Source organism: Triticum aestivum, chromosome 3B (genome assembly GCF_018294505.1).
Source record: "Triticum aestivum cultivar Chinese Spring chromosome 3B, IWGSC CS RefSeq v2.1, whole genome shotgun sequence".
Classification (NCBI taxonomy): Eukaryota; Viridiplantae; Streptophyta; class Magnoliopsida; order Poales; family Poaceae; genus Triticum; species Triticum aestivum.
The window spans coordinates 74,946,619-75,090,797 of NC_057801.1; positions in this window are offsets into that span (position 1 = coordinate 74,946,619).

The window sequence follows — 144,179 nt, forward strand, 5'->3', positions numbered from 1 at the left end:
AGGTTCGGCCCCTCTCAATGAGGTAAAATCCTACTCCTGCTTTCCATTGTATTGCTTGGGTTTCGATTACCAGGGAGCGAATATGCTTGACCTAGTACTTGATTGATTGTTTCTTGAGTTAACATGCCGCCGGGTCACCCCTTTATATACAGGTTGAGGCCCGGCAGCTTACAGAATCCCGGCCGGCTCACACAAACCTGACCGGCTCGGTTTCTAACTAAACTTGCTTTACATAACAAGTCATCTCCTGACAGTTCACACCTTTGGGCCTTGAGTCGCCTCCGGGCCTTGGGCCTTCAATAAGCGTGATCCATGAACTGCCAGCTTCATGCTTAAGTCACCAATGGCATGAGATGGCCCCTCCTGGGCGGGTCATACCTAGGAGTTATATCTCCAACACCATCCATAGCACTCACGCTTATTTTGCGCATTTTAGAGTATCTATTTAAGTTGTCTATGAATAATGTAGCTTTCCAAAGTAGTCCATATCTGAGGACACGGCTATTCGAATAGATCATTAACCCTACAGGAGTGTACGTCTTCACACACGCTCCCACCACTTATCAGCATGTACACGACATGTATCTCGGCAACCTTCAAGCAGAGGCCTGGTGAGGGTGTCGGCCACGACCTGACTAACCACACGAGACTCTAGTGCAGGTTTATCGCCTATTTGAGGTTGTATCCGTAAAGGAAGTTCGACCGAGGTTTCTATCACGACCCCAAACGATGAGAGCAGGGTTCCCAAGAGCACCATCAGGGTGACACTTGGTACACCATGCCTCGTGCCTGCCGCAACAAGCTCACCCCGTTGGGCGATGCTACGCACGACCCCTAGCACATCCTACATCCTGGACAGAGATCAAGGCAGCTAATAAGTCGAGAGGGTCAACTAAGTATCCTAACATGTGGTAGTAACTATTCTTGGATCACAGACACAGAACTCAGTTCTTAAGGACTGTCTCAATGAGACAATCCACCATGTACTCCTACATGACCTCTCATCGCTACATTTACAAAATCGGGTTCACACACTTAACTCTCAACATTAGGACATAACATACCACTCCAATTCATCTCAGATGAATCAGACCTGACACTACTCTAAGCAATAGCAAGCATGGCATGGATAAGAACACATCATGGGCTCAAGCAACTCCTAATCATGCTAGGATGTTTTAACTACTTACCGTGACAATGACAGGTCATGCAGAGGAATGGGTTCAACTACCGCAATAGAATGTAACAGTTGAATTGTTGTTATCCTAATCTAGTAAAATAGAGCAGGAGCAAGAGAGTGGCGTTGTATCGAAATGGTCAAGGGGGACTGCTTGCCTAGGGGATCAACAGGGTAGTACTGCTCCTCAGACAGGGCTCGGTGCCACTCGCAGGAGCAGGACCTATCGAGAGGGACAGTTCTGGAAATCAATACACAACAAATGCAACAATATGATGCATGAATATGACATGTTAAGAATTTTGTGGACTGTGCTAATGCATCTAACAACAAGTGCAATGGAGTCCATTTGAACCAAGGGTTCAAATGCAACTCCAATTTAATCATTTTAAATGCCATGAACGTTTTCACTTATACAGCAAGTATAAGTTGGTTTTTCATGCATGAAAATGTTACAGATGGATTCCTTGAATTTTTCTGATAATTTTTTGTATATAAATTATTTCATTCTGAGCTACGGTTGATTTTTTATGAATTTTTGAAGTTTAAACTATTTTCTGGATTTTATTAATCATTTTTGAAATATAAAATCACCAGAAAATGGTTATGACGTCAGCATGAGGTCATCCCTGCATCAGCAGGTCAACAGGGCTGCGCAAACCTAACCAGTGGGGCCCACTGGTTAGTGACACTGTCACTACATAAAATAATTAGTGTTAAAACTAAACCTAAACTAGTAATTAGCTGGGGCAGGGCCCACATGTCAGTGACCCCGGGGGGCAAAAACCGGTCAACACGGGCTAATACCGCTGGCGGTTCAACACCGGCGAGGCCAGACGCGGTGGAGGGCCGCGTGTTTCGCGCTGCAGCGTCCAAATGGACGGCGGAGACCACCTACAGATAGCTGGTGATCCCGCGCGTCGAGTGGGCAGTTAGTTTCACTGGGGGTGACCTAAATCGATAGCGGCGAGCTCAAAGGCGGCGACTGGAGTTCGGGTCTCGGTGGTTTCAAAGTTGCAGTGCACGGCAGGAGCAGCTGGAGGGGGTTTGGGGCTCCTAGCGTTGCACTGAACACGACTGTGTGCTCCATTGCAGCTCTAGGTGACGGGGGCCACGATGAGGACATGGCTAGCGGAGCCAAGCTCTCGACCGCGATGGCCAACGGCGTTAGAAGAAGCAAAAGCCAGGGAAGGGGGGTATCGGCGCAGCAGCTCACAGCGGACGCGAAGAGCAGATCAGTGGGCTCGGGGATGGGATGGAAGTAACGTGAGGTCACCGGAGATCTTGGTGGCCGAGCCGGGGAGAAGTCGACGGACGACGGCGGAGCTTGCAGAGACGATGCGGAGGCGAAGTGGCGGACGACAGCGGAGCTTGCAGAGACGATGGGGAGGCGAGAAGGGAACGGTGGGCACGGCTATGGCGGCGGCGAGGTCGAGCATGCGTCGGCCATGGTGGAGAGGGCGAGAGAGACGTGAGGGGAGAGTGGCGGGGCGGTCAGCTCGATCCAGACGGCTCGCGCGGGTCTATCTGCTACGCCACGGAAGCTAGCTGGCAGGAGGTAGCACGGACACGTGTGTGCGCACGGCGAGCACACGCTCGGCATCCTTCTGGCACGGTGGAGACGACGACTGGCGTCGGCCAGCTGGGTTGGGCCGTGCTAGGCCAGGCTAGGTCAGCGCCAGGTAAGGTCCCTATCTCTCTTTCTTTTCTGTTTTCCAATTTTGCCCTTCTGTCTTGTTTTAGTTAGGGCACTAAAACATTTTTGATAATTTTGAAACTTTTTGTGGGCTCACTTTGAAATATTCCAGAGGCCCTCTGCAAGTTTCAAATTATTTGGAGCTTTTAAAATATATATGGAATTTAAATAGCCCCAATTCAAATATGGTCTGAGTCAATTCAAAGCATTTTTGTCCTACAAAAATGCGCACTATTTATCGTTAGGGCTTTCACCTTTTTTCCTAAATCATAAACATTTTTGAAGGGCATTTCAGGTTCAAGGTTCACAAAAATTATTTTTGTAAACCCTAGTTGATTAAAGTGGTGCTAGGGGTTTACGTCATCCCCATTTCAAGGTTCACGCAAAGTTTAAACATGATCCAACACCAAAGCTAGCCCAGTGCATTATCAGAAGCTAGCGATGTGACAACTATACACAGTTTATTGCATATTTATATACACTAGCCCACATGCCCGTGCGTTGCAACGGGAGGATAAAATTACATGCCTCTAGCTTAATATAAGAATGGATCAAGACCCCCACATGTCCGTATTCTCTAGTTCAACATGGCACCCTTTAATTAGAGCCAAACCAATATTTTTTTTATTGGCACATGCCCATAATTTGTTTCAATTATAATTAACCAGCATATTCTCTTTTATTGACGCATGGAAGCTACCACTGTCAATAATTTATGGTGTCCCTTATTCTAAACAAGCCGACTTACCTTGATGGTTTGGATGCGGAGCAGGCCTGGTATGGGAGTGATCGAACTCACGACCTCAAAGACATGACCACATGTTGCTAGCCACTCAAACAAATGCGTTCTGCTAACCAATGGTTAGCGTTAATATTAAAGAATCTAATGTAACATCAGATTCGAAGCTTTTTTTTTTGAACTTTTCAAAAAGTAATAACTACGAAATGCCAAATATACTTTCCAAATTACGATTTTTTTAAATTCCACACATTAAAAAAAAGATGAACAAAAAATTTGAACGGAACATATGTTGAAATTCATGAACATTTCTTAAAAGCATGAATGTTTTATAAAAATGCGTTTTTTCTGAATTTGTGAACAATTTTTGGGAATGGGAACATGTTTTGAACATATGGAAGAAATTTAGAAAATATGTCTTTTAATGCAAAAATTATTTTCAATTTTTGAACATATCACTGAAACAAGAATATTTTTAAAATTTGTAAATTTTTTAAATCTTGAACAAATTTGAAAAAAACCCAAACATTTTTTTAAATGGGAATAATTTTTAAAATTCTGGAAAAAATCAGAATGGCAAAAAGTTAAAACTGAATTCACGCATTAAAATTCTGGAAGAAATCACGCATTAAAGAACAAAAGAAAGGAAGAAAAAAAGAAAGGAAAAACTGAATCAAACCGTTTGTAAACTAAACCGCGAATCGGGAAAATCCGGTTTGGGAAGCCTGTGGAAACTTCCCGAAAACGGCATTTCGCGAACTAGAAGAAACGAAATAAAATGCATGAGCGAACTAACTTAGCACAGTAGAAGCTCGATGGCATAGTGGTTAGAGCGCAGCGAGTCGTGCGTGGGTTCGATTCCCAGTTCTCTCATCTCTTTAACGTCTGTGCAAAACAAGAGAAGACTAGAATGGGCCGGCCCAGCTTGGACTGTTGCAGGCGCCCGTTTGCAAAATTGCACTGTAACGGGCGCCTGCAGTGCCAAAATAGGATTCACCGCGTCAAGTAGCTCTGGCTTCGGACAGGGTCCATCCAACTGGGCCGGCCCATTTGCATGTCAAATAAAAAACATAATGCTGAAACACTGTAGCGGGACGGTACTGTACCATTTTGGTTCACTGTAGCGCCACATTTTTTTGCTCAGTTTTTATTTTTTAATATTTTGAACACATGAATGGATATATGCTACGAAAAAATTCGAATACACACTGAACATTTTTTAATGTATACTGAACATATTTCAAATAGGCATTGACCGTTGTGTAATGTATGTTGACCTATTTTCGAATATGCATTGAACATTTGTGTAATGTACATTGAACATTTTTTGAATACACATTGAACACTTTGTGTAATATAGGCTGAAAAAAATTTCAAATACACTGTGAAAATGTAACATCTCAAATTTTCAATTTGGAATGTTATACATTAGATCATCATTGCATATCATATTTTTATTGCATTTTGGTTTGATCCTAGAAATTTTACGCAACTCAAGGACCCATGGAGAGAGTTGGGGATTTCGTTATTTTCATATTTGAGTTTTCTCAAATTTTGAAAATAGGATCATTTGATTTTAATTATTTTATCTTCAATTATTTCTATTTTAAAAATACGAGAGAGGGAATAAAATGACTTTCCCAAAATAAAGAGATATTGAGGATTTAAATATTAAAATTAAATAAGATTTTATTTCGGAGTTTTGTCGCTATTTTATTTGAATTAGAAAAAATGCGCGTTTTCCAAAATTGCATTTAGTCCCCAATTAAATGTTCATCTTGTCCGGCTTATTTTTAGAGGACGGAGAAATTTTATTTCGGGATTTTTGGAGTCCGTTTAATATTTCTTTTATTTGTTTTTTGTGCAAAAGTATTTAAAAAAAATGAACCGACCTACCGGGCCGTGTCCGACTAGGACTCCTGGCCCGGCAGGCCTTTATAAGCTGGGAGGCCGCCGCCCCAGCCCACCCGGGCCGCCCGCACCCCCAAACCCTAACCCTAAGCCGCGCCGCCGCCTCCGCCCGCGTCGCGCGCAGCCGCCACCCGCGCTGCCCGCTGCTGCCGCTGCCGCGCCGCCCGCTGCCGCCGGAGCCCCCGCCGCCGGAGCCACGCCGCCTCGCCGGAGGTAGCCACCCATGCCGCCGGCGGAAAACCGCCGGGTTTTTTATAAAACCACGGTTAATTTTTTTATTAGATTGGTTTTTTTCGATTTAGTTTATTTAGCGAACGCCCGCTCGTACGTTAGTTTTAACGAACGGTTTTCGTGTTTTAGACGCAGACAGCGAAAGTTCATTCGTTAGCATGTTCGTCCGTTTTTCTTTTCTTGGATTTTCCGCGATTATTTCTGATCGCGATTTCTGATCCGATTTTTGTTCTATTATAACATTTCGCTCGTTTATCGGAATCAGGCGATTCAAGCGCCTAGAGTTTCGTCTCGAAACCTCTTTCCGTTTAACCAAATCAAACAAGTTTTTGATACTGTCAAATTTGACTTAGGTCCAGATTAGTAAACAAAGCTTGTTTCTTTCGCCGTTTGAGTTTCGTTGCTTCGTTTGATTTGATTCTTTTTGCAAACCGGAGTTGTTAAGTTGAAATTTCTGGTTAGATCTCTTATTTGAGTTTTACCTTAGCATTAGATGAGTGCTTATTGTATGCTTGTTTGTTTTTGATAGAGTACCCGGAGTGCGCCGCTTGCTACTTCCAGTCTCTAGGTTTCACTGATCATCAGCAAGACAAGTAACACTTTGATCATACCTCTTTACTACCCAGTTTTATTGCATTAGATCAATCCTCAAACAATTGCATAATTAAGATCTGATTAATATGTGGGTCTTGGGAAGTAGATGAGGTAGAACCTATTATCTGTTTATTATCAAACCTTTGGGAGTTTCTTATACGTTTGCTTATATATATATTGCTATGCTATGCTAGTAGATGTGGATTGGGTGAGTGTATCCATGACAGATGTGAGATTGTTTAATTAATGGTTTACTTAAGATGGCAACTTAAATTCACATCTGGGTGGATTGAGGCACCTGGGGAACCCAGTGTTGCCTGTATTTTTGGAAATCCCGGGGTACCGTGTGATTCTCCTATGGACCGCCACCCATGCTCAAAGGGATCATGAGATTATTCATGCTAGAAACTTCCATGTGCAGCCACAAGCTATTATGGGCTCTAGCATAGTTGAGTATGTTGTGTGACCTCTTTCAGTGGTAGGCTAGCAGATGTAGGGGATGTAGATTGGTACTGTCTACCCAGAGTAAAGAGTTAATGCTTCTGAAAGACTATGTCTCGGTTATCCATTTCTCAAACACCATGTAGTGCGAGGAATCCAACGGAGGAGATCGAGTCTTGTGGGGAAAAGTGCACAAACCTCTGCAGAGTGTACAAACTAATTATGGTTAGCCGTGTCCCTGGTTATGGACGTTTTGAGTATCTAGTTCTTGGATTATCATCTTGATCTCATCACGTTACTTAATTAATTTATTGGGTTGTTAAATTTTAATTGGGATTGAGTTGGGGTTTACCTCCTGAATATTTTTTGAACAAACTTTGTAGTTAAATAAAATATATTCCTTTGTTGTAGAGAAAAATTGGCTTTACGCAAAATTATAACCATAGAGCTTTCCACCAGCCATATATGCATGTAGTGATAGCATTATTCTGTTCATTACTCTCTATGTGTTACATTGCCAGCATATTTCATGTGCTGACCCGTTTCGGCTGCAACGTACATGTTGCAGACTTTTCAGACAACGAGTAAGGTGCCTTAGGTCGTGATCTTATACTCAGTGATGCCGATGAAGTTGATGGACTCGCTTATCTTCCAAGCCTTCCGTTGTTATCGTTATTAGATGGCCTTAAGCCATATTTATTGTAATAAGTTCTTTTTTGAGACATTCGATGTAATAAGTGTGTGATTGCTACTCTGTTATAAATCCTTCAAGTACTATGTGTGTCAGCATTACCGATCCAGAGATGACACTGATGCACAGAGATCAGACTGTTTGAGGTCTGGTCGCTACAGAAAATTTGTAGTATTCGTCGAACAAATTCTTAATATATGATGAACACTTGATAATGCAAGGTGAACCTTTTTGTAATATACTGTGAATAGGTTTTTAGTATACGATGAACATTTGTAATAGATAATAAAATTTTATATGATACGCGAAAAAAGAAAAAAAGAAAAGAAAAAGGGAAAGGGAAAGAAAAGAAAATAAAAAGAAACAGGAAAAGGAAAAAAGTAAAGAAACATAAAGAGAAAGAAATAGTGAAGCCGACTGTGGGCCGACCCAAATGGGGCGTCAGGTGGGATGCCTTCAGCGAAGCCTCGCCTCTATGAAGACAAATTCACTGCTTTGTCCCTTTTTCTTAAATTAAGCATGATCTGACCCTATGTGCAAAAGTTTTTTGAATCTGACCCTTTTTCTACCGCCTATGTCTTTGGCGGTAGGGTAACACATCCTACCGTCATTCAGGCCGTAGGACTTACTTACACTGTCACGCCCGTTCAATGTGAAAAAGACCACCGCCATGGTCTTTGGTGGTAGCGGCATGCATGTAACTATAATAGGGACACGTATCAATAAAAAAATGAGGACCCTACCGCCATAGCAATGGCGCTAGGGTCTTTTTCGCAAAAACTGGACATGGCGGCGCAGGAAAGTCCTACGTGTTGGAGATATGCCCTAGAGGCAATCATGTATGATGATATTTCCTATGTGTTTATAAATAAAGATAGTCCTTGGACATTATCAATGATGTATATCAGCAAGTACGTGACTTGTTTGTGGGACTATGCATTCTATGATTACTGTCCTAAAAGGTCCCTAGTCAAAAGGGTTGTGTGGACGCGCAGCTGACTAGACTAGCATATGACACGGTCGATGGCTTGGTCTCACTAGCCATTGAGCATTGGATGCTAACCATATAATATGGCTTGGAAGGATCTGGTCGGAGTCGATATAGTCGGATCCGAGCCGAGATAAGGTCTGTGTTGGATAGACAGACCCAACTATGAGACGCAGCGATATGTCATCTGTGAGTCTCTAGTTCAACATGCGTTCTATGTCCTAAGACCTGAGCTGACGCATGTACTCGGGATGGTGACAGACCTGCTTTGGGCCGACCTAACACTACTCCGTGACTGGGTAGTTACAAAGGTATGTTTCAGGCTTGTCCAGTCCCATGCTGCGAGACATGGTCGAGCAAGATGGGATTTGCCCCTCCGATTAGGAGAGATATACTCTGGGCCCCTCGTGTGATCCGACCAGGATAAAAGCATGACCATGCGACAAGGATTATGAGATAATCCGGTTTGTGGTCGGCATCACTGGAACGAGAAAGAAGTCGGGCTAGCACAAGGATGACAGACTCACCTTGAGCCCGACAACATATATCATGTGGCAAAAGGAATGTAAGTGTGATGTACAGGTTCGCCAACCGGCTTCATTGTCTGCTTGGTGGTTGGCACGCCTTGCTAGAGGCCGCTACCAACCGAGCAGGTCGAAGGTGATCCGACCTGCGACCAAGCCGACTTGAACCTAAGAGGTCGCGCGCTTAAGGGAAGGAACCTATGAGGCCGGATCGGACTCCACGAGTCAGATATCATCCTACTCGGACTCGGATCCCGGCTGAACATAGTTTGGGCTTTAGGGTCTGTGCGAGGCCCAAGTGTTGAGCCCGCGACGGATGCCTATATAAAGTGGAGGTGCGGCACACTCATTTGGTTGATCGCTTTAGCGCTGTCACTAGGGTTTGCATGTGTTGTGAATAGTCACATCCACTCACCGCCGATTGTGTGATCAGACCTAGCAGTCCGCCGCACGGTGTTCCTCCTGCATGTGCGGATACCATTAGAGGCGGTGCACTTGCGCCGCTCTGGCGAACCTATACATGGGAACCGATGACCGGCTGTTCGAGGGAGATCAGACGAGGAGGAGACGATCCACGCGGACGCGCTGTCCCAACTCTTCTTCCGCTGCATGGCACTGCGTGTCTAGTGGTAACGATTTGTGATCCATCTCCCGTAGCATGATCCTGGTTGTTCTGCGCATAGGAATTTTTTTAATTTGCAGTTGACGCACCCTGCCGTAGAACCTAATAGTGGTATCAGAGCCTCTGTTATAGAATTTGGATTCAGATCGTATGCATATTAGATATGTGGAGGAGGCAGATAAGATCTGTTGTTGTTGATGAGATCGGCTGTGTGCATGGTTGATGAGATCAACTGCACATGGGGATCGATGTGGCTATGTTTTCTGATGATCAGAGTCCATCAGGTCATCACACAACCAACCCCTACCAGTCGGTATCTGCCATCGGGGTTAACAGTGAAACGTAAATCCGAATCGGACTCGCGATGATCGATGAGATCGGTCAGATCGAAAAATTCGACGTGATCGGAGTTCAGATGGGACCGCCGTGTGCGTAGCGCCTTGTATTTCATACACGATCACTCAAATCGGTAGAATGCGATTCTATGTGTAACTTTGTTTTGCAGGTCTGATGTGAATAGTATGGCTCATGTGTATGTGATGCATGTGTGTAATTTATACATGGCCTGTGTGTCATGTTTGTCAGCCGGCAGGAGCCAAAGTGTTGTCATTATAATGTATAATGACCTGCGTGTCGACTTGTGACTCTATGTAAAATTCATTACTAGTTGTAGTAGTTGGATAATAGAGATCAGGTTGGTGGCTTGGCGTCCCGGCGGGACAAACAAGATGGAGTACCTAGATGGTCATCGGAGTCGGAGCCGACCTGGAAGAACATCCATGAAGGAGCCATACTATTTCACAATATGTGTTTATTTGTGATTGTTATGCTTCTTTTTTTCTATGCATGTTAAAATGGTAGAAAGATCCCCCATGAATATCAAGCAAATCACCATCCCGATGTTGCACCTTCGCACGTCAAGTACGTCTAGTAGTGGGCTCACTAAATTGGGGTGCTGCTAGGTGTCCTTGAACTGAAGGGTTCATGTCGGACACGGACATGCACTGCATCAAGTTGTCTTGACAAGGCTATCAAAATGGTTTTGGGTCTTGTGGCAAAGAAGGTTGGGAGCCGGGGTATGAGATAGCTTCCCGACCGACAGGAGTCGTATAGAGATACGATTAGCAAGGAGTTGCTTACCAGATAGGTTTGTTGGCTAGCATGATGCTAAAGCTCACTAGTCGCATGCGCTGGTCGGATCCTGAATCACTGAGAGTTTCCGGAGGGATGCTGACTTCAGTGGGAGTATTTATGTTTAGGCTTGAATTACTCTACATAAACACATTGCTTAGTGATTGCATATTTTTCTATTGTAGATCAATGGCACCACGTGCTCAACCCAACTTTGCATTGAAATCAATTCTGGAAAAGGATAAACTAAATGGAACAAACTTGATCCACTTCCAGAGGAACCTGGATAATGCTAATGCCACAACCAGGAATGCCTACCAAAAACTCGTTGATGAATCAAAAGAGATCAGCTGCCTCATGCTGGCTTGTATGGAGCCCGATTTGCAACAACATTTCGAAGATGTTGGGGCTTTCGATGTCATCGAGAGTCTCAAGAGCATGTTTCAGGTGCAGGCTAGGACTGAAAGGTTCAACGTCTGGCGATCCTTGATGGATTTCAAGCTGAAGGAAGGTGATCCACTGAGCTCGGATGTGATCAAAATGATCGGATACGTGCAAGCTTTGGATCGGTTGGGCTTCCCGCTCTTGGATGAGCTGGCTACTGATGCAGTTCTGGGTTCTCTTCTGCCTAGCTATGGGACGTTCATCTTGAACTATCATATGCATGGCATGGATAAGGAGCTCACTGAATTGTATGGGATGCTCAAGGTGGCAGAGCAAGATATTAAGAAAGGCACGCAGCAAGTGTTGATGGTGCAGAACTCGGTTAAGTTCAAGAAGAGTTGGTCCAAGAAAAAGGCTAGGGCTAAGGGCACGGAGATGGGTACCTCTGCCGCTGCGCCAAAGTCAGGACCGGACTCAAAGACCATTTGCTATCACTGCAAGGAAAACTGGTCACTGGAATTGGAACTGTAGCATGTGGCTTGTAGAGCATGACAAGAAGGTCGAGAATGCTGCTTCAGGCAAAGGTACACTTGTTGCATATGTTATATACATTACCTTGCTGACATACCTAGTAGCTCTTGGGCATTTGATACCGCGGTTGTTCACATCTGCAACTCGATGCAGGGGCTGGTAAGAACTAGGCGTGTAGCACAAGGGAAGATTGACATCAGGGTCGGCAACAAAGCAAGAGTTACTGTGTTGGAGGTCGGCCTGATGCAGCTCCAGCTTCCTTCTGGATTTATTTTAGAATTGAATAATTGTTATTACATTCCAGCACTTAGTCGGAACATTATTTCTGCCTCATGCTTGATGAGTCAGGGTTATGAATTCAATTTAAAAGACAATGATTGTTCATTTTATTTGAATGGTATGCTCCACGGCTATGCATCCATTGTTGATGGGCTATATACTATATAATTAAAATAAGAGTCAAACAAGCCACAACATTCATCCACATATATTAAATTTTCATGGCCGTTAATTCTTAGATATAAACGGTTGAGATTTAAAGATGTAACGTTACATAGATATATTTGTGTAGGGATATATTATGCACATATGAAGTTGTCACGTACATGTACCTACCAAGAAAAAGTGCAATCGAGATTCTCAAAAAAATATGGAAAAGTGCAATCACGGTTTAAAAAAGAGAGCAATAATCACAATCACGTACATGAGCAGGACACGTACAACTATTATTACGTTTCATAATAAATGTGCTCACGCAGAACTTTCTAAAAAGTAAAAATACAAACATGAGAAATAGAAGTAGAAACGAGAGTTTGGCTCCACCACGTATGGATATATTAGAATATGAAATGACACGTAAAATAGAAGATGCACCTTTGAAGGAGCAACCCGGACTTGCCCTCTACAAAAAAAAGAGTCCAACTCAAAGTTAACAATGTGAACCAACATGTGGTTGGATGGTTAGAGGGACAGTGGTATTCCCAGGCCATCGGGGTTCAAGTCCTGGTGCTCGTCCTGTCGACAACGAGGCACCTACAGCGACTTCGTAAATTTCAAGATGACATGCTGGCTCCGGCTCAGTCTCTCAAAGGTGCTCATAGGGGTAGGGCGTTCCATCGCTCAACCCACATGTCACAGAAAAGCCTGGTCGCCGGCTAGGGTTTTCAATTTGTTGCCGCTGGATACCCCACACAGAAGCCCGACTGCTAGGGCTTCCAATTCGCCGGCCATGTACAACCAGTGGCTTACCCACGCAGATGCCAACAACATGCATGCACCGCAGCCACAGATCCAGCTGCGGTGCCAGTGGAGCCGACGAAGATCTCCAAGAAGGACGAGGTGGCAGCGACCATCAAGTACCAGATCATGAGTGGTACGTTACTCCATGTCCAGTAGTAGTCGGGTGGAATTCGCGGACACCAAGACCGGGCCACCAGCCCTTAATCTGCTATCTGTGCGGCCGCTTACTCCATATCGGTAACATATCTCCACACTGTGCCTTTGGCTCTCCCCACTCATATATAGTACCAGTGATGATGCATGGGAGGAACCACAGTTCCAGCGGCAACGATGTCTAGAGTGTAGACAGCCGCCAACTGGGCTACCATGACTATGATGTGGTATCACCATGTGCTCCAGCTCCAGTGGTCATCCTAATTTATACCATAATCCCATGTATTCCTATTTCGATGATAGTATTCACTCGACAATGAACATATGCAATTACTTGGTGCTAGAACTACTGAATTAATCGTCAGGATGACTGGATTTTGGACTAATATGTTTAGATTGATTATCCAATGTCTCTATTTCTATGGATGGAAGTTGAAGCTGGACATCACATGCATATATACCAGCAAGTACGGTTCCTAAACTAGGTAATTGCTTTCCTCACGTTTCTTTTGCAATTCGAGCTAGCCAGTCTGCCAATGCTACATGCACTCGTATTGAATGTATGTCCAGGTTAATCTTATTTTTATTTAACAAATATGTCAATACACCAATATGTATGAAATTAACATATGTTGGTATTCATGTCAGACAATTTACTATAGAGAATTCCACTTTTTGGTCATAAGGATAGAGGAAAACGCCCAGATCGAACACACTTCCATATTAACAGAATTATAGGGAAATAGTAAAAATAAAACTTGACACAATGTCGCAAGTACTCGATAAGATACGACATAAAAATAAAATGGGGGTAAACATGTTTTTCCCAAAATCATAGATATGGCTAAAAAGGGAATTCAGTGCATTCATTACGATCACTTCTGTTTCAAACAAGACAATTCAATTCGAGCTAATAGTTTGTAGATATGTTACCTTGGAAGCAAGTAGTATAAGAACTCAACTACTATCAAACAATGGAACTGTGAGCGATAGCTTATACGATCAGTTATTTTATACTTTGGCATACTATATATACGGTCGTGAATATGTCATGGTTTTTGTCCTAATTGTTATTTCAGCTGATGGCTATGTTTTGTTTTTGTGACAAGGGCAAGTGGATGTGACTGTTGTATTGAAGTACTGTAGCTGCAAGTTAAGATGCAGAGCTAAGGTAAGCCACCTCAGAGGCATCAGTTTGGCAGTGTGTATACAAGGAAAAATATTCGGTGCAAGCTATTTTTGGCCCGCAATATTTATTATTGATTGCAACTAAAGTGGCGTGCTTACTCTATGGGCCATAAGTGGAAGTAAATTCAGCATGAAACTATTTTTGAGTAAGTCTTAAAACTAAGAATTTTAGAAATGGTTTGCATATGAAATGGTTTACATGTGACTCAGGAGTAATGACTATTTATACCATAGTCTCGGTCTTTTATTTAATAAGCTTCTTCTATTGTTTTCTCAGGATTGTTGCACTAGCATGTGGCTATACCTTTGTCCATGGATGCGCCACCGTATACAATAAGTGTATAATCAAAACAATAGAAAGCAAACCCAACATGATTCATCCACATAGACTTAATAATATTATCAAAAAATTTGTGGTTGGTAGACAACATAATGGTCTATAGTATCTAACGCAGAAAGTTAAACATATGAAAAGTACGAGTGTTGCAACATCAGGCTGGAAAGTTGTATTGCATCATCTATTTAACATATACGCTTTCCCCTGTTTTCTTATGTTCTTCCTCCTTCAAACTCCTAGTAAAGTTAGACGTGTGTTCAGACAGGATCTCGAACAGGGCATGACCTGCATATTTGAAATAGGACAATATAGGTCATTCATAGTAATTGTGATATGAAGACCATAATATCTAAATACCAAAAAAAATTATTTAGCAATTACATTATGAATGTGGCAGAAAATTAGAAATAAAATTAACACTTTGATTTATATTACATAGCATTAGATATGTCGTGACTAAGGAACAATGTTAGCATATGATGCAATGAATGCATCACCATTCACCGTACATGAGGTGTTGTAGATGTATTTACATGCATATTTTCAATCGTAGGAGAACAACTTTTTTTGCAAAGTACGTGATTTAAAATAAAGGGAAATGGTGTCCTATATGCGAATGCAGCAAAAGGGAGTTGGTGATTGTACAATATGCAAGCTAAAAGAAGTTGTGATGAGATATATTGTATGAAAATAAGTTATGAGGAGAGTGACAAACATATAACAGATTTAGTCAAGGAATTTCCTTACGCCAGGGAAGCAATTAGAACCATTTCACTAATAAAAAAATTGTATTACAACAAATGATGATTAAGAATGCGAATTCTAAGACGAGCCTCAACTTACACGGTGTCAAAATCCTTAGAAATAGCCTTATATATACACCTAAAAAGAGAGCTATCTACCACAGTCGAACGATAGTGCTGAATTAATGGAGTGTGAAAAAGTTTTCACATGATTAATTTCGGTTAGAATTATTTGATTATTTCCATATGTCTATCTGTTATATACTGGTATCTGTAACTTATAAGATAAATCTAGACGCACAAATGCACGAGTCACCCAACTAGATGGAGCTTCGCCACTACCTCCATGACACACATGTCTCACAACTATTAGACAGCCACAAAACACTTAAATTATGAATATTTATGTGTGTCGATTCTAAATTGTGTATGTTATTTGTCAAACTATAATTTTAAGATCTCAAAAGTGCAATATACTTTTGACCACCACATTACCAATATCCTAAAAGGCTGATACAAAATTTCACAAAGGATCGCCATAATTTATAATATCTCTTGTGAGCATTAAAATAAGTGGACTTTCAACTAATTGCATTGTAACGCCCGGATAATTAAGCTATAGTAATCCCCTGCTAATGATGTCATTTCATCACTTCTACTGTTGCTAGGTCCCACGTTGTTTCAAACCAATTCAAAATTCAAATGTAAAATAAAGTCAAACAAATAAAGTTTTCAAATGTCAAAACTAAAATATCCAACGTATGGCAAATATTCTATAACTAATTAAGGTGGTGACCCGACACTTTTGTAAAGCATTAGATGCCCTTTGGTGAATATAACAGTGGCTTATGCAATTATATAAGTGCCTTTTATAATCTCTAAAATAGCAAACTACTTTAAATAAAGTCCAGACTTTTTGTGGAACTGTAAATAATTGCATCTCTAATTCTGGGCGAAGTCTCATTTTTCTTAAAGGTCATTTGCTATTGTAAAATAAATTAAAACAAAAACTATAAAAGTAAATTATGATAGAAAATGAAGATTTTTTTTTGAGTAACTGATAGAAAATAAAGAGAAAAGGAGGACCTAACCAACTGAGCACTATGGCCCATCTAGCAAAATGGGAGGCCCAGCCCACCTCCACCTCCTTCCACCTTGCTACAGGAGGCAGGGGTCGTGGCAGCCATCCCACGGCGCCCCTGGTCCCGTGGCGGCCATCCCCGCTCCCTCCTGTGGTTAAGAGGACGCCCTCACCCTCCTTCCTCCCTTGTCGAACCCTAGCGCACCCCCTTTTCTCCCACGCGCCGCTGCTCTCTTCCCCATCCACACGAGACGCCATCGTCGCCATGCCGTCATCACACTCGCGGCCACCGACTGCCCCACATCGCACCTCCGTGTCCAGAGGGACCACAGTCATCGACTACGCCGTCTTCAGCAATGAATCGACACTGGGGACCCCTACAACGACGGGATCGAGGACGTCTTCCACCTTCGGTCGCCGTGGATCATCGTCTTCGAGCCTTCCCCGAGCTCACTGCCTAGCCCGTCGTCCTTACTGCGAGCCGCTACGCCGGTTGAGCTCCTCCCTTTTCGCTCTGGCCATCCCCGTCGCAGAGTCCGTCGAGCTCCGCCCATAGTCGCCGCGGGACGCAGATTTTTAGAGCTTAGGCTCATGGACACCTCCTATCCATACCATCCAGTATAGCTTTGAGATCCATGCTAGACAACTAACTTACTGCGTGAAATTTTCTCTTTTTTGTTGCTTCCAAATAAAACAACATAGGGACTTCTAACTTTGCAAGATAGCAAAACATTCTTATTACAATGGGAGAAAAAACTTACAGATTTTTTTGACCAACATAAATATACAAAATGAGATTTTCTTTATTCAAAAATGTTATTTTTAGTACTTATGATGCACGAAAAAATCTGAAAGTTTTTTCCCACATTCTAGTTAGAATGTTTTGTTGTGCTGCAAAGTGTGAAGTTCATATGTTGTTTTATTTGGAAGAAACAAAAAAGAGAAAAGTTCTTGCACGAATCGTGATGCAGAGATGGATAGCTAGATAAGGGGGTGCACCTGAGCCTAAGCTCTACAGAATATTTTCCTAGTCGCCGCCCCGTTCGTCGCTGCCGTCCATGCCCGACTGACCGCACGCGCGCGCCTGCGTCGCTGTACTCGGCCACCGCGACCGACGCCGCCCCGTCGCACCCACTCCAACCGCCTCCTCTGCCATGCCGCAGTCGCCTCCGCCCAGGTGCTACTGCTGCCACCCTTCCTACACTGGTGGAAAAAGGGCCTTTGGTCGCGGTTCGCAACTGCCATTAGTCGCGGTTGCGCAACCGCGACCGAACGGGCGCGACTAAAGGCCCCCCCCCCTTTAGTCGCGGTTGCTTAAGAACCGCGACTAAAGGCCCGTCCACGTGGGCGCCAGGTGGCCGTCGGGGCGGAGGACCTTTAGTCGCGGTTCTTCTGGCCAACCGCGACTAAAGGCCGCCGCAGGTTTAGGGTTTTAGCCCCCCCCCCCTTAAACCTGTTTTCTGTTTAATTTGTATTGTTTTATTTCTTTTGTGCTTTATTTTAATTTTGAAGGAGTTTCATATATTCTACGGTACTACATACATGCATATGAATGTACAATTTCAAATAAATTTGAAATTAGAACCAAAAAGAATTCAAGAGGAATATACAATATATATTCAATATCATCGGATGACCATATACAATTTTGAACAAGTTTCCATACATGATTTAATGCATATAAAGTTCTACGTCCTCGTAATAGTGTTCTCCTTTAGGATGGAGGACTTCCCTGCTGAACCATCCAGCTAGTTCCTCTTGAAGTGGTCGGAAGCGAGCTTCTGGACTAAGCATCCACCGGAGGTTATTCCTCTGAGCATTGGTATCACTCGGAACCCGCTCAGAGGTGTATCTCCGGATCATCTCACAGACATAGTATCCACATAGATTGGTCTCCGGTGGCTGAATATCCCCAGCATTCTTAGCCTTTAACATTTTGAATTCTAGCTCTTTTTTGAATTCACCGACCTTTGTATCTACGAACCGTCTCCAAACCCTACGAGGCAAAGAAAATTAAATGAACAAGAGAGTTATTAATTAGTTACTTGATATTAGGAAATGAACGAAATAGGCCGATCGATATAGAGCGCAAATGAATGAAAATAATTACTTCTGCAGCATTCTTCTCATGCCGCCCCAAAGCTTTGGATCCATATTCACAGAGTCGTGGACGAGACATTCTGAGGTGTTAACTTTAATTACTAGCAGAATCCAGTGGAACCTGCGGACACGATACATGCACAGTACGTCATGCATAACTCATCGATTAGCCGGCCACATACCATGCATGGAGTAAACAAAAGAGAATGTGCTCAAGACAGAAACACTCACTCAAAATGGTAAGGAAATAGAATATCACTTTTGAGTTCCTGCTTTGTAAGAAACTGCCACAGGTCTGCCTCCACGTCGGCGGGGTAACGCTCCAACACATGTCCATTAACGATGTGTGGGTCAATGAACCCAACATCATGGATGTTCCTTACTCTGCATTCCTTAATCTTCATTCTGCATGTATAATAGCGGACACAACAATATAGTTAGGACATATATATAGTGCAGGCAATATGAACGAGATGGGGTAGAAATTAATAAATCACTTACAGAACGTAGCAACTGATGATAGATTTATCGAGCTCGCGCAGATTGAAAAGCTGGAACAATTCACTCAGTTCAATTTGTACATAGTAATGTTTGAAGTGATGCTCATGTCTAACTTCCGCATAAATATATTCTTTGGCGTTTTTATTTTTTATGTAACCCTTGTACCATTTCAGCAGACCTTTCATTTGTGGAGGTAGATCCTTTTCCTGCGCAGGCTCGACGAGAGGCCCATTCTTGACATATGTAATTACTACCTCCTTCACTGGCGCCTCATCAAGGCCTAACAGTTCACGAAGAGTAATACCTAAGTTGGCCGCTTGTTCTCTGGCACTCGTTACAGTCAATCCCTGTGCTGCCGCAGCTTGTATGATCTCGGGGGCATCCGGACAGAAGGCTTCCACTATAAGCGGGGCAATCGATTGTTTACTTTGTTCCCCGAGCTGGGCAACTTGTTTCCCGCTTTTTTTACTTTCGGCCTTCTCCCGCTCTTTGTTCTCCTTGAACATGAGTGCCTGCCTGCGAAGTTCACGTGCATAGTCGTTAGGCAGATTCTTCGCGGCTTGGGACGGTGTGCTCAAAAATGACTTAGCCCACTTCTTTTGCTCATCAGAAAATACTGGCTTGGGCTCGGGCTCTCTTTTCTTCTTGCAGTCCGCCTTCCATTTCTCCAAATCAGCAGCCGCGGCCGCGTCGACTTCCTCGGCACTACGTTCCCAAGGCCTTGTGGGGAGAGGCTTCAGTGATGGCTCCGGTACCTTTGTGGTCTTAGGTACATAAGGGTCCGGGTTAATAATCCAGGACTGCTTCTGCTTCTTTGCCGGAGGTGGATTGGGGGGCGGCGTCTGATCACCCGCCGGACGAGGACTGGGGGGCGGCGGCTGATCACCCGCCGGACGTTGTGGACTGGGGGGCGGCGTCGGCTGACGTGACGGAGGTGTAGGTGAACCGCCACCACCACCACCACCACCACCACCACCGCCACCGCCACCACCACCACCGTAGGGGGGTGGACTTGTTGTCCTTGGCGCCTCGCCTGGAAACTTGATAAACTTCTTTTGCCATAGAATGAAATGGCGCTTGACATCTCCAAGTCTTTTCTCCCCTTCAGGTGTAGCAATGTCAATCTCCAGGTCCTCAAACCCTTGGACTATGTCCTCCACCGTGACACGAGCATAGCCATCTTGAATGGGGTTGTTGTGGTGGAGTGCTCCAGGTAAACATGGTAAAGCACTGCCGATGGCTACCTTCATGGACATGTTCCCGATAGGATAATACAGATGACATTCTTTCATCTCCTTTATATCGTCCACGGGGTAGCGAGGAGGCTCCGGTGAAGTAATTTCGACCACCAGAGGCTCCGGTGCAGTAATTTGGACCACCAGAGGCTCCGGTGCAGTAATTTCGATCGTCGGTGCATCTGCACCAGCCGGTGGGGCCTCCGTGGAAGCCACGCTGCTTCTCCGCTGCTGGCTTCCGAGATCCGCTGGATGATCTTCATGCTGCACCCGAGCTGCATCTCTTTCGGCTACTAGTACACTCATGGTTTTCTTCATCACATCCATTTCCGATGCCAACCGCGCCACAACATCTGCTTCCCGATCCATCTTTCTCTTACGGCTTCTGTAACCGTACGGGTCATCGTTCTGGGGGAACCCTATTTTCCACGGAATGTGCCCCATGCCTCGTACACGTCCTCCGTGTTCAGGATTCCCGAGGGCTTTTGTCAGCGCGTCGTTCTCTCTGTTGAACTTGATCTTCCCCTGTTGAGCATCCCTCATTGCGTTAATAAGGGCTTGGGTGGGTTTAATTAATTTGCCCCGGTAAACACACTCCCCTGTCTCCGGGTTCAGCGTTCCCCCATGCCCGTACCACCAGCTTTTGGCCCTTGGGTCCCATCCCTCCGTACCTGGACGGATTCCTCGCGCCCTCAGCTCGTTCTCCATCTTCTCCAACCTAGGCACCCAAATGCGATACCCTCCTGGCCCCATAACATGATTGTACTCCTTCTTAGCCGCATTTTCCTTATTTTTTTCGATATTTGAATGAACTGCTCCGATTTCTTTTGCTTCACAAATTCTGGCCAATCATGTTTCAGTTTCTCATATTGTCCTTTGAAATCCGGAGTCTTGTTCTGCTTGACAAAGTCATGGGCTAGATTTTGCTTGAATTTCCGGAATGCGTCGGCCATCTTATGAAGAGCGAACTGTTTGACTAGCCTCCTCCTCTCCTTGTTTTCCTCAATCTTGTTACCCTCCTCATCGAATTTGTTGTATTCCGGAGGTAGAACGAAATGTTCCATAAGCTTCTTGAAGCAATCTTTTTTTGTTCTCTTATCGACAAAAGTGAAACCATCAATTCGTGCCTTCTTTGGCTCATTCCACTCCTGGACGGTGATCGAGACGTTGTCTCTAACAATGGCTCCGCATTGGCTGACAAACTTGGTGGCGTTCTTGCGGGGCTCCAGCGGCCTGCCGGTTGCACTGTCGACAACCTCGATGGTGCATGTTTCTCCTTGTTTCATCGTCTTGGTTGCGCCACGCTTTGACGACGTACTCGATTGTTTCGACGATCCGGCCGAGGGCTAAAATAAGAAAGAGTCGCGCGCGTTAGTACACACATATTTATTCAAATCAGTTAGTTTGTATCACCAGAGGCTCAATGTATATATATACCTCGGCGCCGGAGGTGGTTGCTACTTCCATTTGAAGATCGTCGTTTATCGACGTTTGTTCGGCATCATCTTGCTGACGGCGCCCTTCATCTTCACCGTCAAGGTTCAGATAAGAAGAGATATCATCTTCTTCTTCTCCGGTCGGCACATATAGAATATCGCCGTTTATGATGCCGAACATATGTGCTTCACCGTCCGGATCATAGTTGTCCATAATCGGGTCAGCTCTATCGTCCGCCATTATGTCAGTCCTGAAAACATGTAGTAAAAACAAATTAATTAAGTGAAGAAGGGGGGCGGTGGCGGTGGCGGTGGCGAAAGGGCGGTGGCGAAAGGAGGGGGCGAGGAAGGGGTGGGAGAGGGTGTCGCGGTAGAGCGCGAGACGGGGCGGCAGACGACGGCGTCACGGAGAGGGGAGGCGAGGACAACACATTTATAACCCTCGCCGTCCCCTCTCGATCCCTAAAAAAACACCGCGCGCATCGCCGCCCCCTCGCCGCCCCTCTCCGTATAAACAAATTGTCCGAACAGAGCTTGGAGTAGAGTGGCTAGGGTTTGGCCAGGGATGCGGATGGAGACGAATATATGTGGGGTCGGGATGGCCCATGTGCAGGGCGGGGGGTGCTGGCCACACTCTTTTTTCTTTTCTTTTTCATTTCATTTCATTTTTTCTTTTCCTGTTTTTATCCTTTTCATCTTTAAAACAATTCAGTATATCAAAATATAGCAATGAAAAAAGATATTTGAGAAATCATAAAATGTATGTGAATTCAAAAAAATGAATCATAAAATGTTCATGGATACAAAAACATTGTGATTTTGCAAAAAAAAAGGTTTTCAAAAAATGTTGATGATTTTGTGGAAAAAACAGGAATAAAAACATATTGTGTATTCAAAAAATGTTTAGGGATTTCAGAATAGTTCACGTATTTAATTTTTTCACTGATTCATGACATATTCGTGAATTTAAAAATTATTCGTGTATTTCAAAAAATTGATTTTATTAGACACAAAAAAATTCATCAAAACAAAAAAATATTAATGAATTCCAAAATTTATTCGCTGATTAAAACAGTGTTCACAAAGTTTCAATAAATTTCACAATTTTAAAAATTGTACGCGAATTTGTAAAAATGTTCATGGATTTGAAAATATGCATTATTTAAAATGTTCACAATTATTTTTAAAAAAATCACAAAATTCTCTCTCTCTCTCTCTCTGCTCTCTCTCTCTCTCTCTGTTCTCTCTCTCTGCTCTCTCTCTCTGCTCTCTCTCTCTCTCTCTCTCTGCTCTCTCTCTCTGCTCTCTCTCTCTCTCTCTCTCTCTCTGCTCTCTCTCTCTCTCTGCTCTCTGCTCTCTCTCTCTCTCTCTCTCTCTCTCTCTCTCTCTCGATCAACGCCGGCGAGGCCGGCCGCCGGCGAGGGCGGCGAGGCCGAGGGAGGCCGGCGAGGGCGGCGCGGTGGTGGGCGAGGGAGGCCGGCGCGGGCGGCGTACTAGGGCGAAAGGGGGCGGCGGGCGCCGTACGTGGGCGAGAGGGGGCGGCGGGCGACGGCGGGCGGCGTCGAGGGCGCGGGCGACGGCGGGCGGCGTCGAGGGCGAGGTCGACGGCGGGCGGCGTCGAGGGCGAGGGCGGCAGGCCTTCGGCGCGGCAGAGGCAGAGCGGAGAAATGGAGGCGACGGGTCGGGCGCATGTATTTATAGCCCCCCCCTTTAGTCGCGGTTGGGGAGGCGACCCGCGACTAAAGGGCCTTTAGTCGCGGTTGGGGAGGCGACCCGCGACTAAAGGAGAACCTTTAGTCGCGGTCGGGGAGGCGACCCGCGACTAAAGGGTAACCTTTAGTCGCGGTTGGGGAGGCGACCCGCGACTAAAGGACTTTTTTGGCGGGTTTTTCGTTCCCGCGCGCAACCACCTTTAGTCGCGGTTGGGCAGGCCAACCGCGACTAAAAGTATTTTCCAAATACTTTTTCTTTTTCAAAATGTTAAAAATACAAATAATATATCAAAAAATTCAGAAAAATAAAACTAATTCAATTCAAAATTCTAAAAATACAAATAATATATCAAAAAATTCAGAAAAAAAAACTAATTCAATTCAAAATGTTAAAAATACAAATAATATATCAAAAAATTCAGAAAAATAAAACTAATTCAATTCAAAATTCTAAAAATACAAATAATATATCAAAAAATTCAGAAAAATAAAACTAATTCAATTCAAAATTCTAAAAATACAAATAATATATCAAAAAATTAAGAAAAATAAAACTAATTCAATTCAAAATGTTAAAAATACAAATAATATATCAAAAAATTCAGAAAAATAAAACTAATTCAATTCAAAATGTTAAAAATACAAATAATATATCAAAAAATTCAGAAAAATAAAACTAATTCAATTCAAAATAATATACCAGAGGCCGGTCGTCAAACTTTGGTATCCATGGAGCGTCATGGACTACATCACTCTAAATTTCATGTATCATTCGAAAATGGACACCAAACACATCACGGGTAATATAATTCACATGATCCATTCAACAAAGTTTGGTACAATAAATTATTACACATCATTTCTTCCCTTGTGTCCCTGCTTGCTTACGATTGTGCCGTATCCATGGAGCATCCTCATCATTTAACTTAATGCTTGGGTCGGTGTTCACTTTGAAGGGCGGAATTTCAGCAAACATATTATAATCTTCTGACATGTCTGTCTTGTCCTCCACTCCCACGATGTTTCTTTTCCCTGAAAGAACAATGTGGCGCTTTGGATCATCGCATGATGCACTGATCGTTTTCTTATCTTTCCGTTTCCTCGGTTTGCTACTCATGTCCTTCACATAGAAAACCTGAGCGACATCTTTCGCTAGGACGAATGGTTCGTCAAGGTAACCAAGATTGTTGAAATCCACCATTGTCATTCCGTATTGCTGGTCCACCTTTACCCCACCTCCTGTTAGCTTGAACCATTTGCACCGGAACAAAGGGACCTTAAAGGAGGGTCCATAGTCAAGTTCCCATATCTCCTCTATGTAACCATAATATGTGACCTTTTGCCCATTCTCGGTTGCTGCATCAAAGCGGACACCACTGTTTTGGTTGGTGCTCTTTTTATCTTGGGCGATCGTGTAAAATGTATTCCCATTTATCTCGTACCCTTGGAAAGTCGTTATAGTCGAAGATGGTGTCTTGGCCAACATGTACAGCTGATCTACAACATCATTGTCATTCATTAAATGTTTTCTCAACCAACTGCCGAAAGTCTCCATGTGGGCCTTCCTAATCCAGGATTCAGGCTTCCCCGGGTTGTCCGAGCGTAAAATATTCTTGTGTTTCTCAAAGTACGGAGCCACCAAGCTGGAATTGGTCAGTACAGTGTGGTGTGCTTCAGTCAGAGAATGGCCGTCCATACATATCGTTGATTTCCTTCCGATCGTGCCTTTTCCACTTAGTCTCCCCTCGTGCCGCGATCGAGGAAGACCAATCGGCTTAAGGTCAGGAACAAAGTCAACACAAAACTCAATTACCTCCTCATTTCCATAGCCCTTGGCGATGCTTCCTTCTGGCCTAGCACGGTTACGAACATATTTCTTTAATACTCCCATGAACCTCTCGAAGGGGAACATATTGTGTAGAAATACAGGACCGAGAACGAAAATCTCTTCGACTAGGTGAACCAGGAGGTGCGTCATAATATTGAAGAAGGATGGCGGGAACACCAACTCGAAACTGACAAGACATTGGATCACATCGTTCTGTAACCGTGGTAGAACTTCTGGATTGATTACCTTCTGAGAGATTGCATTGAGGAATGCACATAGCTTCACAATGGCTACTCGAACATTTTCCGGCAGGAGCCCCCTCAAAGCAATCGGAAGCAATTGCGTCATAATCACGTGGCAGTCGTGAGACTTCAGGTTTTGGAACTTTTTCTCCGCCATGTTTATTATTCCCTTTATATTGGACGAGAATCCAGACGGGACCTTCATACTGCTCAGGCATTCAAAAAAGATGACCTTCTCTTCTTTGGTCAGAGCGTAGCTGGCACGACCTTGAAACCATTCCGGATGCCGGTCATCAGGGTCTTTCAAACGTTGCTGGTCCTGCCGTGCTTCCTTTGTATCATTTGTCTTCCCATACACGCCCAAGAAGCTTAGGAGGTTCACGCAAATATTCTTCGTAACGTGCATCACGTCGATTGCAGAGCGGACATCTAGGACTTTCCAATATTCTAGCTCCCAGAATATAGATTTCTTCTTCCACATGGCTGCGTGCCCGTCAGCTCCCTTCGGAACTGATTGTCCGCCAGGACCCTTTCCAAAGATGACTTTCAAATCCTTGACCATATCAAATACCTCAGCACCAGTGCGTTCCGCAGGCTTCGGCCGGTGATCTGCCTTGCCGTTGTAATGCTTGCCTTTCTTTCTTACTGGATGAATTTTCGGAAGAAATCGACGATGCCCAAGGTACACGTTCTTCTTACAATTTGGCAAATGTACACTTTCAGTCTCATGTAAGCAGTGCGTGCATGCATTGTATCCCTTATTTGACAGTCCCGAAAGGTTACTAAGAGCAGGCCAATCGTTGATGGTTACGAAAAGCAACGCTCGTAGGTCAAATTCCTCTTGTTTGTGCTCATCCCACACACGGACACCACCCCACAGCTGTAAAAGTTCATCAACTAATGGCCTTAGGTACACATCGATGTCGTTGCCGGGTTGCTTCGGACCTTGGATGAGCACTGGCATCATAATGAACTTCCGCTTCATGCACAACCAAGGAGGAAGGTTGTAGATGCATAGAGTCACGGGCCAGGTGCTATGGCTGGAGCTCTGCTCGCCAAAAGGATTCATGCCATCCGTACTTAGAGCAAATCTTATGTTCCTTGCGTCAGCTGCAAAATCTTTGAACCATCTGTCGATCTTTCTCCATTGCGTTCCATCTGCGGTGTGTCTCAACTCCCCGTCCGACTTACGGTCCTCTTTGTGCCATCGCAACAACTTGGCATGCTCTTTGTTCCTGAACAGACGTTTCAACCGTGGTATTATAGGAGCATACCACATCACCTTGGCGGGAACCCTCTTCCTGGGTTTCTGGCCCTCAACATCGTCACCAGGGTCATCGCCTCTGATCTTATAACGCAATGCAGTGCATACCGGGCATTCATTCAAATTCTCGTATTCACCGCGGTAGAGGATGCAGTCGTTGATGCATGCATGTATCTTCAGAACCTCTAAACCTAGAGGGCAGACAACCTTCTTTGCTTCGTACGTACTGGCGGGCAACTCGTTATCCTTTGGAAACATATTCTTCAACATTTTCAGCAAGTTTTCAAATGCCGAGTCAGCTACACCTGCCTCTGCCTTCCATTTCAGCAAATCCAGTGTGCAGCCCAGCTTTTTCAGACCATCATCGCATCCGGGGTACAGCGCCTTTCTGTGATCCTCTAACATGCGATCCAAATTCTCCCTCTCCTTTTCAGTTTCGCAGCGTCTCCGTGCATCAGCAATGGTCCGACCAAGATCATCAACGGGATCATCACGTGCCTCTTCTTCACCTTCCCCTTCACCTTCAGCATCCTCCATGAAAGTATCACCGAAATGAGCAAGATAGCTTTCATCGATGAAATCATCCCCTTCTTCATCTTCTTCCATTATAACCCCTCTTTCTCCATGCTTGGTCCAACAATTATAGCTTGGCATGAAACCGTGCCGAAGCAGATGCATGTGAACATCTCTTGAGGAAGAGTAACCCTTCTGATTCTTACAGATAACACATGGACAGATAACAAAACCCCCCTGCTTGTTCGCATTAGCCACTACGAGGAAATCTTTCAAACCCGTAGTGAACTCGCCGGAGAGTCGGTTACCGTACATCCATTGCCGATTCATCTGCATTATTATAATATAAAATATATAATTAACCATCATGCATTTGTTAAACTAACTAGCTACAAACAATATAAATTAAACAATGAACTGCACACATGCATATTTTATCAATGACACACATGCATGAAAGGTTCAAGTTGCTAACCGCGATCGAGGAGGAAAAAATAAATGAGGAACCTCAAGTGTGGCTCCAACACTTCATATCATGTTTGTTTCACCCTCTTAGGGCATTTCATCAAACACCTTGTGTGCATAAGAGGAACCAAAAGCAAACCTACACCCCCTTGTGAAGCTTGTGAAGAGAAGTGGCACCAAATGGCTAAGTGAGCGTGCTGAACTGGTATATATAGGGGAGGAGCTTTAGTCGCGGTTGGCCTGGCCAACCGCGACTAAAGGCCTTTGCGCACCTTTAGTCGCGGTTGGCCTGGCCAACCGCGACTAAAGCCCCTCACGTGCACCAGCTGGCCACCGAGCGCCCTGGGCCCAGGCCTTTGGTCGCGGTTCGTCTGCCGAACCGCGACTAAAGACTTCATTAGTCGCGGTTCCTACAGTTTCGCGACTAATGGGGCTGGACGGAAGCCTCTTTTTCTACCAGTGCTACCTGCCTGCGTGCCGCCGCTCACCGCTCCTGCGCCGCTCAGCCCCGCTACTACCGTGCTCGCGCCCGTGCATGAACATCCCTCATGCGACCGCGCCTGCCTGCTGCTCTTGCTCTGTTGCTGCGCCGCTGCATGTGCCCGCGTCGACCTCCACTCCCTCTCGCTCGCCGGCGCCCGCTGGTGTCCCTTGCTCACACCCGCGCCCGCACGTAGCCTCGCCGCGGCTTGCTACTGCTCGCCAACCGCTACGGCTGCTCGCTGCTCCTTGCTACTAACGCTGCTCTGCTGAACCTACCATTGCTACTAGTCAGCTTTTCCATTTTTACATGGACTAGCCCTCTAGACAATTCCTAAACATAGACTAAACAATTGTTAACAGGACTAAAAAAATGGGAAGGTAGTATACTTGACAAACTCTATTTTACCCCACTGGACCAAATCCTTTCGATGCATGGACTAAATCCTACAAAAATCACAAAGTTCTATGTTCTGTTAACAGAAAACCCGGAGAACAACTTTATTTTCATAGCTACTTTAGAGCTATTGCTGATCAAGCAAATGAACACTAATATGGATAAAACTGCCATTATCTTGTAGATCGCAGAGGATACTCAAAATTGATATAAGGCACAAAATCATAGGATGTACAGAACAATAGTTGCAGCCTTTTGAAAACAGCTAAGTGATGTTTAAATGGCAAAATTTCAAGGATTTTATGGATACTGTTAAATCTTTGAAAAATCATAGAAAATAATCCCTAACTTGGATGAAAAAGTTCTATAGATGAAAGTTGCTCAGAACGATGGGCGAAACCGAATACACGATCGGTTCGTCCACCACACATCCCTAGAATAGCAAACGTCGAACCTTTCCCCTCCGGTTCATTTATCTGACAGACATCCGGAACCAGGAAAACTTTCCCAGATTGTTATCCCCATTCACCCGTATCATGTAACACTGCGTTAGAACACCCCTAGCACCACTTATTGTCTTTTCATGCATAGTATTGCATCTATTTGCTTGTATTTACTGTTTCTCCCCCCTTTTCTCTCCGGTAGACCCCGAGACCATTGCTGATGCCACTGTGATCGACTACGTCGACGACGACCCTTCTTCCCTTTCAGCGAAGCTTCCAGGCAAGCCCCCCTTTGATCATGCCGATATCGCCCATTCCATTCTCTCATGCTTGCATTAGATTTTGCTATTGTAATTGATTGCTCCTATTCTGATGCATAGCCTGCTTTTGTACCTACTGTTGTACCTTTACCTACTTATCCTAGACTGCTTAGTATAGGTTGGTTAGTGATCCATTAGTGACCCCCACCTTGTCCTTATTGCGCCTGCTTCATCATCAACAACTCGATCACCGTGATCGACGACCAGAGCCCGACATCTCACATCACATCACACCCCTTTTGTTGCTCGACTCTGCAGAGCTACTATCGAGTGCCGAGGGTGATATCTCATAACGCACTCGGTGATGACTCTGTAGTGTAGCTATTCGGTCGTGGTCATCGAGGGTGATTCCTCCTTACGACTCCCGATACGACTCTGTCGTGCAACCCCTCAAGTGTGAACCTCGAGGGTGGTTCCTCTTATGTTCACCTTGACGCTTACATCACTAGTGCAGAACCGGGCAATAGCACCGGTTCGTAAGGCCCTTTAGTGTCGGTTCCATAACCGGCACTAAAGTGTGGGCACTAAAGGCCCCCCCCCCTTTAGTACCGGTTCAGCACGAACCGGTGCTAAAGGGCAACCACGTGGCACGAGCCAGCTCCGGGGGCCTGGAGCCCTTTAGTACCGGTTGGTAAGACCAACTGGTACTATAAGGTTTTTTTTTTAGTTTTATGATTTATTTTTCATTTAATTTTGTGTTTCCATTTTAATTCTTTTTCGTTTGCTGGTATTTTACGATACTACACATTGTACATGTTATGCATATATATATATATATATATATATATATATATATATAGAATTTCTAGTAGAACCAATCATGCATATATATATCATCAATGTCTCACAAACCACCATATTAATTAATTCGCACATACACACATGTATAGCTATATACAATTTCTCCTACATATGCATGTTGCCTTCGGAGCCAGTGGCATTAGCCTAATTGGTGCCTTCGGAGCACGATGACAATTGGAAGTGGTTTTCATGGGGGCGGTAGCGGGTAATAGTGCTTCTACGCGCTCCGTTTCTAGGAGCTTCTCCCGCACCTCTTTGAACTGTTAAGAAGGAGATCAATATGCATGTGTATTAGCTGTGTGACTAGATATCGATAATGGTGTAAAAATTATGAATAGTGTTCTGACAAGCGTACCCATTCCTGTCTTTGAGATCTGCTTCTTTCGGACGCCATCATGCGAATGTGCTCGCAAACGCAGAATGCACACAGATCAGTCCCCTGCGTCTGCTTCAGAGCCTTTACGAGAATGGAATTTGATTAGATAATAATTAATCAAGCATGATAATTAAAGAGATGGCAGCTAGCTAGCTAGCTAGTACTACTTAATTACTTACCTTGGGTCGAAACCATTTAAGCTTTTTTTTTCCATTCGCCTTCCGTGACGCTGATGAACCTTGCCCAAGCCCTGCCCGCCGACAAAGAAAATGAATAAAGGGGTTATTAAATAGTTCATATCATGAAATGACGAACTAAATAGGCCGAGATATATAGTTAATAATGATTGAAATTACCTGTTGACTATCCCAAACAAGATGTTATAGTTAGCTTTTGCTTTGAGTAGTGAGTCCAGTACTTCAACTGTTCCGGCGTCAACTTTAATGATACACAAGATCCAGTGAAATCTGCATGCACACACATTTGCATGTCTTAATTAAGCGGGCATATGTAAGCAAAAACATGTAGCTAGCTAGTAGGCAAAAACAGAGAATTTGTAGTACAAGCCAGTGTGACTCACTGGAAGTTGTAAGGAAGTAGTATATCTTCATTGTATTTGAGGCGCTTCAAGAACTCTAGCATGTTGTCCTCTACGTTCTTTTGATGATGTGGATTTATTAGCCATGTGTATTCATTAACGGTGTTTGGGTCAATGAACCCAATGCCAAAGCGTCCACCTTTTCTCATTTCATACATCTTCATCCTGCATAATACCACAGAAAAGAATATAGTGAGGATAATTACAGGTAATGATTGATCAAAAGGATCACTACAGCTAGCTTGAGACTTAAATTACAGAAAGAAATCACTTACAGACAATAGCAACTGACAATAGATTTGTCGAGTGCGTCTTGATTGTATAACTGAAACAGTTCAGAATACTTAACAGACAGAGCTTTCTCATGGAAGTAATGCTCCTCCTTGACATTCACCATGAGGGACAATCGATCTGAAATCTTGGTAATGTTCATGTACCATTGATGCAATTCATACATTCTCGTTGGGAGGTTCTTGACCTTGTCTGGCTCGACCAAAGGCTGGCCCCGGACATATTTCCGTTTTATTTCATCCTCTCTAAGCACAGGCATGGGCTCGATCTCGAGGAGTTGTCCAACAGTGATGTTGAGAACTTCAGCCTGCATTATATGCTCCTCCGTTATTACAAAATTGCCCACCTCAGGAACGTAAACTGTTTGCCCACAATAATATTGGGCGAGCGTACTGTCACGTGTTATTGTCACAACAAGCGAGGGGATCGATTGCGCCGCTTGTTCTCCCAGCTGGGGAATAGTTTTCCCGCATTGTTTGACAGCTGCTTCTTGTTTGCTCGATCCCAAGCTCGCCTCCTTTTGTAGACATGCTCGATTTAACTTCCTGATGTGGCGCTCATAGTCTGTGTCAACAGGCTTGGGAGCTGGTGGTTGAGCCATACGAATGAAGTGGTGAATCGTTTCCTCAGGCACTTTCTCCCTTGGCGGCGGTGGCAGTTTCGGTGCAAAATGGGCTTCCACCTCGGCCTTCGATATGGCTGCGATTTCCTCCTCGGACCTGTCATAAGCCCTCTGCAGAAGAGGCGTGAGGCTTGGACCATATTTGTATCGCTTGCCTCCACCTGTACTTCCTATACTACCTCGACTCGGACCACTACGCACCATAGCTGCGGGGTGTCTCTTCTGCGATTGCTGAGGCGGCGGAGACGGCTGACGGGGCTGAGTTGGACGAGGAGGAGTGGCCTGAAGCTGTGCCGGACTTGGAGGAGGAGTGGCCTGAGGTTGTGCCGGACTTGGAGGAGGAGTGGACGTCTGACGCTGTGGTGGACTTGGAGGAGGAGGACTGGCCTGACACTTTGCCGGACTTGGAGGAGGAGTGGCCTGACACTTTGCCGGACTTCGTGGACTTGCAGGAGCGGGAGTCTGCTGACTCGGTGGCGGACTTCGACGAGGAGTCGGCTGACGCGGTGTCGGTGGCCTTCGAAAGACGATGCAATCCTTTTTCCATAGGATGATACGATGTTTGGCCTTTCCGAGAAAGCGCTCGTCGTCACCTCCAGGAATGTCAAGCTGTAGCTCCGAATATGGTGGGTCCACCACCTCATCAACCAAGACACGAGCATAGCCTGCTGGAATCGGGTTGCAATGGAAGGTTGCCTCGGGGGGATTTGTAAAAGCAACGCCGTCCGCCACCTTCATGGATATGTTCTTCATTTTGACGTGTAGCTCGCAGTTAGTGTTCTCCGTGATGTCATCCATGGGGTATCTACCCAGCATTGCGTCGTCCGGGGCGGAACCCACGCTGCTTCTCGGCATGGATGGGGCGGTGCTATCCAATGCTGGATTATCCGCTAGCTGCTGCAGCTGCTGAGACCCCCTTTGCTGGGTAAGTGAGTCGATCTGCTCCTGCTGCCACTTGAATTTGACTGCCAATTCCGCTTGACTTGCTTCTAGGCCTTGAAGGCGTTCATAGTCCCGCTTCCTCTGCTCCTCCTCCATCTTCCTCTTCTTCTGCTCCGCAATCTTCTTTCTCGCACGGGTTCTATAGTCGGTGTTCCATTCTGAAAACCCCTCATACCACGGAATAGCGCCCTTGCCTCGTGTTCTTCCCGGGTGTTCAGGATTTCCCAGGGCACGCGTAAGCTCGTCGTTCTCTTTGTTGGGCTGGAACACCCCCGATCGTGCCTCTTCTATTGCAACAAGTATCGCATCATCGGCTCCCTTTAGACTTGCCCTCGTCAAAACAATTGCCTGTCTCCGGGTCCAACTCACCCCCATGCGCATAGAACCAAGTCCTGACCCTGGGGGGCCAGCTCTTAGTAACCGGAGTGATACCTGCATCCTCCATCTCTTTCTCAGACTTATCCCACTTAGGCATTGCCACCGCATAGCCACCTGGCCCCAGCTTATGGAACTTATCCTATTTTTGGCATTCTTCTTGTTTATTCTCGACCGTTCCTTAGCTAATTCCGAATCCTTGAATTTCATGAAATCGTCCCAATGAGCACGTTGGTTCTCTAGTGTTCCCTCGAATACCGGAGTCTTCCTTCCTCCCTTGATGTACTTGTTCCATTCACGATTCTTGTGGTTCTTGACTGCAACCGCCATCTTCCTAAGAGCAGCGTCCTGGACTTTCTGCACATCTGCTTCTGTGAAATGATCTGGTAGGGTGAAATGTTCCATGAGAGTATCCCAAAGCAGATCTTTTTGATTCTTGTCGACAAAAGTAACATCTGGACGTGGCTTTGCTGGCTCTCTCCATTCTTGAAGTTTGATCGGGAGTTGGTCCTTCACAAGAACTCCGCATTGACGAACGAACTTGTCCGCAATCTTCTTAGGCGCTAATGGTTCGCCATTAGGTCTGCATGCCTCGATATTGTACTTTACGCCCTGCTTCAACTTTTTGTTCGGGCCTCGTTTCGTCCTTTTTCCTGAAGATTTGCTCGATCCGGATGGCTGAAAGAACAAAGATCGATTCGTTAATATATCTTCAAGTCATTTAAAACATGTGATGATCACTAGATGCCTGCTTATATAAATATATATACCTCGCCGGTCTTTATTGTTTCAGGATCAACATGTTCTTCGTCATCGTCATAATCGTAGTTCATGACTTCATCAATTCGGTCATCGCGATCGAATATCATATCACCCTCTCCGGTGTTGTTTAGAAATTCGGAGCCGTCATAATCTTCTTCATTCTGATCATCATCTGGCCCGCGTATCATATCGAACATGGTCTGTTCTCCCTCTCTGTCGGTATTGTCTGCCATAGCTTTTATTTAACTAATCCAAAAGAAATATAAAACAATTTAGTATTCAAATTACACCGTCTCGAATAATAGATATAATCTCGAATACATCGTCTAGAATAATAGATATAATCTCGAATACATCGTCTCGAATAATATATAGTACATCACTGGCTAGGTAGCTAATAAAGATCGAATACTACAGAAGAATCTAGGACACTCGCGGTTCCTGCGGCGCGGGCGGTGGACACCCAAAGAGAAGGAACCCTCACAGGATCATAGCTGAAGTGAGATCCTCGAAGAAACTGCCAGGTATTGGAGAACATGCCGCCCTCTAACGCAACCATGTAGCGATGGACGTGCTCGTCCTCCTTCCTGACACGGCGACGTACCACCTCCGGCGGGGCCGGGTCCCTCCGCACCGAAACTGGCCCAAGCGAATGCCACCAAACGAGATCAGGGTCGACGACGGGACCCGGGGCCGGGTTCCTCATCAAGCGGCGCGCCCCTCCAGGCAGCACCTCCCAGTGCCAGCCCAGCGGAGCCCAGTCCCGGACATGGGTCGGCTGGACGTCGCCGCGGACGGGTCGACGGCGAGGATGCGGGCCGGGCATCGTCGAGAATAAATACTAGCTATATGCCCGCAAAAAGTAACATTTTTTAATGATTGGATTTTGATAACTAAAATTTCTAACATTTCTATATAACACTAATTATGCTATCATTGCATATATCAAAAATCTATATACTATTTCATACTAATTAAGCATCTAACACTAAAAACAGAAAACACAACTTCTATACATCCATTAAAAAACTGAAAAACAACATTATATAAAAAATTTCCATACTAATTAAACACTAATTATTTCCATCTAACATGCATTCATACATATATAATAGTGAAAAAATAATAATCTAAATAATCTAAATTAATTAAACATACAAAATACGTATATACTAATATATACATGCATTAATTCATACATATGTACGTGTGTGTGTGTGTGTGTTCATCATGCATGCTTGTGTGTGTGTGTGTATGGGCTCGGGGAGGGGCGGCGCCCATGGTGGCCGCCGGGGGCGAGGGAGAGGGGTTAGAGGGGGAGAGCTCACAGCGGGGCGACGGAGACGGCGAGGCGACGGCCGGGGGCGGTGACGGGCCAGGGCGTGACGCGGCGACGGCGACGCAGGGACGGCGCGACGGGGACGGGCCCGGGGGCGGCGACGGCGACGGGGATGGGGGCGGCGACGGGGACGGGGGCGGCGACGGAGACGAGGGCGGCGACGGGTACGGGGGCGGCGACGATGGAAACAGAGGAACAAACAGAGGGAAAATGAAATTTTCGTACCTGTTGTATATATAGAAGGCACCTTTAGTACCGGTTGGAGCCACCAACCGGTACTAAAGGCCTGTTTTGGCCAGGCCAAGCGGCAGGAAGCGACCCCCTTTAGTACCGGGTGGTGGCACAAACCGGTACTAAAGCCCCCCCTTTAGTACCGGTTTGTGCCAGGACCCGGTACTAAAGGGGGTGCGCTGGCACAGGTGCGGTGCGGCAAGTTTAGTACCACCTCGCTAGTCGAGGGGCTACCGCACTGGTTTATAAGCCCCAGTGCGGTAGCTCTCTCGAGCTCCTCTCCTAACCACGCCTACTGGGCCTACCTGTCCTTTTCGCCCAGTGGGCCTACTGGGCCTTTGCGGGCCTGCATCCTGGCCCAACAAAAGGTTGTGTCGCTAGTCGTATGCAGGCCGCTTTGGCCCTGTAGGCGGGCTTTTTTTTTCTTAATTTTTTTTGCTTTATTTATTTTTGTTTTATTTATTTTTGAGTTGTTTTTTGCTGTATTTAGAGTTTCTTTGTGAATATTTTTGCTTTAGGTACAAAAAATTACAAACTTTCTGTTAGTGCTGGTAGATTTCAAATTTGAATAGTTTAAATTTTGAATTATTTGAAATTTGTGTGAATCACTAGTTTGTGAATAACTTAACTTTGAAAAAAGTTTTTTCAGTGATTCTTTTTTCTTATGTTTAATATTAGTGTGTTTTATCATTATATTCAATTTAGTAATGCTTAGGTTATTTAAAAAATGAAATGCCTTTGTAACATTTCAGTTTTCGTCGGAAACCCTGATACTTCGAAAGAGATTGTCCATTTTGTACACGAGGTGCATCCAGTTTTTGCCGTAACCCTCTCTACTTTCTTGCACATGCTATTTGTATGAAATTATGATACCATGCCAACTTTCAACCTTTTCTGAGTTCATTTGAAATGCTTTTCAATTTCAGGGTCATTTAGCTGGAAAAAAAATCAGTAAATGCATGAAAAGAATTTGTTTGCACATAAAGTTTCTTCGCGTTTCAAATGCCAAAACACATAACTACCCTAACTATTACAGACATTCCCTCCTGGGTGTGAAAAACAAAAGAAAGTGATGATAGTGAAGCCGATCACATCCCAGATCTTTGGGTGTGAAACTTTTTCTTCACGTGTGTCCCTTTGCGCCGTAACCATGGAAAATCTTCATCATTTAACGGGATGCTTGGGTCAATATTCACTGTGAATGGAGCAATTTCATCAAACTTTTCATAATCTTCTGACTTGTTTGTCTTGTCATCCACTCCCATGATGTTTCTCTTCCCAGAAAGAACTATGTGCCGCTTTGGCTCATCGTAAGATGCATTCGCTTCCTTATCTTTTCTTTTTCTTGGCTTGGTAGACATGTCCTTAACATAGAAAACCTGTGCCACATCATTGGCTAGGACGAATGGTTCGTCTGCATACGCAAGATTGTTGAGATCCACTGTTGTCATTCCGTACTACGGGTCTTCCGTTACCCCGCCTCGTGTCATATTGACCCATTTGCACCGAAACAAAGGGACCTTTAAACCACGTCGATAGTCAAGTTCCCATATGTCTTGTATATAACCATAATATGTTTCCTTTCCCGTCTTGGTCTCTGCATCAAAGCGGACACCACTATTTTGGTTGGTGCTCTTCTTATCTTGGGCGATCATGTAAAATGTATTACCATTTATCTCGTACCCTTTGAAAGTCATTATATTCGAAGATGGTAACTAGGACAGCAAGTACAAGTCATCTTCAATAGAGGTGTCATGCATGGTACGTGTCTGCAACCAGCTGGCGAAACTCCTGGTTTGTTCACGTGTAATCCAGTCATCAGACCGCTCCGGGTGTTTGGAGCGTAGCAAATTCTTGTGTTCACCCATATACGGAGCCACCAAGGTGGAATTCTGTAGAACTGCGTAGTGTGCTTCAGTGAGAGAATGTCCGTCCATACATATTATTTGTTCCCCTCCTAGCGTGCCTTTTCCATCCAGTCTGCCCTTATGCCGCGATTCAGGAACACCAATCGGCTTAAGGTCAGGAATAAAGTCAATACAAAACTCAATGACCTCCTCATTTTGATGGCCCTTGGAGATGCTTCCTTGTGGCCTAGCACGGTTATGAACATATTTCTTTAAGACTCCCATGAACCTCTCAAAGGGAAACATATTGTGTAGAAATACAGGACCCAAAACATTAATCTCTTCGCATAGGTGAACTAGGACGTGCGTCATGATGTTGAAGAAGGATGGTGGGAAAACCAACTCGAAACTGACAAGACATTGCACCAAATCATTCTGTAACCTTGGTATGATTTCTGGATCGATTACCTTCTGAGAGATTGCATTGAGATATTCACATAGCTTCACAATGGCTAATCAAACGTTTTCCGGTAGAAGCCCTGTCGGTGTCAAAACCGGCGGATCTCGGGTAGGGGGTCCCGAACTGTGCGTCTAGGCGGATGGTAACAGGAGACAAGGGACACAATGTTTTTACCCAGGTTCGGGCCCTCTCGATGGAGGTAAAACCCTACTCCTGCTTGATTGATATTGATGATATGGGTAGTACAAGAGTGGATCTACCACGAGATCAAGGAGGCTAAACCCTAGAAGCTAGCCTATGGTATGATTGTTGTAATGGTTATGTTGTCCTACGGGCTAAAACCCTCCGGTTTATATAGACACCGGAGAGGGCTAGGGTTACACAGAGTCGGTTACAATGGTAGGAGATCTACATATCCGTATCGCCAAGCTTGCCTCCCACGCCAAGTCTTGGAGTCCGGCTGACGATGATAGTCCGGCTGTCCGGACACCCCCTAGTCCAGGACTCCCTCAGTAGCCCCTGAACCAGGCTTCAATGACGATGAGTCCGGCGCGCATATTGTTCGGCATTGCAAGGCGGGTTCCTCCTCCGAATAATTCATAGAAGATTGTGAACACCAGGATAGTGTCCGGCTCTGCAAAATAAATTCCACATACCACCGTAGAGAGAATATTATGTTCACAAGTTCAATCTGCTGATGTGTTTTGTGGCATGACGTCACACCACCACCAAGCCTTTACTGGAATCGTTTTTTATTATACCACCTCAGCGCGTTTAGCGAAGCGGTTTCCTTGGCACGTCTTGTCGAAGCAGAGATCGTGTCCCCCTTATTCCGGGATTCTCATCAATACGGACGTGGGTAACCCAACCGCGCCATTGATGGTGGCGCTTGGGAGATAAGCGAGTTTTAGCAGGCCGGTGGGGACGCACAGTTTTCGTCCGCCCATATATAAGGGGATAAGGATCCACCCTTTTTACCTGCGCCTTCTTCCTCCTTTGCTTATCCATCTCTACGCACTCTCGAGCTCCAGCGCCCAAGCCCGTGCACCTCGTCTCGACCTTCTCTGACCATGTCCGGAGCGGGAGGCAAATGGCTGGCCTCCTCCATTACGGAGGAGCACATCGTAAAACTGCACAGCGCCTCATACCTTTTCGGCAATATCGCGCACCGGCTGCCCGACAAGGGGCAGCTCATCCCCACTCCTAGGCCCCATGAGAGGGTCGTATTCCTTCCCCACTTCCTCCGCGGACTAGGCTTCCCATTGCATCCCTTTGTCCGGGGGCTCATGTACTATTACGGCCTGGATTTCCACGATCTGGCGCCAAACTTCATTCTCAACATCACGGCGTTTATCGTCGTGTGCGAGGTCTTCCCCTGCATCCAGCCCCACTTCGGCTTGTGGCTCAAGACCTATAACGTCAAGCCGAAGGTAGTGAAGGGTGTCCAAGCGGAGTGCGGAGGCGCCATGCTGGGCAAGATGCCCAACGTCATCTGGCTCGAAGGGGCCTTCGTGGAGTCCATCAAGGGATGGCAATCGGGGTGGTTCTACATCACCGAGCCGCGCGACCCAAAATGGGCGGCGGCCCCCGAGTTTAGATCTGGTATCCCGATGAGCTCACCTCCTGGATAGAGAAGGGCTTGCTATGGGGCAGTTCGGACGAGCTGACAGGACTCTAGTCCTGTCTCCAGACCCTGGTGAACAAGAAGCTCAGGCTTGTCAACGTAATCCAGGTCATGCTCATCCGCCGGATTCTGCCCTGCCAACAATGGGCCTTCGACCTGTGGGAGTTCGATCCGGCGCAGCACCGGACTCTGAGCGGGCTCTTCGACACGACGTACGAAGCCGTCTGGAGGGTGCTGTTCAAGGGCGGAGAAGCCCCCGCGTCCGCGATGGAAGATCGCGGATTCAGCACCCAGCGCCCGGCCGGTGAGGTAAGCTTCGTTATCCTCTATGGGACAGTTGTTTCTTTCATAGTTTGACTCTACGTGGGATCCAAAAACTCCCAATGCCTTTGACAGGACTGGCAGAGGACGTCCGGACAGGTAGACTGTCCGGCTCCCCTTCCCGAAGACCCAGCGGACGCCCGCTTAACGGGGCTGCTGGTCCCGGCACTCTATGTGGTGCCGGAGAAGAAGGCCAAGAAAAGGCCACGGGAACTCGAAAAAGTTCCTGGCGCTAAGTGATATCGGACTCATCGTCCGATGGCTCCGAGCCGGACTCCTCCCCCGAAGATGAGGAGGAGAAAGAGGACTCTCTCCCAGAGGAAGGAGAGAGGAAGAGGAAGGCTTCCCCAACTGGGGAGGCCGAAGGGTCCAAGAGGGGAAGGACTATTCCCCCGGACAGCTCCGCCAACGCCAACATTGGCGACGAAGAGTGGCCTTCCAGGGCCAGGCCTCCGGCCAGATCATAAGTATCCGTATTCCTGAAGGATTTATAATTTCTCTTTTGCGTCACATAGTGTCCTTCTAATGCCGCACACTGCCTGCAGTCCGGCCGATGATGATCTCCCCGCTTCGTCGAGCGGGTCGTTGGCTCCGTCGGATGTGGATTCCATCCCGACTGCCTCCACCCCTCACGACGCTGAGGACGCCGAGGTGGGATCCCGGGAAGGGACCCATCAGGAGGAGGCTCCGGAGGCGCCACAAGGCAGCCTCCCGGAGTTTGCGCCGGACTCCACGCCGGAACCCGCAGTGGTTCCGGAGTCCGGCAGGCGGCCCCTTCGCAAGAAGGGCAAGACCGTGACACAGGCGGCCTCCGTCCAACCGGAGGCGCCGGACAACTTGTTGGAGGCGCTCAAAGGCGCTTCCATCAAGGAAGAACACCGCACTATCATGAGTGCGGTGATTCAGAAGGTTCAGCTCGCCAAGAGCGGGCTGACCGAAGCCTGCAGTAGCCTTCTAATAGGCTTTGAGGTAAGAAGTTAAAAATATGTAATGTAATACCGCATAGACAGTAGCCCCTGATGCTCGGTTCGGTGTTCAGAAAGAAAAACCGGATTGAGGATCTAAAAAAGATATACGCAGGAATGCTAAAAATTGTGTCAATATGGGTTTGCAGGCTGCACTGCTGACCTCTGCCGCACTGACTGCGGAGGTTGGTGCATTGAAGCAGGACCTCGAGCGGTCCGAGCGAGAGCTCGGCCTTGCCAAGAAGCAGCTTGAGGACAAAGAAGGTGAGTAATACCATCTTTGAATTTGTACCTTATAGAAAAGGATTTCGGTTGCAATTAGAATAACAAGGATAACGTGGGTACTGCAGGTGCCACGAAAGAGGTGGCAACCCTGAAGGAGGTCGTATCCGCGGCCGAACGCAATGCGGCCGCGGAACAGATGGAGCGAGAGAAACAGGAGGCGCGGGTGGCGGAGGTGCGGCAAGAGCTCCAGGCTCTCATGGAAAAACATGAGAGTTTGGAGCGTGACTCGAAGACTCGAGAGTCCGAGCTTGTCTCGGCTCTTGAAAGTGCCAAAGCCGCTAAGGCCGAGGCCCATAAGGCCCTCCAGGAGATTGAGGCGGTGAAGAAGATAGCGGTGGGTAAGGCATTTTGCATGCAAAGCAAGCATGTTAATGTAAATTACCTATTACTTACCCGAATTCGGAGCTCTCCAGGGGCGTTTGCAGATCTGCCTCGCAGTGTATCCGATGCCGCCGCGTTTTACCGAGCCGAGGAGGGGAGCTCAACGGAGAAGGTCTTCTGGTCTCAGTACGCTGAGGCCAACCATCCGGTGCCCCCTAGCGACCAGCTGAAGCAGCTGGTCGAGCTCCACAAGGTAGCCGAGCAGGCCATGAAGGGCCTCATAGTCCGGCTGTGGCCTGGAGAGGCCATGACTGGGAGCTACTTCGGCCTCGTGCGGCAGCTGGTGGATGCGTGCCCCTGGGTGGAGGTCATCAAGCGTTCCGCCGGTATTGAAGGTGCTCGTCGGGCCCTTGCCCGTGCAAAGGTGCATTGGGGCAGGCTGGATGCGGAGAAGCTTATCACTGACGCGCCGCCAGCGGGCAAGGAGTATCGCACGCCCGAAATGCACTATAAGAATGTCCTGAAGGGTGCCCGCAGGATTGCGGATGAGTGCCCCAGAGATGTAATTTTTGAGTAAACTCGCTATGTGTTATCCTGTGCGCTGAAAACTTAGTTCATATGCTCTAAGCAATGCTGATTAATTTAAAATATTACCTTCTGTGCGGCCGTTTATTAAATCTGAGAGATGGCAAGTCGTCAGCTTCAGCCCCCATGCCACGAGTGCTGGGGTGTTCGGGATAAACTTGAGCGCTCTTGTTCCCATTCTTGGGTCCATCTAGGGAGGCGCCCAACACAACGAACAAGGTAACCGGACTTATGATGCTTGAACACTCTCACTTAGCCATAGAATTCTATAATTTTAAATTTCAGCGAAGCCCCTAGTATTCGGAAGACCGAGTTTGGGGCGCTATCCACGCCTTGGCCGGACATTATCCGGTTCTTCGCTCAAAGCAGCGTAAGTCTTTAGGGACTCGAAAAGACCTCTCGAACAGCGACCAGTCTCTCGCCTTATCATGACAGTCAGTTTTAGCTTTCTCCACTGAGGCGCTCGCCCAGCTCAACCGGGGCGCAATCGCAGTGGTTCTCCCAGTGCTACCTTAGCCGACAGGACGGAACGTAAGGTACCAAAACATGGGAGCCGGGCAAACCCAAATTTTGACCCAAGACATGATTCGGAGCCGATTCATATAATGCTATAAGTTCGGGGTGCCGCACTTGTGAAAGAGTGCGGACTTATCACACCATAATGCGGGGAATATAAGCCCCTGGTGTATTCGGCCGTACCAAAATATACGGGTGCAAGATGTCATTAATGAACATATATGTAAAGTAATGCAATTATAGGCAAAAAAGTGCTGCATTATTTATTTAAGGAGTTCTGCTATGAATGCGGAATGATACAAATAGTGCGGTAAGCAAAGGATTGGACTAATTAGACGTGTCTCCTTCCAGGGGTAGGCTGCAGAATGGTGGATTTAACAAATTTAATGCAAGTAATGGAGACCACCTGATTGTTCGTTGCAGCCTTTGTCCCTCCCTGGCTGTTGCATCGTGAGTTCGGCAGCTCGCCTCCGGACAGGGCCTCTGGTGAACGGAGTCTTGTGTATAAAAAGAAGGAAAAATAAAAAATAAAAAGAGCGACGCACTTGGGAGCCCCTGGTGTGGTTGAGCCGCACTCTGGGTCTGTTGTGGTCGTGCCCTTCCCCCTATGCCCATGGTATCTCCAGAGCGTAATGATGTACGCGGAGAGCTGGTCTTGCAATCATGTGAGGGCTGGGGTTGGGGCCGCATTGCTACACGTGCTCGGAACGTGCCGGGTGGTCTTGGTTGATGTTGCTCCGGGCGCGTTTGGCCGTGTCCGGTCGTTTAACGGCCGGACTCGAAAACTGCCTTAGAAGGCTGCTCTGTACTTCAGCCGCGAGAGCCGCTGTATGTTCCTCCGTTCGGAGGGAGCATTCCGTATTTCCATTGACCGTGATGACTCCACGAGGGCCTGGCATCTTGAGCTTGAGGTATGCATAATGCGGCACCGTGTTGAAATTTGCGAACGCGGTTCGTCCGAGCAGAGCGTGATAGCCGCTGCGGAACGGGACTATGTCGAAGATTAACTCCTCGCTTCGTAAATTATCCGGGGATCCGCAGACCACTTCCAGTGTGACTGAGCCTTACAATTGGCCTCGACACCTGGTATGACGCCTTTGAAGGTCATCTTTGTAGGTTTAATCCTTGAGGGGTCTATGCCCATCTTGCGCACTGTATCCTGATAACGCAGGTTCAGGCTACTGCCGCCGTCCATCAGGACTCTCGTGAGGTGAAATCCATCGACGATTGGGTCTAAAACCAATGTGGCGAATCCGCCATGGCGGATACTGGTTGGATGGTCTCTTCGATCGAAAGTGATCGGGCAAGAGGACCATGGATTGAACTTCGGGGCGACTGGCTCCATCGCATATACGTCCCTCAGTGCACGCTTCCGTTCCCTCTTGGGTATATGGGTTGCGTATATCATGTTTACCGTCCGCACTTGTGGGGGGAAGCCCTTCTGTCCTCTACTGTTCGGCGGCCGGGTCTCTTCCTTGTCATCACTGTGCAGCCCCTTGTCATTGCTTTCGACAATTAACTTGCCTGCCTGCTTGAATACCCAACAATCTCTGTTGGTGTGGTTAGCTGGCTTTTCGGGGGTGCCATGTATCTGGCAAGAGCAATCGAGTATTCGGTCCAAATTGGACGGACCCGGAGTGGTTCTTTTGAATGGCTTCTTCCGCTGACCGGGTTTAGAGCCTCTTAATCCGGCGTTGACTGTCGTATCCTCATTGTTGTCGCTGTTAACGCGGGCGTTTGTTTTTGTTTCAACGCGACCTGCCATTGTGGTCCTTAGTGTCCGGACTGCCAACATTTTTGCTAAGGTTGTTGCTGCGAGCTAGCCAGCTGTCCTCTCCCGCGCAGAAGCGGGTCATGAGTGATGTGAGGGCTGCCATGGATTTCGGCTTTTCCTGTCCAAGGTGCCGGGCCAACCACTCGTCGCGGATGTTATGTTTGAAGGCTGCGAGGGCCTCTGCGTCCGGACAGTCGACGATTTGATTTTTCTTTGTTAAGAACCGTGTCCAGAATTGTCTGGCCGATTCATCTGGCTGCTGAATTATGTGGCTTAGGTCATCAGCGTCTGGTGGTCGCACATATGTGCCCTGGAAGTTGTCAAGGAATGCGGCTTCCAGGTCCTCCCAACACCCAATTGACTCTGCGGGCAGGCTGTTAAGCCAATGCCGAGCTGGTCCTTTAAGCTTGAGCGGGAGATATTTGATGGTGTGGAGATCGTCGCTGCGGGCCATATGGACATGAAGGAGATAGTCCTCGATCCAAACCGCGGGGTCTGTTGTGCCATCGTAGGATTCAATGTTGATAGTTTTGAACCCTTCAGGGATTTGATGATCCATTACTTTGTCTGTGAAGCATAGTGGGTGTGCGGCGCCTATATATTGAGCAATATCACGGCCTAGCTCAAGAGAGCGTTGTCTGCTGTGTTCGGCCCGGCCAGAGTTGTTGTATCCGGCGCGACGGTGTTCGTCATGGGTCGTGGGGCGCCCACGTGATCCATAGATAGATCTGGATTGTCTTGCCTTGTCCTTCAATATATCGCGCAAGTCCGGCGCGTTCCCTCGTGGCTTCGTATCTTTCAAGTGGTGCCGGGGTACGGTCTTGATGGAAGGCCTAGATGCCTCTCTGTCGCGACCACGAGGTGGTCGGTCGGCCGTATTGTGCGCTGGTGATGAAGGTATGTATGCTTCCTCCTCTAGTCGGGGGAGCAACTTGCATTTTGGGTAGCTCTTGGAGGGGCGTTTGAGTTCATACTCTTCGGCCGCGAGGATCTCGGTCCATCTGTCGGCCAGCAGGTCTTGATCAGCTTGAAGCTGCTGCTGCTTTTTCTTTAGGCTATTTGATGTGGCCATTAGCCTGCGTTTGAAACGCTCTTGTTCGATGGGATCCTCAGGCACGACAAATCATCGTCGTCGAGGCTTGCCTCATCTCCGAAGGGAGGCATGTAATTATCATCCTCGACCTCTTCGTCTGCCGCTCTCTTGTTAGGCTTGCTTCTGCATCCTCCTGCGCTGAATCTTGCTGGAGGGGGTTGTCTTCGGCACTTTCTAGTGTGTTATTATCTCCTGTGCCGGAATCTCCATTCTTGCTGTGGCGGGATTTAGAGCGGCGCCGCTGGCGTCGGCACTTGGGCTGTTTCTTTAGGGAATCTGCCTCCGCTGCTTCTTCGCCGTCCCCTTCTTTTGGGGTGTCCACCATGTATATGTCGTATGACGAGGTGGTCTTCCAGTGCCCTATGGGCACTGGTTCTTGATTGTCTCTGGCATGTCGTCCATACCATCGATGTCTTCGGAGTCATAGTCTAGCATGTCAGTTAAGTCGTCGACAATGGCTACAAAGTGGGTGGTGGGTGGGCTTTGAATTTCTTCGTCGTCCGTATCCCAACCATCCTGGCCGTAGTCCGGCCAGGGCTCTCCGAATAGTGAGAGATGCTTCAGCAAATTTAGGATGTCGCCAAAGGGTGAGTGCTGAAAGATGTCCGCGGCCATGAACCCCATGATCGGCGCCCAATTGGATTCGATTGGCCGGGGCGCAGGAGGTTCGGAGTCCGGCAGGGAGTCCGGTGCCTCAGAGTCACGGGCTTTATAAGGGACAAGGTCAGTATTCGGCTCTATCGCCGTAGCGGTTGCAGCCCCCGAGGCGGTGTCCAGCCATCCGTCCTCGGTCTGCGCGATCGGCTCCGAACCATGGGTGGGAGCGGATTCGTGTGCAGCCTCCAAAGTACTGTCCGGCGGCAGAGTTAGATCTTGCCCATCGTGATAGTGCTGCGCACTCGGCTGTGGCTCGGATCCATCGAAGATCAAGTCTCCGCGTATATCTGCCATGAAGTTTAGGCTTCCAAACCTGACCTGATGGCCAGGGGCGTAGCTTTTGATCTGCTCCAGATGGCCAAGCAAATTGGCGCGCAGTGCGAAGCCGCCGAATATGAAGATCTGTCCGGGGAAAAAAGTCTCACCATGGACTGAGTTGTTGTTGATTGAAGAAGCCATCAAGCCTATCGGCGACGACACAGAGGAACCCTCAATGAAAGCACCAATGTCGGTGTCAAAACCGGCGGATCTCAGGTAGGGGGTCCCGAACTGTGCGTCTAGGCGGATGGTACCAGGAGACAAGGGACACGATGTTTTTACCTAGGTTCGGGCCCTCTCGATGGAGGTAAAACCCTACTCCTGCTTGATTGATATTGATGATATGGGTAGTACAAGAGTGGATCTACCACGAGATCAAGGAGGCTAAACCCTAGAAGCTAGCCTATGGTATGATTGTTGTAATGGTTATGTTGTCCTACGGACTAAAACCCTCTGGTTTATATAGACACCGGAGAGGGCTAGGGTTACGCAGAGTCGGTTACAATGGTAGGAGATCTACATATCCGTATCGCCTAGCTTGCCTTCCACGCCAAGGAAAGTCCTATCCGGACACGGGACGAAGTCTTCAATCTTGTATCTTCATAGTCTTGGTGTCCGGCTGACGATGATAGTCCGGCTGTCCGGACACCCCCTAGTCCAGGACTCCCTCAAGCCCCCTCAATGCAACAGGAAGCAGATGCGTCATAATCACGTGGCAGTCATGAGACTTTAGGTTCTGGAACTTTTTCTCTACCATGTTTATTATTCCCTTTATATTCGACGAGAAGCCAGACGGTACCTTAATACTGAGTAGGCATTCAAAGAAGATTTCCTTCTCTTCTTTGGTAAGAGCGTAGCTTGCATGACCCTGATGTATGTCGTCTTCTCCGTGCATACATTGCTGGTCCTCCCGTGCCTCAGGTGTATCTTTTGTCTTCCCATACACACCCAAGAAGCCAAGCAGGGTCACGCAAAGATTCTTCGTCACGTGCATCACGTCGATTGCAGAGCGGACCTCTAGGTCTTTCCAATATGGCAGGTCCCAAAATATAGATTTCTTCTTCCACATGGGTGCGCGTCCGTCAGCGTCCTTCGGAACAGGTTGTCCGCCAGGACCCTTTCCAAATATCACCTTCAAATCCTTGACCATATCATGTACATTAGCACCAGTACGGTGGCGAGGCTTCGTCCGGTGATCCGCTTCACCTTTGAAATGCTTGCCTTTCTTTCTTACGGGATGCCTGCTCGGAAGAAATCGACGATGTCCCAGGTACACATTCTTCTTACAACTATTCAAATATATACTGTCGGTATCATCCAAACAGTGCGTGCATCCGCAGTATCCCTTGTTTGTCTGTCTTGAAAGGTTACTGAGAGCAGGCCAATCATAGATGGTCACGAACAGCAATGCCTTTAGGCCAAATTCTTCCCCCATGTGCTCATCCCACGCACGTACACCTGTTCCATTCCCCACTTGTAGGAGTTCTTCAACTAATGGCCTTAGGTACACATCAATGTCGTTGCCGGGTTTCTTAGGGCCTTGGATGAGCACTGGCATCATAATGAACTTCCGCTTCATGCACAACCAAGGAGGAAGGTTATACAAACATAGAGTCACAGGCCAGGTGCTATGGTTGCTTCTCTGCTCCCCAAAAGGATTAATGCCATCTGCGCTTAGACCAAACCATACGCTCCTTGCGTCATCTGCAAACTCCTTCCCGTACTTTCTTTCGATTTTTCTCCACTGCGACCCGTCAGCGGGTACTCTCAACTTTCCGTCTTTCTTACGGTCTTCTGTGTGCCATCGCATCACCTTGGCATGCTCTTTGTTTTGGAACAAACGTTTCAACAGTGGTATTATAGGAGAATACCACATCACCTTGGCAGGAATCTTCTTCCTGGGGCACTTGCCCTCGACATCAGGCTCATCGCGGCTGATCTTATAGCGCAATGCACCACATACCGGGCAAGCGTTCAAATCCTCGTACTCACCGCGGTAGAGGATGCAATCATTAGGGCCTGCATGTGTCTTCTGCACCTCTAACCCTAGAGGGCAGACAGCCTTCTTTGCTTCGTACGTACTCTCGGGCAATTCGTTGTCCTTTGGAAGCATATCCTTTATCATTACCAGCAACTTTCCAAATCCCTTGTCAGATACACCATTCTCTGCCTTCCATTGCAGCAATTCCAGTGTGGTGCCCAGCTTTTTCTTGTCACCTACGCAATTCGGGTACAATTTGTTTTTGTCATCCTCTAACATGCGCTGCAACTTCTTCTTCTCCAAATCACTTGCGCAGTTTCTCTTTGCATCGGCAATGGCCCGACCTAGATCATCAACGGGCTCATCTGATGCCTCTTCTTCAGCTTCTTCCCGCATTGCCGGCTCAGCTTCTTCCCGCATTACCGGCTCAGCTTCTTCCCCCATTGTTGTATCATCGTATTCAGGGAACCCATGGCCAGGATAGCTGTCGTCGTCCTCTTCTTCTTCATTGTCTTCCATCATAACCCCTCTTTCTCCGTGCTTGGTCCAAACATTATAGTGGGGCATGAAACCGGACTCAAACAGGTGGACGTGAATGGTTCTTGACGTAGAGTAATTGCGACCATTCTTACAGCCAGCACATGGACAAGGCATAAAACCATCCGCCCGCTTGTTTGCCTCAGCCGCAAGTAGAAAAGTATGCACGCCCTCAACGAACTGGGGAGAGCATCGGTCATCGTACATCCATTGCCGGCTCATCTTCATTACACAACACCGAATAGACCAAATTAATACAAGTTCATACATAAAGTTCATACAACACTTAAATGCAACAAACAAATAACTCTCTAGCTAAAGCATTTAAATGCAACAACAAATGCGATCAAGATCACAACTAAGGTAACAATTGATCCAACAGCATAATGATACCAAGCCTCACTATCGATGGCATATTTTCTAATCTTTCTAATCTTCAAGCGCATTTTCTCCATCTTGATCTTGTGATCATCGACGACATCGGCAACATGCAACTCCAATTCCATCTTCTCCCCTTCAATTCTTTTCAATTTTTCTTTCAAGTACTCGTTTTCTCTTTCAACTAAATTTAACCTCTCGACAATAGGGTCGGTTGGAATTTCCGGTTCATATACCTCCTAGATAAAAATATCTATGTCAACTTGATGGGCATAATTTGTCATAAACACGAAATGCAACAAATAGTTTTAAAAGAGAATATACCACATCCGAATCATAATAAGGACGAGGGCCGACGGGGACGGATATCAAAACCATGGCACTATGTATAACAAACAACATACGGGTAAGATAATTATTATACGAGTAACTATATATATCCAAATCACACAAACATCAATTTTTTATATAAAATTTCATGAACAAGAGGCTCACCACAAGGTGGTGCCGGCGGCGGGATGGTGCGGGCGATCGACGGTGGTTACGACGGAGATTTAGAAGGCACTAAGTAAACCACACCTACATATGCAAACTAAGTGTTATTTTTGACCTCAAATTGCATATAAATCAAATACTAGCACATATATATATTTCCTCCCAAATTACTAAACTCACAAATTAATAACTATATAAAGCATTGCAAGAGCTAATCTAGCAATGAGAGATGAAAGGACAAAGTTGCTAACCTTTGTGATCATTTGAATGGATGGGGGCCTTCAAATCTTGACAAATTTTGGGCAAAATGTGTGATGAGATCGAGAGGAAGAGGGGAAGAACAGAGAGGAGAGGGGAAAGGGGAAGAACAGAGCGAGCTCGGGTGGACGAAGGGTTTATGTAGGACGACCTTTAGTACCGGTTCGTGCCAAGAACCGGTACTAAAGGTGCTGGAGGGGGCCCAGACTGACAACATCCTGCCACCACTCTCATTAGTACCGGTTCGTGGCACGAACCGGTGCTAAAGGTTAGCCACGAACCGGAACTAATGAGAGCGGCCCGGCTAGCCGTTGGAACCGGCACTAATGTATACATTTGTGCCGGCTCTAATACAAACCGGCACTAATGTGCTTCACGTTTGACCCTTTTTATACTAGTGCTTGAGACCTTGGTGAAGTTGGGCGGGCCCGGAGAGCACTCGCAAGATAATTACGTGGCACGGCTGGGCATTCTGGGCCCTTGTCGTAAGTCCACGAGACTGGGCGACGGGGTCACATCGATCGTGAGTCTCTGCTCGTCTCCGCAAGCCCCTAATACACTAATCGTTTGGGTATTTGTTCTGAGTTGGCCTCTGGCATTTACACACTAACCACCATGTGAGAATAGTTATGGGCCTCGACGTCGTAGTATCAGCCGAAGCTTTGTCAGACGTCTAGTTCAGCATTGTGGTCGGGCGGGATCGCGCTATCCAGGCAGAGGTGGTGCTACTATCCCCTTGCGCACAACGACCCGGAGTGCTACGGGCGATGGGCCCAGACCCCGGAGTGCTTAGGATGTAGATCGGTGGGGACCTCTCTACTGAGCCTAGGTAGGCTCCGACGTGTTGATCCTCCGAGGCCGGGCATTGACCTAGAAAAGTGTGTCTGGCCAGAGTAATCAAGCGTGTTGGAAAACATGGTGCACCCCCTGCAGGGAAGATTATCTATTAATAGCCGTGTCCACGGTAACGGACATTCAGACTTGTATCCTGATCTATTATGACTAGAAATGGATACTTGAGATATGTGGCTCCGAATTGCTTTCTCGTAGGGAGTCAAGAAAGGATCTCTGGGCGTTAATGTTACAACATGCTTGTTTAATATTAAAATGCTATTCTTCACTCTTCTACATGCTGTAAGATGCTTGGAGCTTCTTGAAGATGCTAGTCTTCGATAGGCTAGTCCTTCCCCCTCTATTCTGGCATTCTGCAGTTCAGTCCATAGATGCAAACCTTCCATTTGATACTAATGCATACTTAGTATAGATCTGATACTTGCGAGTACTTTGGATGAGTACTCATGGTTGCTTTGCTACCCTTTCCCCCCCTTCTTTCTTCTTTCTGATTGATGCAACCAGATGGTGGATCTCTGGAGCCAGATGCCACCGCCGATGTCTACTACTACCCGATGGTGCTTGATACTACATGGAGACCACCGACGACTAGGAGTAGTTAGGAGGTCCCAGGCAGGAGGCCTTGCCTCTTCAATCGTTGTTGCTTTTGTGCTAGCCTTCTTAAGGCAGTCTTGTTTAACTTATGTCTGTACTCAAATATTGTTGCTTCAATCAAGCTATGTATTCGAGCCCTCGAGGCCCCTGGCTTGTAATATAAAGCTTGTATTATTTTCTTTGAGTCTAGAGTTGTGTTGTGATATCTTCCCGTGAGTCCCTGATCTTGATCGTACACATTTGTGTGTATGATTAGTGTACGGTCGAATCGGGGGCGTCACAAGTAATAAAAGTTAATAGTCTAGCCGCGCAAATGCGCGGGTGACCCCGCTAGTTTATATTGAATCTGGAACAGGAACCGGTCGATAACGTGAATGTCAAGAGGCATAAGCCTAATGAGATAAATCTGACATACTTCTGGCATTGTCGGCTTGGACACATTAGTCTGAAACGCATGAAGAAGCTCCATGATGATGGGCTCCTAACTTCGTCCGACTTTGGGTCATTCGAGACATGCGAATCATTCTTCCTCGGCAAGATGACTAAGTCTCCTTTCGCAAAGAGTTGCGAGAGGGCGTCCGAGCTATTGGAGCTTATACACAGTGATGTGTGTGGTCCAATGAGCACAACTGCCAGAGGTGGCTATCAGTACTTCGTGACTTTTACCGGTGACTTGAGTACATATGGATATATCTATTTGATGAGGCACAAGTCAGAAACTTTTGAAAACTTCAGAGAGTTTCTGTCGGGGATATACCCCGCGGTATGACCAGGCCGGAAGTATGACCCGGCCGGTCTTGGCGCTTCACCAATGACCCGCTGGAAGACTGGCGACTCACGGGTTTGACGACTCACGGATCAGATGACTCACGAGCCTCGCGACTCACGGATGGCCCTAACGGCGGGTCAGATAGAAGACTAGGCCCAAGGCCTAGAAGGCCGGCTCATGTTATGTTGGGCCGGCTTAAGAGGAAAGGGATGATGAATATTTCCTTTACAAGGAAGCAAGACCCGGACTTGTATTCAACTTGTAAGAAAAGATAGACTAGTCCTAGTTCTACTAGGACTCCACATGTAACCTGCCCCTCTAACTTATATAAGGAGGGGCAGGGCTCCCAAAGAGGGGGGCAAGAAACAATCTCTAGGGCTAGACACAACTACAGGAGAGCCGGATTTACGGCGTCTCCCTCGTGAGCATAATGAGACCTAGCCACAAACAGCATGTAGGGTTGTTACCGGATGATGTTTCCCGGGGCCTGAAGTTGTCTAAACTCTTGTCTTGTGTTGCGTCTCTCGATTCCGCTCAATCCCTCTCAAGCTACCACATAGATGCGTTGCAGTGGCGGCGCTGGGGGTCTTCCTGGGACTTCCCTGGAATACCCAAGTATTTCGCGTAAAAAAATTAATACATAAGTATATGGTAGAAGGAATAGGGCCACGGCAAAAAAGCTACGCACGGGAGCAGACACGATCAAGTCAGTGTCTGGCTATAGGCCCGTGAGTGGCTCGTCTCCCTCCCTCGATTCAGTACTGTCCCGAGCGGCCGAGCCCACGATTCAATTGATCCCCTTTCCCCAAACCTAGCTCCCCCGATTCAGCCTCCCCTGGAATCAGGTCCGGCTCCGGCGGCCAGGTCGGCCCTCTCCTTCCTCCCTCGCCTCGCCCCTCTGTCCCCTCCCCTCCGGCGGCCCTCTCCCTCTCCCTCCCCTGCTGGCCCGCCCTTACCCAGATGTCCTCCGACCCTATGTCGCTCTGCGCCGACCTCTTCGGCAGCGCGGCTCCGCCAGTCGCCGGTCCGCATCCGGCCTCCCGGCTGGCGGCTCCCCGGCCCAAGTAGGCGCCCAACCCCTCCCGGCTCACCTCCACGGCTCCGCCTTGGTCATTCTGCATCCATCTACTGATCTACATCTAGTTTAGCATCCACTAAGGTATACTTTCTCTCTGTTTTTTAAAGAAATCTGAAGATTTTGCAGTGATTAATTGTAAAACTGAAATTGAGTGGTCTGTTGTTTGGTTCATATACTATATTTGAAGCAAAAACAAAATTGGGTGAATACCCAGCGTTCATTTCTTGGCGCCGCCACTGATGCGTTGGCCTCACGACTAAGTCCTCACACTAAGAACATCTGCCGTGACAATTCCACGACAGTTGGCGCCCACCATGGGGCTCGCGCGGTGGTGTTGAGTTCTTGAAGGGATTTTTCTAAGGGTTTGAGAAGTTCGTGAATTTCCGGATGAAGAACCGATTTGGAAGACGTGCAATTTGTGAGATTGGCGTTCAAGGAAAAATTAGGGCTGTGTGCGTCGCCGTCGCGTCGTTTTAATCCGCCGAGTCCGAAGCAAGATCTTCTGCACGAGTCTGAGGCCGACTGGAGTTCAAGATCCATCCGAGTACAGGTTCCGCGGAGTTGCCGCAGCCGCGGTCGTCCTTTCCGTTCCGCCGCGTTGCAGCAGTTGTTCGACACGTAGTGTCCATAGTAGCAGGTGGTCACGAGGGGGTCAAGTCCCGAGGCAACCATCAAATCTGCCGCTACTTCTTTATGCATGAAGACCAAAATCCAATCATCAACTACTACTCCATCATCTATTATGACGTGTGAAGGCACTAGCCAACTGATGCGTCTGCCAAAGCCGATCACCACTTGCAAAACGTGGCTAGAGCCGGCCTCGTTTCCACGCGCCGCATCAAGTCATCGTCCGTGCCTTTGAGCCATTACAACCGGCCTGGGCCCTGCCATCGCCGTTGCTGCACTTCTGAAGTGCCGCTGCACCGGGTCGCCTTCTGCTTCCATCGACCCCGCGCCAAGCGGCCTGCATCATCAACGACCCGCGGGTGCCGTCGCTGCTGTTTTGAGCCGCCGGCCGCCGAGCCTCCCAAACCGCCGGCCTCCAAGCATTGCGAGCAGCCCCGACCGAATTGCCGTTGAGCCCGCCCGGCCAAGCGGCCTCACCTACGCCTCGCCCTCGACCCCGCGGCCTCAAGCCGCTTACACATCCGCTGCCGCTCTTCTCCAGCCTGCCGCCGTTGAGGCACGTCTCCGTCTTGCAAATTTAAAGCCCCCATTGGATCAGGAGAGCCGCCGCCGGCGATCCGCCTGCCCCGTTGCCAAGCCGCTGTCTGTTTCTGATGGCCATACCGCGCACCGTGGTCTTGCTTTGCCTCTCCGGTCCGCCGCTCAACGCCATGGCGCTCGCCTCACCCCAGTGTTCCAACGCATCTTGACTGCTAACTGTTCTGCAGAGTGCCAGAGATCAGGCATCTGATGGTAATTATACGAAGTAAATACGAATTCCGAGGACTACAGGCTCACGACGTGGACGTGTCCTCTCCAAGCTCCAGCAGCACTCAGATTCAAAGGGTGGACACAAGTTAAATAATACTTTTGACGGTAGTCAAAGGAAATCAACAATTGTGGAGGAGTCAACAATCAGTAAGTACTCCACGTGGGGTCAAAAGGAAAAATGCATACGTGCCCACAAGAGCCTAATAGTTCAATTCTGCATGCAACACGTGGTTTTGAGGAGTCAGTTAAATTCATCCTCACATGCCGTCGCCTGGAGTTTGCCCTGCTACATTGCTCCCGTGGCCATGCGCTCGTGTCGTTGCAAGTCGTCGGCGCCGGATCGCTGTCGTCACCTTCAAAATTGCCTCTGCGTGAGCCGCCGGTGCCGTGTTGAGTCCCCGGTCTGCTTGAGCCGCCGAGGCCATATTGAGCCATCTAACCAGTGTAAAAGCTGAACACACCATGCTCTGCGCTGAGCCGCTGGCCACCTCTAAGTCGCCGCCTACGGCCGGCTGGCTCCGCGTCCATTGCTTCGCCGCTCATCTACTGAGGCTCACCTGTGCTAAGCCGTCGCCATGGGTTTGCCTCGCGGCAGCCGCTTGATCCGCTATCACCGACTGGCCTAAGTCGCCGTCTGCTGAGCCGCCCCGGATTCTTTTATTCCGTCAGATACAGCGAGTTAAACACTTATGGTTTCCAACGCCGCGGCCTTCTGCTACTTCAAGTTGCCGTCACTCTGCGCCCCGCGTGGTAGCCTGTTCCAGAACCTGCAGCTGCGTCCGCTTACTATGGAACAGGTGTGTGCAAGTCGCCGCCTGTGCAGCTTAATCTACATCAACCCGCCGGAGCCGCGTTTAGCCGCCCTTGCCGCTTTGAGCTGCCGGGGTTATATTAAGTCATCGGTCTGCCTGAGTCGCGGGAACTATATTGAGTCGCTGGTCTGCCTGAGCTACCTCTGTCGCGATAAATGGATCATGTCCAAACAAATCAGGTGATATCCATCCAAGTTTGTTTTATTAACACATGTTGTTTTTGTCAAAGAACAAGTTTATCTTTGCTTTGGTCTGCAATATTGTTTATGCAGGGAAATTATTTATGACAAAAGGTGATATTATACCATGGAGATGGAGGCATGCCAACATCTTTTCGCACTGGTGGTCGTCGTTACTCAATGGACTCCCGCATCGGCTTACAACGCCGTGGCCGTCTCTCGCGACCGCGCCGACTTACAATGCCGTGGCCGTCTCTCGCGACCGCGCCGGCTTACAACGCCGTGGCCGTCTCTCGCGACCACGCCGGTTTACAACAAGGAGGACAACTTGCCCGTCTGCACCGGCTTACAATGCCACGACCGGTTCATCTGTCTGTTCCGCCTTAGATGTTGTGGCCGTCTTTACTGTCCGTCTCTCGCGGCCTGGTCTACATCAATACACCGGGCCACGCCTGTCTGCATGAGCTATTTATTGAGTATGAGCAAGTCACTGCTTGGGTAACCCAGTTTTCTTTCAATAAATTGGAGGCAAATTATCATCAGCCGCCGTCTGCGCTGGATGGCTCAATGGGCAGGTGCACAAGTCGCCGCCACTACAGTTTGGTTAACTTCAAACAGCCAATTGGAAGGAACCATTGGCCGAGTTGCTGACACGGCTCATACGGGATCATCTATAACCCGCCGCAGTCATGTCAACCTTCTGTGGGTTCACATCACGCTATCACCGCCAATGATATATACCTTCTGCTATGGTCAAATATGGAGAATCTCAAGCCAACTCCTCGATTCGTCTTGAGACTCGGGGGCTACAATGGTATGACTCGGCAAAATTAGCCGGTATCAATGAATTCAAGAACTCCGGGTCATTGAAGGGAAAAATAACCCGGCCCCAGAGATTACTGCTAGATCGATGAAAATTTAAAAGCCATCAGAAGAAATCCGACTCAAAATAAGGATTCTGGATTAAAATCTGGTTCAAGAGACATCTTTCTCCCACAAAGCACTGAAGCTCTCAAATCCGGTTCAAAATCCGGCTCAAGGTAAATTTGTCCCTCACAAATTTTTGAAGCTTTCAAATCAGGTTTAAAGTTCCGGTTCAAAAAAAAAATTAATCTCTCGCAAGTTTGAGTTCTAAGAAAAATTAACGGTTGCCAAAAAGAACTTGCTGCCATGATGCGCGGTTCAAACATAGGTATCCTGCTTTACGGTTTATCTTATTATGGTCACTTGGGGGCTTCCTACTCATCGAGCATAGCTGTCGGTACCCTCTTGGTCGGTGCAATGCTAATATATGGTCACTTGGGAACATAGCTGTCGAAACCCTTTTGATCGGCACACTGCCAAACTCACTAGGGGGCTTCTTGATCGTATCTGAATCATAGCTTAACCTCTTTTGGGTCCGACGTGGATCGTATTTGAATCAGCGTCGTTAAACAACTCTCAAGGTCATTTGGGGGCTTCCTGTTCAAACATAGGTCGTATTCGAACCAAAGAGAACATAGCTGTCGGTACCCTCTTGATCGGCAACGCCAAAGCCACTGGGGGCTATATGATCGTATTCGAATCTTAGCTCAACCCCTTTGGAATGGTTTTCTGGTCGTATACGAATCAGAAGCCTTAAGTTTTTTAAGTCTTTTTTGCGAACAATTTTGGGTTTGACTTGAGACCTTTTTTGGTTTATTATCTCAAATGTATATAAGTGTTTATGCTTAACCCGGCTTGACTTTTGACTATAAGTCGCCAGCTTATGACAATCATCATCTATGTGGAAGCATTGGCTTCTAAAGATTGCGTTATCACCCTTACTGCACAGGTCATGTAAACCGGTAGTACAAATTCAATATCACAGTGGTTATATGTGAGGTATTATCACCCGCCTAGCAGTAAACCGCCAAGGGTTCTTGTGATCTACTTGTGTGCAGGGTAAGACTACATTTGGGTGGTTACCTGCCCTGGCCCTTGACGTTAAGTCGCCAGGGCATATGTTGTTTAAACTCTGTGCAGGATTTGCAGAATTATGACATATAAATGCTTCAGTCCAAGCTCATCACTGAAATTGGTGTCTCAAAAGGGTTATCAATTATTGATTTTCTCAAGGGCTATAGGCCACCGGGTTACAAAAATTCCAGCTTACAATGAATGCGCATTAAGTCGTCATCGGCCAAGAGCCGCCAGGTATTTAAACTCTGGATTTACTTGTCAACCGATGAGGTATTCAAATCTTTAATAGCCAAAACTGGCTGGATTCTCATGATGATATTGAATGATTGAGGTTTTCATACCGGATTATATTATTCAAATCTCGAATAGCCAACATGGCTGGATTTCTATTGTGATTATCAATAACCAGTGTTATGATTGAGGTTTTCAAAGTCGCTTTAGCGCAACGGCTATTATTTTTATCAATGGATATGATTTATTCTACAATGGAAGGAATAGTCCCGAGTCGCTGCAGGTTTACGACCCTACACTTGGGGGCTATATTATTCATATTGGGATTATATCAAATATGCAAGTCCCATGTCACTGCCAGCATGCACCATGGCACTTGGGGGGCTAATGCAAAGACAATTTTTTGATCATCTTATTGAAGACCCGACTCATCACATCATAATGAGTCGGCCCTTGGGGGCTACCAATTGCTCCTGTCAAAAATTCAAGGTACACAAGACTTAATCCATTATATTGAAAGATCCACTACTCAGTTGGTAGAGTACAAAGCTCTTAACCTTGTGGACGTGGGTTCAAGCCCCATGGTGGAGATTACATCATATGATGTTATTATCAATCAATCATATACAAAGTCCCAGCTCTGTAATATCTTACTGACCCGGCCCTTGGGGGCTACACGTTGTTGGTCAAGTTTACATGATCATATTTACAAAGTCCCAAGTTGCTGCAAGCATGACAACCCGGCACTTGGGGGCTACAGGTGATATGCATATAAAGGAGGAACATCTTATAATTCTCAGTTTTTGAGCAAATCAGCAAGATCAATTAGATGACCCGGTGTCAACAACAATTATGACCCGGCATCATCTGTTTTATAATCCGGCAATTTTGGTGATGACAAATCGGTAAGTGTTACATCTTCAAGGTGGTTGAAAGTCAGATGAGTATTTCAAGACCAATATTTTTTAAGCCGGTGTTTTGGAGGCCGACTCAAGTGAATTACCTCTTACTATATTTTTCTATAAGAAGACCAATGTCAGCAAATTGATTCTGAAGCTGGCCTGTTAACCCGGATTTTTTAAAAGAAAGAAGTATCTGGATTTTTTGCATTGACAAAGTTGAAGCATATCTGTTAAATAAGGTTTTTCTATGAGGTTATGGACATATTTATATCAACAAGGAAATGACAAGGACTTAAAGATGTTCAGGTATCGGCTTACAAGAATATTTAACCCGGAGCGCAACCTGTTAAATTTGTTCTTGAGTTATTTTGCAGGATCAGTTTAACATGAATAAATCCAAATTAAACTGGGGGCTAATGTCGGGGATATACCCCGTGGTATGACCCGGCCGTAAGTATGACCCGGCCGGACTTGGTGCTTCACCGATGACCCGCTGGAAGACTAGCGACTCGCGGGTTTGACGACTCACGGATCACACGACTCACGAGCCTGGCGACTCACGGATGGCCCTAACGGTGGGTCAGATAGAAGACTAGGCCCAAGGCCTAGAAGGCCGGCTCATGTTATGTTGGGCCGGCTTAAGAGGAAAGGGATGATGAATATTTCCTTTACAAGGAAGCAAGACCCAGACTTGTATTCAACTTGTAAGAAAAGATAGACTAGTCCTAGTCCTACTAGGACTCCACATGTAACCCGCCCCTCTAACTTATATAAGGAGGGGCAGGGATCCCAAAGAGGGGGGCAAGAAACAATCTCTAGGGCTAGACACAACTAGAGGAGAGCCGTATTTAGGCGTCTCCCTCGTGAGCATAATGAGACCTTGCCACAAACAACATGTAGGGTTGTTGCCGGATGATGTTTCCCGGGCCCCGAAGCTGTCTAAACCCTTGTCTTGTGTTGCGTCTCTCGATTCCGCTCAACCCCTCTTAAGCTACCACATAGATGCGTTGGCCTCACGACCAAGTCCTCACACTAAGGACATCTGAGTGTTAATTCCACGACAGTTTCAGAACGAGGTTGAGAATTGATACGTCTCCAGTGTATCTCCATTTTCAAACACTTTTGCCCTTGTTTTGGACTCTAATTTGCATGATTTGAATGAAACTAACCCGGACTGACGCTATTTTCAGCAGAACTGCCATGGTGTTGTTTTTTGTGCAGAAAACAAAAGTTCTCGGAATGACTTGAAAATCCACGGAGATAACTTTTGGAAAATTTAAAAATACTGGCGAAAGAATCAAGGCCAGGGGGCCCACACCCTGTCCACGAGGGTGGGGGCGCGCCCCCTGTCTCGTGGGCCCCCTGATGCTCCACCGACCTCAACTCCAACTCTATATATTCCGTTTCACAGAGAAAAAATCAAAGAAAAAGTTGCATCGCGTTTTACGATACGGAGCCGCCGCCAAGCCCTAATCTCTCTCGGGAGGGCTGATCTGGAGTCCGTTCGGGGCTCCGGAGAGGGGATTCGTCACCGTCATCATCATCAACCATCCTCCATCACCAATTTCATGATGCTCACCGCCGTGCGTGAGTAATTCCATCGTAGGCTTGCCGGACGGTGATGGGTTGGATGAGATTTACCATGTAATCAAGTTAGTTTTGTTAGGGTTTGATCCCTAGTATCCACTATGTTCTGAGATTGATGTTGCTATGACTTTGCTATGCTTAATGCTTGTCACTAGGGCCCGAGTGCCATGATTTCAGATCTGAACCTATTATGTTTTCATGAATATATGTGAGTTCTTGATCCTATCTTGCAAGTCTATAGTCACCTATTATGTGTTATGATCCGACAACCCCGAATTGACAATAATCGGGATACTTCTCGGTGATGACCGTAGTTTGAGGAGTTCATGTATTCACTAAGTGCTAATGCTTTGGTCAGGTTCTCTATTAAAAGGAGGCCTTAATATCCCTTAGTTTCCGTTAGGACCCCGCTGCCACGGGAGGGTAGGACAAAAGATGTCATGCAAGTTCTTTTACATAAGCACGTATGACTATATTCGGAATACATGCCTACATTACATTGATGAACTGGAGCTAGTTCTGTGTCACCCTATGCTATAGATATTACATGAGGAATCGCATCCGACATAATTATCCATCACTGATCCAATGCGTACGAGCTTTTCACATATTGTGCTTCGCTTATTTACTTTTCCGTTGCTACTGTTACAATTACTACAAAACTGCTATCTTTACTTTTGCCACTGTTACCATTACTAAATACTTTGCTGCAGATACTAAGTTATCCAGGTGTGGTTGAATTAACAACTCAACTGCTAATACTTGATAATATTCTTTGGCTCCCCTTGTGTCGAATCAATAAATTTGGGTTGAATACTCTACCCTCGAAAGCTGTTGTGATCCCCTATACTTGTGGGTTATCAAGACTAATTTCTGGCGCTGTTGCCGGGGAGCATAGCTCTATTCTTTGAGTCACTTGGGATTTATATCTGCTGATCACTATGAAGAACTTGAAAGACACAAGAACTAAGATTTTTCCCTCAACTACGAGGGGAGGTAAGGAACTGCCATCTAGCTCTACACTAGATTCTCCTTCTGTTTTGAGTAAGCTTGTGACACCTAAACCTGATACTGCTATGAATTCTGATATGTAGCATGTTATTGATGATGCCACTTCTACTATGCATGATACTTGATGAAACTACTTCTATGCTTGATACTACTGTGCCATTAGGTGAATATCTTGATGAACAACTTGCTAGGGTTAGGGAGAATGAAATTATTGAAAACGAAATTATTGATGATAGTGATGATGAAGGTTCTCCCCTTAATTATGAATTGCCTATTGTTCCTGAGGGTTATGTTATGGATGAAGAAGCTGCTAGAGCTATTTTTGCTTGCAATAATAGATATGATCTTAAGAAGTTATTAGCTAAATGGAAGCAACAATCTCTTAATGCTAGAATGAAACCTGACCCTACTTTTGTTACTTCACCTATTGTGTTACTAATAAGGATTATGAATTCTCTGTTCATCCTGAAATAATTACTTTGGTGGAGTCCAATCCTTTTTATGGCTATGAATCTAAAACTGTTGTGGCACATCTTACCAAGTTAAATGATATAGCCACCCTGTTTACTAATGATGAGAAGTCTCTCTATTATTATATCCTTAAGATATTTCCATTCTCATTGAAGGGTGATGCTAAAACTTGGTTTAATTCTCTTGATCCTGGTTGTGTGCGTAGTCCCCAGGATATGATTTATTACTTCTCTGCTAAATATTTCCCTGCTCATAATAAACAAGCTGCCTTGAGGGAAATATATAATTTTGTGCAAATCGAAGAAGAGGGTCTCCCACAAGATTGGGGGAGGCTTTTCCGATTACTTAATGCTTTTCCTGATCATCCTCTTAAGAAAAATGAAATACTTGATATCTTTTATAATGGACTAACTGATGCTTCCAAGGACCATTTGGATAGTTGTGCTGGTTGTGTTTTCAGGAAAAGAATAGTCGACCTAACTGGATTGTTATTGAATAATATGTTGACTAACAAAAATAATTGGACTCTTCCTGAGCCAATTCCTGAGCCAATTGAGCCAACTCCTGAGCCTATTCCTAAACCTACTCTGAAGAAGAGCGGTGTTCTATTTCTCAGTCCTAAAGATATGCAAGAGGCAAAGAAATCAATGAAAGAAAAAGGTATTAAAGCTGAAGATGTTATGAATTTACCTCCTATTGAAGAAATACCTGGTCTTAATATACCACCTGTTGAAGAAACACATTGTCTTGATAACCCAACACAAGTAGTGAAGGTAAACTCTCTCTATAGATATGATAAAGTTGAAATTCCGTCTACTAAATTTCATAGCCAATGCTTAGATGAATTTGATGACTTTATGGCTAGACAAGAAAGTTTTAATACTTATGTTGGTAGAGAATTAAGGAATAACACTTTCGAGATAGGATGCTTGAGTGATTATATGGCTAGAGTTAAAGGTGAACTTAAACTCATTAGCAAATATGCTTCTATGGTTACCACTCAAGCTGAACAAGTACTTAAAGCTCACAGTGATTTGCTCGATGAATTAAATAATAAACATGATTTTGCTATTAGAGTGGCTACTAGAACTGGTAGAATGACTCAAGAACCTTTGTATCCTGAAGGCCACCCTAAGAGAATCGAGCAAGATTCTCAGAGAAATAATTCAGATGCACCTAGTCCTTCAAAAAGAAGAAAAAGAAAAATGATAGGACTTTGCATGCTTCTAGTGAACCTGTTGTAGACACACCTGAGAATCCCAAGGATATTTCTATTTCCGATGCTGAAACACAATCAGGTGATAACATGAACCTAGAGAAAATGTTAATGATAATGTTCATGTTGATGCTCAACCTAGCAATAATAATGATGTAGAGATTGAACTTGCTGTTGATTTTGATAACCCACAATCAAAGAATCAACATTATGATAAAAGAGATTTTGTTGCTAGGAAGCACGGTAGAGAAAGAGAACCATGGGTTCAGAAACCCATGCCCTTTCCTCCTAAACCATCCAAGACAAAGGATGATGAGGATTTTGAGTGGTTTGCTGAAATGATTAGACCTATCTTCTTACGTATGCCCTTAACTGATATGCTTAAAGTAAATCCTTATGCTAAGTATATGAAGGATATCATTACAAATAAAAGAAAGATACCGGAAGTTGAAATTTCCACCATGCTCGCTAATTATACTTTTAAGGGTGGAATACCTAAGAAACTTGGAGATCCAGGGGTACCAACTATACCATGCTCCATTAAAAGAAATTATGTTAAAACTGCTTTATGTGATCTTGGAGTCGGTGTTAGTGTTATGCCTATCTCTTTATATCGTAGACTTGAATTGAATAAGTTGACACCTACTGAAATATCTTTGCAAATGGGTGATAAATCAACTGCTATACCTGTCAGCATTTGTGAGGATGTGCCTGTTGTGGATGCAAATGTCACTATCTTAATGGACTTTGTTATTCTTGATATGCCCGAGGACGATAGTATGTCGATTATCCTTGGTAGACCCTTTTTGAATACTGTAGGGGCTGTTATTGATTGCAACAAAGGCAATGTCACTTTTCATGTTAATGGTAATGAGCATACGGTACACTTTCCGAGGAAACAACCTCAAGTTCATAGCATCAATTCTATTGGAAAAGTTCCAACTATCATTATTGGAGGTTTTCAATTTCCTCTTCCTAGCATCAAGAAAAAGTATGATATTCTTATTGTTGGGGATGTTCATATCCCCGTTGAGGTAACCTAGTGTTATTTGAAATTTCTCTAGTTCCGTGTTAGTCGGAATGAGTTTGTTAACAAGACTTGATCAACCTTGTTAGTGGATTCATTTTGATGATCATGAGATGGATGAAACTAGAAGGCACAACCTTTTGTACCCTCTTTTTTACTTTCTGTTATTTAGAATAAATAAAGCAAAAGTAGTATTATCTGTCTGTTTTCTGAATTATCCGTACAATAAAAAATATCTCGAAAATAAAAGTGCTCGAAATGCCCTGCAAATTTAGTATGATTTTTTAGGAACATTTGAGGATTTTAGGCACTAAGAACATAGCAGGGGGGCAAGCACCTGGCCACGAGGGGGGAGGGTGCGCCCACTCCCCCTGGGCATGCCCCCTGTCTCGTGGGCCCATGGTGCCCCCTCCACTTATTCCTGCACCCACACACTCCATCTTCCTCCCAAAGAAATCCCCATCTAGCTCAAGCACGAGTTCTATCTCATTTTGCTGCGATTGTCGATCTCCTTGCTCAAAGCTCCATTCACAAAACTGCTTTGGGAGATTGTTGCGTGGTATGTGACTCCTCCATTGGTCCAATTAGTTTTTGTTCTAGTGCTTTATTCATTGCAAATTTTTGTTGCATAGGTGACCCTGTTCTTGAGCTTGCATGCCAAATTTATGAGGTCCCAAGTAATTCTAATGCATGATATAGGCTCTAGGCACTTGTGGGAGTAGTTGCTATCAATCTTGTTTAGTTTGATTCACTTTTATTTTGAAGTTACTAAAAATTTCATAAATTTTCAGAAAATGATAAGGAGATTTTTGAGGGGCTCTTCTAGCCAAGGCTCCAAGGATAAACAAGCTAAAGAGAAGGAAAAGGGCCAAGTATAATCTTCCTCGCATAGCGGAAGTACGGCTGTGTGAATGGCCTTTTGATAATTTCTTGAGAGAAGCCGAGATTTATGAAGATTTTTATTCTTTGGCTGAAAATGTGGGTCTCACCGACTTCCTCCACGACTGAATCGATCAGTATCTCTTACTCACCAATACTTTTGTGCAAAACTTTTATTATTATCCCAAGAATTCACCTCCTTCAGTATCATTTCATTTATATGATGAGTTCAAGGAAATGTCATTATGTAATTTTTGCGCGGTATGTAGAATACCTTTGAGGGCAGCTTAGATGAACCACATCATAAAGATGTGGATGGTTTTGTTAACACTATTACTGTAGGGGATTTGAAGAAGGGTTCCGATGCAAGAATCACTAGCATACATTTTCCTGTCTTACACTACTTTGCCATATTTGCTAGTCGATGCTTAATTGGTCATGGAAATAGTGGAAACTTCAGTGTTCCTGATATTATTATTCTGTTCCATGCCTTGTTTGGTGATGACAGTTTTAGGATGGGTGCCGTTATTGCTAAACGGCTAAGCTTAAACCGTACAAAGGGCCCCATCTTTGGAGGTATCTATGCTGCACGCCTTGCTAAACATTTTGAGATACCTATTAGGCATTATGAGAAAGAGGAGACAATGCTGCCTCTTTCCTTTTTAGTTTACAGGAGCATGGTAGATCATGAGTTTATTGTTGATAACAAAGATAAGATGCTTCTGTATAACCTGAGATTTAGTAAGAAACATAATGAGATTATTACCCTGCCCGCGCCTCTGTTGTTTGATTTAACTGCAGATAATTATATTGTCTTGCCGGAAGCGGTGTACGCTCATCGAGGCCAGACATCCGCTCTAGAGCCTGAGCTGGAACCTCCACTGGACCCTTATCGTCCATCATCTTATCAATGGGATCCAGAGGAGATCGCTAGCCAGTGGTATCCTAATGACACTCCTCATTACACCGGGGAGAGTAGCCGCGGTCCTTGGCATTAGACCAACTTAGGCCAAAAGCCTAAGCTTGGGGGAGTACATATTTCTCACCGACTTTACATTCATGTTCACACACTATTCTGGTTGTCGGTGCTCATACTCTTTCATTGTATTATCCATACTAGTTTAATTTTCTTTTTCAAGCTTTCTTCTTGTGTGTTTGATAAACCTTAAGAAAAACAAAAAATTAGTTAGTTTACTTTCCATGCTTGTATTAGTAATTAAAATGAAAACCCAAAAAGATTTCTCGTTCTTGTTTGCTTGCTGGGAGCTTTCCCGTGTAAATAGTTTTATTTTCTTTCTTTTTGGGGATCGAGAGTAGAAGACCATAATGAAATTGTTTAGTGGCTCTCATATGCATGATTGTTGATTTAACCTAGAGGCCATATTACTCTGTCTTCTCTCTTGAGTTGAATGCTTGCAGATTCCAGCTTAGTCCAATGCATGTGCACTATTATTATTATACACACCGTTCGGTCATGCAAGTGAAAGGCAATAATGACAATATATGATGGACTGATTGAAATGAGAGAAGCTGGTATGAACTCGACCTCTCTTGTTTTTGTAAATATGATGAGTTCATCGTTCCGGATTCAGCCTATTATGAAGTAAACATATTTGCAATGACATTTAGAGATTATAGCTGCTTATGCCATGCTTAATTAGCTATGAGTTTATATTGGTTTACTTTGTGTGCCAACATGCTATTAAAATGATTATGATGTGGTATGATGGGATGGTATCCTCCTTTGAATTAATTGAGTGACTCGACTTGGCACATGTTCACGCATGTAGTTGAAACAAATCAACATAACCTTCACGATATTTATGTTCATGGTGGATTATATCCTACTCATGCTTGCACTTGGTGTAAATTAATTTTAATGCATGTTCATGACTGTTGTTGCTCTCTCAGTTGGTCGCTTCCCAGTCTTTTACTAGCCTTCACCTGTACTAAGCAGGAATACTGCTTGTGCATCCAAACTCTATAAACCCCAAAGTTATTCCATATGAGTCCACCATACCTTCCTATATGCGGTATCTACCTGCCGTTCCAAGTAAATTTGTATGTGCCAAACTCCAAACCTTCAAATGAAATTCTGTTTTGTATGCTCGAGCAGCTCATGTTTCAACTAGGGCACACTGTATCTTCCATGCTAGGTGGGTTATTCTCAAGAGGAGTGGACTCCTCTCCTCATTCACGAGAAAATGGCTGGTAACCGGGATGCCCAGTCCCATGATCAAAAAGATCAAAGCAAATCAAAATAATTAAACAAAACTCCCCCAGGGCTATTGCAGTTGGAGGCACTCATTGTTTCGAGCAAGCCATGGATTGATGCTTGTTGGTGGGGGGGGAGTATAAACTTTTACCATTCTGTTTGGGAACCACCTATAATGTATGTAGCATGGAAGATATCACCATCTCATAGTTGTTGCATTGACAGTGAAAGTATACCGCTCAAAATGTTATTCATCTCTATTTTAAAATCGAGCTTTGGCATGTCTACAAATCCCTGCTTCCCTCTGTGAAGGGCCTATCTATTTACTTTTATGTTGAGTCATCACCCTCTCATTAAAAAGCACCCGCTGGGGAGCACACTGTCATTTGCATGCATTACTATTAGTTTATATTGGGTATGACTTGACTAGATCTCTTTTACCATGAATTACAATGTTTAGTCAGTCCTTGATATTTAAAGGTGCTCTGCATTTATGTTTTGCGGTCTCAAAAAGGGCTAGCGAGATACCATCTTGTTATATCATATTATGATTGTTTTGAGAAAGTGTTGTCATCCGAGATTTATTATTATTGCTCGCTAGCTGATTATGCTATTGACATGAGTAAATATGAGATCTAAGTGTTATTGTGAATATGGTTAGTTCGTAATCCTTGCTGAAAACTTGAATGCTGGCTTTACATATTTGCAACAACAAGAGCAAACAGAGTTTGTAAAAGTTTTTCTTTATCACTTTCAGTTTATCAACTGAATTGCTTGAGGACAAGCAAAGATTTAAGCTTGGGGGAGTTGATATGTCTCCAACGTATCTACTTTTCCAAACACTTTTGCCCTTGTTTTGGACTCTAATTTGCATGATTTGAATGAAACTAACCCGGACTGATGTTGTTTTCAGCAGAACTGCCATGGTGTTGTTTTTTGTGCAGAAAACAAAAGTTCTCAGAATGACCTGAAAATCCACGGAGATAACTTTGGGAAAATATAAAAATCAGAGAAAAAGGTTCATCGCGTTTTACGATACAGAGCCGCCGCCAAGCCCTAATCTCTCTCGAGAGGGCTGATCTGGAGTCCGTTCGGGGCTCCAGAGAGGGGGATTCGTCACCGTCGTCATCATCAACCATCCTCCATCACCAATTTCATGATGCTCACCGCCGTGCGTGAGTAATTTCATCGTAGGCTTGCTGGACGGTGATGGGTTGGATGAGATTTACCATGTAATCAAGTTAGTTTTGTTAGGGTTTGATCCCTAGTATCCACTATGTTCTGAGATTGATGTTGCTATGACTTTGCTATGCTTAATGCTTGTCACTAGGGCCCGAGTGCCATGATTTCAGATCAACCTATTATGTTTTCATGAATATATGTGAGTTCTTGATCCTATCTTGCGAGTCTATAGTCACCTATTATGTGTTATGATCCGACAACCCCGAAGTGACAATAATCGGTATACTTCTCGGTGATGACCGTAGTTTGAGGAGTTCATGTATTCACTAAGTGCTAATGGTTTGGTCCGGTTCTCTATTAAAAGGAGGCCTTAATATCCCTTAGTTTCCGTTAGGACCCCGCTGCCACGGGAGGGTAGGACAAAAGATGTCATGTAAGTTCTTTTCCATAAGCACGTATGACTATATTCGGAATACATGCCTACATTACATTGATGAACTGGAGCTAGTTCTGAGTCACCCTATGTTATAGCTATTACATGAGGAATCGCATCCGACATAATTATCCATCATGGATACAATGCATACGAGCTTTTCACATATTGTGCTTCGCTTATTTACTTTTCCGTTGCTACTATTACAATTACTACAAAACTGCTATCTTTACTTTTGCCACTGTTACCATTACTATCATACTACTTTGCTACTAAATACTTTGCTACAGATACTAAGTTATCCAGGTGTGGTTGAATTGACAACTCAACTGCTAATACTTGAGAATATTCTTTGGCTCCCCTTGTGTCGAATCAATAAATTTGGGTTTAATACTCTACCCTCGAAAACTGTTGCGGTCCCCTGTAGTTGTGGGTTATCAAGAATTAGCTCAGCAAGACTATAAAGCTTCTATGATCTGACCGTGGACGTGAGTACATGAGCCAGGAGTTTGATGATCATCTGAAAAGCCGATGTATAGTACCTCAGCTCACACCTCCGGGTACGCAACAGCGAAACGGCGTGTCGGAACGGAGGAATAGGACCTTGTTGGACATGGTCCAGTCTATGATGAGCAAATCAGATTTACCCTTGTCATTCTGTTGATACGCTCTAGATACTGCAACTTTCACACTTAATAGGTGCCATCAAAATCCGTAGACAAGACACCACATGAGATGTGGACCGGGAAGAGTCCTAGTTTGTCTTTTTCTAAAGAATTGGGGTTGTGAAGCATTTGTCAAGCGACTTATGTCAGACAAGCTTATACCCAAGTTGGATAAATGCACATTCGTGTGATATCCGAGGGAAACCTTGGGACATAGCTTCTACAACCGGGAAGAGAACAAAGTGTTTGTTGCTCGAAATGGGGTTTTCCTTGAAAAAGAGTTTAACAGTCGAGAGGCAAATGGGAGGATGGTCCGACTCAAAGAAATTCGAGGACCACTCGGGGATGGCTCGGCTAGTGATGAGATCATACCGGAGTCGATCAGGGAACCCGTAGTGTAAGCGGCACCGGAACCGCGGAGGTCAGAAAGATTGCGCAGAGTGAGTGATGTATTGTTGCTTGAAAGCGATGTCCACATGTGCGGAAGCGATGGTGAGCCCAGATTCGGAGGCATGACCGGAGGACATGAGGTCCGAGTTGAAGTCCATGGATGAGAATCAAGTCTAGTACTTGGTCGATCTGCCGCCTAGAGTAACAGCCATTGGTTGCAGATGGGTCTTTAAGAAGAAAACCAATGTGGATGGAAATGTTCAGATCCACAAAGCTCGGCTTGTCGCTAAAGGTTAATTATGGACAAGTTCAAGGAATTGACTATGACGAGACTTACTCGCCCATAGCAATGCTGAAGTCGGTGAGGATCGTACTAGCTATAGCTGCATATTTTGATTACGAGATATGACAGATGGATATCAAGACGGCTTTCCTTCATGCAAATTTAACCGAGGATGTGTATATGATACAACCCGAGGGTTTTGCTGATCCGACAAGCGCTAGTAAGGTATGCAAACTCAAGAGATCCATTTATGGGTTGAGGCAAGCATCTCGGAGTTGGAACATTCATTTTGATGAGGTCGTCACTTGTCTCGGTTTCATCAAAAGCAAAGAGGACGCTTGTTTATACAAGCAGTTAAGTGGGAGCTCGATAGTGTTTTTGATCTTGTATGTGGATGACATATTGTTGATCGGAAATGATGATTCAATTCTGAACTCGGTCAAGGAGTCATTGAATGGCAAGTTTTCGATGAAGGACCTTGGTGACACAGTATATATATTAGGCATCAAGATCTATAGACATAGATCAAGCAGGCTACTCGGCTTAAGCCAGAGCACGTACATATATAAAGTGTTGAAGCGGTTCAACATGAGTGAGGCAAAGAAATGGTTCTTGCCACTCTCACATGGTATAAGGCTAAGCGAGACTCACAGTCCTTCGACATCTAATGAGCGAAGCAGGATGATTAGGATTTCGTATGCCTCGGCAATCGGATCCATCATGTATGCCATGATATGTACAAGTCCAGATGTTTTGCAATAAGCCTAACAAGATGATACCAGGCTAACCCCGGTGAGAGTCATTGGGCAGTGGTGAAGAATATTCTAAAGTACCTAAAAAGGACGAAGGAAATGTTTCTAGTTTATGGAGGTGAGGAGGAGCTCTGCGTAAAGGGTTACGCTGATGCTAGTTTGCAAACCAACAGAGATGATTGTTGATCACAATCCGGATTTGTGTATGTCATGAATGGAGGAGCAGTGAGCTGGATGAGTTCCAAGCAAGATACGGTGGACGATTCTACCACAGAAGCTAAATACATTGCGGCTTGTGAAGCTGCAAAGGAAGGTGTTTAGATCCAAAACCTTCTAGATGATCTTGGTATTTTCCCAGCCTCGGTAAAACCGTTGGACCTTTATTGTGATAATTCTAGTGCCATCGCACAAGCCAAGGAGCCGAGGAATCACCACAAGGTCAGACACATAGATCGGAAATATCACCTAATACGAAAGATTGTAAAGAATGGTGATGTACAGTTATGCAAAATTCACACGGATGCAAATGATGCAGATCCATTGACTAGGCCACTTCCATAACCCAAGCATGAGGGGCACATTAGAGCTATGGTCATTCAATGTCTATTTGATTGACTCTAGTGCAAGTGGGAGACTGTTGGAAATATACCCTGGAGGCAATCATGTATGATGATATTTCCTATGTGTTTATGAATAAAGATAGTCCTTGGACATTATCAATGATGTATATTAGCAAGTACATGACTTGTTTGTGGGACTATGCATTGTATGATTACTGTCCTAAAAGGTCCCTAGTCGGAAGGGTTGTGTGGACGTGCAGCCGACTAGATTAGCATATGACATGGTCGATGGCTTGGTCTCACTAGACATGGAGCATTGGATGCTAACCGGATAATATGGGCTTGGAAGGATCTAGTCGGATTCGATATAGTCGGATCTAAGTCGAGATAAAGTCCGAGCCGGACAGACCCAACTATGAGACGCAATAATATGTCATCTGCGAGTCTCTAGTACAACATATGTTCTATGTCCTAAGACCTGAGCTGACACATGTACTCGGGATGGTGACATGCCTGCTTTGGGCCGACCAAACGTTACTCCGTGACTGGGTAGTTACAAAGGTAGGTTTCAGGCTTGTCCAGACCCATGCTGCGAGACATGGTCGAGCAAGATGGGTTTTGCACCTCCGATCAGGAGAGATATACTCTGGGCCCTCGTGTGATCCGACCAGGATAAGCATGACCATGCGACAAGGACTATGAGATAATCTGGTTTGTGGTCGGCATCACTGGAACGAGAAAGAGGTCGAGCTAGCACAAGGATGGCAGAGTCGCCTTGAGCCCAACAACATATATCGTGTGTCAAAAGGAATGGAAGTGTGATGTACATGTTTGCCAACCGGCTTCATTGTCTTCTTGGTGGTCGACACACCTTGCTAGATGCCGCTACCAGCTGAGCAGGTCGGAGGTGATCCGACCTGCGACCAAGCCGACTTGAACCTAAGGGTCACGCTGAAGGGAAGGAACCTGTGAGGCCGTTTCGGACTCCACGAGTCAGATATCATCCTACTCGGACACAGATCCCTGTTGAACAGATTTTGGGCTTTAGGGTCCGTGCGAGGCCCAAGTGTTGAGCCCGCGATGAACGCCTATATAAAGTGGAGGTGCGGCACACTCATTTGGTTGACCGCTTCGGCGCTGTCACTAGGATTTGCATGTGTTGCGAATAGCCACCTCCACTCGCTGGCAACTGTGTGATTGATACGTCTCCAACGTCTCTATAATTTATGAAGTATTCATGCCATGTTTACAATATTTTTACATGATTTTGGTACAATTTGATTAGAACTAACCCGGACTAACGCTGTTTTCAGCAGAACTATTGTGGTGTTGTTTTTGTGCTGAAAATCAACGGAGAATATTTCTGGAAAATATAAAAAATACTGGAACGAGAAGCTACTAGAGGGGAGTCCCGAGGCCACCACAAGGGTTGGGGGCGCCTCCCCCCTAGGGCGCGCCCCCATCTTGTGGACTCCCCGTGGGTCCTCTTGACTTGTCCTGAATGCCAACCTCCTCTATGAATGCCAGAAATATCAGACACAAACCTAGATCGGGAGTTCCGCCGTCGAAAGCCTTTGTAGCCACGAGAAATCAATCTAGGCCCTCTCTAGCACCCTGTCAGAGGGGGCCATCATCACCGGAGGCCATGGAGGAGAATCCTGGAGGGGCCATCATCGCCATGGAGGCCAAGGACCAGAGGGAGAACCTCTCCCCATCTAGGGGGAGGCCACGGAGGAGGAAGCACAAGGGGGAGAACCTCTCCCCCTCTCTCTCGTGGCGCCCGAGTGCCATCGGGGGAACCATCACCGCAGTGATCGTCTTCATCAACATCGCCATCCTCATCTCTTTTACGCGGTCCACTCTCCCGCACCCTGCTGTAATCACTTACTTGAACATGGTGCTTTATGCCACATATTATGATCCAATGATGTGTTGCCGTCCTATGATGTTTTGAGTAGATTTCTTTTGTCCTTTGGGTTGATTGATGATCTAGATTGGTTTAAGTTGTATGTTTTATTTTTGGTGCTGTCCTATGGTGCCTTCCGTGCCGCGCACACATGAAGGATCCTCGCTGTAGGGTGTTGCAATATGTTCATGATTCACTTATAGTGGGTTGCTAGAGTGACAGAAGCTTAAACCCGAGTAAGGGGGTTCTTGCGTATGGGATAAAGGGGACATGATACTTTAATGCTATGGTTGGGTTTTACCTTAATGATCTTTAGTAGTTGCGGATGCTTGCTAGAGTTCCAATCATAAGTGCATATGATCCAAGAAGAGAAAGTATGTTAGCTTATGCCTCTCCCTCATATGAAATTGCAATAATGATTACCGATCTTGTTAACAATTGCCTAGGACAATTCCGCACACCGATCCATCATTATTCCACACTCGCTATTTATAATATATAGTAATATATTCTAACATTATATTAAGAGCACCTACTTTTATATTTTAGTTCTTCGATATCATGCAAAGCTATCCTCTTCATACCCACAACGTAGTTTTATTTCTCATTTCTAGATGGAAGCAAACGTTTGGTGTACGTAGAGTCGAATCAGTGGCCAATAGGACTTGAGAGAATATTGATCTTACCTTTAGCTCCTTGTGGGTTCGTGATGTCTACTAACAACTTTATTCTTGTAGACTCGTGTTGGGCCTCCAAGCGCAGAGTTTTGTAGGATAGTAGCAATTTTCCCTCAAGTGGATGACCTAAGGTTTATCAATCCGTGGCAGGCGTAGGATGAAGATGGTCTCTCTCAAACAACCCTGCAACCAAATACAAGAAATCTCTTGTGTCCCCAACACATCCAATACAATGGCAAATTGTATAGGTGCACTAGTTCGGCGAAGAGATGGTGATAAAAGTGTAATATGGATGGTAGAAATATAATTTTATAATCTGAATAAATAAAAACAGCAAGGTAGTAATTGATAAAACGGAGCACAAACGGTGTTGCAATGCTTGAAAATGAGGCCTGGGGTCCGTACTTTCGCTAGTGCAATCTCTCAACAATGCTAATATAACTGGATCACATAACCATCCCTCAATGTGCGATGAAGAATCACTCCAAAGTTCCTATCTAGTGAAGAACATAAGAAGAAATCGTTTTTAGGGTACGAAACCACCTCGAAGCTATTCTTTCCGATCGATCTATCCAAGAGTTCATACTAAAATAATACCAAATAATTTCAGATTCATAATACTCAATCCAACACAAGAACCTCAAAGAGTGCCCAAAGATTTCTACCGGAGAAACAAAGACAAGAACGTTCATCAACCCCTATGCATAGATTACCCCAATGTAACCGCGGGAATCCACGAGTTGAGTGCCAAAACATATATCAAGTGAATCAATATGATATCCCATTGTCACCACGGGTATTCATAGCAAGACATACATCAAGTGTTCTCAAATCCATAAAAGTAAATCCGATAAGAACGAAATCTCAAAGGGAAAACTCAATTCATCACAACAAGATAGAGAGGGGAAAACACCATACGATCCGACTATATTAACAAAGCCCACGATACATCAAGATCGTGACATCTCAAGAACATGGGAGAGAGAGAGAGATTAAACACATAGCTAATGGTACAAACCCTCAGCCCCGAGGGTGGACTACTCCCTTGTGACGCCCCCGATTCAATCGTACACTAATCATACACGCAAATGTGTACGATCAAGATCAGGAACTCATGGGAAGATATCACAACACAACTCTAGACACAAATAAAATAATACAAGCTTTATATTACAAGCCAGGGGCCTCGAGGGCTCGAATACATAGCTTGATACACAAGAGTCAGCGGAAGCAGCAATATCTGAGTACAGATATAAGTTAAACAAGGATGCCTTAAGAAGGCTAGCACAAAAGCAACACGATCGAAGAGGCAAGGCCTCCTGCCTGGGACCTCCTAAACTAACTCCTGGTCGTCGGCGATCTTCACGTAGTAGCATCCATCGGCGGTGGCATCTAGCTCCAAGGTTCCACCATCTGGTTGCATCAACCGGAAAGAAGAAAGAAGGGGGAAAGGGTAGCAAAGCAACCGTGAGTACTCATCCAAAGTACTCACAAGCATCAGATCTATACTAAGTATGCGTTGGTATCAAATGGAAGAGTTGTATCTGTGGACTGAACTACAGAAAGCCAGAATAGAAGGGGAAGGCCTAGCCTATCAAAGACTAGCATCTTCACGCAGCTCCGAGCATCTTGCAGCATGTAGAAGAGTAAAGAATAGCAGTTTAATATTATCAAGCATGTTGTAGCATTAACGCCCAGAGATCCTTCCTCGACTCCCTGCGAGAAAGCAATCCCGGAGCCACATATCTTAAGTATCCATTTTTAGTTGTATAAGATTAGGATATAAGTCTGAACGTCCGTTACCGTGGATACGGCTATTAATAGATAATCTTCCCTGCAGGGGTGCACCACATTTTCCAACACGCTCGATCACGTTGGACGGACACACCTTTCTGGGGCCAATGCCCGCCCTCGAAAGATCAACACGTCGCAGCCCTACCTAGGCTCAACAGAGAGGTCCCTGCCGGTCTACATCCTAAGCACTCCGAGGTCTGGGCCCATCGCCCATTGCACTCCGGATCATTGCACGCAGGGCGATCCAGGCCAGCTCCACTGGGGCGCCAACCAGACCATGCCGCAATGCTGAACTGGACGTCTGACAAAGCTTCGGCTGATACCACGACGTCGAGGCCCATAACTATTCTCGCGTGGTGGTTGGTGCATAAAGGCCAAAGGCCAACTCAGAACAAATACGCAAACCATAGTGTATTATTAGCTTGCGGAGACGAGCAGAGACTCATGATCGAAAGTGACCCCGTCGCCCCGTCTCGTGGACTTACGACAAGGGCCTAGAATGCCCGGCCGTGCCACGTCATTATCTTGCGGGTGCTCTCTGGGTCCGCCCGACTTTCACCAAGGTCTCAAGTAAAGTCATTGTAACCGTGTGTCCAAACATCAAGGAGAAAACCCAAGGAATCACCCCGGTGGATTCCACTCAATGTAATCATCAAGGTGAACGTAAGAGGGACCACCCTCGAGGTTCACACTTGAGGTGTTGAATGACAGAGCCATATCGGGAATGGTGAAATAGGAAATCACCCTCGATGGCCACGACCGAATAGCTACACTATAGAATTATCATCAGGAGTGCGTTATGAGGGATCACCCTCATCACTCGATAGTAGCTCTGCAGAATCAAGGAACAAAAGGGGCGTGATGTGATGTGAGGTGTCGGGCTTTGGTCGTCGATCATGCTGATCGAGTCATCGATGATGAAGCAGGGGCAACAAGGACAAGTACTGGGGGTCACTGATGGATCACTAACCAACATATACTAAGCAGTTTAGGCTAAGCAGGTAGGTAACAATAGTAGGCACAAAAGCAGGCTATGCATCAGAATAGGAGCAAACAATAATAGTAGCAAAATCTAATGCAAGCATGAGAGTATAGAATAGGCGATATCGGGATGATCAAAGCGGGGGCTTGCCTAGTTGCTTAGGCGAGAAGGAGGGGTCATCGTCGACGTAGTCGATCACAGCGACATCGGCAGCTGTCACGGGGTCTACCGAAGAGAAGAGGGGGGAGAAAACAGTAAATACATAGCAAGCAAGAGCATAACAGGACAACGGGCAGAGCTAGACGTGTTCTAACGCGGCGCTACACAATACTGACGAAGGGTGATAATATCCGGGAAGTTTCCCAGAGTTAGGCATTTTCGGATAGATGAAACGGAAGGGAAAGGTTGCATGTTTGCTATGATAGGGGCATGTGACAGATGAACAAACCGCGTATTTATATTCATCTCATCGTTCTGAGCAACTTTCATGTAGAAAACTTTTTCATCCAAGCTACGGTTTATTTTATATCATTTTCCGAAGATTTAAAGATATTCTGCAATTTAATTTAAATCGAAAATAAAGAGTAAATGCTAGGTGCACCCAGCTCTGTGTACACAGAAGTGTACCAGGGCATGACATGTGGGTCCAGGGGTTCCCAGTTGACCAGTCAACAATTGACTGGTTAACAGGGGGGGTGGGGCCCTCCTGTCATACACCTATCTAAATAATTACAGATTAGATAGTTAATTAACATGTTAACTTAATTAAGCAAACTTTAATTAAGTTAATTAATTGATTGACTAATTAATTAATTATTATTATTATTATTTTACAAGGGGCCGAGCCCCACTTGTAAGTGGCCCAGGAGGGGTTAGCGGGCGCTGGGCGAAACTGGTAGCGGGCGCATGCACCGGTTGTCAACGCCAGAGCGCATGACTACGGTGGGGGGGGGGAGGGGGTAAGCAGCAGGCGGCGCCGGTAGTGGCTCGGCAACAGGGACAAGGGAAGGGGGAAGCCGGAGGGCGCGACACGGTGGCCAGCGGGCGGCGGCAGGGGCACGGCGCGACCCTGGGAGGAGGCGGGACGACACACAACAACATGCGGGGTTGCCGGGCAGAAGCCGACGGCAGCAGGGGAAGCAGTAGCGGGAGCGCGGCGAGCCGGGCCTGGGCGGCCATTCACGCAGGACGCGGGCGCACGCAGGGGTCGGCTAGGCGTTGCGGGACGCGGTCAGGATGCGACAGGGGAGCCCGGGACGCTGAAGGAAATATGCCCTAGAGGCAATAATAAAGTTATTATTTATTTCCTAATTTCATGATAAATGTTTATTATTCATGCTAGAATTGTATTAACCGGAAACATAATAGATGTGTGAATACATAGACTAACATAGTGTCACTAGTATGCCTCTACTTGACTAGCTCATGAATCAAAGATGGTTAAGTTTCCTAGCCATAGACATGAGTTGTCATTTGATTAACGGGATCACATCATTAGGAGAATGATGTGATTGACTTGACCCATTCCGTTAGCTTAGCACTTGATCGTTTAGTATGTTGCTATTGCTTTCTTCATGACTTATACATGTTCCTATGACTATGAGATTATGCAACTCCCGTTTACCGGAGGAACACTTTGTGTGCTACCAAACGTCAAAACGTAACTGGGTGATTATAAAGGAGCTCTACAAGTGTCTCCGAAGGTACATGTTGAGTTGGCGTATTTCGAGATTAGGATTTGTCACTCCGATTGTCGGAGAGGTATCTCTGGGCCCTCTCGGTAATGCACATCACTATAAGCCTTCCAAGCAATGTGACTAATGAGTTAGTTGCGGGATGACGCATTACATAACGAGTAAAGAGACTTGCCGGTAACGAGATTGAACTAGGTATTGGGATACCGACGATCGAATCTCGGGCAAGTAACATACCGATGACAAAGGGAACAACGTATGTTGTTATGCGGTTTGGCCGATAAAGATCTTCGTAGAATATGTGGGAGCCAATATGAGCATCTAGGTTCCGCTATTGGTTATTGACCGGAGACGTGTCTCGGTCATGTCTACATTGTTCTGGAACCCGTAGGGTCCGCACGCTTAAGGTTTCGATGACAGTTATATTATGAGTTTATGAGTTTTGATGTACCGAAGGAGTTCGGAGTCCCGGATGAGATCGGGGACATGACGAGGAGTCTCGAAATGGTCGAGACGTAAAGATCGATATGTTGAACGACTATATTCGGAGTTCAGAAAGGTTCCGAGTGATTCGGGTATTTTTTGGAGTACCGGAGAGTTACGGGAATTCGCCGGGGAGTATATGGGCCTTATTGGGCCATACGGGAATAGAGGAGAGAGGCCAAAAGGAAGGAGGCCTGCGCCCCCCCTCTGGTCCGAATTGGACAAGGGGCGCGGCCCCCTTTTCCTTCTTCCTCTCCCCCTCTGTCCCCTTCTCCTACTCCAACAAGGAAGGAGGGAGTCCTACTCCCGGTGGGAGTAGGACTCCCCTTGGCGCGCCCCCTCCTAGGCCGGTCGCCCCCTCCCCCCTTGCTCCTTTATATACGGGGGCAGGGGGCACCTCTAGGCACAACAACACAAGTTGATCTTCGTGATCGTTCCTTAGCCGTGTGCGGTGCCCCCTCCACCATATTTCACCTCGGTTATATCGTTGCGGTGCTTAGGCGAAGCCCTACGTCGGTAGAACATCATCGTCGTCACCATGCCGTCGTGCTGACGGAACTCATCCCCGACACCCTGCTGGATCGGAGTCCGGGGATCGTCATCGAGCTAAACGTGTGCTGAACTCGGATGTGCCGTACGTTCGGTGCTTGGATCGGTTGGATCGTGAAGACATACGACTACATCAACCGCGTTGTCATCACGCTTCTGCTTTCGGTCTACGAGGGTACGTGGACAACACTCTTCCCTCTCGTTGCTATGCATCACCATGATCTTGCGTGTGCGTAGGAATTTTTTTGAAATTACTACGTTCCCCAACAGGCGCGACAGGCGGTTGGTGAGCGCGAGATCGACGGCAGTGGCTTACGACGGCCTACGGAATGGATTCGAGACGGGGAGGAGGGGAATCGAACAGGAGCTCACTGCCGTTGCAGGGATGACCCGAGGACGACTCGAGGTGGCTGGACGCGTCGCGCTCGTCGACGAGATGCGGCTGCCGTGGCGGAGAAGATCGCGTGATGGCGAGGTAGTAGGTCGTCCGAGCTCCAACCGATAGGCGAGGGCGACGGAGACGACGATGGCGGAGTTCCTTGACGTCTTGGCACGACGAATGGAGGCCGGTGGCCGCGAGATCGACGACGATGACGACGACCGCGACCTCGGCCTCTTCCAGTTCATCGGATATGAGCGAGGGAGAGGGGGATTTGGTGACGTTCTTATCCACCAGAAGGACCACGGGATGCTCGACACGACGACGGCAGCGGCCATGGTGGGGGTGGATGCGTGCCACGCCATGGCCCATGTCTCCTCTCTGTACAGAGGAACAGAAGAAGGGGAAAAGGTCGTGGTGGGCTGGGCCATGTGCACTGTGGTCACATATGGCCTGAAGACACGGTAGGATTTTAGTCTTTTCCTCTTTTTACTTTTCAGCTTATTCATTTCACCATAGTTTCACACTTTAATTTAATACCAAATGAGTTTTGCTGAACACGAAACTTGTCACATAAATCAAGCACATTATTTATAGGAGCCACAAAAAGTTTGAGGCCAAAAGGAGTTGTCTAACCATTTTTAGAAATTGAAAAGGCCAATCTTAAATGCTGCTTGACCACTAAATAATTTTCAAGGGCACTTTGGGAATCCAAAAGAGGTTGGTCTCAACATGAAAGTATCTAGGGATTATTTCCCACACTTTGAACATTTTAGTTCTCATGTTTGGAAAATTTAAATTTTTGACTTTGAAATTGAGTTTGAACATGAGCAATGATTTGGATCAAGTGAGGATTAGCAACAGAAATGTGATGACATGGTGATGTCTACTACACAACCTTCTTCTTGTAGACGTTGTTGGGCCTGCAAGTGCACAGGTTTGTAGGACAGTAGCAAATTTCCCTCAAGTGGATGACCTAAGGTTTATCAATCCGTACACTACTAGGGAAAAGGCTAGCAGCAGCGCGGGTTTTAGATGTATCAGTAGCGCGGGTACAGGCGCTACTAATAAGGCACTACAGCTAACGCATAGCAGTAGCGCGTGCACACCGGCGCTACTGCTACACAAGTGTAGCAGCAGCGCGGTTAGAGGAAGCTCTCTACTGCTAGTAGCGCTAGCGCGCTTTGCCTGGACGCGCTACTGCTATTGAGGCGCTGCTGCTAACTTTTATACACTCGCTACTGCTAATTTAAGTAGTTTTTTTTGGCATATTTGTTTTGTATTTGAACAGGCTTTGTAGAAGAATCTTTAGCACATAGAAATGTCATCATGATACACATACAAATGCCTGCGAGACCACAAATGTAATCATAGCATGTACATACAAATAGTCTCATCATAATCATCATCCAACACAAAGTGATATCTTGTCATCATCTCGAAAATAGCGATACATGCAAGTCTCGAATACTTGCAACTACAACAACGTCATCCATCTAAACAAAGGTATACGCAAGAAGTGCTATCACTATGAGTGAGAGCAGAACTATGCAGTACATGAGGTGGCGGTTACGAGTCCTCTCTCGCGCTAGCGTGAACCTCAAGTAACTAGCTTCTCCTTCTTGTCTGCTTTCGAAGCCTTTATGGCTGGCGCCCGTGAACCCATTCACTTGCGCCTGACACTCATGCCACTCGTTGTACACCCCCGGAACCTTCCCTTTGTACACGACATAGCATTTCCATCTCGCCATCAAGAAACTAGGTACCTGTTAGAGATGCATGTTCATGAAGAGGATGTACAATCATATATATGCAACAAAATATACTAGAGCAACACCGAAAAAGTAAGGCTTAGCAACTAGATGCAACATATACAGTATGCAAATTAATTAACTAGAGGTACGCAGGTCATCGTACGCAAACTAACAAAGTAGCGTTATGCAAGTTCGGCAGGGACCGTGGACATCACAAAGTTTCATCGCTACAAAAGGTATACAAGTTCAACCGACACATATCATCATCATCGGCATCATAAATCACTAGAAGTTCCATCCTTCCATATCATCGAGGACGAACCCTAGCTTCTTGAACAGCGTGAGGTCTAGACGTTGCATGCCTATGCGAGTTCGGACGTCAGCTCGCGATATAGGGCCGTGGTGGAACATCCCCTTCTCATCGGCGACTTCTTTCATGATGATCGTCGCAATGTCGCTTTGGATGCGAAAGAAATCATCTCTAAGTTTATAATTCGCTTCTCCATGAGATTCTAGCCACTTGTGGATATGATCATCATTTCTGTTGTTAATGCGAAGCTTTTGGTGATCCGTGTTGAACTGAATCATGAGTTGGACGATGTAGAATCCATCCTTCTTGCTTGGTTTTGGGACATGGATGCAGGAGAAGTTAGTTTTATGCGCGAAAACCATCTTCTTGTTCCTTTGTTTCTTGATCTACACGTGGCCACCTCTAAAGCTGAAGCCTTGGAGAACATCATCTAGAATATTCATTATGCGGGTGTAGTCCTTTTTCTCGTAGTCTCTGGAAGGGTCAAAATACACGGCGTGGGAGACTTGCGGGTACAGAACGATAAGGACGGCGCGCCTGTTGCTGCGGGGAAAAGACACCTCAAATTATTCCCCATATGAGAGAGAAGGAATGATTGAAATGTACAAAAGGGTTGTCCGGAACTGACTTACTTTGGATGATAAGGCACGAGGACAATTTCCCGGTCCTTATTCTGTACCATGAAGTTTTGGAGGTACTCCCTAGCAGTTTCATGCTCAAAGTCGCCAAGACTCAAGAAAGACTCGTGCATGTAGTACGGATCCACCACACAGATTGGCGAGACTTCTTCACTCTTCTTGACAGAGCTCATATGTAGCGCAAAAAGGCGGACGATAGTAAAATCAAGCCGCCTTGTTAGAAACATCTCAAAGATATGGTCAAACCGCAGGAAGAACACCTCCGCGGGCCGTGTGTCGACGTAGCACTTCCCCTCAGGCACACGAGCCGCGTATGTCGGATATCCTGGATCCTTTGAGGCTAGTAGGCTTTTCTCAGTCGACAACACATGGTCGTGCAGTCTCCTGAGATCCCCTGATAGTGCCTCTAGCGGTTTCGGCGGTAGCATCGGCTCGCCCGTGAGATGGAACATGATCGCACCTTTCACGGGTACACGCTCTTTAGAATGCATTGTCTGGCTGCTATGTGCTCTGGCTTGTTTGGAGGCAGTTACCTTCCCCGATCTCTTCCTCTCCTTTTTCTTGGGAACACCTTCCAGACCCTTCCTTAACCCTTGCTCCAGTGTTCCCGGGCTAAGTACTGTACGACCCTCGCGCCCGGCTAGTTGAGCCTGTGTTGAGGCGGTATCTTCAGGCGTGTCCTGTGAGGATTTCATGAAGAGAGACTTTTTGCAATCCATGGTACGACCCTGCTCGGGCATATCATCCATATCCTCATTAGCAAGCTCATAGCCCGATTCGTCATATGGTTGACTCATCATATATATGTCACAGTCATACGCGTTTGTATTGAGGTAATCCATAGGGTCGACCTTCATCTCATCATCCATTCTCTGTTCTACAGGAGAAATTATATCAGCCAGTACTATTTCACCCCCTTCATCATGTCGTCCGCTGCTCTCACCCGGCACTACAGGAGCTGGTAATTGCGTAGGCGGGGTGGTGGTCTCCGCACATGCTTGTTGATGTGTGGTAGTTATTGGTGTGCTCTCGGCCGGCTCCAGATGAATAAGATTCTTCGGCCATAGCAGCACCCAATTCTTGCAGCTTCCAACCCGCGGCAGGGTCTCGTCGTCCGCTCCCACATGCTATACTGGAGGAGGCAAATCCTCGTGCCCCGATTTCACACTGGTCAAGCTAACCCTGAAGTGCCCAGCGGGGATCAGCTGGTTGTGGAACGTGCGTTGAGAGGGGTCCATTATCATCCCCTTTCCCACGTCCACCTTCTGGCCTTTGATCAAGTAGAGTATGGTGCACGGGGTTTCTTTCGCCTGCAAACACATATGTCTGTGGCGTAAAACAACCGAAAGGTAACAAAAATGGAATATTATCTATATATATATATATATATATATATTGGTGCGACATGTAATTACCGTGACGGCATCGAGCTCAGCCAAAGACGAGGCCCACCTAGCGCGCCTGAGACTGAGGACGGGCTGCTATGAGCGGGAGCGTCTGCGAGAGGAGGCCCGGTTGCTTGAGCAAGTGATGGTGCGATGGTGTTGTTGTTCATGGAGTTGCTCGCGACAAAACTGTGCATCAGGAAATCATGTACCGTCTTGTTTGGATTTTCCTTCGCCCAGTTGATGATAACTGGAACCAAGTTAGTAGCGAAATCATTTCTGCAGGCAGTTACAGCTCCATTGACTGCCTGCTGTAGCAACTCATATTTGTCCTCGGCTGCTTTTTTAGCGTTCTCAGCTGCTTTTTTCGCGACCGCAAGCTTCACCTTTGCGTCGATGTCCGCCTGACTAAACTTCTTTTTCTGCTTCTTGGCCTCCGGGCCGTCGTTGTAAAACACCTTCCACGTGGCGCCGTCTACAACGCCGTGCACACGACCATATTGCGGCCGCTGGTCCAAAGGGAGTCCCTTAAGTTCGTTCAAGGCCCGGTTGAGAGGGGTGTCCCACTTGGGCCTCATCGAAGAAGTAGGGCTTTCGGCTGCAAGCCGGTATTCTTCTCCAGTAGTCTAATCAATTTCCTCGTGATCTTGTCCGTGTAAAAAACCTTTTTCTCCTTGTCCCACTTGTAGCGGGCCCTGATTAAGTCATGCTCCAAGGGGTTGGTGAACTTCGCGAAGGGGTCTGGGAGACCCGCGGCTTCACGTTCCACGTCCTCCTTATCCCATATGGGCCTTTTACCAAGGTAGCCACGGCTTCCGAGGCGATGCTTCCCCATGTTCCTTTGCTGAAGGCTTTTGAATTTCGCAGCCTTAGCCTTGGCTGCTGTCGGTGTCAAAACTGGCGGATCTCGGGTAGGGGGTCCCGAACTGTGCGTCTAGGCAGATGGTAATAGGAGACAAGGGACACGATGTTTTACCCAGGTTCGGGCCCTCTTGATGGAGGTAAAACCCTACGTCCTGCTTGATTAATATTGATGATATGGGTAGTACAAGAGTGGATCTACCACGAGATCAAGGAGGCTAAACCCTAGAAGCTAGCCTATGGTATGATTGTTGTAATGTATGTTGTGTCCTACGGACTAAAGCCCTCCGGTTTATATAGGCACCGGAGAGGGCTAGGGTTACACAGAGTCGGTTACAATGGTAGGAGATCTACATATCCGTATCGCCAAGCTTGCCTTCCACGCCAAGGAAAGTCCCATCCGGACACGGGACGGAGTCTTCAATTTGTATCTTCGTAGTCTTGGAGTCCGGCGGACGATGATAGTCCGGCTGTCCGGACACCCCCTAGTCCAGGACTCCCTCAGTAGCCCCTGAACCAGGCTTCAATGACGATAAGTCCGGCGCGCATAATGTTCGGCATTGCAAGGCGGGTTCCTCCTTTGAATAATCCAGAGAAGATCATGAACACCAGGATAGTGTCCGGCTCTGCAAAATAAATTCCACATTCCACCGTAGAGAGAATAAAATGTACACAAGTTCAATCTGCTGACGTATTTTGCGGCATGACGTCACACCACTACCAAGCCTTTACTTGAATCGTTTTTTATTATACCACCTCAGCACGTTTAGCGAAGCGGTTTCCTTGGCACGTCTTGTCGAAGCAGAGATCGTGTTCCCCTTATTCCGGGATTCTCATCAATACGGACGTGGGTAACCCAACCGCGCCATTGATGGTGGCGCTTGGGAGATAAGCGAGTTTTACCAGGCTGGTGGGGGACGCATAGTCTTCGCCCGCCTATATATAAGGGATAAGGATTCACCTTTTCACCCACGCCTTCTTCCTCCTTTGCTTATCCACCTCCGCGCACTCAAGCTCCAGCGCCCAAGTTCGCGCATCTCGTCTCAACCTTCTCCGACCATGTCCGGAGGGGGAGGCAAATGGTTGGCTTCCACCGTTAAGGAGGAGCACATCACAAAGCTGCGCAGCGCCGGATACCTTTCCGGCGACATCGCGCACCGGCTGCCCGACGAGGGGCAGCTCATCCCTACCCCCGGGCCCCATGAGAGGGTCGTTTTCCTTCCCCACTTCCTCCGCGGACTGGGCTTTCCACTTCACCCCTTTGTCCGGGGGCTCATGTTCTACTACGGCCTGGATTTCCACGATCTGGCGCCGAACTTCATCCTCAACATCTCGGCGTTTATCGTCGTGTGCGAGGCCCTCCTCTGCATCCGGCCCCACTTCGGCTTGTGGCTCAAGACCTTCAACGTCAAGCCGAAGGTAGTGAAGGGCACGCAGGCGGAGTGCGGAGGCGCCATGTTGGGCAAGATGCCCAACGTCCTCTGGTTCGAAGGGGCCTTCATGGACTCCGTCAAGGGGTGGCAATCAGGGTGGTTCTACATCACCGAGCCGCGCGACCCTACGTGGGCGGCGGCCCCCGAGTTTAGATCTGGTATCCCTACGCAGCTCACCTCCTGGAAAGAGAAGGGCTTGCTGTGGGGTAATTCGACGGAGCTGACGGGACTCCGAGCCTGTATCCAGAAGCTGGTGAACAAGAAGCTCAGGCTCGTCGACGTGGTCCAAGTCATGCTCGTCCGCCGGATTCTCCCATGCCAAGAACGGGCATTCAATCTGTGGGAGTTCGATCCGGAACAGCACCAGGCGCTGAGCGGGCTCTTCGACACGACGTACGAAGGCGCCTGGAGGGTGCTGTTTAAGGGCGCCGAAGCCCCCGCATCCGCGACGGAAGATCGCGGATTTCACTCGCAGCATCCGGCTGACGAGGTAAGTGATTCTACCCCTTTACGGGACACTTATTGTAAATAGATTGATTCTAAGAGGGTTTCAATTTCCCTTTTCCTTTGACAGGAATGGATGAAGAAGGCCGAGCAGCTCATCTGCCCGGCTCCCATGCCAGAAGACCCAGTGGGTGCCCGTCTAGCGGGGCTGCTGGTTCCGGCACCGCATGTGGTGCCGGAGAAGAAGGCCAAGAAGGTGGCCACGGGCACTCGAAAGAGTTCCCGTTATCAGGCGTCCGACGACGAGGCGGACTCCTCCCCCGAAGACGAGGAGGAGGAAGAAGACTCTCTCCCAGAGGGGGGAGAGAGGAAGAGGAAGGCTTCCCCAACAGGGGAGGCCGAAGGGTCCAAGAGGGGGAGAACTATTCCCCCGGACAGCTCTGCCAACACCGACGTTGGCGACGAGGAGTGGCCTTCAAGGGCCAGGCCTCCGGCGAGATCGTAAGTATCTGGATCCCTGATATGCAATTTCTTTTGTGTCACATAGTGTCCTACTAATGCCGCATATTGCCCGCAGTCCGGCCGATGATGATCTCCCCGCTTCATCGAGCGGGTCGTTGGCCCCGTCGGATGTGGATTCCCTTCCGACTGCCTCCACCCCCCGCGCCGATGAGGACGCCGAGGTGGGATCCCAGAAAGGGACCCATCAGGAGGAGGCTCCGGAGGCGCCACAAGGCAGCCTCCCGGACTTTGCGCCGGACTCTACGCCGGAACCTGCAGTGGTTCCAGAGTCCGGCAGGCGGCCCCTTCGAAAGAAGGGCAAGACCGTGACGCCGGCGGCCTCCGTCCAACCGGAGGCGCCGGACAACTTGCTGGAGGCGCTCAAAGGCGCTTCCATCGAGGAAGAACACCGCACTGTTATGAGTGCGGTGATTCAGAAGGTTCAGCTCGCCAAGAGCGGGCTGACCGAAGCCTGCAGTAGCCTTCTAACAGGCTTTGAGGTAAGAAGTTAAAATTATGTAATGTAATACCGCATAGACAGTAGCCCCTGATGCTCGGTTCGGTGTTCGGAAAGAAAAGCCGGACTGAGGATCTAAAAAGATATTCGCAGGTTGCTAATAAATTATGTCAATATGGGTTTGCAGGCTGTGCTGCTGACCTCTGCCGCACTGACTGCGGAGGTTGGTGCATTAAAGCAAGATCTCGAGCGGTCCGAGCGAGAGCTCGGCCATGCCAAGAGGCAGCTCGAGGACAAAGAAGGTGAGTAGCACCACTTTGAATTTTTACCTTACAGAAAAGGATTTTGGTTGCAATAAAATTAACAAGGATAATACGTGTACTGCAGGGGCCACAAACGAGGTGGCAGCCCTGAAGGAGGCTGTGTCCGCGGCCGAACGCAGTGCGGCCGCGGAACGGGCAGAGCGAGAAAAGCAGGAGGCACAGGTGGCGGCAGTGCGGCAAGAGCTCCAGGCTCTCATGGAGAAGCATGAGAGTTTGGAGCGCGACTCCAAGACTCGAGAGTCCGAGCTCGCCTCGGCTCTCGAAAGTGCCAAGTCCGCCAAGGCCGAGGCCCGTAAGGCCCTTCAGGAGGTTGAAGATGTGAAGAAGATAGCGGCGGGTAAGGCATTTTTCATGCAAAGCAAGCATGTTAATGTAAACTACCTGACACTTACCCGCATTCGGAGCTCTCCAGGGGCGTTTGCAGATCTGCCGCGCAGTGTATCCGATGCCGCCGCATTCTACCGTGGCGAGGAGGGGAGCTCAACGGAGAAGGTCTTCTGGTCTCAGTACGCTGAGGCCGGCCATCCGGTGCCCCCAAGCGACCAGCTGAAGCAGCTGGTCGAGCTCCACAAGGTAGCTGAGGAGGCCATGAAGGGCCTTATAGTCCGGCTGTGGCCTGGACAGGCCATGCCTGGGAGCTACTTCGGCCTCGTGCGGCGGCTGGTGGATGCGTGCCCCTGGGTGGATGTCATCAAGCGCTCCGCCTGTATTGAAGGTGCTCGTCGGGCCCTTGCCCGCGCAAAGGTGCACTGGGGCAGGCTGGATGCGGAGAAGCTTCTTACTGACCCGCCGCCAGCGGGCAAGGAGTATCGTACGCCCGAAATGTACTATAAGACTGTCCTGAAGGGTGCCCGCAATATTGCGGATGAGTGCCCCAGAGATGTAATTATTGAGTGAAAACTTGCTATGTATTCTCCTATGCGCTGAAAACTTTGTTCATATGCGCTACGCAACGCTTGTTTAATTTAAAATATTACCTTCTGTGCGGCCGTTTATAAAATCTGAGAGATGGCAAGTCGTTGGCTTCAGCCCCCAAGCTACGAGTGCTGGGGTGTTCGGGATAAACTTGAGCACTCTTGTTCCCATTTTTGGGTCCATCTAGGGAGGCGCTCAACACAACGAACAAGGCAACCGGACTTATAATGCTTGAACACTCTCACTTAGCCATAGAATTCTATAATTTTAAATTTTGGCGAAGCCCCTAGTATTCGGAAGACCGAATTCGGGGCGCTATCCACGCCTTCGTCGGACATTATCCGGAACTTCGCTCGAAGCGGCATGAGTCTTTAGGGACCCGAAAAGACCTCTCGAACAGCGACCAGTCTCTCGCCTTATCATGCCGGTCAGTTTTAGCTTTCTCCACTGAGGCGCTCGCCCAGCTCAACCGGGGCGCAATCGCAGTGGTTCTCCCAGTGCCACCTTAGCCGACAGAACGGAACGTAAGGCGCCAAAACGTGGGAGCCGGGCAAACCCAACTATTGACCCAAGACATGATTCGGAGCTGATTCATATAATGCTATAAGTTCGGGGTGCGGCACTTGTGAAAGTGTTCGGACTTATCACACCATAATGCGGGGAACATAAGCCCCTGGTGTATTCGGCCGTACCAATAATATACGGGTGCGAGATGTCATTAATGAACATATGTGTAAAGTAATGCAATAACAGGCAAAAACGCTGCATTATTTATTAAAGAATTCTGCTATGAGTGCGGAATGATACAAATAGTGCGGTAAGCAAGGGATTGGACTAATCAAACATGTCTGCCTCCAGGGATGGGCTGCGGACTGGTGGACATAATCAAATTTAATGCTCGTAATGGAGACCACCTGAGTGTTTATCGCAGTCTTCTTTCTTCCCTGGCTGTTGCATCGTGAATTCGGCGGGTTCACCGCCGGACAGGGCCTCTGGTGAACGGAGTCCTGTGTACATAAAGAAAGAAAATAATGATAAAAAGGAGTGACACACTTGTGAGCCCCTGGTGTGGTCGAGCCGCACTCTGGGTCTGTTGTGGTCGTGCCCCTTCCCCTAGGCCCGTGGTATCTCCAGAGCGTAATGATGTATGCAGAGGGTTGGTCTTGCAATTATGCAAGGGCTGGGGTTGGGGCCGCATTGCTACGCGTGCTCGGAACGTGCCAGGTGGTCTTGGTTGATGTTGCTCCGGGCGCGTTTGGCCGTGTCCGGCCGTTTAACGGCCGGACTCGAATATTGCCTTAAAAGGCTGCTCTGCACTTCTGCCGCGGGAGCCGCTGTGTGTTCCTCCGTTCGGAGAGAGCGTTCCGTATTTCCATTGATCGTAATGACTCCGCGAGGGCCTGGCATCTTGAGCTTGAGGTATGCGTAATGCGGTACCGCGTTGAAATTTGCAAACACGGTTCGTCCGAGCAGGGCGTGATAGCCACTGCGGAATGGGACTATGTCGAAGATTAACTCCTCGCTCCGGAAATTGTCCGGGGATCCGAAGACCACTTCCAGTGTGACTGAGCCTGTACAATTGGCCTCAACACCTGGTATGACGCCTTTGAAAGTCGTCTTTGTAGGTTTAATCCTTGAGGGGTCTATGCCCATCTTTTGCACTGTATCCTGATAAAGCAGGTTCAGGCTACTGCCGCCGTCCATCAGGACTCTCGTGAGGTGAAATCCATCGACGATTGGGTCTAAAACCAATGCGGCGAATCCGCCATGGCGGATACTGGTCGGATGATCTCTTCGATCGAAAGTGATCGGGCAAGAGGACCATGGATTGAACTTAGGGGCGACTGGCTCCATCGCATATACGTCCCTTAGTGCACGCTTTCGCTCCCTCTTGGGTATATGGGTTGCGTATATCATGTTCACCGTCCGCACTTGTGGGGGGAAACCCTTCTGTCCTCTATTGTTCGGCGGTCGGGTCTCTTCCTCGTCGTCGCTGTGCAGCCCCTTGTCATTGTTTTCGGCAATTAACTTGCCTGCCTGCTTGAACACCCAACAATCTCTGTTGGTGTGATTAGCTGGCTTTTCAGGGGTGCCATGTATCTGGCATAAGCGGTCGAGTATTCGGTCCAAATTGGACGGACCCGGAGTGGTTCTTTTGAATGGCTTCTTCCGCTGACCGGGTTTAGAGCCTCGGAATCCGGCGTTGACTGCCGTATCCTCCTTGTCGTCGCCGTTAATGCGGCGTTTATTTTTGCTTCGACGCGACCTGCCATTGTGGTCCTTGGTATCCGGACTGCCAGAATTTTTACTGAGGTTGTTGTTGCGAGCTAGCCAGCTATCCTCTCCCGCACAAAAGCGGGTCATTAATGATGTGAGGGCTGCCATGGATTTCGGCTTTTCCTGTCCTAGGTGCCGGGCTAGCCATTCGTCGCGGATGTTATGCTTGAAGGCTGCGAGGGCCTCTGCATCCGGAGAGTCGACGATTTGATTTTTCTTTGTGAGGAACCGTGTCCAGAATTGTCTGGCCGATTTGTCTGGCTGTTGAATTATGTGGCTTAGGTCATCGGCGTCTGGTGGTCGCACATATGTGCCCTGGAAGTTGTTGAGGAATGCGGCTTCCAGGTCTTCCCAACACCCAATTGACTCTGCGGGCAAGCTGTTAAGCCAATGCCGAGCTGGTCCTTTAAGCTTGAGTGGGAGATACTTGATGGCATGGAGATCGTCGCCGCGGGCCATATGGAAGTGAAGGAGATAATCTTCGATCCAAACCGCGGGGTCTGTTGTGCCATCGTAGGATTCGATGTTTACAGTTTTAAACCCTTCAGGGATTTGATGATCCATTACTTCGTCAGTGAAGCATAGCGGGTGTGCGGCACCTCTATATTGAGCAATATCACGACGTAGCTCGAGAGAGCGTTGTCTGTTGTGTTCAGCCCGGCCAGAGTTATTGTATCTGGCGCGACGGTATTCGTCGTGGGTCGTGGGGCGCCCACGTGATCTGTAGATGGATCTGGATTACCTTGCTTTGTCCTCCAATATATCTCGCAAGTCCGGCGCGTTCCCTCTTGGCTTCGTACTTTTGGAGCGATGCCGGGGTACGGTCTTGGTGGAGGGCCTAGATGCCTCTCTGTCTCAGCCACGGGGTGGTCGGTCGGCCGTATTGTGCGCTGGCGATGAAGGTATGTATGTTTCCTCCTCTAATCGGGGGAGCAACTTGCGTCTTGGGTAGCTTTTGGAGGGGCGTTCGAGTTCATACTCTTCGGCCGCGAGGACCTCGGTCCATCGATCGGCCAGCAGGTCCTGATCAGCTTGAAGCTGCTGCTGCTTTTTCTTTAGGCTATTTGCCGTGGCGATAAGCCTGCGTTTAAAACGCTCTTGTTCGACGGGATCCTCGGGCACGACGAATTCGTCGTCGTTGAGGCTTGCCTCGTCTTCGGAGGGAGGTATATAATTATCATCCTCGACCTCTTCGTCTGCCGCCCTCTCGTGAGGGCTTGCTTCTGCATCCTCCTGCGCTGAATCTTGCTGGAGGGGATTATCTTCGGCACTCTCTGGGGTATTATTATCTCCTGTGCCTGAATCTCCATTCTTGCTGTGGCGGGATTTAGAGCGGCGCCGCTGACGTCGGCGCTTGGGCTGTTTCTTTGAGGAATCTGCCTCCGCTGCTTCTTCGCCGTCCCCCTCTTTTGGGGTGTCCACCATGTATATGTCATATGACGAGGTGGTCTTCCAGTGCCCTGTAGGCGCTGGTTCTTGTTCGTCTCCGGCATCGTCGTCCATACCGTCGATGTCCTCGGAGTCGTAGTCTAGCATGTCTGTTAGATCGTCGACAGTGGCTACAAAGTGGGTGGTGGGTGGGCTTTGAATTTCTTCGTCGTCCGTATCCCAACCGTCCTAGCCATAGTCCGGCCAGGTCTCTCCGGATAACGAGAGATGTTTTAGTGAATTTAGGATGTCACCAAAGGGCGAGTGTTGGAAGATGTCCGCGGCGGTGAATTCCATAACCGGCGCCCAATCAGATTCGATTGGCAAGGGCGTGGGAGGTCCGGAATCCCGCAGGGAGTCCGGCACCTCGGAGTCACGAGCTTCGCAACGGACAAGGTTAGTGTTCGGCTCCATCGCCGTGGAAGTTGCAGCCCCCGAGGCGGTGTCCAACCACCGGTCCTCGATCTGGGTGATTGGCTCCGGACTAAGGGCCGGAGCGGATTCTTGTGCGGCCACCAAGGCACTGTTCGGCGGCAGAGCTAGATCATGCCCATCGTAACAGTGCGGCACGCTTGGCTGTGGCTCGAGCCCGTCGAAGATCAAGTCCCTGTGGATGTCGGCCGTGAAGTTTAGGCTCCCGAACCTGACCTGACGGCCAGGGGCGTAGCTTTCGATCTGCTCCAGATGGCCAAGTGAATTAGCCCACAGTGCGAAGCCGCCGAATACGAAGATCTGTCCGGGGAGAAAAGTTTCACCCTAGACAGCGTTGTTGATTGAAGAAGCCATCGAGCCTATCGGTGACGACACAGAGGAACTCTCAATGAAAGCACCAATGTCGGTGTCAAAACCGGCGGATCTCGAGTAGGGGGTCCCGAACTGTGCGTCTAGGCGGATGGTAACAGGAGACAAGGGACACGATGTTTTACCCAGGTTCGGGCCCTCTTGATGGAGGTAAAACCCTACGTCCTGCTTGATTAATATTGATGATATGGGTAGTACAAGAGTGGATCTACCACGAGATCAAGGAGGCTAAACCCTAGAAGCTAGCCTATGGTATGATTGTTGTAATGTATGTTGTGTCCTACGGACTAAAGCCCTCCGGTTTATATAGGCACCGGAGAGGGCTAGGGTTACACAGAGTCGGTTGCAATGGTAGGAGATCTACATATCCGTATCGCCAAGCTTGCCTTCCACGCCAAGGAAAGTCCCATCCGGACACGGGACGGAGTCTTCAATCTTGCATCTTCGTAGTCTTGGAGTCCGGCGGACGATGATAGTCCGGCTGTCCGGACACCCCCTAGTCCAGGACTCCCTCACCGGATAAGACCAAGGATGGGCCGAAGGCAAGAAAAGACTTGCAAGATTTGAAAATCAGGGAAGATCTGCACATGCCACCCCGTAAAATGTCAGACGAGACAGAGACAGAGACAGAGGCACGGGAGAAGAAGGGCAAGAAAATAAACAAAGAGGATTATTGCCCCCCTTCTTGCTTCACCTTAAGTCAGGCTGAGATCAATCAATTCTTGAAGTGCCTTACCAGAGTCAAAGTTAGTTCCGGTTACTGTGGTGCTCTTGGCGTTGGGTATAGTCATGGTAGTGAACATCCGGCTTTTTCTTTCGACATTCTTAGCCCATCTGACACGGAACATCATCGTGTTGTGCAGTCCAGAGTAGTCAAGCTCCCAGATCTCCTCGACCCTTCCATAAAATCGTTTAGTTGCGCCGTTATCGCTGCCGGTCATGCATTCCATCGTCACCCCTGAGTTCTGATCATCACTGTCCATATCTTTGGCCTCCACGTAGAATGTGTATCCGTTGATATCATATGCCTGATAGGTTACGAGGTTGGGCGAGGGGCCATGTGCTAAGGCGTATATGAGCAATCCGTCCTTAGAGCCCTCCTCCGGGGGATTAGCAATAATATGGTCTTTGAACCAATGCAGGGAAGTGGAGTTGTGCTCTCTAGTAACTTTGACGTCCGTCCTGCATACCCCCCGGTCACGATACTTCTTTGCGATAATTTCTTTGTGCAGTACCACGAAAGGATCTACCTCGTCTAGGTGTTGTAGCACTACCAAGTTTGCTCTGTCAAAGTCGCTGCGTCGATCTGAGTATGCCACGTGCAGTTCCCTGCAACCGTTGCAGTGAACATCTCCTTCGAGCCTCCCATCGTGCTTGTTAATGGGCAAACCAACACTAACACGAGGCGGCTGGTCTGCGCCATATAGAAAATTCTCACAGAAAGACATGCACTCTTGTGCCAAATAGCCCTGGACGATGCTTCCATCCGGACGGGACATGTTACGAATGAATCCTTTGATGATCCGATTCATCCTCTCAAACGGCATCATGTTGTGCAGGAATGACGGCCCCAGGTCTATTATGTCATCCACAATATGGACACACAGATGCACCATCACGTCGAAGAACGCGGGCGGGAAGTACATCTCAAGCTCATTCAGTATCACAACGATCTCTTCCTGTAGCCTTTGGAGCTGCTTCACACTGATCGACTTTCGAGAGATGACGTAGAAAAAGTTGCAGAGACCAATAAGCGTGTCACGGACGTGCTTGTCCATTATCGCTCTAAGGGCAATAGGTAGTATCTGCGTCATCATCACATGACAGTCATGAGACTTCATCCCGCTGAACCTTTGCTTGTCCGTGTCTAGATATCTGCTTATCTTGCCACAGTAACCGGAACTAACTTTGACTCTGGTAAGGCACTTCAAGAATTGATTGATCTCAGCCTGACTTAAGGTGAAGCAAGAAGGGGGGCAATAATCCTCTTTGTTTATTTTCTTGCCCTTCTTCTCCCGTGCCTCTGTCTCTGTCTCTGTCTCGTATGACATTTTACGGGGTGGCATGTGCAGATCTTCCCTGATTTTCAAATCTTGCAAGTCTTTTCTTGCCTTCGGCCCATCCTTGGTCTTATACGGTGAGGGAGTCCTGGACTAGGGGGTGTCCGGACAGCCGGACTATCATCGTCCGCCGGACTCCAAGACTACGAAGATGCAAGATTGAAGACTCCGTCCCGTGTCCGGATGGGACTTTCCTTGGCGTGGAAGGCAAACTTGGCGATACGAATATGTATATCTCCTACCATTGTAACCGACTCTGTGTAACCCTAGCCCTCTCCGGTGCCTATATAAACCGGAGGGCTTTAGTCCGTAGGACACAACATACATTACAACAATCATACCATAGGCTAGCTTCTAGGGTTTAGCCTCCTTGATCTCGTGGTATATCCACTCTTGTACTACCTATATCATCAATATTAATCAAGGAGGACGTAGGGTTTTACCTCCATCAAGAGGGCCCGAACCTGGGTAAAACATCGTGTCCCTTGTCTCCTGTTACCATCCGCCTAGACGCACAGTTCGGGGCCCCCTACCCGAGATCTGCCGGTTTTGACACCGACATTGGTGCTTTCATTGAGAGTTCCTCTGTGAAACTTTTTAATCGACATTGGTGCTCGATGGCTTCTTCAATCGACAACGTTGTCCAGGGTGAGACTTTTCTCCCCGGACAGATCTTCGTATTCGGCGGCTTCGCACTGCGGGTTAATTCACTTGGCCATCTGGAGCAGATCGAAAGCTACGCCCCTGGCCGTCAGGTCAGGTTCGGGAGCCTAAACTTCACGGCCGACATCCGCGGGGACTTGATCTTCGACGGGCTCGAGCCACAGCCAAGCGTGCCGCACTGTCACGATGGGCATGATCTAGCTCTGCCGCCGAACAGTGCCTTGGTGGCCGCACAAGAATCCGCTCCGGCCCTTAGTCCGGAGCCGATCGCCCAGATCGAGGACCGGTGGTTGGACACCGCCTCGGGGGCTGCAACTTCCACGGTGATGGAGCCGAACACTAACCTTGTCCCTTGCGAAGCTCGTGACTCCGAGGTGCTGGACTCCCCGCCGGACTCCGGACCTCCCACGCCCCTGCCAATCGAATCTGATTGGGCGCCGGTTATGGAATTCACCGCCGCGGACATCTTCCAACACTCGCCCTTTGGCGACATCCTAAATTCGCTAAAACATCTCTCGCTATCCGGAGAGACCTGGCCGGACTATGGCCAGGACGGTTGGGATACGGACAACGAAGAAATTCAAAGCCCACCCACCACCCACTTTGTAGCCACTGTCGACGATCTAACCGACATGCCAGACTATGACTCCGAAGACATCGACGGTATGGACGACGATGCCGGAGATGAACAAGAACCAGCGCCTCCAGGGCACTGGCAGACCACCTCGTCATACAACGTATACATAGTGGATACCCCAAAAGGAAGCGATAACGAGGACCAACGGGGCGCGGCAGAAGATAATCCCGCCGACAAACTAAAATGGCGACGCAGATGCCGCCCTAAGTCCCGCCTCGACAACAACAGCGCTCCTAATGACCCAGCAATACAGCAGGGCAAACCAGTGGACGACGAACACGCAGACAAGCAACCGTCCGAACAGGACGAGTCAGATAATCAGTCCAGGCCCGGCGAAAACAACAGTCCATACGACCTCACGCCGGACACACCACCGGAGAATAAAAACCTTTGGAAAAGACTCGTCACCACCGCAAGAAGTTTGAAGAAGGAAAAACGGAAGCTCAAAACAGCGGAAGATACACTCAGAATGAGGTGGAGCAAAGTGCTCAAAACCGCAGACAAATACGGCAATGGCCATCAATCAAAGAGCTACCCGAAGCGCAAGCTGCTGCCAGAATTTGACGAGGAGTCCATAGAGCCCCCACAGTCAAAAAACAAGGAGGCCGCCTGGTCGGATAGACGGCCAGATGATAGGCCAAAATCTAAAAGCGGCGCCGCACATAAGCCGACTAATGACCCTGGAAAAATAGATGGCCCAGCCAGGTCCATTTACGGGCCAAAGAAGAGGGCCCCAGGAAGCAACGCAACACGCCAAGTGTCCGAAGACAGCGGTACACCCAAATACAGGGGCGCCGCACACCCACTATGTTTCACCAACGAGGTGCTGGATCATGAATTCCCAGCAGGATTTAAACCCATAAACATAGAGGCCTACGACGGAACAACAGACCCTGGAGTCTGGATAGAGGATTATATACTACACATACACATGGCTAGAGGAGATGATCTCCACGCCATAAAATACTTACCCCTCAAGCTCAAAGGGCCAGCCCGTCATTGGCTCAAAAGCCTCCCAGAAAACACTGTTGGAAGTTGGGAAGAGCTCGAGGATGCGTTTAGAGCAAATTTTCAAGGAACTTATGTCCGCCCTCCGGATGCAGATGATCTAAGTCATATAACTCAACAGCCCGGAGAGTCAGCGCGCAAATTCTGGAACAGGTTCCTCACCAAAAAGAACCAAATAGTCGACTGTCCGGACGCCGAAGCCTTAGCAGCTTTTAAACACAACGTCCGAGACGAATGGCTCGCCAGACACCTCGGCCAAGAGAAGCCGAGGACAATGTCCGCGCTAACAAGCCTCATGACCCGCTTTTGCGCGGGAGAGGATAGCTGGCTAGCAAGATGCAGCACCAGCGACCCAAGTACATCCGAGATCAGAGATGGAAACGGAAAATCACGGCGCAGAAAAGATCAGCGCCGGAATAAAGAGAAAAGCCCAAAGAACACGGCGGTCAACGCCGGATTCAAAAGCTCGCGGCCAAACAACAAAACACCGCCTCTTAAGGATAACAGCGATGAGCTATCCAACTTAAACAAAATTTTGGGTCGGATATGTCAAATCCACAGTACCCCCGGAAGGCCTGCAAACCACACCCACCGAGATTGTTGGGTTTTCAAACAGTCCGGCCGATTAAACGCCGAACACAAGGGGCTCGACGCATCAAGCGAGGATGATGATAAACCCCACCAGCAGAGCACCGGAAAACAAAAGACTTTCCCACAAGAGGTCAAAGCAGTAAATTCACTTCATGTGATAATACGGAAAAACAATACGGCACCCGCTAAAATGGGTCTCGCACGGTCCAACCCAGTGGAACATAGAGATTGGATATCAAAACCAATCACTTTCGACCACCTGGATTATTCCAGAAGCGTTCGAAATGCAGGATGGACTGCCCTGATATTGGATCCTATAATCGACGGACTGCAATTTACACAAGTCCTGATGGACGGAGGCAGCGACTTAAACCTGCTGTATCCAAACACAATCCGCAAGTTGGGGATAGACCTTACTAAAATTCGACACAGCCACACTTCCTTTAAAGGAGTGCCGCCAGGCCCTTACGCCAAGTGCACAGGCTCCTTATTACTAGAAGTTGTGTTCGGGTCACCGAACAACTTTCGACGCGAAAAACTAATCTTTCATGTCGCCCCATTTAAAAGTAGCTACCAAGCAATCTTGGGACGAGAAGCTTTTGTCCGCTTCAACGCCATACCACATTACGCGTCTCTTACACTTAAGATGCCCGGTCCAAGTGGCATCATTTCAGTGCGAGGGTCATTTAAAGACCTTGGGCACGGCTAGATGAGTCCGGCACAAATAAGCTAGGGGCTCCCTAGCCGCACACCTCTTCACAAGGGGCTGCGCGCATAAGCAACATCGAGCTCATATAGACTCCGCTTTACTTATTTATTTATATTTTTTCCTTTGTATATATTTTTTGCACTATTTCCTTCCAAACTAAGTTCCTCTCTTTCTACAGATGAACAACGTGCACACCCGTCCAGGATAACGGCACAACGGAGACACAGGCGCAGACGTGCAGTAGGGACCCGTCGCAAGGAATCTTTTTAGATTAAGACCCAGCGTAAACCTTTTTTACTGTCTCTTGTTGTTATAATCCCCTGGTTTCTCATTATAACCAAAGTGGAGCCTGACGTTTTGGCATCGGCCGCATCAGAGGACCTTGCCCGTACCTGGACACTAGGGGGTTAGGGCATTGTTCTGCCCATTATTATAAAGACCGAACACCTTAGGGAGTGTTCGGCGTCTCGAGTTAGGCCTTATATGCATCAGCTCCAAATCATGTCTTTGGTCAAATGTTGGGTTTGCCCGGCTCCTGTGTTTTGCTGCCTTACGTTCCGTATCATCGGCTAACGCGGCACCAGGAGAACTACTGCGATTGTGCCCCAGTTCGGCTGGGCGAGCACCTCAGTAGAGAAAGCCGAAAACTGACTGTCATGATACAGCGAGAGACTGGTCAACCACTCGATCGACTACCGGAATGTTTAGAATTCCCCGCTTTGACGAAGGACCGTTTCCCGGTCAGGCACACACGCGCCCCGAATCCGGAGAGCGCGGTGCCCCCAGGGGCTATATCATAGCCCCACCCTCGAACTCCAATGGCTAAGTGAAAGTGATAAAGCATCATAGTCCGGATTGCCTCGTTTGCTACGCTACCACCTCCTTAACAGGACCGAGACGTCGGATTAAGTGTGAAAACGCGCTATTTTTTGCGAACACCCCCGCACCTTGTGCGTGGGGGCTGAAGCCGAAGACTGCCATCTTTCAGGTTATACAAACGTATACATAAACGGCCGCATAGGAGATATTTCAATACTTGGAACGCACAAGTATAAAAAGCGGTTACATCATAATCATTGTTTTACAAGATAAAACGTTCATTTGAACGTGACATTTTTCGAGCACTGCGACTCTATTACACGAGCACCACGCATAACTTCCCCAAAATAGTGCTCGGCGGGTAACCGGCTTTCGTCCGAACCCTGGGTTGCAATAGCGGTGGCATCCATCTCTGTCCAATGTGTCTTCACACGGGCAAGGGCCATCCGCGCACCTTCTATGCAGGCCGACCGCTTCATCTCCTTGATATGCGGCACCGCTCCAAGAAATTGCTGCAATAAGCCAAAATAGCTCGTTGCCTTGGGCCTATCTGGCCAGACATGAGCCACGATATCAGTCATGGCAAGTCCGGACAACCTGTTCAGCTCAGCCCATTCGGCCAACAGATCGGTCAGTGGAAGTGAACGATCCGGACTATGGAATTGAGACCAAAACAGCTCTTCCGTCTTGTGATCCTTCTAACTCCGGAAGAGCACAACGGCATCCGCCGCACTTGCCGCTAAGTCCATATATGGATCCTCCAGACCCCACAGCTGGCCAAGCTAGGCATAATTCGGATCTGTAAACCGGCGACGCAGCAGAAAAGGCTTGCCAGCCACAATGTCTCCGGCCTGGTGCAGCTCCTCCTTCATAGCCCACATTGCAGAACGGGCATCCTTGGCCTCGGCAGTGGCCTTCCCCAGGTCTTCTCGCTCCGATAGGCGCTCCTTTTCAAGAGCCTCATTGCGGTCGGTAGCATCCTTCAATTTCACGGCCAATCCGGCCATCTCTTCCCTGCTTAGGCAGTGTGCAGCCCTTTCAGCTTTTAACTCCTCGGCCGCCCTCGAGGCAGCCGCATCACTCCTTCTGGCTTGCTCCTTGGCTTGAGCAAGCTCGGCCCGAAGGCTCTCCACAGCAGCAGCACCATCTGCATCACAGCATAAATATTGTAAGAGGCGGGCTTTCCTTAAATAAGTGACTACGGAGAATTCATTTACCTTGCGACTCGTCAAGTCGCCGATTGACAAGCGCGATGTCCGCATCCGCTACATCAAGTTGCCGCATTAACTCGACAACTCCACCAGTCCGGCTAGCCCCTGGACTATTCGCCACCTGCATAGGAAAGGCGACACTCAATACCTGCGATCTTGATCCTCGGCATGTTGTCGTTTTCGACAACCTACCGAGTCTCAGGGGCTACTATCTATACAGGGCGCACTTCTATGTGCAAAACTTTCAAAAAGGTGCGTCGTTCTTACGTACCTCAAATCCCGCCAGCAAACTCCTGACAGCATTATGCAATCCGCTTTCGGCGGACGAAATCCTTCCAATCACCATGCTCATCAATGCACGGTGATCTTCTGAGATGGACGCCCTCTCAAGCAGATCCTTCAGCTCCCCCGGCCGAACACTAGTCGGCGCCGAACTCTCCGGCTCCACCGGGCTCGGGGATACCCTCCGCGACGATACTTCATGCCCGTCTGCCCTGTCCGACGGCGCAGCAGACGGAGGCGTCTCGCTCTCCATCATCTCCGGACGAAGATCCCCAGAAGACGAACTCATCTGAGAAGGCCGCAGATCCGAACTGTAAGGTAAAAATTTCGGTTATCCTCAGAAGCACAAATAGGGATATTTTCTTATTAATGAACTCCCCTTTTCCTACTCACAGCTCGCTGGAGGGCTGATCTTTAAAGACGATTGTACGCCCGGGGTCTCCCCGGACGCAGGACCCTCCGGTGAAGATTTCTTCCCCCGCTTAGGGGCTTTGGCCTCCGGGTCTTCGGAGGCGGTCCTCTTCTCCCCCTGGAAGGAGGGATTCTCGATCCCCCCCTCTTCAAGTGCCCCCTTGGGCGAGGTGATAGCTCCTCTATTTTCCCCATCGCCTTCTTCTACGGGCACGACCTCCATCATTCTGACCAGCACGGGCTCCGGTGCGGTCTCTGGGAGGGGGGCCGGACACCTTATCAACTTCGCTCGCGCTACCCACTCCTGATGAAGGATAATTGGTTAGAAGACGAATTATAGAAAGGCAAACAAACAGAACGTCCGGACTTTGAGCTACTTACCTGAGTATCCGGGCGATTGCAGCTTAGGCCTGCGTCCTCGGTCAATTCCGGACACGCCACCTGCGGTCCAAAGAACAACTTATACATCTCCACGGGTGTCATACCCATGAAGTGTTGGAGAATTCGTGGTCCCTCCGGATTGAACTCCCATAACCGGAGAGGACGGCGTTTGCAGGGCAGAAGACGCCTGATTAGCATGACCTGCATCACCACAACCAAATTGACCTCCCTCGCTTGGAGGTCTCGAATCCGGCCCTGCAATAGGGGCACGTCTTCTGACGGCCCCCAATTGAGTCCTTGGTTGACCCACGACATCAACCTTCGTGGAGGTCCCGGGCGGAATGAAGGCGACGGCTTTTGCCTGCTACCCTTCGGAGCGGTGATATAGAACCACTCCTGCTGCCACAAGCCGAGCTCCTCTTGGAAGGAGCCCTCGGGCCACGGGGCATCGGTCCTCCTGCTTATGGCCGCCCCGCCGCACTCTGCTTGACGCCCCCCGATCATCTTCGGCTCCACATTGAAGGTCTTCAGCCACAGGCCGAAGTGGGGGTGACGCGGAGGAAGGCTTCGCAGACGATAATGAATGCGGAAATATGGAGGATGGACTCCGGAGCCAAGTCGTGAAAATCCAGCCCGTAGTAGAACATGAGCCCTCTCACGAAGGGGTCCGTCGAGAAGCCTAAACCCCGACGGAGGTGGGATACGAAGACGACGTACTCACCGGGGTCGGGAGTAGGTACGGCCTACCCTTGGGCGGGCAACCTGTGCGAAATCTCGTAAGATAGGTACTTGGCCTCATGCAGCTTTAGCACGTCCTCCTCCGTGACGGAGGAGGGCATCCACCGACCCTGAAGGTCAGAGACGGACATTGTTGAAGGTCCGAAGCGCTCGAATCTGGGGCTCTGGGTGTTGGAACTTGGAGCAAGGAGAAGATTCGATGGAAGATTGAAGAAAAGAAACGAGCCTTGGTCCTCTTATAAAGGGGGAAAATACCAAGAGCCGTCTCCGTGACCGTTCGAGATTCACCTTCGATAGAGGAAGCGTGGCGATGGGCACGGTTGGGTTACCCACGCCCGTATTGATGAGAATCCCGGAATAAGGGGAACACGATCTCTGCTTCGACAAGACGTGCCAAGGAAACCGCTTCGCTAAACTTGCTGAGGTGGTATAATAAAAAACGATTCAAGTAAAGGCTTGGTAGTGGTGTGACGTCATGCCGCAAAATACGTCAGCAGATTGAACTTGTGTACATTTTATTCTCTCTACGGTGGAATGTGGAATTTATTTTGCAGAGCCGGACACTATCCTGGTGTTCATGATCTTCTCCGGATTATTCAAAGGAGGAACCCGCCTTGCAATGCCGAACATTGTGCGCGCCGGACTTATCGTCATTGAAGCCTGGTTCAGGGGCTACTGAGGGAGTCCTGGACTAGGGGGTGTCCGGACAGCCGGACTATCATTGTCCGCCGGACTCCAAGACTACAAAGATACAAGATTGAAGACTCCGTCCCGTGTCCGGATGGGACTTTCCTTGGCGTGGAAGGCAAGCTTGGCGATACGGATATGTAGATCTCCTACCATTGTAACCGACTCTGTGTAACCCTAGTCCTCTCCGGTGTCTATATAAACCGGAGGGCTTTAGTCCGTAGGACACAACATACATCACAACAATCATACCATAGGCTAGCTTCTAGGGTTTAGCCTCCTTGATCTCGTGGTAGATCCACTCTTGTACTACCCATATCATCAATATTAATCAAGCAGGACGTAGTGTTTTACCTCCATCAAGAGGTCCCGAACCTGGGTAAAACATCGTGTCCCTTGTCTCCAGTTACCATCCGCCTAGATGCACAGTTCGGGACCCCCTACCCGAGATCCGCCGGTTTTGACACCGACATCCGGCATGTTCATCAGTGTTGCGAGCAAGCTCTCAAGGACATTCTTACAGATATGCATTTGATCAAGGCAATGAGGTGTATCGAGTTTGTGCTAGTACTCCAAGTTCCAGAACACAGACCTCGTCTTCCATACCTTCAGCAGCGGCTCCGGCGCCTTTCTCATCGTCTTTCCCGGCGCGGGGCACTCCTTCTAGTTTTTCAACAGCTCATCGATTTCGGCACCGCTCCGCTCACGTGGAGGTCCTCGATGCTCAGCGTGACCATTGAATAGATCTCCACGGGTCGTCCTGTTCAAGCCATCTTCGATGCCCCATGTACACGATTTTCCCAGACCCGCCATCTTTCCTTGACGTTAGCTGCTGAGACGTCGTATCATCCATGCACCGCGTGCATCCGCAATATCCATGGCACACCTGTCCTGCCACATATCCGTAACCGAGATGGTCCTGCACTGTCGTGATCAGCGCGTCTCTCATGTTGAAATACTCACCTTTGCTGGCGTCCCATGTCTTGGCCGGTGTTTTCCATAACGTGTCTAACTCCTCTTGAAGTAGCCCCAGATACAAATTAATATTATTTCCTGGTTGTTTCGGCCCTTGAATAAGCATGCTCATGTGAATGTACTTTGATTTCATGCACAACCAGGGGGGAGGTTGTACATCCATACAAACACGGGCCATGTGCTATGGTTGGTGTTCTGGTTGCCAAACGGATTCATGCCATCAGTACACGCGCCGAGCACGATGTTCCTTGCATCACATTCAAAATACTGATAGAAGCTATTCAACGCTCTCCACTGGCTTGCATCCTTCACGTGTCTCAGCTTCGGATCATCTCCATCGTCGGGCTTCTTCCTCTCCGTGTGCCAGCGCATTAGCTTAGCTTCCTTGGGATCTACAAAATACCTGTGGAGACGGGGAGTGATCGGTAAGTACCATACAACTTTCTGGGGACATTTCTTCCCGGCCTTCTTGTATCGAGAAGCATTGCACACCGGACAGCTTGTTTTTTCCGCGTGCTCCTTCCGATAAATTATGCAATCGTTGATGCATGCATGGTATCTAACGTGTGGCAGATCAAGAGGGAACACGATCTTCTTGGACTCATCAACACTAGTAGGACATAGATTACCCGCGGGAAGAACATCCTTTATGTACTTGAGATGCTCATCGAGGCTAGTGTCGGTCCATTTGTTTTTAGCCTTCGTCTTCAGGAGTTGGAGCGTGAAACTCAAGCGGGTCACGTCAGGATTGCAACCATCATACAATGGAGTGTTCGAGTCTACCACCAGTTGCTCCAGCTTAGCCTCCTCTCTAGAAGCAGCTCTCTCAGTACTCGTCTCCTTGCGAAGCAATGCTTGAACATGAGGGTCCCGCACAATTGAACTTAGTACCGACGAACTCTGCTGCGTGGAGTCCATGTCGTTCTCTCCGCCGCCATGTCCGGCCCCTTCTCCGCCGCCATGTCCGGCCTCTTCCCCGCCGCCATTATCGATCATCTCTTCGTCTTGCCCCGTGTCATCATTGCCTGCCCCGTCGGCATCCTCAACATCGTCATCCTCATCTTCAATTATCCACCAAGTATAGCCATCCATGAAACCAGTCATGAGCAGGTGCGCTTCGACACGACCATCGTCATGGGGGTCGAGCCAAACTATTCCTTTGCATTTTCGACACGGACATAAAACCTCTGTCCGGTTATTTTCTTTCATGTCCTACACCGCCGAACGCAACCACCTGTCCACCATTGTTCCATTGACCATCGTCAACTCTCCACGGTAATAATAAACAAATTGACTATAAAAATGCATGCATGCATCAAAGTCATAAATTTTTTGGCATGACCTTCCCTAAAAATAGGACATATATGGATCTAGAGTTTGCCCCGAATTCGCCGAAACGGAAATAAATCGACATTTCGGCAAAACATAGGCAACTCAAAAGCACAATTTGGCGTCAACTCATGCCACACACACAATTTCCACAAACATATCACACACACATAAACATATTTCCATTTTGCAAAAGCATGAAATTTTCATAACCTCTATCTCGATCGAGATCGAGCACACGGTGGAGATGATGTTGTAGGGAGATCAAAATTAAGTGCACAAAGCTCTTCTTGACAAAGATAGATCTAGCTAGGGAGCAAATAGGTCACTTAACTAAATCCTACATCTACCTAGCTACCTAATTTGGGAGGAGACAACTTCAACTAGTGGAGGGGGAAGGAAAAAGAGAAAGGAGATGCATTAATGGAGGTGGTGTAGTTAGGTAGGAGTAATGAAGAGAGAGAAAGGTGGATAGAATAGAGAGAGTAATGGGGGAGAAGTATTGAGGAAGAAGAAGAGTGAGAGTGGGATCATGTGGGGGAGGTAGGGGGAAGGGAAGAGAGGAGGGGGAGGGGGAGGTAGGGGGAAGGGAAAGAGAGGAGGGGGAGGGGAGGGACGGGTGGGGAAAGGTGGTGGGTTGGTGCGGGTTAGCAGTAGCGCGGGATCTAAAACGCGTTGCTGCTAAGGAATTAGCAGCAGCGCGCTTTGGGATACGGCGCTACTGCTAACTGGGATAAAAAAGTGTGGCAATTTGAAATTTAGCAGCAGCGATCTCAGAAAAAGCACGCTACTACTACATCCTTATCAGTAGCGCGGTTCGCTCGACCGCGCTACTCCTAATTAGAGTTAGGTGAACACCGCCGGTCGATATTTGTAGCAGCGCATTTTACGCCGAGCGCGCTACTGCTAAATCCTTATCAGCAGCGAGTTTCCCGCACACGTGCTACTACTAGTTAGCAGCAGCGCTCCTTTTTGAGCCGCACTGCTGCTAAGATTTTGTGTATAGGCTTTTCCCTAGTAGTGGTAGGAGGCGTAGGATGAAGATGGTCTCTCTCAAACAACCCTGCAACCAAATAACAAAGAGTCTCTTATGTCACACACCCAATACAATGGTAAATTGTATAGGTGCACTAGTTCGGCGAAGAGATGGTGATACAAGTGCAAAATAGATAGTAGATATAGGTTTTTGTAATCTGAAATAATAAAAACAGCAAGGTAACTAAAGATAAAAGTGAGAGTAAACGGTATTGCAATGATAGGAAACAAGGCCTAGGGTTCATACTTTCAATAGTGCAAGTTCTCTCAACAATAATAACATAGATAGATCATATAACATTCCCTCAACATGCAACAAAGAGTCACTCCAAAGCCACTAATAGCGGAGAACAAACGTAGAGATTATGGTAGGGTACGAAACCACCTCAAAGTTATTCTTTCGGATCAATCTATAAAAGAGTTCGTACTAGAATAACACCTTAAGATACAAATCAACCAAAACCCTAATGTCACATAGATACTCCATTGTCACCTCAAGTATCCGTGGGCATGATTATACGATATGCATCACACTATCTCAGATTCATCCAACCAACATAAAAGTACTTCAAAGAGTGCCCCAAAGTTTCTACCAAAGAGTCAAGAACGTGTGCCAACCCCTATGCATAGGTTCCCAATGTCACGAAACCCGCAAGTTGATCACCAAAACATACATCAAGTGGCACATGATATCCCATTGTCACCACAGATAATCACGGCAAGACATACATCAAGTGTTCTCATAAAATACTCAATCCGATAACATAACTTCAAAGGGGAAACTCAATTCATCACAAGAGAGTAGAGGGGGGGGGAAACATCATAAGATCCAACTAAAATAGAAAAGCTTGGGATACATCAAAATCGTGCCATAGAGGGAACACGAGAGAGAGAGAGAGAGAGAGATCAAACACATAGCTACTGGTACATACCCTCAGCCCCGAGGGTGAACTACTCCCTCCTCATCATGGATAGCACCGGGATGATGAAGATGGCCACCGGTGATGGGTTCCCCCTCCGTCAGGGTGCCGGAACGGGCTCCCGAGAGGTTTTTGGTGGCTACAGAGGCTTGCGGCGGCAGAACTCCCGATCTATCTTCTGTTCTGGAAGTTTTAGGGTACGTAGGTATATATGGGTGCAGGGGGTACGTCGGTGGAGCAACGGGGGCCCCACGAGGTAGGGGGGCGCCGGGGGGGGGGGGGGGGGGGGGGGTGGGTCGGCGCGCCCCCACCCTCGTGGGCAGCCCATATCTCCCCTTACGTGCACTCCAAGTTCCCTGGGTTGCTTTCTTTCCAAAAATAACTTCTCCAGTTGATTTCGTTCCGTTTTGACTCCGTCTGATATTCCTTTTCCTCGAAACACCGAAATAGGCATAAAACAGCAAATCTGGGTTGGGCCTCCGGTTAATAGGTTAGTCCCAAAAATAATATAAAAGTGGATAATAAAGCCCAATATTGCCTAAAATAGTAGATAAAGTAGCATGGAGCAATCAAAAATTATCGATACGTTGGAGACGTATCAAGCATCCCCAAGCTTAATTCCTGCTTGTCCTCGAGTAGGTAAATGATAAAAAAGAATTTTTGATGCGGAGTGATACTTTGGCATAATTTCAATGTAAATCTTCTTAATTGTGGCATGAATATTCAAATCCGAAAGATTCAAGACAAAAGTTCATATTGACACAAAAATAATAATACTTCAAGCATACTAATCAAAGCAATCATGTCTTCTCAAAACAACATGGCCAAAGAAAGTTCATCCCTACAAAATCATATAGTTAGGTCATGCTTCATTTTCGTCACACAAAGATGTTCCCAACTTCTATACCCCCGATGACAAGCCAAGCAATTGTTTCATACTCAAATAATTTCAAACTTTTTCAACATTCACGCAATACATGAGCGCGAGCCATGGATATAGCACTATGGGTGGAATAGAATATGATGATGGGGATTGTGTGGAGAAGACAAAAAAAGAGAAAGTCTCACATTGACGAGGATAATCAACGGGCTATGGAGATGCCCGTCAATTGATGTCAACATGAGGAGTAGGGATTGCCATGCAACAGATGCACTAGAGCTATGAATGCTCAATCAAAAGAAAACTAGTGGGTGTGCATCCAACTTGCTTGCTCACGAAGACCTAGGGCATTTGAGGAAGCCCATCGTAGGAATATACAAGCCAAGTTCTATAATGAAAAATTCCCACTAGTATGAAAAGACAACTTATGAGACTCACTACATGATGAACAAGGTGCTACTTTGAAGCACAATATATGATACTCACTATATGAAGAACAAGGTGCTACTTTGAAGCACAAGTGTGGAAAAAGAGATAGTAGCATTGCCCTTTTTATTTTTATTTTCTATTTTTCTTTTTTTCTTTTCTCTTTTTTTGGGTCTTTCTCTTTTCTTTTCTTTTTGGGCAATGCTCTAATAATGATGATCATCACACTTCTATTGATTACAACATAAGGATTACAACTCGAAACTTAGAACAAGATATGACTCTATATGAATGCCTCCGGCAGTGTACCGGGATAGTGCAATGAATCATGAGTGACATGTATGAAAAATAATGCATGGTGGCTTTGCCACAAATACGATGTCAACTACATGATCATGCAATGGCAATATGACAAAAGTAATGTATGTCATGATGATGATGATGGAAGTTGCATGGTAATGTATCTTGGAATGGCTATGGAAATGCCATGATAGGTAGGTATGGTGGCTGTTTTGAGGAAGATATAAGGAGGTTTATGTGTGATAGAGCATATCGTATCACAGGGTTTGGATGCACCGGCAAAGTTTGTACCAACTCTCAAGGTGAGAAAGGGCAATGCACGGTACTGAAGAGGCTAGCAAAGGCGGAAAGGTAAAAGTGCGTATAATCCATGGACTCAACATTAGTCAAAAGAACTCATATACTTATTGAAAAAATTTAGAAGTCATCAAAAACCAAGTACTACGCGCATGCTCCTAGGGGGATAGATTGGTAGGAAAAGACCATCGCTCGTCCCCGACCGCCACTCATAAGGATGCACAAGCCAGGTACACTTCATGTTTCAAATTTGTTACACAACTTTAACCATACATGCATGCTACGGGACTTGCAAACTTCAACACAAGCATTTCTCAAATTCACAATTACTCAACTAGCACGACTTTGATATTATTACCTCCATATCTCAAAACAATTATCAAGCATCAAACTTATCTTAGTATTCAACTCACTCAAAAGAAAGTTTCACATATCTTGAATACCAAGTATATTAATATTAAGAAAATTACCATGCTATTAACGACTCTCAAAATAATCTAAGTGAAGCATAAGAGATCATATATTTCTTCAAAATAAAACTACCACCATGCTCTAAAAAATCTAAGTGAAGCACTAGAGCAAAAATATCAAGCTCAAAAGATATATGTGAAGCACTAGAGTATTCTAGCAATTTCCAATTCATGTATGGCTCTCTAACATTTAAGAATTTCAGATCTTGGTAATTTATTCAAACAGCAAGAAAAGCTAAAGAAAACTACAATGCAAGGATAGCGCAACTCATGTGAAGAAGCAAAAACTTAGGCTCAACTGATACTAACCGATAGTTGTTGAAGAAGAAAGGCGGGATGCCTACCGGGGCATCCCCAAGCTTAGATGCTTGAGACTTCTTGAAATATTATCTTGGGGTGCCTTGGGAATCCCCAAGCTTGAGCTTTTGTGTCTCCTTAATTAACCTCATATCATGGTTTCTCTTTTTATCAAAAGCTTCATTCACAACAAACTCAACAAGAACTCGTGAGATCGGTTAGTATAAACCAATGCAAAACCTTATCATTTTCTACTGTAACAAATCACTAAAATTATTATTCAACATTGAATACTAAATGCCTCTTCATATTTAATACTCCTATCTTCAAATATAATCATTAAACAAGCAAGCATATGCAAACAATGCAACCATAACAGCAATCTGCCAAAACACTACAGTCTGTAAAGAATGCAAGAGTCATCATACTTCCCTAACTCCAAAAATTATGAACTAAAATTCCAACTGTAATAAATTTATCAGAGCTCAATATGCAAAAAGATTCAACATTATACCACTCTCTGACTTTTCTAGTCAATTTTTTCAACAGCGGTAAACTTTCTGTTTTTCAAACAGCAACATGTATACTAGCAAAATAAGCATGGCAAAAGCTATCCTTGACATTTTTATTGAAACCAAAGATACAAAACTTTATTCTAAATAACAGCAAGCAAAAACTAACAAAAGAAAATGACGCTCCAAGCAAAACACATATCATGTGGTGAATAAAAATATAGCTCCAAGTAAAGTTACCGATGAACCAAGACGAAAGAGGGGATGCCTTCCGGGGCATCCCAAACTTAGGCTCTTGGTTGTCCTTGAATATCTTGGGGTGCCATGGGCATCCCCAAGCTTAGGCCCTTTTCCACTCCTTATTCCATAGTCCATCGAATCTTTACCCAAAACTTGAAAACTCCACAACACAAAACTCAACAGAAAACTCGTAAGCTCCGTTAGTATAAGAAAATAAAACCACCACATAGGTACTGTAATGAACTCACTCTAAATTCATATTGGTGAAATATCTACTGTACTTCAACTTATCTATGGTTCATACCACTTAATACTAGCCATAGATTCATCAAAATAAGCAAACAACACATAGAAAACAGAATCTGTCAAAAATAGAACAGTCTGTAGTAATCTGTATCAAACTTATACTTATGGAACTCCAAAAATTCTACCAAATTAGGACGACCTGAGGAATTTTTGTACAAATCCAAAGCAAAAAGAATAAGATCAGAAGCACGTTTCTGTGAATTAACAAAACTAATTTACTGGGTGCAAAAGTTTCTGATTTTCAGCAGGATCAGCACAACTATCACCGTAAGCCATCCTAAAGGTCTTACTTGGCACTTTATTGAAACAAAAGCTATAAAACATGATTACTACAGTAGCATAATCATGTGTACACACAAAAATAGTAAGGATAAATATTGGGTTGTCACCCAACAAGCGCTTTTCTTTAATGCCTTTCTAGCTAGGCATGATGATGGCAATGATGCTCACATAAAACATAAGAATTGAAACATAACGGGAGCATCATGAAGCACATGACTAGCACTTTTAAGTCTAACCCACTTCCTATGCATAGGGATTTTGTGAGCAAACAACTTATGGGAACAATAATCAACTAGCATAGGAAGGTAAAGCAAGCATAGCTTCAAAACTTTAAGCACATAGAGAGGAAACTTGACATCATTGCAATTTCTACCAGCATATGTTCCTCCCTCATAATAATTTTCAGTAGCATCATGAATGAATTCAAAAATATAACCAGCACCTAAAGCATTATTTTCATGATCTACAAGCATAGAGAATTTACTACTCTCCACATAAGCAAATTTCTTCTTTATGGCATACGTATCATCACAATAATCATCATAGATAGGAGGGATACTTTCATCATAGTAAATTTGCTCATAAAAGCTTGGGGGACAAAAAATATCATCTTCATCAAACATAGCTTCCCCAAGCTTGTGGCTTTGCATATTATTAGCATCATGGATATTCAAGGAATTCATACTAAAAACATTGCAATCACGCTTATCATTCACATATTTCATGCCAAGCATTCTATGTAATTCTTCTTCTAGCACTTGAGCACAATTTTCCTTTCCATCATACTCACGAAAGATATTAAAAAGGTGAAGCGTATGAGACAAACTCAATTCCATTTTTTTTTGTAATTTTCTTTTATAGACTAACTAGTGCTAAAACAAGAAACAAAAAGATTCGATTGCAAGATCTAAAGATATACCTTCAAGCACTCACCTCCCCGGCAACGGCGCTAGAAAAGAGCTTGATGTCTACTACACAACCTTATTCTTGTAGACGTTGTTGGGCCTGCAAGTGCACAGGTTTGTAGGACAGTAGCAAATTTCCCTCAAGTGGATGTCCTAAGGTTTATCAATCCGTAGGAGGCGTAGGATGAAGATGGTCTCTCTCAAACAACCCTGCAACCAAATAACAAAGAGTCTCTTGTGTCCCCAACACACCCAATACAATGGAAAATTGTATAGGTGCACTAGTTCGGCGAAGAGATGGTGATACAAGTGCAAAATAGATAGTAGATATAGGTTTTTGTAATCTGAAATAATAAAAACAGCAAGGTAACTAAAGATAAAAGTGAGCGTAAACGGTATTGCAATGATAGGAAATAAGGCCTAGGGTTCATACTTTCACTAGTGCAAGTTCTCTCAACAATAATAACATAGATAGATCATGTAACAATCCCTCAACATGCAACAAAGAGTCACTCCAAAGCCACTAATAGCGGAGAACAAACATATAGATTATGGTAGGGTACGAAACCACCTCAAAGTTATTCTTTCGGATCAATTTATAAAAGAGTTCGTACTAGAATAACACCTTAAGATACAAATCAACCAAAACCCTAATGTCACCTAGATACTCCATTGTCACCTCAAGTATCCGTGGGCATGATTATACGATATGCATCACACAATCTCAGATTCATCCAACCAACATAAAAGTACTTCAAAGAGTGCCCCAAAGTTTCTACCGGAGAGTCAAGAACGTGTGCCAACCCCTATGCATAGGTTCCCAATGTCACGAAACCCGCAAGTTGATCACCAAAACATACATCAAGTGGCACATGATATCCCATTGTCACCACAGATAATCACGGCAAGACATACATCAAGTGTTCTCATAAAAGACTCAGTCCGATAAGATAACTTCAAAGGGGAAACTAAATTCATCACAAGAGAGTAGAGGGGGAGAAACATCATAAGATCCAACTACAATAGCAAAGCTTGGGATACATCAAAATCGTGCCATAGAGGGAACACGAGAGAGAACACGAGAGAGAGAGAGATCAAACACATAGCTACTGGTACATACCCTCAGCCCCGAGGGTGAACTACTCCCTCCTCGTCATGGATAGCGCCGGGATGATGAAGATAGCCACCGGGGTTCCCCCTCCGGCAGGGTGCCAGAACGGGCTCCCGAGAGGTTTGTGGTGGCTACAGAGGCTTGCGGCGGCGGAACTCCCGATCTATCTTTTGTTTTGGAAGTTTTAGGGTACGTAGGTATATATGGGTGCAGGGGGTATGTTGGTGGAGCTACGGGGGCCCCACGAGGTAGGGGGCGCGCCCCCCACCCTTGTGGGCAGCCCGTATCTCCCCTGACGTGCACTCCAAATTCCCTGGGTTGCTTTCCTTCCAAAAATAACTTCTCCAGTTGATTTCGTTCCGTTTTGACTCCGTCTGATATTCCTTTTCCTCGAAACACTGAAATAGGCATAAAACAGCAAATCTGGGTTGGGCCTCCGGTTAATAGGTTAGTCCCAAAAATAATATAAAAGTGGATAATAAAGCCCAATATTGCCTAAAACAGTAGATAAAGTAGCATGGTGCAACCAAAAATTATAGATACATTGGAGACGTATCACGTGGCACCATTAGCAGGGGTTTACTGTTGCTTAATTATCTGGACATCACATCCCTCCTCATGATGGTGGCTGCCGGGATGATGAAGATGGCCACCGATGATGATCTCCCCCTCCGACGGAGTGCGGGAACGGGGTATAGATTGGTTTTTCGTGGCTACAGAGGCTTGCGGAGGCGGAACTTCTGATCTAGGGTCTCCGCGAGGGTTTTTGGAATATTTGACGATTTATAGGGTGAAGAGGGGGTGCAGGAGGCCACCAAGGTGGGCACAACCCATCGAGGCACTCCTGGGGGGCTCAGGCGCGCCCTGGTGGGTTATGTCCCCCTCGGGACACCCCCAGGTGCTGCTCTGGCCCACTGGATGTCTTCTGGTCCATAAAAAATTTACAAAAAGTTTCACTGTGTTTAGGCTCCGTTTGATATTGATTTCCTGCGAGATAAAAAACAAGCAAAAAACAACAACTAGCACTGGGCACTGGGTCAATAGGTTAGTCCCAAAAATGATATAAAGTTGCTATAAAATGATTGTAGAACATCCAAGAATGATAATAGAACAACATGAATACCTCATAATTATAGATACGTTGGAGACGTATCAACATCCCCAAGCTTAATTCCTACTCGTCCTCAAGTTAGGTAAATGATAAAAGAAATAATTTATGAACTGTGAATTCTAGCAAAGTGCATAAGTTTGATAATGATAATTTCAATCACTTTCCCTAGCATCATAACAACAACTCTTTTCGTAAAACTCATCATGACAAAGTAGCAACCAATTCACATGTTAAGGTTTAAACAATGAATTATCTTGGAACTCAACAACCTATATTCTTAGTCACCAAACAATTGCAATTCAACTTATTCAACAGATTCTAAGTAAGAGTGAGGAAGTCCTGGACTAGGGGGTGTCCGGACAGCCGGACTATCATCGTCAGCCGGACTCGAAGACTATGAAGATACAAGATTGAAGACTTCGTCCCGTGTCCGGATGGGACTTTCCTTGGCGTGGAAGGCAAGATTGGCAATACGGATATGTAGATCTCCTACCATTGTAACCGACTCTGTGTAACCCTAGCCCTCTCCGGTGTCTATATAAACCAGAGGGTTTTAGTCCGTAGGACACACAACCATTACAACAATCATACCATAGGCTAGCTTCTAGGGTTTAGCCTCCTTGATCTCATGGTAGATACACTCTTGTACTACCCATATCATCAATATCAATCAAGCAGGAGTAGGGTTTTACCTCCATCGAGAGGGCCCGAACCTGGGTAAAAACATCGTGTCCCTCGTCTCCTGTTACCATCCGCCTAGACGCACAGTTCGGGACCCCCTACCCGAGATCCGCCGGTTTTGACACCGACATTGGTGCTTTCATTGAGAGTTCCTCTGTGTCGTCACCGATAGGCTTGATGGCTTCTTCAATCAACAACAACGCAGTCCAGGGTGAGAATTTTCTCCCCGAACAGATCTTCGTGTTCGGCGGCTTTGCACTGCGGGCCAATTCACTTGGCCATCTGGAGCAGATCGAAAGCTACGCCCCTGGCCATCAGGTCAGGTTTGGAAGCCTAAACTTCATGGCCGACATCCGCAGAGACTTGATCTTCGAAGGATTCGAGCCACAGCCGAGCATGCCGCGCTGTCACGATGGGCATGATTTAGCTCTGCCGCCGGACAGTGCCCTGGAGGCCGCACACGAGTCCGCTCTGGCCCATAGTTCGGAGCAGACCACGCAGATCGAGGACAGGTGGCTGGACACCGCCTCGGGAGCTGCAACTTCCACGGCGATGGAGCCGAATACTGACCTTGTCCCTTATAAAGATCATGACTCCGAGGCGCCGGACTCCTTGCCGGACTCCGAACCTCCTGCGCCCCTGCCAATCGAATCCAATTGGGCGCCGATCATGAAGTTCACCACCGCGGACATCTTTCAGCACTCACCCTTTGGCGACATCCTAAATTCGCTAAAGCATCTCTCGTTATCAGGAGAACCCTGGCCGGCCTGCGGTCAGGATGGTTGGGATGCGGACGACGAAGAAATCCAAAACCCAGCCACCACCCACTTTGTAGCCACTGTCGACGATCTAACCGACATGCTAGACTACGACTCCGAAGACATCGACAGCATGGACGACGATGCCGGAGACGATCAAGAACCAACGCCTATAGGGCACTGGAAGACCACCTCGTCATATGACATATACATGGTGGACACCCCAAAGGATGGGGACGGCGAAGAAGCAGCGGAGGCAGATTCTTCTAAGAAACAGCCCAAGCACCGACGTCAGCAGTGCCGCTCTAAATCCCGCCACAGTAAGAATGGAGATTCCGGCACTGGAGATAATAACACCCCAGAGAGTGCCGAAGACAACCCCCTCCAGCAAGATTCAGCACAGGAGGACGGGGACGCCAGACCTCGACAGAGAGCGGCAGACGAGGAGGATGAAAACTACATGCCTCCCTCCGGAGACGAGGCAAGCCTCAACGACGACGAATTCGTCGTGCCAGAGGATCCCGTCGAACAAGAGCGTTTTAAACGCAGGCTTATCGCCACGGCAAATAGCCTAAAGAAAAAGCAGCAACAGCTTCAAGCTGATCAAGACCTGCTGGCCGACAGATGGACCGAGGTCCTCGCGACCGAAGAGTATGAACTCGAACGCCCCTCCAAGAGCTACCCCAAACGCAAGTTGCTCCCCCGACTAGAGGAGGAAGCATACAAACCTTCATCACCAGCGCACAATACGGCAGACCGACCACCCCATGGTTGCGACAAAGAGGCATCTAGGCCCTCCTTCAGGACCGTACCCCGGCACTGCTCAAAAAGTACAAAGCCACGAGGGAATGCGCCGGACTTGCGAGATATATTGGAGGACAAGGCAAGACAATCCAGATCTATCTACGGATCACGTGGGCGCCCCACGACCCACGACAACTACCGTCACGCTGGATACAGCAACTCTGGCCGGGACAAACACAGCAGACAACGCTCTCTTGAGCTACGTCGTGATATTGCTCAATATAGAGGCGCCGCACACCCACTATGCTTCACAGACGAAGTAATGGATCATCAAATCCCTAAAGGGTTCAAACCCGTGAACATTGAATCCTACGATGGCACAACATACCCCGCGGTTTGGATCGAAGATTATCTCCTTCATATCCATATGGCCCGCGGCGACGATCTCCACGCCATCAAGTATCTCCCACTCAAGCTTAAAGGACCAGCTCGGCATTGGCTTAACAGCTTGCCCGCAGAGTCAATTGGGTGTTGGGAGAACCTGGAAGCCGCATTCCTCGACAACTTCCAGGGCACATATGTGCGACCACCAGGCGCCGATGACCTAAGCCACATAATTCAGCAGCCAGACGAATCGGCCAGACAGTTTTGGACACGGTTATTAACAAAGAAAAATCAAATCATCGACTGTCCGGATGCAGAGGCCCTCGCAGCCTTCAAACATAACATCCGCGACGAGTGGCTGGCCTGGCACCTAGGACAGGAAAAGCCAAAATCCATGGCAGCCCTCACATCACTCATGACCCGCTTCTGTGCGGGAGAGGACAACTGGCTAGCTCGCAGCAACAACCTCAGCAAAAATGCTGGCAGTCCGGATACTAAGGACCATAATGGCAGGTCGCGTCGAAGCAAAAACAAACGCCGCATTAACGGTGATAACAATGAGGATACGGCAGTCAACGCCGGATTCAGAGGCTCTAAACCCAGTCAGCGGAAGAAGCCATTCAAAAGAACTACTCCGGGTCCGTCGAATTTGGACCGAATACTCGACCGCTCTTGCCAGATACATGGCACCCCCGAAAAGCCACCTAATCACACCAACCGAGACTGTTGGGTATTCAAGCAGGCAGGCAAGTTAATTGCCAAAAACAATGACAAGGGGTTGCATAGCGACGACGAGGAAGAGACTCGGCCGCCGAACAGTAGAGGACAGAAGGGTTTCCCCCCACAAGTGCGGACGGTAAACATGATATACGCAACCCATATACCCAAGAGGGAGCGGAAGTGTGCACTTAGGGACGTATATGCGATGGAGCCAGTCGCCCCGAATTTCAACCCATGGTCCTCTTGCCCGATCACTTTCGATCGAAGAGACCACCCTACCAGTATCCGTCACGGTGGATTCGCCGCATTGGTTTTAGACCCAATCGTCGATGGATTTCACCTCACAAGAGTCCTGATGGACGGCGGCAACAGCCTGAACCTGCTTTATCAGGATACAGTGCGCAAGATGGGCATAGACCCCTCAAGGATTAAACCTACAAAAACGACCTTCAAAGGCGTCATACCAGGTGTTGAGGCCAATTGTACAGGCTCAGTCACACTGGAAGTGGTCTTCGGATCCCCGGATAATTTCCGAAGCGAGGAGTTAATCTTCGACATAGTCCCGTTCTGCAGCGGCTATCACGCTCTGCTCGGACGAACCGCGTTTGCAAAGTTCAATGCGGTGCCGCATTATGCATACCTCAAGCTCAAGATGCCAGGCCCTTGTGGAGTCATCATGGTCAATGGAAACACTGAACGCTCCCTCCGAACGGAGGAACACACAGCGGCTCTCGCGGCAGAAGTACAGAGCAGCCTTTTAAGGCAGTTTTCGAGTCCGGCCGTTAAACGATCGGACATGGCCAAACGCGCCCGGAGTAACATCAATCAAGACCACCTGGCACGTTCCGAGCACGCGTAGCAATGCGGCCCCAACCCCAGCCCTTGCATGATTGCAAGAGCAGCTCTTCGCGTACATCATTACGCTCTGGAGATACCATGGGCATAGGGGGAGGGGCACGACCACGATAGGCCCAGAGTGCGGCTTAACCACACTAGGGGCTCCCAAGTGTGTCACTCTTTTTTCTTCTTTTTTTATTTTTCCACAGGACTTCGTTCACCAGAAGCCCTGTTCGGCAGTAGATCTGCCGAACTCACGATGCAATAGCCGGGGAGGGTCAAACGCTATGACGAACACTCAGGTGGTCTCCATTATGAGCATTAAATTTGTTAAATACACCAGTACGCAGCCCACCCCTGGAAGGGGACATGTTTAAAATAGTCCACTCCCTTGCTTACCGCACTATTTGTATCGTTCTGCACTCATGGCAGAATTACTTGAATAAACAATGCATCACTTTTTCTCTTATAATTGCATTCCTTTACTTATATATGTTCATTTATGACATCTTGCATCCGTATACTCTGGTACGGCCGAGTACACCAGGGGCTTATGTTCCCCACATTATGGTGTGATAAGTCCGAACACTTTCACAAGTGCGGCACCCCGAACTTATAGCACTATATGCATCGGCTCCGAATCATGTCTTGGGTCAATAGTTGGGTTTGCCCGGCTCCCATGTTTTGGTACCTTATGTTCCGTTCTGTCGGCTAAGGTAGCACTGGGAGAACCACTGCGATTGCGCCCCGGTTGAGCTGGGCAAGTGCCTCAGTGGAGAAAGCTAAAACTGACTGTCATGATAAGGCGAGAGCTGGTCGTTGTTCGAGAGGTCTTTTCGAGTCCTTCAAGACTTATGCCACTTAGAGCGAGGAACCGGCTTCGTCCGGCCCAGGCGTGGATAGCGCCCCGAACTCGGTCTTCCGAATACTAGGGGCTTCGCCGAAATTTAAAATTATAGAATTCTATGGCTAAGTGAGAGTGTTCAAGCATTATAAGTCCGGTTGCCTTGTTCGTTGTGTTGAGCGCCTCCCTAGATGGACCCAAAAATGGGAACAAGAGTGCTCAAGTTTATCCCGAACACCCCAGCACTCGTGGCATGGGGGCTGCAGCCGACGACTTGCCATCTCTCAGATGTAATAAATGGCCGCACAGGAGGTAATATTTTAAATCAATAAGCGTTGCTTAGCGCATATGAACAAAGTTTTCAGCGCACAGGATAACACATTGCAAGTTTACTCAATAATTACATCTTTGGGGCACTCATCCGCAATCTTGCGGGCACCCTTCAGGACACTCTTATAGTACATCTCGGGCGTACGATACTCCTTGCCCGCTGGCGGCGGGTCCGTGATAAGCCTCTCCGCATCCAGCCTGCCCCAATGCACCTTTGCGCGGGCAAGGGCCCGACGGGCACCTTCAATGCAGGCGGAGCGCTTGATGACCTCCACCCAGGGGCACGCATCCACCAGCCGCTGCACGAGGCCGAAATAGCTCCCAGGCATGGCCTCTCCAGGCCACAGCTGGACTATGAGGCCCTTCATGGCCTGCTCGGCTACCTTGTGGAGCTCGACCAGCTGCTTCAGCTGGTCGCTAGGGGGCACCGGATGTCCGGCCTCAGCGTACTGAGACCAGAAGACCTTCTCCGTTGAGCTCCCCTCCTCGGCCCGGTAGAATGCAGCGGCATCGGACACGCTGCGAGGCAGATCTGCAAACGCCCCTGGAGAGCTCCGAACTCGGGTAAGTAACAGGTAATTTACATTCACATGCTTGCTTTGCATGAAAAATGCCTTACTCGCTGCTATCTTCTTCATCGCCTCAATCTCCTGGAGGGACTTACGGGCCTCGGCCTTAGCGGCTTTGGCACTTTCAAGAGCCGAGGCAAGCTCGGACTCTCGAGTCTTCGAGTCGCACTCCAAACTCTCATGCTTTTCCATGAGAGCCTGGAGCTCTTGCCGCACCTCCGCCACCCGCGCCTCCTGCTTCTCTTGCTCCGCTCGTTCCGCGGCCGCATTGCGTTCGGCCGCGGACACGGCCTCCTTCAGGGTCGCCACCTCGTTCGTGGCCCCTGCAGTACCCATGTTATCCTTGTTATTTCTATTGCAACCAAAATCCTTTTCTGTAAGGTACAAATTTCAAAGTGGTGTTACTCACCTTCTTTGTCCTCGAGCTGCTTCTTGGCAAGGCCGAGCTCTTGCTCGGACCGCTCGAGGTCCTGCTTCAAAGCACCGACCTCCGCAGTCAGTGCGGAAGAGGTCAATAGTGCAGCCTGCAAACCCATATTGACATAATTTTTAGCACTCCTACGTATATCTTTTTTAGATCCTCAGTCCGGTTTTTCTTTCCGAACACCGAACCGAGCATCCGGGGCTACTGTCTATGCGGTATCACATTACATATTTTAAACTTCTTACCTCAAAGCCTGTTAGAAGGCTACTGCAGGCTTCGGTCAGCCCGCTCTTGGCAAGCTGAACCTTCTAAATCACCGCACTCATGATAGTGCGGTGTTCTTCCTCGATGGAAGCGCCGTTGAGCGCCTCCAACAAGTTGTCCGGCGCCTCCGGTTGGACGGAGGCTGCCGGTGTCACGGTCTTGCCCTTCTTATGAAGGGGCCGCCTGCCGGACTCCGGAACCACTGCAGGTTCCGATATGGAGTCCGGCGCAAAGTCCGGGAGGCTGCCTTGCGGCACCTCCAGATCCTCCTCCTGATGGGTCCCCTCCTGGGATCCCACCTCGGCGTCGTCAGCATCACGAGGGGTGGAGGCGGTCGGAATGGAATCCACGTCCGACGGAGCCAAGGACCCGCTCGAAGCAGCGGGAAGATCATCATCGGCTGGACTACAGGTAGTGTGCGGCATTAGAAGGACACTATGTGACACAAAAGAGAAATTATAAATCATTCAGGAATCCGGATACTTACGATCTTGCCGGAGGCCTGGCCCTTGAGGGCCACTCTTCGTCACCAACGTTGGCGTTGGCGGAGCTGTCCGGGGGAAGGGTCCTTCCCCTCTTGGACCCTTCGGCCTCCCCCGTTGGGGAAGCCTTCCTTTTCGTCTCTCCCCCCTCCGGGGGAGAGTCCTCTTTCTCCTCCTCGTCTTTGGGGGAGGAGTCCGCCTCGGAGCCATCGGACGATGAGTCTGATATCACCTGGCGCCGAGAACTCCTTCGAGTTCTCATGGCCTTCTTCTTGGCCTTCTTCTCCGGCACCACATAAAGTGCCGGGACTAGCAGCCCCGTTAAATGGGCGTCCGCTGGGTCTTCGGGAAGGGGAGCCGGACAGTCTACCTGTCCGGACGTCCTCTGCCAGTACTGTCAAAGGCATTGGGAGTTTTAAATCCCACATAGAGTCAAACTATGAAAGAAAATAAGTGTCCCATAGAGGATAACAAAGCTTACCTCGCCGGCCGGGCGCTTGGTGCTGGAACCACCCCGATTGCCACCCCTTGACGGACTCCACGAAGGCCCCCTCGAGCCAGGTGACGTTGGGCATTTTGCCCACCATGGCGCCTCCGCACTCCGCTTGGACGCCCTTCATAACCTTCGGCTTGACATTGAAGGTCTTGAGCCACAAGCCGAAGTGGGGCTGGATGCAGAGGAAGGCCTCGCACACTACGATAAACGCCGAGATGTTGAGGATGAAGTTTGGCGCTAGATCGTGGAAGTCCATGCCGTAGTAGTACATGAGCCCCCAGACGAAGGGATGAATTGGGAAGCCCAGTACGCGGAGGAAGTGGGGAAGGAATACGACCCTCTCATGGGGCCTGGGGGTAGGGATGAGCTGCCCCTCGTCGGGCAGCCGGTGCGCGATGTCGCTGGAAAGGTATCCGGCGCCGCGCAGCTTTTTGATGTGCCCCTCCGTAACGGAGGAGGCCAACCACTTGCCTCCCGCTCCGGACATGGCTGGAGAAGGTCGAGGCGAGATGTGCGGACTTGGGCGCTGGAGCTCGAGTGCGCGGAGATGGATAAGCAAAGGAGGAAGAAGGCGTAGGTAAAAGGGTGGATCCTTATCCCCTTATATATGGGCGGACGAAGACTATGCGTCCCCACCGGCCTGGTAAAACTCGCTTATTTCCCAAGTGCCACCATCAATGGCGCGGTTGGGTTACCCACGTCCGTATTGATGGGAATCCTGGAATAAGGGGAACACGATCTCTGCTTTGACAAGACATGCCAAGGAAACCGCTTCGCTAAACGCGCTGAGGTGGTACAATAAAAAACGATTCAAGTAAAGGCTTGGTGGTGGTGTGACGTCATGCCACAAAATACGTCAGCAGATTGAACTTGTGTACATATTATTCTCTCTACGGTGGAATGTGGAATTTATTTTGCAGAGCCGGACACTATCCTAGTGTTCACAATCTTCTATGAATTATTCGAAGGAGGAACCCGCCTTGCAATGCCGAACAATATGCGCGCCGGACTCATCGTCATTGAAGCCAGGTTCAGGGGCTATCGAGGGAGTCCTAGACTAGGGGGTGTCCGGACAGCCGGACTATCATCGCCAGCCGGACTCCAAGACTATGAAGATACAAGATTGAAGACTTCGTCCCGTGTCCGGATGGGACTTTCCTTGGCGTGGAAGGCAAGCTTGGCAATACGGATATGTAGACCTCCTACCATTGTAACCGACTCTATGTAACCCTAGCCCTCTCCGGTGTCTATATAAACCGGAGGGTTTTAGTCCGTAGGACACACAACCATTACAACAATCATACCATAGGCTAGCTTCTAGGGTTTAGCCTCCTTGATCTCGTGGTAGATCCACTCTTGTACTACCCATATCATCAATATCAATCAAGGAGGAGTAGGGTTTTACCTCCATCGAGAGGGCCCGAACCTAGGTAAAAACATCGTGTCCCTCGTCTCCTGTTACCATCCGCCTAGACGCACAGTTCGGGACCCCCTACCCGAGATCCGCCGGTTTTGACACCGACAAGAGCTCCACATACTCAACCATCATATTGTCTTCTACGGTTGCTAACACTCACTGCATACACATGAGCAAAATGTTTCAACCAAACACATAGAAAGATAGGGGCTTATAATTTCGCCTCCCAACGTATTCACCTCAATGGTGATGTCAACAATAATAACTCATGCTACCCATATCCAACTGGATATATGTGCTTGCCAAAAGAGAAAATAAAATAAAAAGGAATAGAGAGAAAAACTTTGACTCTTGCATGAAAGTAAATACACAAAATTAAAAGGTAGGCCCTTCGCAGAGGCAAGCAGAGGTTGACATGCGCTTTTTGTTTGTATGCTCAATCCCTTAATGCAAAATAACATCATGTTATATTGCCCCTTATGATATCAACCTTTATTATGCAGTCTATCGCTTTTATTCTTTGCCATCACAAGTCCGTACAACGCTCAATTTTCCCTTACAGTAAATGATCTAACACTTTTAGAAGCAAAATTTTATTGCCTTATTGCACTGATGACAACTTACTTGAAGGATCTTACTCAATCCTTAGGTAGGTATGATGGACTCTTGAGAATAAGATTTGGCTTTAAGGTTTTTTTGGATGCACAAGTAATATCTCTACTTGGTGCCGAATTTTTGGCTAGCAAAGATAGGGGGCAAGCACCACATGTTGAAGGATCTATGACAATATAACTTCTATGTGAATATGAACAAACATAAATCATTACGTTGTCTTCCTTGTCCAACTCAACAATTTTGGCATATAATATTTTGATGGGGGATCACAATCACAAAAGATTTCCAAGATAGTGTATTTGCATGTGAAAGTTCTCTTCCTTCTACTAATCATTCATGAATTGCTTGTATGAGCAAGATTGTGATTGTCAAGCTTCAAAAGATTTCACTTTCTAAACCCAATGTGAAGCTACCACTAGGCATGATATGAACATACAATTTCAACTTCATGATATTCAACAATTTACTCATAGGATATAAGCAATGTTGAGGATATCGCTTATCGTTATCGTCTCGGACAGCTAGGGATTATAGTTAATCGAAAATCGGCCGATTAATCAATTTTATCGGTCGACTACTAATCAGATATTTTTTGCAAATCTCAGGTTGCAAACACTAAAATATGCTATATTCAACACCAAAACAATATTTAACAGAAGTGTTACCTTGGTTTCTAGCCTTTGAATCCTCGTATAATGGCAAACAAAATAGAACAATAGTACATATTCCGTAACAAGGTCCACAAAACATAAATAAGCATAGCTTTTACAAACATCGTGCTATGAATAGGTCTGATTTATCGGTCGATTCCCTATAAATCGCTTGTCAGAATGATAAATCGGTCCAAAAGATAAACGACAAAGACAAGGCATAATCTTATCGATCACCCCCGATTAGCGATAAATTGGAAGATTAATCGGTAAATCGGAAGATTTCTTGAACAGTGGATATAAATGAAGCACAAGAGTAAATGCCAAGCTACTCCAAAAAGATATAGGTGAAGATCAAGCGAGTAGTTAAGCAAATGGGTAGCCAATTTTGATTCTCTCTTATTTAAAAAACTTTCAAACCCAAGTATTTTATATAAACATAAAGCAAAACAAAATAAAATGACATTCCAAGGATAGCACACATCATGTGAAGAAGCAAAAACTTAGGCTCAACCGATAGTAACCGATAATTGTTGAAGAAGAAAGGTTGGATGCCTACCGGGGCATCCCCAAGCTTAGATGCTTGAGACTTCTTGGAATATTAGCTTGGGATGCCTTGGGCATCCCCAATCTTGAGCTTTTGTGTGCCCTTAATTCCTCTTGTATCATGGTTTCCCTAAATCTCAAAACTTCATCCACACAAAACGCAACAAGAACTCGTGAGATAAGTTAGTATAAATCAATGCAAAACCTTATCATTCTCTACTGTAGCAAATCACTAAAATTATTATTTGACATTGCATACTAAATGACTCTGCATATTTAATACTCCTATCCTTAAATAGAATCATTAAACAAGCAAACATATGCAAACAATGCAACCATAACAGAAATCTGCGAGAACAGTACAGTCTGTAAAGAATGCAAGATTCATCATACTTCCCTAACTCCAACAATTCTGAAAAATTACCACACTGTAGAATATTTATTATAGCTTGCTATGCAAAAAGTTTCAATATTTTATCACGTTCTGACTTTTCTCGTGGATTTTTGCAACAACGATAAACTTTCTATCTTGAAACAGCAACATGTAGACTTGCAAAATAAGCATGGCAAAGGCTATACTTGCCATTTTCTTGAAATAAAAGATGCAAAACATTATTTTAAATAACAGCAAGCAAATCCTAGAAAAATAAAATGACGCTCCAAGCAAAACTCATATAATGTGACGAATGAAAATATAGCTCCAAGTGAGATTACCGATAATGTTGGAGACAAAAGAGGGGATGCCCCGGATGAAAATATAGCTCCAAGTGAGATTACCGATAATGTTGGAGACGAAAGAGGGGATGCCCTCCGGGGCATCCCCAAGCTTAGTTTCTTGGATATTCCTTGAATATTACCTTGGGGGCCCTTGGGCATCCCCGATCTTAGGGTCTCGTCACTACTTATTCTCCTGATATCGACATCTCACCCAAAACTTGGAAACTTCAATCACACAAAACTTAACGGAACTTCATGAGATAGGTTAGTATGATAAAGAGCAAACCATTTCACTGTGGTACTGTCAAAGACAAGATTAATATTTTTTTCCACACAATGCCTACTTTTGCATATCATTTCCACAATTTATATTGAGCAATATAAGCCATAGAAACTAGGAAACAAGCAAATTATGCATTGAAAACAGAATCTGTCAAAAACAGAACAGTCTGAAGTAATTTGTACTCCAACCATACTTCTGTAACTCCAAAAATTCTGAAAAATTAGGACAACATAGAGACTTTGTATAACTATCACCTGTAAAAAACTTGGATCAAAATCACGTTCCAGTGAATGTTCGAATTTCCTGGACTGAGCGCAAAAGTTTCTGTTTTTGCACTGAATCAAGTCAACTATCATCCGCACTATCCCAAAGGCTTTACTTGGTACTTTATTGAAACAAAAGCAATAAAACATGATTAATATAGTAGCATAATCATGTGAACACACAAAAACAGTAGGTAAAAGTGTTGGGTTGTCTCCCAACAAGTGCTTTTCTTTAATGCCTTTTAGCTAGGCATGATGAGTTCAATGATGCTCACATAAAAGATAAGGATTGAAACATAAAAAGAGCATCATAAATCATAAGATCCTCTCTAATAATAATTTTCAGTAGCATCATGAATAGATTCATCCATATAACCATCACATAAAGCATTCTTTTCATGATCCAAAAGCATAGAAGATTTATTACTCTTTATGGCATACATGTCATCATAATAATCATCATATATAGCAACATTATTATCATAGTCAATTGAAACCTCTTCCAAAATAGTGGATGTATCACTAAATAAAGTCATGACCTCTCCAAATCCAGTTGCATCAATATTGTAATAAGATTCAACACCCTCCAAAACAGCAGGATCACTACTACCTAGAGTTGACACTCTTCCAAACCCACTTTCATCATTGTAATCATCATAAATAGGAGGCATGCTATCATAATAATAAATTTTATTTTAGAAAGTAGAAGCAATCAAAGGATCATATTCATTATGCAAAGCTTCCCCAAGCTTAGGACAAGCATTATTTTTAGCAAATAAATCTTCAAACATTTCATACTCATCAAACATAGCATCCCCAAGCTCGTGGTTTTGCATATCATCATAATCATTCTTATCAATAGCATGAATGGCACCAATAGTATAGTAAATATTATTATCATATTCTTCCAAGCAAGTGCCAAAAAGATTTTCAAGATCATAAGAGACATCATTGTCTTCCCAAGCATAATCATTATAACAAGTATTAGACATCACAAAATGATACTCAATATCATCATCCTCCATCAACATATTTGATTCACTTTCATGAGGCACAATGGTGGTAGGAGAAATATTACTTGGGAGAGTTACCTTTTTACCTCTACTTTTTCTTCTTTTCTTTTTCTTCTTCACCACCTCACGTGTGGGTTTAATCAATTTTTCGAGCTTCTTGTTGAAGAGATTGATTGGATAGGAAGCTCCTCCTCGTTACCTGATTCACCATAAGTAACACCAGAAGGGTATTGGGAAATATTTTCCCTTTCATTAGTACTCTCTTCATATTCTATTTGTTTTCTTGTCTTTAGATAATTGGCAATACAAGGATTCTCAATGCAATTTACATCACAATACATATAAATTTCCTCTAGATCAAAATCAAGAAATCTCTTGAGATTAACTTTTGGGATAGCCTCAGTTATACGTTTCATTTCTTCATACCCAAAAGAAGACTAAGCTCATTATGATGCTCAAGGGTAATCAAGTTATCAAAAATTTTGGACATGATTTGATCATGAAACAATTTGCATTGGAGATTTCAATGACCACGTTGATTGCAAAGTTCACAAGGATGGCGAAAAAAATTAAATCTTTCAGCACAATCATCTAGCCTCTCTTGCAAATTTTTCGTTTCTAAATATTTATGCTTCTTACAAACTATATCTTCCCTTTGTGGCGTGTGTTTGCACTCCCAATTTACTCCGTAAAAATTGACATCCTTGTAGGAGACATCATTATCATGGCTAGTGCAATCATCATTAGTATCATGGATATTCAAGAAATTCATACTAGCAATATTGCAATCGTGCTCATCATCCAAAGTTTTTATGCCATAAAATTTTATTGAATTCTTTTTCTAGCAATTGAGCACAATTATCAGAACCCTTATTCTCAACATAGACATTATAAAGATAACAAACAATTTGAGGTAACTCAATCTCTATTTTTTTAGTTTTATTTTTATAAAACGGACTAGTGATAAAACAAGAAACTAAAAGATTCGGTTGCAAGATCTAAAGATATACCTTCAAGCACTCACCTCCCCGGCAATGGCGTCAGAAAAGAGCTTGATGTCTACTATGCAACTTTATTCTTGTAGACTCATGTTGGGCCTCGAAAGGCAGAGTTTTGTAGGACAGTAGCAATTTTCTCTCAAGTGGATGACCTAAGGTTTTTCAATCCATGGGAGGCGTAGGATGAAGATGGTCTCTCTCAAACAACCCTGCAGCCAAATACAAGAAATCTCTTGTGTTCCCAACACACCCAATACAATGGCAAATTGTATAGGTTCACTAGTTCGGCGAAAAGATGGTGTTAAAAATGTAATATGGATGGTAGAAATATACTTTTATAATGTGAGTAAATAAAAATAGCAAGGTAGCAATTGATAAAATGGAGCACAAACGGTATTGCAATGCTTGAAAATGGGGCCTAGGGTCCATACTTTCGCTAGGGCAATCTTTCAACAATGCTAATATAATTGGATCGCATAACCATCCCTCAATATGCGATGAAGAATCACTCCAAAGTTCCTATCTAGTGGAGAACATAAGAAGAAATCGTTTGTAGGGTACGAAACCACCTCGAAGCTATTCTTTCTGATCGATCTATCGAAGAGTTCGTACTAAAATAACAACAAATAATTTTAGATTCATAATACTCAATCCAACACAAAGAACCTCAAAGAGTGCCCCAAGATTTCTACCGGAGAAACAAAGACAAGACCGTGCATCAACCCCTATGCATAGATTACCCCAATGTCACCATGGAAATCCGTGAGTTGAGTGCCAAAACATATATCAAGTGAATCAATACGATACCCCATTGTCACCACGGGTATTCATAGCAAGACATACATAAAGTGCTCTCAAATCCATAAAAGTATTCAATCTGATAAGAACGAAATCTCAAAGGGAAAACTCAATTCATGACAACAAGATAGAGAGGGGAAAACACCATATGCTCCGACTATATTAACAAAGCCCGCGATACATCAAGATTGTAACATCTCAAGAACACGAGAGAGAGAGAGAGAGAGAGAGAGAGAGAGAGAGAGAGAGAGAGAGAGAGAGAGAGAGAGAGATTAAACACATAGCTACTAGTACAAACCCTCATCCCCGAGGGTGGACTACTCCCTCCTCATCATGGTGGCCGCCAGGATGACGAAGATGGCCACCGGTGATGATCTCCCCCACTGGCGGAGTGCCAAAATGGGGTCTAGATTGGTTTTTCGTGGCTATAGAGGCTTGCCGCGGCGGAACTCCGCGAGTTTTTTTGGAATATTTGACGATTTATAGGGTGAAGAGAGGGTGCGGGAGGCCACCGAGGTGGGCACAACCCGCTTGGGCATGCCTGGGGGCCCAAGCACGCCCTGGTGGGTTGTGCCCCCCTCGGGGCACCCCCCAGGTGCTGCTCTAGCCCATTGGATCTCTTCTGGTCCATAATAAATCCACAAAAAGTTTCACGGTCTTTGGACTCCGTTTGATATTGATTTCCTGCGATTTAAAAAACAAGCAAAAAAACAACAACTGACACTGGGCACTGGGTCAATAGGTTAGTCCCATATATAGAGTTGCTATAAAACGATTGTAAAAAATCCAAGAATGATAATGTAACAACATGAATACTTCATAAATTAAAGATATGTTGGAGACGTATCAGTTCGACACTCCATACTTATCACTTCCACCTTTGAAAATTGCTATGATGATTCCTCGCACTTGGGGATTATCAAGCTCTTTTCTGGCGCCGTTGCTGGGGAGAAATAACGTGGCCCAAGTTTCGGCCAGTCGGCTGCCGAGCGTTGGATCCGTACGAAATCAACGGTCTACCTATAGCAGCGAGTGAGTCGTCTTCTTTCTTCCGTGCTCGTCACCAGTGCTCGCCCCCTGTAACACCAGGTAGTCAAGCTAGAGTAAGCACAGCCTAATGGTGGCATGTCATCACAATTAATTTGCTAAACCTCACTTTGATCCAAACAGAGCTTAAATTCAAAATTTTAAAATAAAGTAAAAATAATAGTTATTCAAACAACAAGATAAAAATGTTCATTGTATTACAGTTAATCACTAAGTAATTGTCATATAAGAAGGAATTTGTTTTTCGAAGTAATTAGATGCTCCTAACCTATTTAAAACAGGGTCAACAACACTAAATATGGCCTTTTCGAAATTAACAAAAGGCTAGACATTTTCCAGTTGACCCCAAACCTTGTGGACAGCCCCATAATATTGCAGGGTATTTATGTGACAAGTCTCACATTTATCAAAACTCTTTCTAGTATTAATATAAAGTACAAAGCGGAGAGAAAATATATAAAACAGAAAAGGGAATACGCTAAAGGTCTATTGTGCACTAAAGGCCTATTGCTACAGTATTAGGCCCAGCCCACCACATGCCTCCTTCAATCTCAGTACACAGGAGAAGGCAGAGGTTGTGAGTCGGCCATCCAACAGGTCCTCTGGGTGGATAAGAGCCACCCCGTCACCAGGGACAAACCCTAGGCACCCATTCTTCATCCCTCGCTCGTCCCCTTCGGTTTCTTCATCACCCGAGCGGGACGTCGCCGCGCCGTCGTCGATCCGCGGCCACCAGCCTCCCCTCGTCGCGCCAAGATGTTCAAAAGCTCCGCCATCGTCGACTCCTTCGCCTACCTCCACTGGTTCAAGCTAGGAGGCACCGTACGCTCGGCATTGAGCCGGTTTCCTGACACGGCAGTCGCCCCTCAAAGGCGAGCTCGTCGCGTCCGGTCGTCCCTGCACCTCCTTACCGCGTCTACGAGCTTCACAGCGAGCTCGTCGACCGATCCCCCTCAACCCCGGTTCCGATCTGTGTCGATTTCGTCGTATCTCCTCTTGGACAGATCTCGGCCGGAGCTCCGCTCCCGCGCTCGCTAGCCGCTCCGCCTGCCTGCGCCCGCGCCTGGGGTCTCTCCCTTGCTTGCCGCGCCCCCTAGACCGCGCCCCTGCCGTCCCCCCAGCGCGCGCCTTGGCCTCGCCCCGCTCGCCGCTGCTCCTGCCAGCGGCCTTGCGTGCGCTCCCAGCCTCGCGTGCGCTCTTGGCCGCGCGCCCACACCTGCTGTCGCTGCTCTTGCCGCTGGTACTGCTCTTTTCTACTAGCGCTGCTCTGCTGCTTCATCCTGCTGCTAGATGCTGATGCTGCCACGGCTACTGCCCCTTGCTTGTGCTTCTTTTGTGGTCGCCGTTGCTGCTTGTTTTGCCCGGCTGCTGCTATGCTTCTAATGCCGCTGCTGCTCTAGGCTGCTCCGGCGCTAGCCATGGCTGGACGAGCGTGCGTGCGTGTGTGCTGTGAGCGTGCAGCGTGTGTATGTGTGTGCTGTGTGTGTGCCTGAGTGTGTGTGCGTGGGCGTGTGTGAGTGTGTAGCCGGTCTCTGCTTAGATTAGTACTGCTAGTTGTAGCTCCTATTAATTAGTGCTAAATTAGTCTAGTGGTAGATGACATGTAGGACCCCATTAAAATAAGTTAGATTTATTTATTTGTTTAGGTAATTAGTCCATGACATGTAGGCCACACATCCCCTTTTGACTAGTCAAATTGACTTGGTCAATTCAGTTTAAACTAAATATAATACTTTTAGAAAATGTTTAAAACTTTGAAAATTAATATTAAATAATCCGTAATTTGGATGAAAATACCTTGTACATGAAAGTTGCTCAGAACGACGAGACGAATCCGAATACGCAGTTTGTTCATCCACCACACGTTCCTAACATAGCGAACATGCAACCGTCCCCCTCCGATTCGTTTGTCTGAAACTGCCAAACTTCGGGAAAACATTCCCGGATGTTATCCCCTTCACCGGTATCGTGTAACACTGCGTTAGAACACCCCTAGCACTGCGTTTTGTCATGTCATGCTTAGTGTTTCATCTGTTTGCTTGTATTTACCATTTCTTCCTCCTCTTATCTCCGGTAGACCCGAGACCGCTGCTGATGCCCCGGTGATTGACTACGGTGTTGACGACCCCTCCTTCTTGCCAGATGAAAGTGCGTTAAGTCGACTAGATGGGGGGGGGGTGAATAGGTGATTTTTTAAAATTCGTCACTGAGGAATTTCAGTGTGAGGAAATTCCTAAGTCACGAACAACTAGTAGCGGAATAAGTACTCAGTAACGGCATAGTTATCATGATGAAATGAAAAAACAAACACAGAGCACAAGTAGCGTAAACACGGGATGAGCAGGCTGAAGACAATGTGATTGAAGAAATTGGATTGAGGAAATAGAGAAAGTCTTCGGTCAAAGTCTTCAAACAGTAATGATCAGGTTCATCAACACATGAATGAGGAAATGGAAGGGTTGAGGAAATAAAACCAGTAGGCTTGGTGAAGACAATGATTTGGTAGACCAGTTCCAACTGCTGTGATAGTTGTACGTCTGGTTGGAGCGGCTGAGTATTTAAACTCGAGGACACACAGTCCCGGACACAGAGTCCTCACCATATTCTCCTTGAGCTAAAGTCACACAGACCTCGCCCAACACTCGAGGTGACTTCCAAACCTTCACAGACTTGGTCACTCGACGATCCACAATTCCTCTTGGATGCTCAGACCATGACGCCTAACCGTCTGGAGGATACACAATCCTCAAAGGTAACAAGCGTCGGTTCCACACAGGAACAGTCTCTTCAGTGATGCTCAATCACTTTGGGTTTGTAGGTGTTTGGGTTTGGGTTTTGGGTTTTCCTCACTTGATGATTTTCGCTCAAAGTCCTCGGAGGATGGGATGCTCTCAATGACAAGTGTCAGTTTCCCTTGGAGCAGCCAACCAGCTAGTGGTTGTAGGGGGCGACTATTTATAGCCTAGGGAGCAGCCCGACATGATAAGACATAAATGCCCTTCAATGATATGACCATTAGGTGGTAGAATATTTTGGACAGCTGGCGCGTGGCACAGCAACGGTTGGATTTGAGGTATCAAATTTCTCAGGGCTATCATGTTCCTCATGTATAGGCCATCCGCACTGGCGAATTCCTAACTCCTCAGTCAGAACAAATTCCTCAAAGACCAAAAGATCTTCGTCTCTTTCACTGAAGAAATAGACTGAGCTGATATGAGATTTCCAATGGCTTCACTCGAAAGGATTGGGTAGGTGTAGGATTTTGAGATGAGCATCACTTGGAAATCAGTTTCCTTAGTATTACCTCGACCCCCTTTAACAGTACGGTGTTTCCTATGACTCAAGAAAGAGAAAATGAAACTACGAAAACAAAAGTCTTCATGCTTCATAATCCTCGCATGAATATCCAAGTCTTCAAGGTCACACCAATTTCTTCACTTTCAAAATCTTCAGGAGAACTAAAGTCTTCGCCTGAAGACATACATTTTTAGGGGTCGACATTCATCGTAAATATCAAACTCCTCATTGACTTATAGAGCCCGTGTACACTCACAAACATATTAGTCCCTGTAGGATCGAAAGTATGTCTAGAGGGGGGGGGTGATTAGACTACTTGACCAAATAAAAATCTAGCCTTTTCCCAATTTTAGTTCTTGGCAGATTTTAGCAAGTTAGCACAAGTCAAGCAATCAACCTACACATGCAATTCTAAGAGTATAGCAATGGAATGTAAATCATTGCATATGAAGGTAAAGGGGAGGAGTTTGGAGGGAGCAAACACAATGTTGACACGGAGATTTTTGGCGTGGTTCCGATAGGTGGTGCTATCGTACATCCACGTTGATGGAGACTTCAACCCACGAAGGGTAACGGTTGCGCGAGTACACGGAGGGCTCCACCCACGAAGGGTACACGAATAAGCAACCTTGTCTATCCCACCATGGCCATCGCCCACGAAGGACTTGCCTCACTAGGGTAGATCTTCATGAAGTAGGCGATCTCCTTGCCCGTATAAACTCCTTGGTTCAACTCCACAATCTTGATGGAGGCTCCCAAGTGACACCTAACCAATCTAGGAGACACCACTCTTCAAAAGGTAAAAGATGGTGTGTTGTTGACGAACTCCTTGCTCTTGTGCTTCAAATGATAGTCTCCCCAACACTCAACTCTCTCTCATAGGATTGGATTTGGTCGAAAGAAGATTTGAGTGGAAAGCAACTTGGGGAAGGCTAGAGATCAAGATTCATATGGTTGGATTGGAATATCTTGGCCTCAACACATGAGTAGGTGGTTCTCTCTTAGAAAATGAATGCTGGAAGTGTAGGCATGTTCTGATGGCTTCCCTCATGAATGAGGAGAGGGTGAAGGGGTATATATAGCCTCCACACAAAATCTAACCATTACACACAATTTACCAAAGTCGATGGGACCGAATAAAAACTCGGTCGGACCAATTCAGTTCATAATGTGACCGTTAGGCATTTCGGTGGGACCGACATGTCAACTCGGTGGGACCAATTTTGGTAGGGTTAGGGCATAACGTAATCTCGGTTGGACTGATTACACAAACTCGATGGGACCGACTTTGGTAATAAGCAAACCAGAGAGTTGGTCAGGCAAACTCGATGGGACCCATTCGCTCATTTCGGTGGGATCGAAATGTTATGGAAGGGAAACATGGAGTTTGTATTGTGAACTCGGTATGACCAATAGCTCATCTCGGTTGGACCGAAACGTTATGAAGGGAAATAGAAAGTTTGCAATCCCATCTCTGTGAGACCGAGATCCCTATCGGTGGAACCGAAGTGACTAGGGTTTCTGGAAGTGGCTATGTCAATTGGACTCGGTGGCGCCAGATGGATCAAATCGGTGGGGCCGAGTTTGACTTTTGGTTTGGGACATATGTGGATATGATAAAGTGGTTGAGGGCTTTTGGAGCATATCACTAAGAATTTTGAGCAAGCAAGCCATTAAGCAACACCTCATCCCCTGATAACCCACAAGTATAGGGGATAATTGTAGCCTCTTTCGATAAGTAAGAGTGTTGAACCCAACGAGGAGCTAAAGGTAGAACAAATATTCTCTCAAGTCCTATCTGCCACTGATACGACTCTACACATGCTTAGTGTTCGCTTTACCTAGAACAAGTATGAAACTAGTAATACTTTGTAGGTGTGATAGGATAGGTTTGCAAGATAATAAAGAACACATAAATATAAACTAGGGGCTGTTTAGATAAAGATGCAATAAAGTAAATATAGCGAGTGTGGAAAGGTGGTGGTAGGAGTTGTGAAATTGTCCCTAAGCAATTGACTACGTTACTAGACCGGTAATCACTATTGCAATTTTATTTGAGGGAGAGGCATAAGCTAACATACTTTCCATTCTTGGATCATATGCACTTATGATTGGAACTCTAGCAAGCATCCGCAACTACTAAATATCATTAAGGTAAAACCCAACCATAGCATTAAAGTATGAAGTCCCCTTTATCCCATACGCAAACAACCTACTTACTCGGGTTTGTGCTTCTGTCACTCACGCCACCCACCATAAGCAAATCATGAACATATTGCAAACCCTACATCGGTGATCCTTCACGCTTGCGCGACACGGAGAGCACCATAGGACAGCACCAATAATAAAACATGCAACTCAAACCAATCATAGCAATTCATCAATCACCGAAAGGACAACGAAAATCTACTAAGACATCATAGGATGACAACACATCATTGGATAATAATATGAAGCATAAAGCACCATGTTCAAGTAGAGGGTACAGCGGGTTGCAGGAGAGTGAACCTCTATAGATAGATGGGGGAAGGTGATGGAGATGTTGGTGAAGAGGGAGGAGGTGTTGGTGAAGATCGCGGTGATGATGATGGCCCCCGACGGCATTCCGGCGCCACCGGAAGCAAGGGGGGAGAGCCCCCCTTCTTCTTCTTCTTCCTTGACCTTCTCCCTAGATGGGAGAAGGGTTTCCCCTCTGGTCCTAGGCTCCCATGGCGTGGGAGGGGCGAGAGCCCCTCCGAGATTGGATCTATCTCTCTGTCTCTCTTTGTTTCTGTGTTTTGGAATTCTACCCTGGCACCGCTTCTTTTATATCCAGAGATTCGTAACTCCGACTGGATTGAAACCTTCGCCCAGATCTTTTTCCAAAAATTAGCTTTCTTGCGGCCAAAGAAGGGCATCAACCGCCTTACGGGGTGCCCAGGAGGGTGGGGGGCGCGCCCACCTGGAGTGGGTGTGGGCCCCTATCTCGTGGCCACCTCGGGTACCGTCTCGCGGTTGATTTTACTTCCCAAAAATCACAAATATTCCAAAATAATTCTCCGTCCGTTTTTATCCCGTTTGGACTTCGTTTGATATGGGGTTTCTGCGAAACATAAAACATGCAACAGATAGGAACTAACACTGGGCACTGGATCAATATGTTAGTCCCAAAAATAATATAAAAAGTTGCCAAAAGTATATGAAAGTTGAATAATATTGGCATGGAACAATCAAAAATTATAGATACGACGGAGACGTATCATCCCCTTTTAATAGTATCGGCTTCCCTATTGACTCAATGTGATCTTGGATCACTAAAAGTAAAATGTAGAGTCTTAATCTTTAAAGATTGAGCCAATCCTTTGTCGTTAGCATTTTGAGGGGTCCACAATCTTAATCCATGCCATGCCAATCATTCTACTTTCCTAAAATATTCATCTTGAAATAGCATTAGTTCAATGAGCTATATGTTGTTAATCATTACCAAAACCATCCAAGGATAGTTGCACGTTCAATCTCCCCCTTTTTGGTAATTGATGACAACATATAGATCAAAGCTTCGACAAATGATAATAAGATTGAAATACATCGTCGCTTTGAGAAGTATGTGATAAGCAAGAGCTCCCCCTAAATTTGTGCATTGTTTAAAATTTGCTTTGGACTGCAAATGCACAATCTGTTAGGATCATGGGTCAGTCTGCCATGTCACATACATCTTGGTGGAGCGCTCAAAATGATAACAATTAAAAGCATGCACTCACCACCAAGAAAAGTGAGTGATCATATATGGATATAAGGGATAATATCATTCAAGCACACATTAAAGTAGCATATGATCAACCACATGATCATCCAAGTATCTCACAAAAGGACATAATGTATCAAGCAAACACACAATAAAGTTCAACCAAATAAAGTGCAAGAGAGGCACAAAGGCAACACTCTCTCTCGAAGACTATGATCTATACATATTTCTCCCCCTTTGGCAATAAGTTACCAAAAAGTTCAAATATGCATAGTGCTATGCGTCTCTCAAGCTTGGTCTCCATGAGGTGGGGTAGTGATGACTCCAAGAACAAAGGCTTCAGTCGATGTAGCTGGAGTTGCTGGAGTGGCAACTGGAGGTCGCATTGAAGCTGTGGCTACTGGTGTAGATGTAGTAGCTCGTGTATCTGGAACTGGCACTACAGCAGACCTCTGACCTCTTGGCACATACTGAAAATATTCTGTAGTTGCCTTGCCCTTCTTCTCCTCTACTTCCTCCTGGAGCTTCTCAGCTACTGACTGGATCTCAGTTACTTTTACATCAAGATCATAGAACTTCTGCTCAATGATTCTCTCCAAACTCTCCTAATTCTGAGTCAGGGTGGCCAAGCCCTTCTCAATCCTCAAGGTGGGTTGGATCAGAAATCCAAGTTGATCTTGTTTCACTAGTAGAAAAAGGGTCAAACGTGCAGCACATTAGTGCCGGTTTGTATTAGAGCCGGCACTAATGTATACATTAGTGTCGGTTCCAACGGCTAGCCGGGCCGCTCTCATTAGTACCGCTTCGTGGCTAACCTTTAGCACCGGTTCGTGCCACGAACCGGTACTAATGAGAGTGGTGGCAGGATGTTGTCAGTCTGGGCCCCCTCCAGCACCTTTAGTACCGGTTCTTGGCACGAACCGGTACTAAAGGTCGTCCTACATAAACCCTTCGTCCACCCGAGCTCGCTCTGTTCTTCCTCTTTCCCCTCTCCTCTCTGTTCTTCCCCTCTTCCTCTCGAGCTCATCACACATTTGGCCCAAAATTTGTCAAGATTTGAAGGCCCCCATCCATTAAAATGATCACAAAGGTTAGCAACTTTGTCCTTTCATCTCTCATTGCTAGATTAGCTCTTGCAATGCTTTATATAGTTATTAATTTGTGAGTTTAGCAATTTGGGAGGAAATATATATATGTGCTAGTATTTGATTTATATGCAATTTGAGGTCAAAAATAACACTTAGTTTGCATATGTAGGTGTGGTTTACTTAGTGCCTTCTAAATCTCCGTCGTAACCACCGTCGATCGCTCGCACCATCCCGCCGCCGGCACCACCTTGTGGTGAGCCTCTTGTTCATGAAATTTTATATAAAAAATTGATGTTTGTGTGATTTGGATATATAGTTAATCATGTAATAATTATCTTACCCGTACGTTGTTTGTTATACATAGTGCCATGGTTTTGATATCCGTCCCCGTCGGCCCTCGTCCTTGTTATGATTCGGATGTGGTATATTCTCTTTTAAAACTATTTGTTGCATTTCGTGTTTATGACAAATTATGCCCATCAAGTTGACATAGATATTTTTATCTAGGAGGTATGTGAACCGGAAATTCCAACCGACCCTATTGCCGAGAGGTTAAATTTAGTTGAAAGAGAAAACGAGTACTTGAAAGAAAAATTGAAAAGAATTGAGGGGGAGAAGATGGAATTGGAGTTGCATGTTGCCGATGTCGTCGATGATCACAAGATCAAGATGGAGAAAATGCGCTTGAAGAATAGAAAGATTAGAAAATATGCCATCGATAGTGAGGCTTGGTATCATTATGCTGTTGGATCAATTGTTACCTTAGTTGCAATCTTGATCGCATTTGTTGTTGCATTTAAATACTTTAGCTAGAGAGTTATTTGTTTGTTGCATTTAAGTGTTGTATGAACTTTATGTATGAACTTGTATTAATTTGGTCTATTCGGTGTTGTGTAATGAAGATGAGCCGGCAATGGATGTACGATGACCGATGCTCTCCCCAGTTCGTTGAGGGCATGCATACTTTTCTGCTTGCGGCTGAGGCAAACAAGCGGGCGGATGGTTTTATGCCTTGTCCATGTGCTGGCTGTAAGAATGGTCACAATTACTCTACGTCAAGAACCATTCACGTCCACCTGTTTGAGTCCGGTTTCATGCCCCACTATAATGTTTGGACCAAGCACGGAGAAAGAGGGGTTATGATGGAAGACAATGAAGAAGAAGAGGACGACGACAGCTATCCTGGCCATGGGTTCCCTGAATACGATGATACAACAATGGGGGAAGAAGCTGAGCCGGTAATGCGGGAAGAAGCTGAGCCGGCAATGCGGGAAGAAGCTGAAGAAGAGGCATCAGATGAGCCCGTTGATGATCTAGGTCGGGCCATTGCCGATGCAAAGAGAAACTGCGCAAGTGATTTGGAGAAGAAGAAGTTGCAGCGCATGTTAGAGGATCACAAAAAATTGTTGTACCCGAATTGTGTAGGTGACAAGAAAAAGCTGGGCACCACACTGGAATTGCTGCAATGGAAGGCAGAGAATGGTGTATCTGACAAGGGATTTGGAAAGTTGCTGGTAATGATAAAGGATATGCTTCCAAAGGACAACGAATTGCCCGAGAGTACGTACGAAGCAAAGAAGGTTGTCTGCCCTCTAGGGTTAGAGGTGCAGAAGATACATGCATGCCCTAATGATTGCATCCTCTATCGCGGTGAGTATGAGGATTTGAACGCTTGCCCGGTATGTGGTGCATTGCGCTATAAGATCAGCCGCGATGAGCCTGGTGATGTCGAGGGCGAGCCCCAGGAAGAAGATTCCTGCCAAGGTGATGTGGTATTTTCCTGTAATACCACGGTTGAAACGTTTGTTCCAAAACAAAGAGCATGCCAAGGCGATGCGATGGCACAGAGAAGACCGTAAGAAAGACGGAAAGTTGAGAGTACCCGCTGATGGGTCGCAGTGGAGAAAAATCAAAAGAAAGTACGGGAAGTAGTTTGCAGATGACGCAAGGAGCGTATGGTTTGGTCTAAGCGCAGATGGCATTAATCCTTTTGGGGAGCAGAGCAGCAACCATAGCACCTGGCCTGTGACTCTATGTTTGTATAACCTTCCTCCTTGGTTGTGCATGAAGCGGATGTTCATTATGATGCCAGTGCTCATCCAAGGCCCTAAGCAACCCGGCAACGACATTGATGTGTACCTAAGGCCATTAGTTGAAGAACTCTTACAACTGTGGAATGGAACAGGTGTACGTGCGTGGGATGAGCACATGGGGGAAGAATTTGACCTAAAGGCGTTGCTGTTCGTGACCATCAATGATTGGCCTGCTCTCAGTAACCTTTCAGGACAGAAACACAAGGGATACCGCGGATGCACGCACTGTTTGGATGATACCGACAGTATATATTTGAATAGTTGTAAGAAGAATGTGTACCTGGGACATCGTCGATTTCTTCCGAGCAGGCATCCCGTAAGAAAGAAAGGCAAGCATTTCAAAGGTGAGGCGGATCACCGGACGAAGCCTCGCCACCGTACTGGTGCTGATGTACATGATATGGTCAAGGATTTGAAGGTGATATTTGGAAAGGGTCCTGGCGGACAACCTGTTCCGAAGGACGCGGACGGACGCGCACCCATGTGGAAGAAGAAATCTATATTTTGGGACCTGCCATATTGGAAAGACCTAGAGGTCCGCTCCGCAATCGATGTGATGCACGTGACGAAGAATCTTTGCGTGACCCTGCTTGGCTTCTTGGGCGTGTATGGGAAGACAAAAGATACACCTGAGGCACGGGAGGACCAGCAACGTATGCACGGAGAAGACGACATACATCAGGGTCATGCAAGCTACGCTCTTACCAAAGAAGAGAAGGAAATCTTCTTTGAATGCCTGCTCAGTATTAAGGTACCGTCTGGCTTCTCGTCGAATATAAAGGGAATAATAAACATGGCAGAGAAAAAGTTCCAGAACCTAAAGTCTCATGACTGCCACGTGATTATGACGCAACTGCTTCCGGTTGCATTGAGGGGGCTTCTACCGAAAAACGTTCGATTAGCCATTGTGAAGCTATGTGCATTTCTCAATGCAATCTCTCAGAAGGTAATCGATCCAGAAATCATACCAAGGTTACAGAATGATTTGGTGCAATGTCTTGTCAGTTTCGAGTTGGTGTTCCCACCATCCTTCTTCAACATCATGACGCACGTCCTAGTTCACCTATGCGAAGAGATTAACGTTTTGGGTCCTGTATTTCTACATAATATGTTCCCCTTTGAGAGGTTCATGGGAGTCTTAAAGAAATATGTTCATAACCGTGCTAGGCCAGAAGGAAACATCTCCAAGGGCCATCAAAATGAGGAGGTCATTGAGTTTTGTATTGACTTTATTCCTGACCTTAAGCCGATTGGTGTTCCTGAATCGCGGCATAAGGGCAGACTGGATGGAAAAGGCACGCTAGGAGGGGAACAAATAATATGTATGGACGGACATTCTCTCACTGAAGCACACTACACAGTTCTACAGAATTCCACCTTGGTGGCTCCGTATATGGATGAACACAAGAATTTGCTACGCTCCAAACACCCGGAGCGGTCTGATGACTGGATTACACGTGAACAAACCAGGAGTTTCGCCAACTGGTTGCAGACACGTACCATGCATGACACCTCTATTGAAGATGACCTGTACTTGCTGTCCCAGTTACCATCTTCGAATATAATGACTTTCAAAGGGTACGAGATAAATGGTAATACATTTTACACGATCGCCCAAGATAAGAAGAGCACCAACCAAAACAGTGGTGTCCGCTTTGATGCAGAAACCAAGACGGGAAAGGAAACATATTATGGTTATATACAGGACATATGGGAACTTGACTATCGACGTGGTTTAAAGGTCCCTTTGTTTCGGTGCAAATGGGTCAATATGACACGAGGCGGGGTAACGGAAGACCCGCAGTACGGAATGACAACAGTGGATCTCAACAATCTTGCGTATGCAGACGAACCATTCGTCCTAGCCAATGATGTGGCACAGGTTTTCTATGTGAAGGACATGTCTACCAAGCCAAGAAAAAGAAAAGATAAGGAAGCGAATGCATCGTACGATGAGCCAAAGCGGCACATAGTTCTTTCTGGGAAGAGAAACATCGTGGGAGTGGATGACAAGACAGACAAGTCAGAAGATTATGAAAAGTTTGATGAAATTGCTCCATTCACAGTGAATATTGACCCGAGCATCCCGTTAAATGATGAAGATTTTCCATGGTTACGGCGCAAAGGGACACACGCGAAGAAAAAGTTTCACACCCAAAGATCTGGGATGTGATCGGCTTCACTATCATCAGTTTCTTCTGTGTTTCACACCCAGGAGGGAATGTCTGTAATAGTTAGGGTAGTTATGTGTTTTGGCATTTGAAACGCGAAGAAATTTTATGTGCAAACAAATTCTTTTCATGCATTTACTGATTTTTTTCCAGCTAAATGACCCTAAAATTGAAAAGCAATTCAAATGAACTCAGAAAAGGTTGAAAGTTGGCATGGTATCATAATTTCATACAAATAGCATATGCAAGAAAGTAGAGAGGGTTACAGCAAAAACTGGATGCACTTCGTGTACAAAATGGACAATCTCTTTCGAAGTATCAGGGTTTCCGACGAAAACTGAACTGTTACAAAGGCATTTCATTTTTTAAATAACGTAAGCATTACTAAATTGAATATAATGATAAAACACACCAATATTAAACATAAGAAAAAAGAATCACTGAAAAAACTTTTTTCAAAGTTAAGTTATTCACAAACTAGTGATTCACACAAATTTCAAATAATTTAAAATTTAAACTATTCAAATTTGAAATCTACTGGCACTAATAGAAAGTTTGTAATTTTTTGTACCTAAAGCAAAAATATTCACAAAGAAACTCTAAATACAGCAAAAAAACTCAAAAATAAATAAAACAAAATAAATAAATCAAAAAAAATAAGAAAATAAAAAGCCCGCCTACTGCGCCATAGCGGCCTGCATACGACTAGAAACCCAACCTGTAGTTGGGCCAGGATGTAGGCCCGCAAGCCCAGTAGGCCCACAGGCAGAGTAGGAGAGGTAGGCCC